The sequence below is a fragment of the Xenopus laevis genome, chromosome 4L (assembly GCF_017654675.1).
Source record: "Xenopus laevis strain J_2021 chromosome 4L, Xenopus_laevis_v10.1, whole genome shotgun sequence".
Classification (NCBI taxonomy): Eukaryota; Metazoa; Chordata; class Amphibia; order Anura; family Pipidae; genus Xenopus; species Xenopus laevis.
The window spans coordinates 95,847,848-95,992,026 of NC_054377.1; the positions used below are offsets into that span (position 1 = coordinate 95,847,848).

General features: G+C 39.3%; 4 protein-coding genes and 1 long non-coding RNA gene across 12 annotated transcripts; 4 read left to right on the forward strand and 1 right to left on the reverse strand.

The window, feature by feature from the left end:
- Nucleotides 1-4,235: 4,235 nt before the first annotated feature.
- On the reverse strand, nt 4,236-65,719 carry npl.L (N-acetylneuraminate pyruvate lyase (dihydrodipicolinate synthase) L homeolog). Of its 6 annotated transcripts, XM_041589432.1 has the most exons (13): nt 58,590-59,137; nt 54,121-54,235; nt 18,494-18,565; nt 17,793-17,866; nt 11,074-11,161; nt 10,531-10,588; nt 8,880-8,955; nt 8,068-8,160; nt 7,327-7,469; nt 6,472-6,518; nt 6,277-6,361; nt 5,476-5,515; nt 4,236-4,743 (listed from the first exon to the last, which is right to left on the reverse strand). In XM_041589432.1, the coding sequence occupies exons 3-13, from the start codon at nt 18,559-18,561 to the stop codon at nt 4,598-4,600; spliced, it is 918 nt and encodes a 305-aa protein (XP_041445366.1). In that variant the 5' UTR covers nt 18,562-18,565; nt 54,121-54,235; nt 58,590-59,137; the 3' UTR covers nt 4,236-4,597.
- LOC121403064 lies at nt 45,501-49,069 on the forward strand. Its single transcript, XR_005967020.1, has 2 exons — nt 45,501-46,351; nt 48,214-49,069. It is a non-coding gene; the product is annotated as an uncharacterized LOC121403064 (long non-coding RNA).
- On the forward strand, nt 59,018-85,242 carry rgs8.L (regulator of G-protein signaling 8 L homeolog). 2 transcript variants are annotated; one of them, XM_018257097.2, is made up of 5 exons: nt 59,018-59,307; nt 65,673-65,780; nt 81,535-81,599; nt 82,484-82,650; nt 83,526-85,242. In XM_018257097.2, the coding sequence occupies exons 1-5, from the start codon at nt 59,180-59,182 to the stop codon at nt 83,706-83,708; spliced, it is 651 nt and encodes a 216-aa protein (XP_018112586.2). In that variant the 5' UTR covers nt 59,018-59,179; the 3' UTR covers nt 83,709-85,242. The 2 variants fall into 2 exon arrangements, with proteins under 2 accessions (XP_018112586.2, XP_041446445.1); XM_041590511.1 differs by lacking the exon at nt 65,673-65,780.
- Nucleotides 85,243-94,362: 9,120 nt separating this feature from the next.
- Nucleotides 94,363-97,699, forward strand: rgs16.L (regulator of G-protein signaling 16 L homeolog). Its single transcript, XM_018258506.2, has 5 exons — nt 94,363-94,493; nt 94,596-94,697; nt 95,379-95,437; nt 95,577-95,743; nt 96,310-97,699. The coding sequence occupies exons 1-5, from the start codon at nt 94,447-94,449 to the stop codon at nt 96,505-96,507; spliced, it is 573 nt and encodes a 190-aa protein (XP_018113995.1). The 5' UTR covers nt 94,363-94,446; the 3' UTR covers nt 96,508-97,699.
- A 23,278-nt stretch (nt 97,700-120,977) lies between these two features.
- glul-like.1.L (glutamate-ammonia ligase L homeolog) lies at nt 120,978-129,751 on the forward strand. Of its 2 annotated transcripts, none has more exons than XM_018256670.2 (7): nt 120,978-121,121; nt 123,822-123,995; nt 124,581-124,742; nt 125,247-125,393; nt 126,412-126,539; nt 127,368-127,567; nt 127,774-129,751. In XM_018256670.2, the coding sequence occupies exons 2-7, from the start codon at nt 123,830-123,832 to the stop codon at nt 128,090-128,092; spliced, it is 1,122 nt and encodes a 373-aa protein (XP_018112159.1). In that variant the 5' UTR covers nt 120,978-121,121; nt 123,822-123,829; the 3' UTR covers nt 128,093-129,751.
- Nucleotides 129,752-144,179: the final 14,428 nt, after the last annotated feature.

The window sequence follows — 144,179 nt, forward strand, 5'->3', positions numbered from 1 at the left end:
AGGGTAATCAGTCATTGGAAACCAAGAGAGCTGAAAATCAGGAAGTAGTGCTCTGTTTTATTAGACATCCAGTTACTCCAGTCTTTATGCATTACATTTTTGCCTAACTAACTATATTAGAAATATTTTTTATTGTGCACACCCTATCAATTTAACCAGTTGTTATTGTTATACTGAGCAATTCATTTAAAGCTATCTAATGTATCAGCCTTTACAACTGATTCAGGAAGAGAATTCCACATCTCACAGTAAAAAACCCCTTCCGAATATTTAGGCGGAACCGGTTTTCTTCTAATCAGAATGGGTGACCTTGTCTCAGCTGGAAAGACCTACTGGTAAATAAAGCATTAGAGAGTTTATTATATGATCCCCTTGTATATTTATACATAGTTAAATCACCCCATAAGCGTCTCTTCTCCAGTGTGAACAACCCCAACTTGGCCAGTCTTTCCTCATAGCTAAAGGTGGCCATACACAGGCAGCTAAAGCTGCCGATATCAGTCGTCTAGACCAATTTGACAGCTTATCTGCCTGTGTATGGGGGCTTCCGACGGGTCTTCCCGATCGATATCTGGCCACGATATCAATCGGGAAGGTTTGATTTTAGCCTGACAGACCCGTCTGAGCCCCTTGGCGTATCATAATCCGATCGTTCAACCATACGGCCAAACATTCGGATTACCCCCTATATAGCCATGCCGTTAGTGGCATATCAGGGAAAGATCCGCTCGTTTGGCAATGTCGCCAAAGGAGTGGATCTTTGAGTCTATGGCCAGCTTAAGACTTTCCATACCTTTTACCAGCTTAGTTGCCCTTCTCTGTACCCTCTTTAATAATGTCCTGTTTAAGCAATGGAGACTTAAACTGTACTGCATATTTTAGATGGGGCCTTAACAGTGCTCTATATATATTATGACCAGTTTTAGCGGATATCATGCATATGTTAATACTCAAACGTCTTTGCTTGATTTCTTTATGTCCTTTTATTAAAGGAAATGTTACCCAAGACTGATGCTCCTCTTTTTCAAAAAACACCCCAGCCCATGGTATGGTTTGAGGATCACCAAGCCTGATTTTCCTGCTTAACTGGAGCATGCCCAGTAGAGAACTTTTGCCAATATTTCTGTACTGCGCATATGTTCTAGAAAAATTGCCAAAGAGAACTACCTGTTTATATGCACGCTTAACCCATTGCAATCCAGAGAGCTTTAATGTGTGGTCATGCAGCAGAAACAACGTTCACCACAAATTTTAAAAACGAGTGTATCACTACTTCTTAATATCTGCACTTAACCAACCCCAATCCAGAGAGATTTGACATATAGTAATCTAACAGTATAAATGTACTGTATATCACTGTATGAGCATATTTGCAGAAGTGTCTATATATATATATATATATATATATATATATATATATATATATATATATATATATATGCAATTGCTATGTGTGACAAAGAATGAACAATTGTCAAAAGCAGGAAATAACATGTATCTCTGATACTAAAGTATCACAGCATCAATAACAACTGGAAGCAGTGTATCTGGAATCATAAGAAGACACTGAAAACCATGTCCCTTGTAACCCTTGATGCACCATGAAATTGAGTAGGAAAATCCTTTTGCTTTTCTTACAAAAGGAGGGTTTTAGCAAGAATAAGGTTGTGAAGCATGGAAAAAGTGAAATCTGTTTGTCTCACACAGGTGAACTTATTTAAATGATTCCTGCTCCCACACCTACAATATTCAGGTGCAGATCTTTTTTTATTTATAAATATATGGTAATGCTCCTTCCAAGTATTCTAGTCAGGGCACCAATCAGGTAGTTGCAGTGTCCATTGCAGAAGTGGGGACTGTGGCATGAACATTATTAATGCCATTAGCATCCTATTCACTGGGCCTATACAGAAAAAATAATCTGTAAAATCTGTAAATCCATCGATAGCCACATCAGTTGCATCCTTGGATACAAGCGGCAAGTGGAGCCTGAAATTACCGCCATGTCTAGGGTGGTGGTTCGCTAGTGTTCATGTGCAGATGTTAGCCCAAATATGAATTGTTTGGTTGCCATGGAACAACATGGAACTGTATCCACAAGTGTCTAATTCTAGGGCCACATGATTTCAAGTCACTTGGATAGAATATAATCATCAAGCATTCCTCTTTCCATGTGTAGCTCAAATCATATACACTAAAAAGGTGCAAGGAGTATGTATAGGTGTCGATACATTTGCAAATGGCATCTATACATACTCCATTTTGTGTCCATTTTATCGCTGGTGCACTTAATGCACACTAATGTCTGGTTTAGTCTGTGGCTGCAATTCTGCAGGTAAATCCACTAGGAACTAGACACAAAAGCTATGATCTGATAAGAAATTACAGGTTTGTTTCTAAAAGTGCAATACTGAATGGTTGCTGGTATAAAAAAAATCGACTAAACTGTATTGAATGTTTTTTTTCTTCTTATAGTTGCTTGCACGTTCAGTTATTTGTGTGTTCCTTCAACTTAACCTATAATAAACAACACACACACACATGTTGTGAGTCTCTCTCCAAATTGAAAGCATAAGGAATTCTGAGAAGTGATTAATGCATTTTTTCCTTGTATAGATTATTGGCTATTTGTGCAAACTATGAACTCTTTATGGTAGGGAAAAATTTGGTTTGAGGAATCACACTAATAAACAATTAAAATCTCAAAGACTATAGGAAAAAAACAGAACGTTTGTGAAAAACTGATCATTCACTGCAATTTGCATGTTTATAGCACTTTATATTTATACTTGTTAGTTATAAGGTATAACTTGTAAAAATCTGTTTCTCATGCGACTTTTCACCTACACAGATACTTTCAGAGATATCACAAATGGGCAAACTAATCCTTTAGTTAAAGCACATAATCTGTGATAGTGCTGAATGATCACAGACGTCTGGTCAGTTTAATATGTATTTTTTAAAAAGTAAGGGTGAGCTTACCGATTGGTGGTCTGATTACACATATAGTCATGGCTATATTTGAATATACATGTATATAAAGGGGTTGGATCATGTTTTTCATACACAATTGATGCATAAAGGTAACACACCTGATTAAAGGGCTTTCTTCATAAAAAAAACTATTTTTTAAACAATGAAAAAATATATAATTCTAAGCAGCTTTCAAATATATGTCCAAATAATCAATTCAGACGGCACTCCGGATGGATATGAGGAGGTTTATTGCAACAAAAGGTGGCCATAGACGCAAAGATTCGCTCGTTTGGCGACATCACCAAACGAGCGGATCTTTCCCCGATATGCCATTAACGAGCATGGCTATATCGGGGGTAATATGATTGTTCGGCCGTATGTCCGAACAATCCGATTACGATGTGCAATGGATTACGGCGGGATAGGTCGGGTCAAAATCAAACCTGACCAAACGACTGATCTCCGCCGGACGAAAGCTGTCGGCACTCTCCACACACGATCCGAATATCGTACTAATCCTCGATTCGTACGATAGGATCTGTGTGTCTATGGCCAGCTTTATTAAGGTAACAGCATCGCCTTACGCGTTTTGGGAAGACATTCCCTTAATCATAGGCAACTATGGTTTTTTAGGTTTACAATTATTTGTTAATATAACTGCTATTGAAAGCACTTTTTGTTGACCTTTTTCTGTGTTCCAAACAGTGGTGTAACTAAAGAGGGGATTGTGCTTGGGCCCCCACCTAGTGAAAATCATGGGTGACCCACAGTGCAAAATGTGCATGGGAAATTACTGGTCACCTGTGGACCCCCCATGGCTGTGTAGTTTCGCCACTGTTTCGAAATGTAACAGAAGTCGGGTCTACTCTAGGTCTTTTAACAAACTGGCTTGCAACATTGTTTCAGGAGTCAGAACCAGAAGTCAGAGAATGTAAACATTTCAGATGGATATTCAATAGCAATTATGTTTTCAAATAACTGATACCACTGAAAATGTGTTATTAATGTGTATTAGGAAGTTGCTTAGAATTCACTTTTTTTTTCATTGCTCAAAACATTTTTTGTTGGAGATCCCAAATGTACTTTAACATTCTTTTTACCTACTTTTCATTACATTTTTCAATCAAGCAAGCTAGCAGAAATTGCAGACTCCTTGTTTTCATTAACTGATAAAGATCATTACAAAACATTTAAAAAAAGTAAATACAAAATGTATACTGTATGTGTAAGGGGAGCACTGTACTTGTAGACAGAATTTCTTTTGATTTGATTTTTTATTATGGTTGTGATTCCATGTAACGAAAGCTGTTCATAAAAAGTAAGGCATTCCAATTGCAATGGGAAACCTTAATCTCTAAGTTTGAGCTTTCCAAATACTGAAAATGTTCTGAATTCTATGGATTTGCAGTTTTCCATTTGTATATATTACATCTGAAACATCAAAGCTCATCTGCCACTTTTAGAGTTTGGGATTGAGCATAAATCTGAATTTGGTGCATCTCTGATTCAGATACTTAAAGCATTGTATATAAACAAAAACCTACAATAAGATCTATTTTGTTCTGTTCTGTAGACTGGATTTGTTTCTTAAGCTCTTGATACAGAAGTTCTACTTCATTTCTCAAATGAGATCCAGCTTTAACATTTTGGTCTTGATATTATCATGATGATCAAATTTCATGGAAGAATAGAGTGGAAGGCGGGAAGGTCCCAGTGGGATCCCAGATACCTGTGACATGATGTCTTTAAATTCAGCTAAGCCCCACCCTGTTGAAATGAATGAATAAGGGATGAACAAACTCAGACTGGGACATTAACATTTCATAATGACATTAACATTATAGTAAGAATACATTTATCATTTTAAAATGATAGCAACGGAGTTACACAGAAACATTGTGAAATAATGGAAGAAAAGTGTCTTTAGCAATGTGAAAAGTGGTAGATGCCAATAAAAAATATTCATCTATTGTGTCTACCAGGCACTTTCAGTTTGGCAAACATGCCTCAGTTTGTTTTACTTCCTGAACAATGAGCTTCATGTATAAAAAGCTGAAATACTGTTGACCAATAAACCATACTAAAGAGGCAATGGAAATTCAAAGTGATAAGTTGAATGTACAGTTACATTATATTGACCACAAATGCATGTATAAGCACATATCAACTAAATGTGGCTACAAGATACTTGTATAATGCCTTTTATATATTTCACAGCCCAAATATTGATTACAACTTGCAACAAATACTAGATAACTGTCCGTGCTGTGTTTCATATTTCTGACTATTGCATTGTACATTGTTTTTTAAAGCATTCAAGAATCGTTAAAAACACATCTGAAACTCATGAATAATGCTCCTAGGTGTATGAGCCCTAATAGTGGGAATCCAAGACAAAAAAAGAATATAAAAGGACCAGGGTCAGTACATTACACAAACTGAGATATAGCAATGGAGATCACAAGATTAAACAGTTGATGCAGGGTACACTATACATACCCATGTCAAACACAAAGATAAGGAATTCCTGAAGAGAGCACTAAAAAAAAAAAGAATACTGTTTATCTAATATGCAAAAGCAGTCATATGGATTGCAGCATTGTAAGATGGGTAGGGTAAAATGATTTGTTTGTGAAGGCTTCTCACAGACTGACACACTCTAAAATAGAGCAGCTGTTCTCTTCCGGGCCAGTTTCTTGAAGATTTCATTACTCTTCACCTGTAGCTGCTGACCCGCAGACTGGCTTAAAATATATGCGTGATCATGTTAGAAATATGTACAGATATAGATATATGGACACACACAGGGATGGATAAATAAGTTGCTCACCTTCTAAACACTTTTTCAGATCAGTTGTTTTCAGATAGCACACCAGAAATAAACAGCTTTCTATATTTTTACCTTTTTTTCTAAAATTGAAGTTTAGTAATCCAGGTGTAGATTCTAAACTCTTACTATTTGCTACGTTTGTTGATACAGTTCTCATCTGCGGAATATTAGCAACTATTGTATGAATTATAACAGCTGCCTTTAATGAAAAGTAGGGATTCTGCTCAGCAAGGTCAAGTTATAGATCACATTAGAAGGGTTTCTAAAGTTTATTGTGACCCGCCTCCCAGAGCTGCTTCAGGAAGACACACAAAGGTCAAAATGAAACTTTAAACTTCTATGTAAGAAAAAATCAAAAGAAAAAATAGAAAGCAACTGAAAATGCCTATATTTCTGGTTTACTATCCAAATAACAACAGAGCTGAAAAAGTTTTTGGAAAGTGAACAATCCCTTTAGAACTAAACATTACCTGAATCTTGCGTGCTTTCAGCAAATTTCCTTCCTCAAATGCTGCCATCATGTCACCATTTTTTTTGCCAAGATAATTATACGTGCTGTACAGGGAGACAGAAAGGAGACAGAAAGAGATTGCTCACAGGTTTTCATTTTATTGAATATATTATGAAAAAGTTTACTGAAGCTGCCTTGAGATCACGCCTCTCACCTGCCAACAGCACCGTGTGCACCAAAAGCCAGAGCTCCTAGTAGTTGCTAATAACAGAAAGAAACAGGGATCTTTCATGTACCATAAACACATCATAAACATAAGAGAGATCTATTTTTAGGTACTACATGATATACAATATAGTACCTATATTTTGAAGATATAGGAAGAGAATCTTTTTTTGTGTTTGGACAGGCTAATTATAATACAGCGCTAATTTCATACATCCCAGAACATATGGTGGTGTAATAATGTGTAATAACCCCACAACACATAGCAGAATAAATGCATATATATGTATATATATATATATATATATATATATATATATATATATATATATATATATATATATATATATATATATATATATATATATATATATATATATAGCTTCCCTGAGCCTTCATTAAAATCTTCCCATGTTTATACATACAGTTCAGAGTTCAGTGTTGCAGATATAGTGTGTGTTTGCTGAAGGGAGATTGTCCCAAACAATGTTCTTGCATTGGGACTCAAAACTTTTATTACAAATAGTAAGTAAGCAGCACAATAAAAATACATTGGTTCATAGATTATTACTCCAGTACTTCGATGTTTTAGTTCATTACATTTACTTAGGATTTTAGTGACATTATAGAGACTGATGGGAAAACATTAATCAAAGGCACAATTATATTAAGGTCCTGAAGCTCAAAAACAAACAAAAAGAAACAAAGTTATCCTAAGAAGTGTTTTTTCAATGCTAGAAAAACTTTAATTTGCCAACTAGATAATGTTCTACATGTAACTAGATGCATTTAGGAAAAAATCTGTTTGGGTTTTTGACAAAAAACAAAATTAAAAAGGAATTACCTCGTCCACACCATAAAGACAGTCAAATTCCTTATATTCACTGACACAGAGGCTAAAATCCATAAGGTTGACATCACTAAATTTCACTCCACGAAATGATGGGATATTTTTTTTTACCTTCCCAAGAAGTTCATATATCTGGTCTGTAAGGTACCAAAAAAATGATCATTAAAACTTCTGGCACAAACATACCGTATAGGTTAATGCAAAAAGAAATTCACCGGAGAACACAAGAAGCACTGAAAGTATCCCACTGTGTTTATTACAGAAGTTGCACTACAGATTTAGGCTGAATGAGCCTTCCTCTTCCTTAGCCTTCCTGAATTTACAGATGATAACAGCAAGCAAATATTTAAAACAATGTTACAGTAGAATGTAACCAGTAGTTGGTGTAATTTGGGAGTAAGCCACTAGATGGAAATGCTCAATATGATGCATTATTGTGCATGTACCTGGCCACACAATGGAATGATTTAAACGTTTAAAAGTGGGGTGAAGGATTTAAATGTTCACCTACTATTATCATCTGTAAATGCACCAGAGAAAGTGTAATTTAGCCAAAACTTGAAGCACAGCATCTTCTGCTATGAAATTAATTGTGATGCTGCTTTAAATTATTTCTGTGCAGTCTGGGCAAGACTGCACAAAGTTGTGTTTTTGACCTGTTAAAGACCCTATACATGCTATTATATTATGAAGGTTTTCTAATGCATAGCATAATCCTGAATGCTGGATACATACATGTTATTCCAGTTAGCCTGGGAATGTGATAGTAATAAAATGGCAGACTTGGGGCAGCAGAGGCAACTTCCTTCAGGTACAGAACTAATGCATCTATAGGAGAGAGTCAGACAGAAAGCATATATACATTTAAATCTGAAATAAATAAGTAAGTATGACAAGATCATCATGTTTCAGCTTGGAAACAAATCCAACCAAACTCCCTTCCACAAATTTATTAATCATTTTTCTCAAAAAAATAAATAAATCGTAGTTACAAAACTTTACAGCAAAATAAGAATCAATTCGTATCGTACAATTCATGCTCCGAAAACTTGATTTTATCGAGTTTGCACTGCGAAAACGGAACCTTTTCGGATTATTGGACAAAAACCCCAAATTTTTCGGATTATCCAGAGCAGAGTATGATGTCAAGAAACAACTTCAGAGGCATCTGCCATTGACTTCTTTATGACCTCGATAGGTTTGAGATGGAGTATTTTCAGATTTGGATTTTTAGCAGCTTTGGGATAAGATAAATCGCTAAAATGTCTAATTTTTTTTTCCATGAAAAATTAGAGATTTCCCGTTTAAAAACCCCAACCAGAAAAAAATCGAGGTTTAATAAATAGGCCCCTTGTTGCTGAAACAAATCATTTAAATCCAGGATCAGATAGACAATTATAAACCCACCTCAGTGAGAATCAAGTCACAACTCTACAGAGTGCAATCCCCAAAACATTTTTTGCAGATGTACATGTTTGGCTTAATACAGAGACTTATCAACCAGAATTTGAGATGTACAAGGGAACTTTAAGGTCATCATAGATTACCTAAACTGGAAGGTTTGAGAAATGAAGGGCACACAGTACTGATTGCATCAGCTCCACATGAAGCAGCATGGGCAGCCTGCACAAAAATACAAGTAGGGCACACAATCACATTCTATTAACTTGAAGGGAACATCTAGGAGTTTACTAATTAATTGATATTACTTTTCCTTTAATCAGATTGAATCCATCCATTATTCTTTATTAAATTAAAACCATTTAACGTTTCAAAGAGGTGTGGGAGTAGGGTCTAGTGGAAACACATTCACTTTAAGCACGTAAATGCATAAATACATAAAAGCCCAACCCACCAAGGTTCTGAAACTAATAGACACCAACTCTAATGGTACAGGACCATCTTTGGGATATCTGGAAAATGCAGAGTTGGTTAAGTGGAGATTGAATAACATTTAAGGAAGATGGAGATGCAGTTAGCTGTGAATGGGCTTACCCAATGGGTGGACCCTACACTAAAACAATATAGCAGAACACAGTTCTTCTCTAGGACTGTTGATGTGCTGGCTTCTGCTACATTGTTTCAGGAGTCAGAATAAGAACTGCTGAGAGTGTAAACAGCCAAGAAGATAATGCAACATTTTACAACTACTTGAAAACCACCGAAACTGTGTAATGGATATTTGTAAGTTTGCTTAGAGTTGGAGTTTCTTTCACTTTGCAAGAAACTGTTATTTCTATTAAGACAGCCTTCAATGTAATGATATAAAAATCAGGCTTGAGTAAACTATATATTTCAAATAACAATTAACATAATATGTGTGTAGGGCCCTATAGGGATACAGGCCCTATAGAGTTAATCTTTTCACCATTTCCTTGGGTTATTGGGTAGAATCCCTGTTACAGAATAACCTTTACAGTGATAGGCTGAGAGATTTGGTGACACTGCTCTGACTCACTCCTATATAGTGTGTGCAGGGAGTGGCCTCTTCCTTTTTTGCCTCTGGATGTGATTCCAGCTGGATGTGCTCAGGGGGACTGAGTGCAATAGGCCCAGAAGAAGGCATGTGTCCAAGTCGGGGACCAGGAAACCCCGTGAATGAGGAACAGATATACTAGGGCAGACTTGTCATAGTCTCTCTAGGAGAGAAAGGCAGAGAGGTGAGAGAGAAAGAGCAGCTGAGCTCCAACAAGGATTTGCAGAAAGGGAGTAGCTTCCCAGAGGCTGTGTGTGTTGCCTCCAGTCAGGGACCTCAGTGAAGAGGGACTGTAGGGTAGAAGCTGCTTGCCTGACAACTTCCAGGAGGGAAATGTTGTACTGCATTTGCCTGTGTACTCTCTGTGTGAGACTGCCTTTGATCTGTGTGAACTCTCAATATGCTGTTTTCCTCAACTCCTGCGTGAGTACTGAAACCTGTGGTCATTTGCCCTTTTTGGCATAGTTAAATAAACCGTTTTCTGTTTTACTGCAAGAACCTCCTGGCGCCCATCTTTTGTTGTATGCACAGTAGCCTGGGGGATGTAGTTGCACTACACCATAGAGGGAACACTTCCACATGGCGAAGGCCCTGACCCTGTTGTGTGAAGTCGCGTGTAACCCATGCTTCTACTGCTAGCTGGACAGTTTAACTATTTGTGTGCTATGCAGCCCAAATAGGTGTTACATGTGCTTTTATGGGATACAACGAATAACACTCACTAGATCTTTTGAATCACTCAAGCTGAGACATCCCACGTGTACAATCACATTGTTCATTCTAAGAGAGAAGAGTCATGCAATCAGTAGATTTGGTACTATCTATTTCAACATAGACACAAGCCTTAAAAAGAGCAGAATAAGAAGTCCTTCATCATTGAGATTTCACAGTATATAAAGCAATGTGACCCTTTTTAAATGGTTTTTCATACAATTAAAACTGAAACCAATGCAATGGGTTTGTCTGAGAACATTAAGTGGAGATTGGCTCTGGATTTGTAAGTGTCAGAGCTATTGGTAATTGTGTATTTTATAAATACTACATTAGGGAAAGGATCTGCAGTACACAGGAGTGATAAAGGTAGTGATGCTTAGATAGGAAACACATTAGTAAACTTTAAAAACCTACCAAGTGCTGTTTTATCCTCTTATCCTTTTATCCTAATCCTTTCACATCTCCCAGACTTTTTTCTACCTACTGGTGATGGACTTAAGTGCCTTACTTTGTCGTTACTGTTTTAAACATGATATACACTGGCTACTCACTTGCCTCTTGCTTGCTTTACCCACTCTTCAGCTAGACTCTTCCTCTCATGGACACTTAAGGACATTCCTTCTCCAGTTGTGCCATTCACTAAACAAGGTAAGAGCACATCAGATAGGTATTACATGTTATAAAAGTGCTGCCTTCTTAAGGTGGCCATACACGGATAGATCCGCTCGTTTGGCGATGTCGCCAAACGAGCGGATCTCCCTCCGATATGCCCACCTTGAGGTGGGCAATATCGGGCTGATCCGATCGTGGGCCCTAGGGCCCAACGATCGGATCCTAGCGTTCGCCAAACGGGCGGTCGGATCGCGGGACCGCATCAACGAACAGATGCGGCCGCGATCCGACGGGATTTTTAACCCCATCCGATCGAGATCTGGCCGACTTTCGGCCAGATCTCGATCGGGGAAGCCCGTCGGGGGCCCCCATACACGGGCCAATAAGCTGCCGACTTGGTCTGTCGGCAGCTTTTATTGGCCCGTGTATGGCCACCTTTAGTCACACACTTATTGGCCACCCTTTTTTATTATGAAGAGTACATGAACAAAAGTGAACGGTTGTTTATAGAATATTGGTTGAAGCTCAGCATTCTCTATTGCATTTTAGTAATAAACAACCCATCATAAAGAGCGAGATTTCCAAATGTGATGTAGTAAGTTGCTCAGGAGTTACACCATTTTCATGCAAAAGCTTAGGAGAAAATATATTAAAATTAAACATCAAGCTTTTGTTGAAGTTTGGCAATAATTACAGGAATAATTTGGGTGAAAACTGCACGTTTTTGCTGCAGCTTTCTGATACTTATCAAATCACAATGATAAAAATAACTTGCCTTTGAACTAGTTGAAATGTAATTGGAGTCAATGGTGTATTTTTTAAATTTTAAGGGGTTATTCACATTCCAAACATTTTTTTTTAGTTCAGAAAAAAAAAGATTTCTAATTCTTATTTTTGACATTTTTATCTAAAAATTTAAATGTGAACTTTATTGCTTCTTTCCTGGCCACTTCATGTCAGCAATACTATGGGTATTCGCCCCGCCCCCATATCCCAGTTAGCATTGTCCCTCCCCCAAAGAAAACGATAAAGGACCCAACCCCTCCTCACTTACTTGTCTTTTTTGCTTAGTCTTCATTCTAGTTAGCATGGGACATCTTGGCGGCAGTTTTTGATCAGATCCAACTCTTCAGAAAGGTTGGCGATTTCTGAGGGCTATTCATTCAGTGAAACTGTCGCATGAAGCCCCCTCAGCAGGAATCCAATTCCTTATTACAGGCTGCTCCAGGTTAGTGATTTGAAAAGTCGCTACTGGTGTGTGGGATACCAGGTGGTTTTTTTTACCAAACATACTTCCTAAGGTGCATGTTTTTCGAGTGCACGTTTTTTTCGCGCGCGTGCGTATTGTCGCGCGCACGCGCGTATTGTCGCGCGCACGTTTTGTCGCGCGCGCGTTTTGTCGCGCGCACGTTTTTTCTGGCGCACATTTTTCAGCTTTTTAAAAGAAGTCGCCATTTTGGTATGCTGGAAAGTGCATACATTTGGAAGTGGATACTTCAGTTTTTCTGTTCCAGTCAGGTAATTAGATGCCTGTCTTACAGAAAGGTCGGGTTTGTAAAAACTCAATTCTCATTGTTTTTTCTCCTGTATTGCTTGTAGCACACCAGGAGGGACTGAAGTGTACTGGTGATCTCACAGCCTCAGTTACAGCTGCCCTTGTTGCTTGGTATGTCCCTCTTAGTTTTCTCTTAGCAGTGTTTTTTTTTAACACTTTCATTTTCAATTGGTTTTTTTTTTTTTTTTTTGTTGTTGTTTTCTCTTCAGCTTGCCTTATGGAGTCCTTGCAGAGGAAAAGAAGGAAGCTTGGCTCTTCTTCTCAAGTTTGTGCAGGCTGCTTTGACGCTCCTTTGCCGGGGAAGAAATTTTGTAAATCATGTTTTGGCCTTCTACTACAGGATACGCCTGTTAGTGAAATCCCTTCAGGCCAAGGGGCTTCAGTGTCCAGGGAGGAGTCCGACTCCTCTGATTTCTCAGGAGAGGAAAGTCTAGAACCAATGTCGGAATTGTTTTCTGAGGAGGAAGAAGAGGAGACAGAAATATCCATTTAAAGAACAGGATACCAAGAACTGGGATACAGCCCCAGCAGTGGATTCACCTGTGATTCATTTGGCAAAGAAGACAATTTTGCCAATTGATGATTCGTCAGTACTAAGAGATCCCATGGATAAAAGAGTGGAGACGGAGCTTCGTAAGGCATATCAAGTGGCAGGAGCCTCATGTAAGCCGGCAGTAGCTCTGGTTTCAGTGGCAAAGGCAGTCTCCTTGTGGATCGACAGTTTGGATAAAGCGATTGCTGAAGGTACGGATACAGCTGACATTAGTGCTGGATTATCAGAATTAAAGATGGCAGTGGCATTTATGTCGGAAGCAGCAGTGGATTTGACGCGGTTGGCTTCCAGGTCGATGGCTGTGTCAGTGTCGGCAAGAAGAGCATTGTGGCTCAGATCTTGGGGTGCAGATGCGGCTTCTAAGCTAAGTCTCTGTAACCTACCTTATGTTGGGGAAAATCTTTTTGGTCCTAAATTACAAGAGGTCATAGAAAAAGCGACAGGTGGGAAGAGTACTTTCCTGCCGCAAGAAAGGAAAAAATTGAAGGCTCAACCCTTTAAAGGTTTTTTTTTTCGAGGCTCAGGAAGAGCTAGAGGTTATGCCAGTAACTATAGATACTTTGGCAGAGGCAGTTCAAGACAGTCGTCTTGGAGAGGGGGTCACTCCGCAGTTATCAGGGGGAACAGAATCAAACTGTCCCCAACTTCTAAAAAATCCTCCTGACGATCATGGAGTAATGGATGCTCGAGTAGGGGCAAGATTTTCAAGGTTTTACGAGGTCTGGAAGCAGTCAATTTCAGACCAGTGGGTACTGGACTTATTGAAAAGAGGTTACCGCATAGAATTTTTGTCGGTTCCAACTCTGAATTTTTTTTTGGTTTCCCCTATGCCTCGAGGTCAAGAAAAGAAAAAAGCCCTCGAAGAGTATGTCCAAATCTTGTTCGACCAGGAGGTGGTGGTGCCAGTGCCTCAGGAGGAAAGGGAAAAAGGCATTTATTCCCTACTTTTTCTAGTGAAGAAGGCTTCGGGAGGGTGGAGGCCTGTGCTGGATTTGAAGAAACTGAATTCCTTGGTGCATCTTCAAAAATTCAAAATGGAGTCGATAAACACCATTATTGCGGCAGTCCAGGCAGGAGACTGGCTCTTGTCGATCGATTTGAAAGATGCATACCTTCATCTTCCGATAGCAGATCAGCATCAGCGTTTTCTACGCTTTGCGGTTGGACACAGGCATTTTCAGTTTCGGGCCCTTCCCTTTGGTCTCTCAACATCTCCAAGAACGTTTTCCAAGGTACTCATCACCCTGGTCGCAGAGCTAAGGAAACAGGGTCTGACGGTCTGGCATTACTTGGACGATATCCTCCTATCCGCAAGGTCTCCAGAAGTCCTTTTGTTACACAGAGAGATTGCAATTTCTTTTCTTCAATCTCACGGGTGGCTAATCAACTGGGAAAAAAGTCAGTTGCAGCCATCTCAATCCCTAATTTACCTGGGGGCTCTATTCAACACAGCAGACAATGTGGTTCAATTGCCACAACAGAAGATAGAGCGCATGGTGAAAGAGATGGAAGATTTCTGTCTCCAAGGGGAGGTCTCAGCGAGACGATTTATGTCTCTCCTAGGCTTGATGGCAGCCTCCATTCCAATGACCAAATGGGCCAGATTCCATATGAGGGAGGCACAACGTTATTTCCTGACCCATTGGAATCGATGGGAAATCAATTGGAATCAGTTAATTCCTCTTTCTCCCGAACTCAAGGTCAGCCTTCAATGGTGGATGAACCCTTCAAATTTGTCCAGGGGTTTTCCCCTTGCTCCAATAAATTGGAGGATAATAACAACAGATGCCTCCTCCCAAGGTTGGGGAGCTCTCCTGGAGAGCAGTGTGGCTCAAGGAATCTGGAAGTCTCCATTGAAAGTGCACGCAAATGTGTTAGAGCTAAGAGCAGTGTTTCAAGCACTGCAGGCCTTTGCTCCAGATATAAAAGGAATGGCGGTAAAGGTCAAGGGAGACAATTCCTCAGCAGTGTCCTATATAAGGAAACAAGGAGGAACAAAAAGTTTGCTACTATGGAAAGCAGTATGTCCAATCCTGAGCTGGGCGGAGCAGAATCTGGAGAATCTGACAGCAGTTCATGCTCCAGGGATTCTCAATCAGAAAGCGGACTTTCTCAGTCGTATGACTTTGTCAAAACACGAGTGGAAGCTGCATCCAGACATTTTCCACCGGCTAGTAGAGAAGTGGGGTCTTCCGGAAGTGGACCTCATGGCCTCTCCGGACAATGCTCAACTGCCGATATTCTATGCAAGATATTTCAGCCCTCGAGCTCAGGGGACAGATGCACTCCTTCAGCCCTGGTCGTTCCGTCTAGCCTATGTGTTCCCACCAATCCCTCTCCTCCTTCAAGTCCTACTGAAGGTGATTCAGGAGGAAGCGGAGCTCATCCTCGTGGCCCCTTATTGGCCTCGTCGCCCATGGTTTCCTCTGCTCAGAAGACTGGCAGTAGCAGACCCGTGGCCGATTCCTGTGAGGGAGAATCTACTGACCCAGGGACCAGTGGCACATCCAGACCCACACTCGCTCTCATTGATGGCATGGAGATTGAGCGCAAAAGGCTTGTAGCCTTGGGGCTCTCTGAAGCAGTGGTGGCTACATTGCTTAGGGCAAGAAAAAGTAATACGTCTACCACATATTATAAGATTTGGGAAAGATTTCTCCTATGGCAATTGGAGAAGGCTAATTCCTGTTTTCCACCACCTTTACCTCAGGTTTTAGAATTCCTGCAGGAAGGATTGAGCAAAAGGTTTGCAATACAGAACTCTAAAAGTTCATGTAGCAGCACTTTCAGCTATGACTGGGATAAGATGGGCAGAAGATCCGTTAGTAAAGCGTTTCTTCTCAGCCACATTAAAGATTTGTCCTCCAAAAAGGACTTTATCTCCTGCTTGGGATCTACCAATGGTGCTAAAAGCCCTTTGTGAACATCCATTCGAGCCTTTGCAAGAGGCGTCCTTATGGTTGGTGACCCTAAAGACTTTATTCTTGGTGGCAATAGTTTCTGCAGCGAGAGTCAGTCTCCTACATGCTCTGTCTGTAGAAGAGCAAAACATTTCCTTTTGGCCGGATAAAGTAATTTTAAAGCCTCCAGACTCATTTCTACCCAAGGTGGTTTCCACATTTCACCTTGCACAGGACATAATAATCCCTATCATACCGGAGGAGCCCAACCTTTCCTCAAAGCTCCAGAAGCTAGATCCGGTGAGGATGCTGAAACATTATTTGGCTATGACTCAGTCTTTGAGAAAGTCTGGAAGTCTGTTTGTGATACCGGCAGGTCCTCGAAAAGGGGAACAACCAGCGAAGTCTACAATTGCTAGATGGATTGTGATCTTGATACAAAAATCTTACAATCTTCAAGGCAAGCAGGCACCAGCAGGGCTAAAAGCTCATTCAACTAGGGCTGTGGCTACCTCCTGGGCAGCAGAAGCGGAGGTTTCAGAATCGGCAATTTGTGAGACAGCAGTTTGGTCATCTGCTCGAACCTTCTTTAAATTCTATCGTTTGAATGTTAAGAAACCTTCTCAACATAATTTTGCTTCCGCAGTTCTGCGGTCTTTTTCTGTTAATTAAAAGCTGTTTATGCCCTCCCTCTGGTTTGGTTGTCATTGCTTGGGTATAACCCATAGTATTGCTGACATGAAGTGGCCAGGAAAAATGAAATTTCCTATCATACTTACCGTAAATTTCTTTTCCTGGCCACTTATCATGTCAGCAAACCCACCCTCTGTTGACTAAATTATGAGACAAGTAAGTGAGGAGGGGTTGGGTCCTTTATCGTTTTCTTTGGGGGAGGGACAATGCTAACTGGGATATGGGGGCGGGGCGAATACCCATAGTATTGCTGACATGATAAGTGGCCAGGAAAAGAAATTTACGGTAAGTATGATAGGAAATTTCATTTTTCTCTGGTATTTCAGTTTGGCAGATGGTAATGCACATTACTTGATACATTTCTCAGCAGCACTGAATGTAGAAATTTAGCAACTATAATATCAGCTACAATTGCATATTTTAATAAAACTCAGGGGTTATGCTCATCAGGGCCAAACATAAGAAATGTATCAACTAATATATCAAATTAGAACAGTTTTCAGTTGTGACCCTCCCCCCCCCCCCACACACATATATGCAGCCATACACAGAACCGCCCAGGGAGATGAAGCTTTAAACTTCACTATTAGAAAAATGGTTAAAAATAAGAAATTCTAAGTAAATGAAAAAGCCTATTTTTCAGTGTAATATCTGAATACAACTGAACTGAAAAAAAGTATTTTGAAGGTGAACAACCCCTTTAAGCAAGTTGTTTTCTATTCTGTGTCACAACAAAACCTAATTAATCTATTTGAGATTTTGAAAAAAATCACAAATGCTTTTATCAGAAACAATGACCAAAAAAAGCTCAGCAATTGTGAGGGGGAAAACATAATTACAATTAACCCATATTTTGTTTAATAAATATGAAAATTACTACAAATTGTGGGAAAAGTCACAACTACATTTTTTAAACAGTTTAAAAATTAAGTAACTTAGTTTATCAGTTAAACTTACCAAATATATTTCTTATATGCTGTTTCTGAACTAGATAGTCTACATACTGCTCAATAGCCGCCAGGTTGATGTCACTGAAAAGGAACAAAAAATTAAACCAATAAATTAGCTAAGAGATAAAATAACTTTAAATCATTCAATGGAAATAACAGAAATGAACTGTACGTTTTAAAAGTTTATGAAAGGGGTGGTTCACCTTTAAGGTAACTTTTATTATGTTATAGAATGGCCAATTCTAAGCAACTTTTCAATTGGTTTTAATTTTTTTTATAGTTTTATAGTTATTTGACTTTTTCTTCTGACTCTTTGCAACTTTCAAATGGGTGTCACTGACTCCCTTCTAAAAAACAAATGTTCTGTAAGGCTACAAATGTATTTTTATTGCTACTTTTTATTACTGATCCTTTTATTCAGTCCCTCTCATTCATATCAATGCATGGTTGCTAGGATAATTTGGATCATAGTTACCAGATTGCGTAAGATGCAAATTGAAGAGCTGCTGAATAAAAAGCTAAATAACTCAAAAACCACAAATAATAAAAAATCAACACAAATTGCAAATTGTCTCAGAATATCACTCTTTACATCATACTAAAAGTTGATTTAAAGGTGAACAACCCCTTTAAGAGCTTTGTTAAACCAAGTAAAGATATTTTCATTCTAGCAGAGAAATACAGTAGCATTGAATCATTATCAGTTACCTGTTTGATGTCATTGGGGTAAAAGTGGCAGCTATTAAGCCTTTCAATCTCTTCCCAGCAAATGCCATGACCCTGCAAATATAAAAAAAATTAATCTCTATGATCCTTAACAAATAGCTTCTCATTATAAAAAAGAAATCTACTTTTTACTGAACTAAAAGGAGAAAAGGTCAACAATGTACAGTAAAAATATTTCAGGTCAGTGCTTCTTAGTGCAAAAATGTAATCAATACAAATATTTGAGTTAACTGGAAACTCTTGGGGGCAAAATTCACTAAAGGGTGAAGTGACTAACGTAGCGAAAATTCTACAGCGTGACGTCATTTCGGGACTTTGCCGATTTACTAACGGGCGCAGGCATAAATTCGCTAGTGAAGGAGAAAGACTCTAGCGCTACTTCAAACTCTTACTCCAGGCGAAGTTTCGCTCTGGAAAAAGAGCATTACTTTGCAAATTCACTACGTTTTTGATTTTACTGACCGTTGCCTCTATCGCCAGACTTACCTTCGCCACCTCAGACCAGGCAAAGTGCAATAGAGTAGATAGGAGTTCCTCAAAAAGGAACGCGAAGAGTGCAAAGTTGTGCCAGAGTCTATCTTCTTGGCGAAATTATGCCAGTGACCGTTAGTAAATCGGCGAAGTGACGATTCATAGTCAGAAATAAAAGGCAAATAAATAAAATGTGTTAGTTGCGTAGTTCTATAACATACTAAATGTTAAATTAAAGGTGAACCACCCAGGTAAAACAGAGCATGCATATATACAAAGAAGACATACATTAAATATAGATTTTGGTATGTGGCTCTGTTAAAACAAGCTACAGTGAGAGATTCTCAGGACCATTATTTTAGGATATATCAGTCTCCTGTTCTCTACTGCAAATACTGTCCAAATTTGGGCAGGATGGGGACATGCTGTTACAGCAATTTTATCAGCAGTTTCTAAGTGCAGACTGAGTCAGGTCATGCTATGCAACATGAATCTAACCCCTTGGACATCATACTTCCCTGATGTCATTCGGGACAGAAGTAGGGTTGCCACCTTTTCTGGAAAAAAATACCGGCCTTCCTATATATTTATCTTTATTCCCTATTAATAACATTGGGATCAACCATGATTTTTACCAGCCAGGCTGGTAAAATACTGGCCAGCTGGCAACCCTAGACAGAAGTCAGTTAGCTATTGTCAAGGATACAATGAGCCAAGTCAGCACTTGTATGAGCTGTAACATTCTTGGAGCTCTAGAAATGCTAGATTTCCAAAACTATCTAAAACAAAAAACCATAAGACTAGAATGAACAAGAAGCAGAGGCATTCATCGTGAAGTGGTCCCTAAAGTGCAGCCAACTGGAAGTGTGCACAGAGGCTCAACCTGAACTCACCAGGTGTACTTGTCCAAATTCCCAATACATACTGACACTTTCTTTGCCCTCATTTACCTTATATAACCTTATTTACCTATTCCACTGTGATATAGTAACCCCTCAACTGTCCTGCTCCCTCTTCTCCGCTGGCACTCCCTGTACATGGGCTGTATAGTAGGTGCTTGTGAACCAATCAGAACTATCTGTCTACGGGGCATCACAGAGAAGGAGGGCTATTGTAGGGTCAGCTTGCTGTACAGAATATGAATAAGTCAGCCTTTGCAGTGATATTATTTAGTGTTATATTTAAAAAAAATTAACAAGTATAGGTGAGAAAATGGAAATAAATGATTGCAAGCATTTCATTGCATCCTTAACATAATTATCCCCATATTACTGCTTTATGCAAAGGAGCATAAAATAATGCAGCTCTAATTTTAAATCGAATTTACAGCTCCAATAGTTTGTCATCTTTGAAGCCAAGCAATGCATTACCCATTGCACAGTATAAAGCATGTGGGTTCAACATGCAGTTTATAAACTACAACTCCCACTATTGGCTCACTGGATGCTGGTAGTCACTCACTGGATGCTGGTTGTTATGCTTCAAGAATAAACTACATGGCTATAGACAGGACATAACTGATCAAAAGTCCAAGCAAATATCTATATTTCACTCACAGTGTCTGCTTGACAATGTAAGTTCCCTGTAGTTGTCTCACCGCCCCTGTACCTGCTGTTTGTGCTCCAGCTCCTGCTCCCTCCAGTCAGCTGGCAACACTTCATGAGCCAAATCACATGACTGCCTTTCTCACTGCATCCTGGGAGGGACTAAAATGAAACACGCCTATCTCACACAGCAACTGGAGCCTCGCATATCTGCTATTGCACACAGTGGGGGTTAGAATATGTACCCCGGGTTCCCAGAATGGTGTCCAAGATCTCAGCAATTACTGATTTTGCATGTCTCTCCTGGAAACATTGCAGATGTCTCTGGCAGATGCTGTAGCCTCGTACTGTTAGTTAGAGAATGGCTCTGCCTCGGTGTGGGGGAGAAGTAATTTGCGTGTTTCTCTCTATGGGGTATTTCACTCTAGCTGACTGTGGTGATCTCTAACTTCACTCTTTGATAAATATACCCCTATGTGTGAGAAAGAGACTGTGTGTGGATGTATACTGTAAATGTGTGAGAGAGAGAAACGCTGGGTATATATGTTTGTGAGAGAGACTGTGTGTAGATTTGAGAGAGGGACAGCAGGGGAGTGTGTGATAGAGAGAGACTGTGTGTGGGTGGATGTGCAGGGTCGGACTGGGGGCCCCTGGGCCCACCGGGACTGCTGTCCAGGGCCCCCCGCCACCTCCTTCCCTGCTTCCCCCCGTCGCCTCCTTACTGTGAAAGCGCGCTCGGCATGCATGCGCGAACGCTGCCCCACCACTGTGATGTGCGCTCAGCTCGGCGAGCCCACACTAACTTCACCCTGCACATGCGTAAACTGCTGTTCAGAGCACGGTGCCGAAAAAGAAACATTTTTTTTGTAGTACTTATCATCAGGAGAGGGGGTCTGGCCGGGTGGGGGCCCATGAGGGTCGGGGCCCACCTGGTTTATTCCCAGTGCCCCGCCGGGCCAGTCCAACACTGTGGATGTGTGAGTGTAGGTGTGAGAGTGACACTGGGGATATGTGTGTGAGAGAGACTGTGTGTGTATGTATGTTTGAGACAGGTTGAGGGAATGTGTGTGTGATTGAGAGAGACTGTGTGGGTGTGTATATGTGTGAGAGAGCATTTGTGTGTGCGTGTGTGAAAGACACTGTATGTTAGACATAGAATGAGTATCTGTGTGTGCATGTGCAAGAGAGACTGAGGGAATGTGTGTGCATGTGCTTGTGTGAGAGACTGGGATATGTGCATGCACCTGTGTGAGGGTGACTGTGTGTGTGTATTTACAGTGTAGGCCTGACCTGGCAATCTGTCTGCTCCGGCAAATGCCAGATAGACGGCTGTAATCTGCCATAGACTGTCACTATATATTCGGCTGGTGGGGGCTGTGTGTGTGTCCCGTTTTCATATAACCCATATAGGAATGGTATATCAGTACCAGCTGGACAGCCAAATGCCTTTTTACTTCTGGTTAAAATATATTTACAGGGGTTGTTCACCTTCCATAAGATTTTTTTTCAGTACAGCAGACATAAAGATTTTGTTCAATTGCTTTCCAAATTGTATTGTTTACTGTTTTTCTAAAATTGAAGTTTAAAGTTTAATGTTCCTGTCTCTGGGGTTTCAGTCTGGCAGCTCAGCAATCCAGATGCAGCCTCTGAACAGTTACAGTTTACTACATTAGTTGATATATTACTCAGCAGCATCTGTGGCATGTTAGCAACTATTGTATCAATTCTAACAACTGCCTTTAATGAAACTCAGATTCTGCTCAGCAGGGACAAAGATAAGAAATATATCAACTAATGTATCAAATAAGAAGAATTTACAGAATCTGTGACGCCCCCCCACAGCTGCTCCAGGGAGACAGGTGAAAAATAAAACTAATCTTCAACGTTATAAAAACAGTCAAAAGTATTAAAAAACTATAAAAATTGTATTTTCTATCTGACCAGGACTGTGGATATGTGAATATTGTATTATGCATAACGTAACATACTGTGAGCGAAGTGTGTCTTCCTAAAAAAATTCTTTAATAATTATGCTTTTTGTGAAGATGACTTCCTCTATTCACATTTCATTTCAGACTAATTTATTATTTCTTAAGTTACTGAGCAGAGAGAAACTGTATGTATGTATATTTTTATTTATATAGTGCTACTTATACGCAGCACTGTACAGTACAAAAATAAATTTATAGAACAAACAGGGGTCATTACAATAATAAATACAAAGTATAGTTGCAATAAAGATTAAGAGCTACAAGAGGAAGGAGGTCCCTGCCCCATAGAGTTTACAATCTTTACAGTTTATTTACTTGCCATGTTCTGTAATTTGAGACTTTGTTGCATTTCTTTTTCCTACTTATCTAATTGTCAGATTTTGATACTGTAATGTATATTCCCTAAAGGGCCCACAGCAAGATAATCAAACATCTTGTCACAATGTGGTTGTCGTACAAGGATTGATTTAACCACAGTGAGTCTTATATGCACAGGAGTACTCACTACGTAACCAGCACTAGAATGGTTCCCACTCTCATCGACCCAACTCGTCAAGTATAACAAGCAGACTGAAGGCCAGGTATTGTGACAAAAAGTACTGGTTCAGGGCTTAAAGGGATTCTGTCATGCAAAAGTTATTAGCACTCCTCCAACAGAATCCTGCCTTGAAATTTTTTTTTCCAAAAGATTTCTTTTATAATTAATTCTGAAATCTGACATTGGGCTAGATATGTTGTCAGTTTCCAAGGTGCTCCCAGTCATATGGCTTGTGCTCTGATAAACGTCAGCCACTTTTTACTGCTTTACTGCAAGTTGGAGTACTATCCCATTATTCCCCAGAAACCCATCAGCAGAACAATGGGCAACAGCTTGCTGGTAGACCTAATAATAGCACTAAATGGTAACAATCCCACTGCAACTCCTCCAGTTACAGCTACAGTTGGAGAAACAAAAGCCTGCCAGAAAGCAGTTCCATAGTGCAGCACTGGCTCTTTCTGAAAGCACATGACCAGGCAAAATGACCTGAGATGGCTGCCTACACACCAATATTACAAAAAATACACTTATTGGTTCAAAAATAAATGGTAGAATAAATTACATGCAATATACACCATGTAGTAATAAAAACTATACCATAAAAATCATGACAGAATCCCTTTAATGATGTAAAAAATTTTATCAATATAGTTAGTTGGTCAAAAATGTAATCTATAAAGGCTGGAGTGAACAGATAGCCAGAACCTAACTTTCTGCTTTGCAGCTCTGAAGGGTGGCCATACACGAGCAGATAAAGCTGCCGATATCGGTCGTTTGGACCGATTTGACAGCTTATCTGCCCGTGTATGGGGGCTTCCGACGGGTCTTCCCGATCGATATCTGGCCACGATATCGATCGGGAAGGTTGGATTTTTACCCGACCGACCCGTCGGAGCCGCTTGGCACATCGTAATTCGATCGTTCGGCCGTACGGCCGAACGTTCGAATTACCCCCGATATAGCCATGCAGTTTAGTGGCATATCGGGGAAAGATCCGCTCGTTTGGCAATGTCGCCAAACGAGCGGATCTTTGAGTCTATGGCTACCTTTAAGGTCCCCATACACAGGCAGATATAAGCTGCAGACAGATTAAGTAGGCAGCCCATATTCTCCTCATTGTGACCTCAAGGTGGGCATATCGGGGAGAGCTGATTTTTTGGCAGCCTCGCCAAACCAGAAGATCTCTATGTATGACCAGCTTAAAGGGAGGCATACCTGTTAAAGGGATTCTGTCATGATTTTTATGATGTAGTTATTATTTTTAAATGACACTGTTTACACTGCAAATAATTCACTCTACAATATAAAATTTCATTCCTGAACCAGCAAGTTGGTGTGTAGGCAGCCTCTCAGGTCATTTTGGCTGGTCATGTGCTTTCAGAAAGAGCCAGCACTTTAGGAGGGAACTGCTTTCTGGTAGGCTGCTGTTTCTCCTACTCAATGTAACTGAATGTGTCACAGTGGGACCTGGATTTTACTATTGATTGCTGTCCTTATATCTACCAGGTTATATCACTCCAACTTGCAGTAAAGAGTGACTGAAGTTTATCAGAGCACAAGTCACATGACTGGGGGCAACTGGGAAACTGACAATATGTCAAGCCCCATGTCAGATTTCAGAATTAAATATAAACAAATCTGTTTGCTCTTTTAAGAAACTGATATCGGTGCAGAATTCTGCTGGAGCAGCACTATTAACTGATGCATTTTGAAAAACATTTTTTTTTCCCATGACAGTATCACTTTAAGTTAGTTTGCTTCTGATCCTTAGCAAGCAGATCAGATTCAAAATCAAACTAACTGAATGCTATGTCCCACCTTGCCTCACTTCAAGTCACTGACTAAGAAAGCTGCAGAGCAGGAAGTTTGGTTCTGTTAGAAATGTTAGACAAATGTTAGACATTTGTTCATTCCAGTCCTTATAGAGTACATTTTTGGCTAACTAAATTTATTAGAAACATTTCTCTGGTTTCTTTTTTATACGGAGCAGTTCCTTTAAAGGGATTGTTCACATTTGAGTTAACTTTTAGTATAATGTATAGTGACAATCTGAGACAATTTGCAATTGGTTTTAATTTTTTTATTCGTGATTTTTGAGTTATTTAGCTTTTAATTCAGCAGCTCTCCAGTTTGCAGTTTCAGCAATCTGGTTGCTAGGCTCCAAAATAACTTAGCAACCATGCTTTGATTTGAATAAAAGACTGGGATAGGAATATTAGTGAACCTGAAGAGAAAGATGAGTAATAAAAAGTAATAAAAGTAATAAAAAGTAGCAATAACAACACACTTGTAGACTTACAGAGCATTTGCTTTTTTAGATGGGGTCAGCGCACGGTCGCACAAGCACTTTATTTTGGTTGATTAATTTTGGAATAGAAGATGGGAAATTGTGGGGTTCTTTACTTCTGATTCTTTTAGAGCCAATAGATAAAGGAGTGCAGAACACATAGTTTGAGAAGCTCAGACATATAAATAGCCAGACAGATACTGATTTCAATAGGAATCTTAATACCACTAACATTTTATATATTATTATATATATTGGCCAGTTGCATTGCATTACGTTTGTTTCATTATGCAAAGAAAACTAACAAAATAGCTTTTGGGTGGAGATCCCCTTTCATGTTAAGCATGTTTGAACACCCCTGCCAAGGTCATGCTTTTTCTGTACATTCCTAGGTTGCTCATGTGATATGCAAAGCAAATGGACTGAAAAAGCCTTGTTTTTAAGAAAGAGAAAGAAAGGAATAGCATTTAGTGCTGTGCTTGTGTTTTCTCTTTTGGAGAAGTAGAATTTGCCACATGAAAGTTCTTGCTAGTGTTTCATTGCAGAAAAACAATATCCAATTCAGGAAGTCTGTCATGGGAGAAATCAGCAAATGCTGATGTCCAGTATTTGGTTCTCCTCGTGGTCATTATGTTAGTTATCTATATTCAGTGCAGTGCAGTTTCAGATCCTTAGGAGGGTAGTGGCAAGGCTCTGAATAAAATAGTACACCAAGCTCATGCATTTTTCAGCAAAGAGGATCACTGGACTGATGTCTTAGCTTAGTAATTATATTTGCTGGATGGTAGCTAACAAATTGGCTACCCCCAGTGATTAAAGCTGCCCATAGACGCAAAGATCCGATCGTACGAATCCTCGAACGATCGGACTTCCCCATCTCCCGACCTGCCACTAACCATTCAGATCAAATAAATAAGTAAAAGAACAGATCAGCAATGTTCTGCCCCTGACAGCAATCGTACGAAAGTTATGTCTGACAAAGCTAGTGACAGTCTCCCACTGAAAATCGTATGATCGGCAATACATGCAGAGATATTATCGGCAACCGACAGAAATTTTCTAACCTGTCCGATCGACCAAACGACCGATCTCCGCCGGACGAAAAATGTTGTGACTCTCCACACACGGTCTCGAGGGAATCGAGGGATCTTTGCGTCTATGGCCAGCTTAACTCTTTCCTTGTCCTTTAATTTCATGTAATAGATAAAAGATTTTAAGGGTAGAGGATTAAAATATGATGGATTATTACACTCAACTGTAAACTATACAAATCATTTTTTCACCTTTGATACGTTGGAATTCATGCATGTAAACTGTGGTGACTGGAGATGTGATATCAATATGTGGGGTGAGTAGTACTCACCCAAAGGAGACATAAGGTGTCAAAACAAGAATGTGCCAGTTCATTATACTCTTTTATAAATAGATGGAATGTGTTTTAAAAGTAGCATTAGACAGGGATCATAGCAGATCTATAGGGAACTCCAATAAAGGGGCAGTTTTTAAAGATCATATTAAGGGGCAGATTTATCAAAGGCCGAGTTGTGTTTTCTTGAAAAAAAAAATTTCAAGCGTAGTTTTCAGTCAACTCAAATTTAGGGCTAAAACCCCCCCCCCGAATTTTTCGGGTTTTTGTTAAAAAAACCTCAACATTTTCAAGATTTATTAAACCCTGAAGCTGAAAATAGCTTGAATCCGAAAAAAATCCAGCTAAAACCTATTGAGGTCATGTAGAAATCAATGGCAGAGGTCCCTTGAACCATTTCCTTGTGAGGCAACTTCGGGCGACTTGGAAAATGAAGCATTCTGAGTGCCATCCTGCTGGCGATTTAGATTCTAGCTGGCAGGGAGGCAGTTTGGGAAGATTAGTCGCCCGAAGAAGAGGCGATTTGTCGCCGGGCGACTAAATCTCCTCAAATATTCTCGTCTGTCTCTGCCCTTAGCTTGGCATGATATGCAGGAACTGGCTCCTATGCACTTTTGTATAGGAGATGACATTTTGTTTTAGTGTGATTTTAATATGCTTATAAGGTTTTTGGTGCAGAGCAAAATGTACGTAGTGATCACACAGTAGCAGATTTCTGGGGTTAGGTAATGAAAGGTGCAAAGTTTGCTACATCTCCTGTCACTTAAAACAACCAGTCACCAACATTTTATTGGTTGCTACAGGTTACTGCACCTGTGCCTTTTATTACATTTGCGGGTTGGTGTGTATACATATTTAAGGTGGACTGTGTGTTACATTTAATTCCAATTTACCAGGTATCTGCATAGTAGTAACATTTTAGATATTGTGCTGCCATTTTTCTCTACCATATGCCAACACAATCAGCTCTTGACTTTTCTGAAAATGTACTGTCTGTCTAGTAGGAAAATGAATGCTGAAAGTACTATCAATAAATGCCAATGTATATCTCTAATGGAGAATGGCCACATATCCCTAGGCAAAGCTGATTAATCTTCATTTCAGTGAACGCTCCATTTGAGTCTTGTCCATGCCAAATGATGTCAGGCATTGAGGCCAGTAGGTGCTGTTGTCTGTCTCTATAAATTCATCTGTATTTGACTATGAGCACAGTCTACTAATAGATACAGTTGCACAGTCTTATTCTCATACAGCTCCTGCCCTTCACGTGTTCAGTCTCGTATACTAGACTTGTCAATAATCTGTGGTTATTTATTGTACCTTATCTATTTTTAACATCTTATTAACACAAATCATAACCATTATGGAGTGCTCTAAGCTTTAGGTTAATTAACGCCAACTCAATGCCACTGAATTTTATTATTAATCTTTATATAGTCCTGATAGTGCTAATTTACTGCAGTGAATCAAATCAATTTTATCAGGAGCCAATTAACATGCCTGTATGTTTTTGGAATGCAGGCAGAAGCTGATGTACCTGGAGTAAACCCATACAGATATGGGTCCCACACCCAACCCTAACCAGCCTGCTCAGAATCCAAACCCACCCCGACCAGGCAAGACCCCTCTATTTATAAAACCCTACCCAACCTCCCCTCCATCTCTGATGCAACAAAGGGGGGCATGGCATTTGTCCTATAATTTGGCATTTGGCCTATAAATAGAGGCTTCCACAGGAGGAAGCCAGCAGTGTAAGGTCATGGGTGGGAAGAGTAGAAGGAAGATCTCAACCCAACCTGCCCGCAACCCGGAAATCTTGTGGGGAAGTTGTCCCAACCTGCAGGTTTTGGGTTGCCCTGCACATAACTTAATTTTTTCAGAAACACTGTACAGTTATACCCATGAAAGCAGGCATCTTAACCCTTACATAGAATCACAGAAATCACATTACTTGGCTACAAATGAGCTGTATTTAATGAAAGAAACAACATGTGGTGTTGTTGTAAATCTCCTCCTGCTGCTCCCATTGATTTCAGTAGGAAATGCCTGATATTGCCATTACTGGTACTGAAAATGCTCTAGTGGGTGTTCCTGAAAAATACAAGTACTACTACCTTTGGATGTTTTCCAAGTCTGGAGGCAATTTTGGACACTTTACATTCTCTGAAAGAGATGGGCTGAAAAATACTCCTTGTGCACTTTATGTTAAATGATTTGCTTATGGTGCATATTATTTATGTATAATTGCTGACATTTGCTGTATTTATACAAATAAAAAGAAAAATAGAAGGTATAGCTTGGAAAACTGTAAAACTTTGATGTTCCCTAAACCAGCATTAAATTCTTGAATTTCAATTGTGTCATGCCAGCTGCACCTGATTTCCAGGGACAATCCAGGATTATGACTTTTTCTCATGGAAATGTCCCTGGTTTTTAGACTAAACAACTGAAGCAGAAATAAAATACTGGTTATCACTTGATATATTATAATTATTGAAAACAGTGTTGAGTGGCACATTATGCTCCCTTTTAGTGCACCTCTCAAATGCCTTAAAGGGGTGGTTCACCTTTAAGTCAACGTTTGGTATGTTATAGAATTGCCAATTCTAAGCAATTTTTTAACTGGTCTTCACAATTTGTTTTTTATATATTTTTTAATTATTTGCCATCCCCTTCTGCCTCTTTCCAGCTTTCATTGGACCCCATCTAAAAAACAGATGCTCTATAAGGCTCCACATTTATTGTTATTGCTACTTTTTATTACTCATCTTTCTAGTCAGACCTTCCCCTATTCATCTTCCAGTCTCTCATTCAAATCAGTGCATGGTTGCTAGGGTAATTTGGACCCTAACGACCAGATTGCTGAAATTGCCAACTGAAGAACAGCTGAATAAAAAGCTAAATAACTCAAAAAATAGAAAATGAAAACCAAATACAAATTATCTCAGAATATTACTATTTACACTATACTAAAAATGAACTCAAAGGTGAACCATCTCTTTAAAATATTCCTTGGTGCAGCATGGCGCGTCCTTACTGCTCTAAATGTAACTTTTCTGCTGGTGATAGAACTGCCTTTTAAACATTTTTAAACATTCTTAGAAACACTTGTAGAGAAAAGGATATCCAAGGGGTCTTTGTATGGACCATGAATGTATTTGAGCTAGTTTATTCTCTCTTGGGCCTCCACCATCACTTTCTGCAGCTTCCATTCACTTGAATAGGAAATTCTGGGAAGCACGGGAGTGAATGCTTTTCACCCAGTAAATTCTCTAAGGAGTTTTTATCTATCTGAAAAGCGCTGCCCAGTGTTTCTGATTAATGTGAAAGGGAACTGTGGGAGGTGATTACTGTTGGTTGGCAGGCTAAATAGTGCAGAGCGATTACCCTTCAACACTGATTCTCTGATGTAGGCAAGCATTAATAATCTGAAATGGATGGCAAAAAAACAAATAAACAGCTAAACTCTACAGTTAGGTGGAGCATGAACAATAAAGCCTTCCATAGAGCAGAGGTTTTTAGCCTTTGAGTTCACGACTTCCCTTATTTATAGTTCAAAATTGAGTCTAGGCTAACTTTAGACTAATGGAGCAGTTTGACTGACACTGTGCACAGGAGGGAAACAGAGACTCCCTCCACCTATAACAACTTCTGGCAGTAGCGTGTGATCTCTGAGCATTCATCCTCCTCTCGCTGCCACCATTTTGGGTGCTTACATCTAAAATGAGACTAATATAACAGCAAAAATGAATGCTAGTCAAAGTTTCTGGCAGTAGGGCAACAAAAGAAGTGCTGTCAGCAATAGACGTGGCAACATGGACTTGCACCAGTAAGGGTGTAACCATGTTCACTATTCATGTTGTTATTTTAAGGAAGTCTTGAGCTTGACCTGGGGGCTGGCACCATTGTGGGTATTCAACAGTCCATCCTAGGGCTACACATTTGCCTGAAATTAGTGGGTGCTGACACCTCTGTGGGTTCTCCATTGGCACCTTCTGTTAATTGAACAGTCTAAGGTTTAGGTGCAAAGTTTGCCACCACTATAGGGGTTCAATTGCCCATCTCAATTTTCAGAAAGGGTTGGCACCACTTTATATACTAATAGTGCCCCAATCAGTATCACACTGTGTGAGAACAAAGCAATGTAAGCGGGTATTAAATATACTGTTTCACTTTGGGTCACTGTGGCATCTGATCTCATTTCCTCCCATTTATTCCCTCATTACAAGATATCAGCACAGTCTGCATACGTGTGCTCCTCTTTGAGTGGACATTATATTGCATATAGTAAATAAAGTCATAAAATATTCATGCTGTATATGTCACATAAAATAAATTTATCTGGTTGAATTTTATTTTTACAAATCTGCTAGACAAGGGGGCAAATTTACTAAAGGGCAAAGTGACTAACGCTGGCGAAAATTCGCCATTGTGACGTCATTTTGGGACTTTGCCGATTTACTAACGGGCACTGGCTTTACTTCGCTAGCGAAGGAGATAGACTCAAGCGCTACTTCGCACTCTAATGCCTGGCGAATTGACGTAACTACGCAAAAGATGTGGATTTTTTTTTTGTAACTTCACTTTATTAGAGGATATCAGTGAAAAACAGAATAACACAGTACATATGTAGTAGACCTTATACACACTCTGAAAAGTAAGGTCACCATAGTAAGTAGAAACAATATTCTGTTGATCAAGGTGCAGATACACACATAAGAAGAGACCTCTATTGGCATCAACAACAAAAATAGAAAGAATAATGTAAGAGAAGAAAAAGAAAGTAGATCCAAAAAAAATGCAGTCAGATAAAAAAAGTATAAAATTATACAAATATAATTAAAGCCTAACCCAGACAGCATTCAGTCATAATGTAGCATTGACGAGTCAAGACCAAAAGTGAATATAGATATCATAATATAGTAACAATATCACAGGGTGGAAGTTTGCCCTTGCCTGTAGGATAGCCATGGTGACCAGATTTCTTCATATTTTGACATTCTGTGTTCATTACGAGCCGCCATGTGTTCCATAGCCGCTCTAACATCAACAGCAGCAATAAGTTGTTCTAATTGGATGGGGCCCCCTGGCTTCCAATATCTAGCTATTAAAGTCGTGGCAGAGTTAAATAAATGAAAGAGCAATTTCTTAGTAGGTCTGGGGATTGGATCTGGAAACAGCAGTAGGAGTGCCACCTGTGGCTCAAAAGGAATAATTATGTGGAGGTCTTTAGATATCAAACGGAATACCGACTTCCATAATTGTTGGGAGAGTGTACAGTCCCACCATAAATGTAGTAAGGTTCCAGTGTCCCCACAGTTTCTCCAACATAACTGCGAGTGTGTAGGCGAGATCTTGTGTAGTCGCGTTGGGGTCATGTGCCATCTGTACAGCAATTAAAAGATGCGCATTTTACTGAACATTACCTCTTGCGCCAGACTTGCCTTCGCCACCTCAGACCAGGCGAAGTGCAATAGTGTAGATAGGAGTTCCTCAAAAAAAATTTAAAAAATCCCAGTCCCAAAGTCCCACAAAACGCTGGCGACTTTTCATTTTTTCAGAGTGATAGGCTGCAAAAGATCGTAAATTATTTTTAGGGTACCCGGCTTCCCCCAACATTTCCTTACATATGGCACATAAATTATACACTGGGCTCATGTGTAGGGCATTATAACAACTCTATTTTCCTAGGTTCCCTGGGCTTGTGTAGTGTAATGTATTTGCTCCAACATATACGTCCATTGAAATTTAACTTCCCGCCATATGCAAATTAGCCAACGCTAGCGCAACTTTGCTTTACTTGCCGAATTTACACTAGCGAAACGTTGCCATCGTTTGGTGCCCTGGATGCAACTTCGCATTTTAGTGAATTAGCATCGTCCTGGCGAATTTTCCCCTGGCGAAGTATGGCGATGTGAATTTCCGGAGGTTAGTGAATTTTCCCCAAGAGGTTGTAATGCAGACCCAGGCTGCTTAAACATTTTCTGTAAAACATCATCTGTGAGTATTGGTTTTATTTGGTTTACAGGTCATCTTTTTAAGTTACATACTAAAAATGGCAATATCCCAGCCTCTGTGTGCCCTTTTTCTATTTCTGCCTTACTGAAGTGCCATCTTGTGGTCAGTTAACGATAAAACATGTTTATTGCGTGTTCTTTTGAAGCTTGTATTGGCAGGCTTAATTTTATTTCAATTCTGTTTTTCATTACATTTATCAAAACATGCATCTAGGTATATCAGGGGAAGCTAATCGTTTAACTTTTTTGCAATGAAAAGCTTATAACGTACGGTGGCACACATACCTCCTAGTTTTTATTAGGCTACTAATATGCTTTTTGTTTTTCAACTTACAAATCTTTTCGGAAACAGAGGCTTTTATTTTAATAAGAAACAGCTGAAGGGAAGGAAGTGTTCAGAATCAAGCATTGTCCAGTGCAGAAATGTTTAAAGTAGAAAAAATTGAAGGCACACTGCCTCGTCAAGCAAAAAACATTGTTTATTGAAACATTAAAAAACAGATGGCTGCTGTGTAATGGAAGCCTTATGCATTTTGGGAACATCCCTTAATCACAGCCTATGATTAAGGGGTGTTTACGAAAAGCGTTAGGCTTCCATTACACAGCAGCCTCCTGTTTTTTAATGTTACAATAAACAGGGGTTTTTACTTTATGAGGCCTTCAATTTTTTCTTCTTCTTGGTCTTGGATAATCACAGTCTGAGGAGCTCTACATGAGTACAGGCCCACTGAAGTCTCAGCAGTCAGTCTTTAATCCCAGTGAAGGGAGCAGGGGTGAGTATGTATTGTTTTGTTGAACTCTTACACTTACATGTTTAATGCAGCATTATGTAGATACATTTGCCTGCCTGGTAAAAAAATCACTGCTCTTTCTGGGAATTGTGTTTAGAAATTTTGCTCTTTCCCACTTTGTATAATTTTAATTTAAGTAAATAAGCCTGTGTAACTATTACTGATATTACTGAATAATGGCCCCAAACGATCTGAGAATTATTAATTACAGTGGACTATTTTTAATTTGTCTAATAATACTACTGATAGTAATATCTAGTAACAAGCAATGAAAAAACTAATAATTAAAAGGACAGTATACTGATCAGTCGTTTTGAAAGTATTGATCAGTATTTTGTAAAATAATAGCATATAATTACAAAATAGGGCAAAATGCAAAGAAAGTGTGCCATGTTCTTGAACACAGTGAACCTTTTCCAGCATGCCCTATAACTGTGCCCACTGCTGTCAGACAGAACTTTGTACCTGATTGCTCTCTATCTGTGTTTGGCACCACAGTAAACAGATGTTGGTTGGTATTCCCCTGGAATGCTCCCAAGCTTTCATGTTGCTCACCAAGCCTTTTGATGTTGCAACCAGTGGCCTCAAAGTATTTTCGGATTTCCATGACCATGTGTACTGCCAAAGAGTCCCACCTTTAGTCTGTCAGTCCACAAAGAGGCTACCAAATAATCACAGCCCTAATTGGGCACTTCCTTAGGAACTTTTTTCTTGCTTGTGTTGCTCCCCAACTTTTTTCATATTTACAGTAAATGTGGCTCACGGGTAAAATAGGTTGGGGATGGGGACCCCTGCTTTAAGACACTAAAGCTAAGGAGCACCTAGAGGTGCAAGGTGTTGTACTTTACAACTGTCTTCATCATACTACAAGTTCATTTAAAGGTATGTTAATAGCACAAACATCTGGGGCAAAATGCTCATGTCTATTGTCCCTACAATAATCACAGAGTGTTTTCTTTCAGTCTAGAATCAAATGACAAGCACTAGGACCTATGCTTTCAATCAATTCTCTTAGGGGCCAAAGCAAGGTGATTAGGCCCTGCTTGGTTTGGCTGCTAAAAAGGCTGTATGCAAAACGTCTCAAATCTGACTGTGCCATTTCCCATAATGTTAACACCAATAAATACTTGTATTGAATATCACACATGAGCTGACCATACACAAAGAGACATTTATATGGCTAGGTTACCAAAAAGTAGAAAAAGAGCCTTATTTATGACACGTGCCCCTCTATGCATGTCACTAATGTCACGGAGACACCGATTTCCAATGCCAGATACATGTATATTCAAATTGTTTTTAAATGATTTATTTTTCTCTGTGACAACAGTACCTTGTACTTGACCTCAACTAAAATATAATTAATCCTTACTGGAGGCAAAACAATCCTATTGGGTTTTAGTAATGTTTAAATGATTTTAGTAGACTAAAGGCACAGAGATCCAAAGTACAGAAAGATCCCTTATCTGGAAAGCCCCAGGTCCCAAGAATTCTGGATAACAGGTCCTTTACCTGTAGTATGTGGCATTGTATAAAGCTGGCTCGTGGGATTCACTGTGATCATACACAATCCAAGGGGAGCAAATACATACTAGGTTACATCAACCAATAAATAAACAGCTCTGTCATATACACCCACACTCCTTCCTGTTACAATTAACGTTACATTATTGGTGATCTCTGAGGTAGCACACAGACTCACACAAAATGGTGGCTCAAGGGAAAAGATATAAAATGGCAATATTTACTGTGATATAGTCATGCCTGTACATTAAGATTATTTAATAGGTCACTTATGATATAAATTATCTCTTGAAGTAATCATTCTTAGGTTATAGTGTTCCTTTAATAATGCAACACCTTAGAATATATTTACAGCAACTTACAAATATTTAATGCCTGTAATTACTGTTTATTGTGTGAAGTTCTTAAGTCCTCAGCTTTCAATACCCCTATTCAAGGATTTATGAAATATAATTTTATCCTGATAGCATATCTGCAAAGTTGTAAGAGAGTTGCTGCAAGACCGAAGCGATAACACTACAGGCCCTAAGGGTATTACTGACATTATGGTAATGTGTACATTGAGTTAAACCACACATAGAAAGATTATTAATGTTGATTAAAGCCAAGAGAGTTTTGAGTGTTCTTTTGTTTTGAATCACAATAAGCCAAACAGGGCAACAATAGCAATGAGCATAGTATGCATTACAATGGAGGGACTGAATAACTACTGTTAATGGAATTTTACAACTTCTGTAAGATACAATATCTGTCAGATTTAATTTAGTTGAGCTGAATAATCATACATTGACAGATTTGCATGTGATATAAAATGCTGCTGTGATAACTGCAACAAAGCACAGTTAAAATATGAAGTGGCAAATACAAATTATTGAGAACAATTTATAAGCAAATTAAGACTAGCTATTTGCATTAGACTTAATCTGTATGGTTTGTAGGGTGGCCACCTCTTTTTAAGTCTAATATCGGTCTGCGGGTGTGAGTTGACAGTGGTAACATCACTGTGGGTGGGGTGGTGACATCACAGAGAGGGTAAATGATCGGGTGGGGTGGAAAATGGGCAGGATAGGGGAGGATCTGTTGCAATGGCATAACTACAGAGTGCTGCCCCCCAAATTCTATAGAGGGGCCCAGTGTGAACAGCATTCCCTATCTAGACCTATGCTTCCTATCTGCCCACTCACATCCCCCCTCCTACCATCACACTCTGTAAGTAGGAGAGGCTTTGAGGAGGGGAATTTCTATACAACTATAGTGAATATAGGGTCAGTTCCCTCCACAACACACTAGGCCTGCTTCCTCTATTGTTATGCCAGTGGTCTGTTGCTGAGAGCAGGAACTGAGTGCTTGATTGGGCAGCAGAGCGGCTACTGCCAGCTGTACATGTGCAATTTAGTATGTATCTTCATAAGCCAGCCTGATTGTACAGCAAGAATATACAAAGATAAAGCTTATACCATAACTTTATATATATTCCTATACAACTTGGAAATGCTCACAGTTCTTCTGTGTGAAATTTCAGATTTATTTATGAAAACAAACAGGCTGGAATTCTGAGGGGAAATGCATTATAGCTTGACTATGTAGATTTTCATTCATCCAGGTCATGGTATATCTAGTATAGGTAAATCTAAAAACAACTGGACTTGCTGAGTAATCAATGAAGACGTTTCACTACTCATACGAGCAGCTTGTTCAGTTCAACTGCATTTCTCAGCATATAAACTCTTCCACTAATCAAATCACAAAGCACCTTCCTGTCCTGTACCCATACATCTGGGATAATGAGCAAATGCAGAAGGCGCCTCAGGGGGTGTTGATAATTGCACCGCAGCTGGAACTGGTGAGCAAAGCTTTGGGGAGCAGTGCCTGAGCCTGTACAGCAGTGAGAGAGAGATCATGGCCCCATAGGAACAATGGCACAGCAGATCCGCAGAAAGTTCATGCTGGAAGCGCTGCTGCACTACAGAAAGCACAGAATGTGGCAGCTAAAGCATCCAGCAGCACAGAGCCAGGGAGGAGAAATCAAGCGATGCTCAATGGATAGTCGCCCTTTTGCCTTTTCTGTAGAAGACAGGAAGCAGAGTTTCTGTAAATTATTTCTTAATAAAGACTGCTTTTTAAAAGTATAATTTGTGTTGGTGTTTTTTTTCATTGTGTACTAACGAACTTTTTTAAAGAAAAATTTGATTTTACTGGTCTTTTAAGTAAAGGGACTACTACTGGAGTGGATTGGTGCTTTGCCTTGCAAGGAGGTGCCAGGATTGGACTGCAGATATTCCCAGGATAATGGTCATTAATATGATGTGAATGCATACAGTATTTTACTTTGCCTTTAATATTACATATAGTTATATTTGTTATACAGCAATTTGCGTGTTTGAATGTATTCCTATTAGAGCCACCCGCAGGTGTATTCCCGGATCACATTAGGTGGAGGCACTGCCATGAGAGGTAATTCCCAGTACCCTTTCACTTAGCAAAGGGGACTCAGGACCTACATTGGTAAGAAATATGTCATGTATAACCTTTGGCACACGGGGGCGGCCAAAAAGGGGTTACAGTTAGTTATTGTCTGTATCATCATCATCATTGTCTGAATGTGCCAAGAGCAAGAGACCATGTCATTTTAATGAAACAGAATAGAAAACCCCTCCAGTTATGTATTGTTCCTGGAGTTTCAGTTCAAGGAAATCAGCTAGGTCATAAATGAATAGTACTAGAAAGAAACTGAAAGCTTTCAGAAATGCCGCATTATGTTTGTGCCACAAGAATGCGACATGGAAAAAATAGCCTTGATGTCATTCTGAAAATATTCATCAGACTATGAAATTTAGAGATGACACCATTTTCATGCAAACGCAACCCACCATGACTAAAGAACTGTGGCTTTTGTGATATGAAATCCTACATGAAATCCTTAACTTTAGACCTTCCATTCCATTCCTAAAGATAATTCCTTCCTGGGCTCCTAGCAGTCTGTGTGCAATAAACACAAACAATGAGATAAGATAAAAAATGGCACATAAGAAAGTGAAAACACATCTCTTAATACCAGTTACATTAACAGGGTTAATTTCAGTAGGAGAGATTAATCAGGTATCGAGAGGCATGTTGCAAAAACATAACTTTAGGCGTGAGGCAACTTTGGGGGACTTCGGAAAACAAAGCAATCCAAGTGCCACCCCGCAGGCGATTTTCATTCTAGTCTGAGGGAAGGCAGTTTGGGGAGATGAATTGCCCCGAGGAAGAGGAGATTTGGGATTTGCCTAGTGCAGTTCCCATTAAGTGGCGTGCATATTTTTATATCCCAGGTGCATGATTTTACATTTATCAACACTTAGGGGCCGATTCTCTAAGCTCGAGTGAAGGATTCGAATGAAAAAAATTCGAATTTCGAAGTATTTTTTGGGTACTTCGACCATCGAATTGGTTAAATTCGTTCGAATTCGAACGAAATCGAACGATTCGACCATTCGATAGTCGAAGTACTTTCCCTTTAAAAAAAACTTCGACCCCCTACTTCGGCAGCTAAAAGCTACCGAAGTCAATGTTAGCCTATGGGGAAGGTCCCCATAGGCTTGCTAACCTTTTTTTGATCGAAGGATTTTCCTTCGATCGTTGGATTAAAATCCTTCGAATCATTCGATCGAACGAAAAATCCTTCGATCGATCGAACGCAGGATTAGCGCTAAATCGTTCGACTTCGATATTCGAAGTCGAACGATTTTAGTTCCCAGTCGAATATCGAGGGTTAATTAACCCTCGATATTCGACTATTGATGAATCGGCCCCTTAATCTCATCTGCCACTTAGCCGCCCTTTGCCATTTCCTGTTTGTCAAGATCCTGTTGTTAGGATGCCACATCCTGGATGGAATTAATTGGGCTGGATAGTTTTGTGTCATCTGCAAACACTGATACATTACTTACAATACCCTCCCCAAAGTCATTAATGAACAAGTTAAATAAAAGTGGGCCCAATACAGAGCCCTGAGGGACCCCGCTAAGAACCTTACTTCAAGTAGAGAATGTACCATTAACAACCACCCTCTGTACCTGATCCTGTAGCCAGTTTCCTATCCATGTACAAACGACTTCATTAAGCCCAACAGACCTTAGTTTAGAAAGCAGTCATTTGTGCGACACTGTATCAAACACTTTGGCAAAATCCAAATAGGTCACAGCTACTGCCCCCCCCACTGTCCACCATCTTACTTACCTCATCATATAAAGCAATCAAATTCGTCTGACATGACCTATCCTTCATAAAGCCATGCTGATTGCTGCTCATAATGCCTTTCACAAGGATAGCATTTTGAATGTGGTCCCTTAAAAAGCCTTCAAATAATTTGCCCACCACTGATGTCTAACCTACTGACCTATAATTGCCAAGCTGAGATTGTAATCCCTTTTCAAATATAGGAATGACATCAGTTTTCCTTCATTCCATAGGTACCATACCAGATGAAATCGAGTCTGAGAATATTAGAAATAGGGGCCGGTCTAAAACTGAACTAAACTCTCTTAGAACCCGAGGGTGTATTCCATCTGGCCCTGGTGCTTTGTTGACATACATTTTTAGTAAAGCTTTATGAATCATATCCTAAGTCAGGCACTGACTAAATGGAGCTTCACCAACAGTGCAGCTATGAGGTGGGTCTGGGAACTCTCTATTTAAAGCACACTCTCAATCCGCATATTTTTAGTATTAATATACTTAAAAAACTTTTTGTGGTTAGTCTTCGCTTCTGCTGCAAGGCGCTCCTCATTTCCAAACTTCGCCTTTCGGATTGCTGTTTTACAACATTTAATTTATAGTGTTTATATTCATTAAATTCAGCTTCTGTCCCCACAGACTTGTAGCTTTTAAATGCCTTTCTCTTCGTTACTATTAACTTTTTTTACTTCTATATTAAGCCACATAGGGTGGTTCTTGGTGCTTCTACATTTACTTCTTAAGGGAATAATGGCATATCCGCCTACTTTTGAATTTCCATTTGCTCATTGTTATGATTTAGACACAAATATTTGACTACCTTTAATGACGCATATACAGTCTAAAGGCAACATTCAGAATCTAAGAGCATATCTTCAAATTGCACCAATTTCATACACTCCCCACTCAAAGCTAGTCCAGCAGCAACTTCAGATACTACTTTAAAATGCAGCAGGTTTCTGGGACTAGGAAGAACATTCTATTATTATCAGGGCCATGAATATTTTCACTGTCACTTGATAGCAATATGATGATGTGACACTTAGGAATTCTTACATTACTTGTCAAAATCACACCATGTACGTGTCAGGGGAAAAAAACACCTTGTGATTCAGACATTTTTCCACCCACAGATTAGAGTATATCTCTTCGAGCAAGCCACTTCCGTTATACATGCTTTCCATATGGAATCAGAATAGACAAATTTCAAGGTCAGGGTGTTATCTCACCCTCCCTCGTATATTAAATGTTTTTATTAATTAGCAATACTGTCGGAATACAGTGTGCTTACAGATGACATATTATATGATAATATTACTAATTGCACATAAATCTGTAATTGTGTTTAGACAAATAGAGTGATAAAAAAACTGTAAAGCCAATTTGCTAGACACAATGGCACCTGAGAAGACCACAGGGGTCATTTACATCAACATGTGCAGCGAATAAAGTACAATTTTGAGTGCAATCGCTATGTTTTTTTGCAATATGGGCATGTTTTTTTCTAAGAATTTGAGTGCCACTGAAGTCTCAAGGTGGCATTGGGCCTGATGCAACTACATTGTGCTTGTCACAATGTTGGCAAATGCATCAAAATGAACGCAATTGCACTCACACTTCACAGAAAATCACAAGTTTTCTAAGTCCAGTTGGCATAATTTCTGGTGTTTGGCATAAGAGTGACGTGTGCAACCAGGAAGGGAAATCTGGAGCTACTGCCTAGTCTGAAGATGTCATTAACTCAATGGGTTCTTTGCATCAAGGGTGAAGCAGCAGTTGGTTTAAAATGGATTTAAAGAGCATATTTTGACGCAAGTACCTTTAATGAATAGGGTGTGTAAATGACTGGCAAAAAGCGTAACTGGGCTTGCAGTCATAAATGACCTCTTGTGCCTTCTAGATAGTATAGATCCTAAAGATGGTGATCATGGTTGATGGACAGGATAAAGTGTGAGGAGGCTGACATGATTAAAAGAAAGCGTAGATTGGTGGGTTCTGGCTAATGCCAGAGGGGCTGCTGTAAGATGCCATAGACAGTCAATATTTATTGGGCTGGTGGAGGGCTGTTTGGGCCTCTGTGTACTTGAAATGTCAGGGCCTATTTTAAATCCCAGTCCAGACGTGCATACACTAATGAATAACATGACATATTTTCACCAGCAATATTTTGGCACATTACACTCAAAATGGCACAATTATGATATTCTGTAAATACAAGTGGCTATGAAAATACAGTACACCTGCAATATTAATGTAACATTTAGCGATGATAGGCAAGATGGACACATCTTGAATATGTCCCATCTTTAATATGCCATCTGCTTCCCTTATAGACTGTAAGCTCTTTTCAGCAGGGCCCTCCCCCTACTGTGTTTAATACCTTGCAAAATATAATGTGTATCTGCTTCAGTAAGATCTAATTTTATCTGTAAACTGTTATGTATTGTGTTTGCCTCCCCTTACACTGTAAAGCACTGCATGAACCAATAGCACTATAGAAATGATGATAATAATAGATATTATATAATCGTTTATTAATAGAGGGCCAGGCAATTGTCATGGAATCTGTAGTTGATTATTGTAATATACTCTGGCAGAGCTGTCACTGCTAATAACTGAGTAATCTTTATATCAAAGAAAAGGTGTTTGGAGCAAGTTTAAAGAGTTATAACAAAGAGCTGACTCTGCTATATCGTGTTTTCCAGTGCTAATTCCCATAGGCACCATATTATCATAGATTCAGCCCTCAGCAGAATATAAATGCTGGTAAATTGATTTACTTTTGTAAAATGGGTACACAATGAGCTTTAGTTCAGCAACAGCTGCAGGGTGTTTCACAGTCTTACTTACTATACAGCATGCTTTATCATTCAGTATTATACATTTAACTTCAAACCCCCCTGGGAATCAACATTTAAATCACACAAGGTCTTAAAAAATAACATGGTACAAGACACATCACACAAGGTATTCTTAACCTTGAGGTTCCGTCCATCCTCTTAATCCCTACAATAGAAAATAAAATAAAGGGCATAATTAGTTCTAAACCAATTCTGGGGTTAGAAAGTTCACCCCCAGGCTAAGTCCCCAGAGATAAAGGTTACAATAACCTGATTTAGTGGTGAATAGGCTTTTCAGTCTCTTACTAGCAGCAAGCATCAAGATGCCATAAATTCAAAATGTTGACAATTACATATGCTATAACTATATGGTGAAAATTGATTAAAAATCCATCGCATCAAAAGGAAGAAGCATACAATATGGTCAAACTATGGACTGAAATTTCCCATAAAGCACTTGAGTATTAGGTATAAAATTCCATTCCCCAAAGTAATTCATGTAAGCAACACCGGTTGACTTGTGAAGAGCTGGATTAAACGTGGTGCAAAGTGATTGCTTCATTTGCATAAAATAGGTGACATAGTAATTAAAGAACTGATCAAAAACATGACAAGATGTTTGGCATATTGACTTTGCACCATAACTAGTGCATTTCCACTACACTGAACCGCATATCAGAGTTTCTTAAAACTGTTCAAAAAACTATAGCCACAGAAAAACTGAAGTAATGAAATCATTATCCCTAAAAAAAATGCACTCCAGTAAGTAAAATTGGAAGTTAGACTGTACAGGTTCTTACACACAAACAATTTGCCTTGTGTCTTCCTGCATTTCACAGCACATTCTTCCAGAACAGATTTTATTTATTTAGGCACAACATGCCTGAACGACCAACCGCAGGGGAACATGTGGAGCCCTAAAAGCTAAACTTTGTACTGTGCAAGGAGGCAAGATAATGGTATTTGTATTTCTCAGCTAAGGGGAGAGCCAGCTCTGGGTCTGAGGTTAGTGCATATAATCAATGGGGGTTCCTAACAAATTGACTCCCCACAGTGATGTAACCTTCCCTTGTCCTTGTCCTGCTTGTTGTGACTTTTAAATAAATATTTTGAAACGCTAGGAAATCATTCAAGTGGAACATTGTTAAAGCATCTGGTAAACAGCTTGATGGGAATTTGCATGCAAATGTTTTTTGTTTTTTTTTAGAGAATATTTTTAGAATTTGTTAAAAATGCTCACAGTGACAATTTAAAACAGAAGGTTTCACAAAGGTCAGACTTCAAATAATATGTAACTTTAAGGTTAGAGTTGTAAGGTATTTGACTTTTAACAACGAAAACATGTGATTTACTTCGGGCAGGTTAGAAACTCCTGCAATCGGACCTCCCGTTTGGCCTCTGTTCTTATCTGATCGTTGGGCCCTAGGGCCCACGATTGGATCAGCCCGATATCGGCCACTTCATTGTGGGCATATCGGGGAGAGATTGGCTCGTTTGGCGACATCGCCAAACGAGCGGATCTCTACGTCTGTGGCCACCTTTATTTGTATTTTGGTTTGTTTCTTTATTGCAATGGTTATCAGTGGACAAAGATCATTTTCGTTTAAATGTTGGATTGTGGATTAAGCACAAAGGGAATAAATAGTATTTGATTAACTTAGCACAGGGGAAAATACAAGTGATGCAAACTAGATTTAAATAGACTAGAAAGACCCCCATACACCAGTCACGTTAAATGACCCTGAAGAACAATTAAGTATATTAAGATGATGAATTCCCTGCAGTTATAAAGCATGTGCATAGAATGAAAAGCAGTTTTACGAGGTTTATGTAACCAGATATTATTCTGCTTCAGCAACCACACAGTGACCCATTCCGTTTTCCATAACCGGCAAATGCTAAGAAGAAAAGAAGTCCTTGGGGATTCAGAATCGCATGAATAGCTTCATGCTTTAGATACTAATATACAGTATCTCTTTATTATGATGATTCCTTTATGCTACACCTAACCAAAATGTCTGTGTGAATCATATTTTGATTCATGTGAGTGACCATTTCAAGTTAAACAGCTCTTAATCATTGTAGCAAGGAAAATATGTGAAGTTTCCCTGAATAAGGATTTTGTTAGATTGTTTGGGGGGGGGGGTGTTGCTCCTTTTTTAACGTGTGATCTATATTTTTGGCAATTTTTGAATGGGCTTTGATGGACTTTTTATTCTAGGGTATCTCACTAATATTCCACGTTTTAATGTGTTTTTTTCAAAAAATAAAATTAAGCAAATAAGATGCAGGCTTTTTATCAACACTGAGCAAATTTACACCTAGGCAGTAACTCATGGCAACCAATAGTTACCCTTTCTTTTAAAGGGGTAGTTCACCTTTTAACAAATGTAGGGGATCAGACAAATCCTTCCCCTGTTTTTCTGTCTGTGACATCATCCAGCCAAGTTACAGGCTGGGGAGCCATCTGATTGGCTGGGCGCCCCAATGCATCCTTGGGAGAGAGGGAGTGCCTGACTTTGAAGCCAAATGTACAGGATTTCCCACAGAGCTTAGAAAAGAAAATCCCTGCTGTAGCAGCTACAGAGATGCAGATCTGTGGACAGTGACACAGCTCCTTAAAGAGATATGGACACCAGAAATTAAACTTGTTTACATCTATCATAATATTGCCTTTGAAAGCCACTTATAACTTTGCCATTCAGTACTTGCACAATGCTTTTACATCTGATGCCCCATGTATGAGGGGGCTGCCATATTGGTGCAGCAGGAGTCTGTTACCATTAGAAATTTTAACTGACAGGCTGAGACAGTCAGGTTGGCATAACAGTCAGGTTTAGAAACTTCAGCTAACAATTGCTTACAAAAACAAACCTCTCAGCAAAAAACAATCAACATGACCTATTGGTAACTTTTAATGTACATTCATATTTTAAAAAGTAGTTTTTTTGTGTCAATATCACTTTAAAGGAGTTCCAGGACAAGGAGAAGGAAAGGCTGTGTTTTGCTCTGCTGGAGAAAGTATTTGAGCATTAAGCTGGCCATAGACGCAAAGATCCTCGATTGGTACGATTTTCGGAATGTGTGTGGAGAGTCACGACTTTTTTCTTCCGGCAGAGATCAGTCGTTTGGTCGATCGGACAGGTTAGAAAATTTCTGTCGGTTGCGGGTAATATCTCTGTGTGTATTGCCGATCAAACGATTTTCAGTGGGAGACTGTCACTAGCTTTGTCTGTCATACGATTGCTGTCAGGGGCAGAACATCGGCTGATCTGTTCTTTAACGACCTTATTTGATCTGAATGGTAAAACTTTGATCGGAATGGTTAGTGGCAGGTCGGGAGATGGGAAAGTCCGATTGTACGTTGATTCGTACATTCGGATCTTTGCGTCTATGGCCAGCTTTAGGGAAAGGCAGTTTAAATCTCCTGCCTGTGGATACTTTGGCTACTGTGTGTTTCCCCAGGGTCAGGTCAGAGAACAGGTCTTGCTCATGTACCTGCCATGTGGGATCGGCTACTACGTTCAAAGGGAAAGGTACCTTGGGGCAGGTAGCACTACCTGGGGACACAAGGGGAAGGGACATTGAACTGACCGGATTTATTCTACATGTATCCACCCAGTGTGGGACTGTGGCATTGAGAGACTGTGCCAGGGGTTGAGAGTCCACAAAGGTAATAAAAGCTATATTATGTGATTTGCATTTACAGTTACTAAATACAGTTTACATAAAGTTTATATTTGTTTTATTGCAAACTGTATGGTTTTTTTCCTAGTGGAAATCCTATGATGTTTTCTCCTTCCTCAGTGTTCTCTAGGTGGAGGCTCTGCACTGTAAATCCCAGTTCCCAGTGCTTTTCATACGCAAATGGGACTCAGGGCCCTGGAATGCCAAGGGTTGATTGCTATTTACAGAGACACTAACCAAATTAGGGTTATACAAACTTTTAACACTGAAAGAGAACTCAACCCCCAAAAGCCCCAGTCTACTAACCTAGGTAGTTCCCTCCTCCCTGCTTCCCCCCCCGCATACTTCAGTAGCCCTAAAATATTTCTCCCCTATCAGTGCAAAGTAAGCAGAGCGGAGTTCATGGGCACCATCTTCCGGATCTTCGGATTTCTTTGGGTCCTCTTCGGCAATTTCCAGCGATTTTGGTGCATTCACAGTCAGTATGGCCCGGAAGACTGCTCCAACTGCTTATGCGCCAATACGGTGCTCTATTAAAGATGAAGACTGGTGATCTGGAAGATGAAGTAAGCGGGGGAGGGGAAGCATGGAGGGGGGACTATCTAAGTTAGTAGGTAGGGGCTTTTCTTAATTGGGGGGTTGAGTTCTCCTTTAAGTAGACATTGGTATCCTGAGGCGATGTGCAATTGTTCCTCTTTTTTCATTTATTTAGCTTTTTTTTTTTCATTTACTTTTTTCTCTTTAATGCTCAGTCTACATGATGGTAGATGGTACATTGTGCAGGTAGTTAGTACAACCCATTAGAGAGGGGAGAGTTGAACAAACTATTGCTACAATGTGAGAGCAAGTGGATTAAAAGGTTGGATATCTGTGTATTCAAAAGGCTTAAACGAATACTTTACATTTAGAAGTGCTGTAACAATGGGGATATTTGCATGTTATGTCATGTATACGATATATATTTTAAGTATGAACTATACCAGCTTGATATAATGGCAGCCACCAAATAATTCATTTACAACTAAGGATATTGTTTATTATAAGTATGGTTGGATGGAGATGTTTAGGGGCAGATTTATCAAGGGTCGAATTTCGAAGTAAAAAATACTTGAAATTCGACCATCGAATTAAAATACTTCCACTTCGATATTCGAAGTCAAAGGATTTTTCACCGAATTTGGCCATAGAACGATCGAAGTAAAATCAAATGATTAAATCCTTCAAATCGAACGATTAGAACGATTTTACCGTACGAACGAGCGATTTTTACATCGACTTTTAAAAACTTAGAAAAATGCAGTAGAAGGTCCCCATAGGCTAAAATAGCACTTTGGCAGGTTTAATTTGGCGAAGTATTGAAGTCAAAGTTTTTTTTAAAGAGACAGTACTTTATCGAATATTCGAATATTCAAACTATTTTACTTGGAATCGAATTCGAAGTAAATTCGAAGTCGTAGTATCCTATTCGATTGTCGAAGTCTCCAAAAAATTACTTTGAATTTCAAATTTTTTTACTTCGAAAATTCCCTCAAACCCTTGATAAATCTGCCCCTTAGTGTATGTATTTACCAATTTGGTGGAAGGCACCTAAGGTACAATTTTCAAAATACCAATATATCTGTCCTTGTTAGAGGTGGGGCATGTGGTGCCCTGAATGGACATTGGGCATCAATGGACATCAATGTTAAAAAGGGAAAGTAAGGATGGTTGGTCATCCTTTTACTAGAATAAGTTTTGAATAGTAGTTATGATAATGAGGATTGTTTGTGTACCCCACCTGCTGCTGTAATGTACCCTTGACTGCAAATAAAGGTGGCTCATGGAATTAAGATTGATGTGTACTTGAAATGTGCACCTCAAATATCTCTCTGACCCATGTGCAATGAATATGCTCCCCTTATAAATAGAGCATGAAAGAGAATTAAACTCTTCAACATTCATTTACTTGTACAGGTATGGGGGTTATCCAGAATGCTCGGGGCCTGGGGTTTTCTGAAAAACAGATCTTTCTGTAATTTTGATCATACTAAACAAATAATTTGAACATTAAATAAACTCAGTAGGCTTGCTTTGCTTCCAGCGAGGATTAATTATACAAAGTACTGTTTTATTATTACAGAAAAAAAGGAAATCATTTTTAAAAATTTGGATTATTTGGAAAAAAATCTAGTCTATGGGAAATGGCCTTTACATAATTCAGAACTAACAGGTTTCTGGATAAAATATCCCATACTTGTTTAATTTATGCATAATATTTTCTTTTTTTTTTCATTATTATTTTTAAAAGCTTTCACTGGGTTTTCCCCCCGAGTGATACAGAGTTTCGAGCTCCACAGCTCCTTCTATGTAGGCAAACAATGCAATGCTTGAAATATGTCACAAGCAAGTCTTTCTACCCTTTAATTAAGATGCTCTTGTGTTGTTGCAGAAAGACAGCAGTGGCTTTGTACAGCACTTCTATCAACAGCTGCCAGGCTCCTACTCTTCTCTAGGACCCGTGTTCCAAACAGCAGCACACAATGACATCCTTATAGTAATGATGAAACCAACTGTTGTTAACCCATTTTTACACAATGTGCAGAACTACCACAACCAGTTACTTTCCGAGACTTGTGTTTAAAACAATGGTGGCATCATATTTAGACAGATGGTGGTGTTTTGTATATACACACTCAGAGGCAGAACCAGGGGCAGGGGGTGTTGGGCCTTCAACCCCTCGGGGCCCGTCGAAGCAAATATGTGAAGAAGATTTTTGCACGTCCTGCATGCCCCACCAGTGCTGGTTATGTTACTGTATACACTGTTATATTGGAAGGCATAGTCACACCCTGCACATTTATTTCTTAAGGCTAAAAGGAGATGACGCAGGAGCTCAATGGTTTCATATTGTCTACAAAGACAAATCAAAATTAAGAACAGTTTGCTTGTAATATTCCAATTATATGTGTTCTGGATTTACAGGCAGGTGCCAGTGCCTTCCGTTTGCTACAGTGATTTCTCTACTGGAATGAAATGATCAGTATACCGAAACCTGGTCAGGGTGTTCTTATTTTGAATGTAGAGTTAAGGTGGTGGGTCTGTGCCCAAGGTCTTTGTTGAGTCTAGAATATCACTCGGAGAAGCATTTAAAATCATCATTTCGCAGATCCCCTTTAAAGCATATGGTTATGAAGTTTTTTTTAACTAAGCTGCTTGACAATATTAATCATATAACCACTGTTATGTAAGACTACTGATCCTCTGTAATGACAAGTTAAAAAAATAAAAATATTAATGTTTTGGAACAGGCAGCAGCCCCAGTGCTATATTCATGTGTTTATTTCACTTGCACTTGGACAGGGTTGAGACTAAAGAGGAAAGGCAATTGTGCTTTGTGCACTAATAGAGACCAACTTCTGGAAGACGGAATGTTTTGTCTTTCACCGTTAATCTCCTCCAGCATGGGCAACAACATGTTTAACGTTACATTTCTTCCGGGGTTAATGTATATTGTTGTTGGTAAAACATATGCAGGGCAAGTGTGCCTATACCTCACATCAAGATGGATACCATTAAAACAACTAATCAGCTTTCTATTTAGATATAATCAGATTCTAAGGGGCTGATTTATGAAAACCCGAGAAGTGTTCTAGTTTTTTCTGATTCAGTTTTTCTTGTGAGAAGCAGTTTTTTATGGTAGTTTAACTGGCAATATTTTTTTTTGATGAAAATTATTTTCATCTATCAGATTTTATCATAGACAAGTTGATTTTCTTTTGCATTTTTTTCACCTGCCTCCAGGTTTCATTTATACCCATAGGTTAAAATAATTTTCTGCCTGCACCTTAGATCTGACAAAAATGTTGGTAAAACTATGTTGTTAATGAATAAATACTTAATTAAAAGGGGGAAGGGGGGAATGGTCACTGATGGTAAAAAAAAACAAAAAAGGGAAGGGGGGAATCACCACTGATGGTAAAAAAACAAAAATAATGATAGTCTAAATGCCGACCTATGGTGAAAAACGTTTGTGCCCAAAATGAAGTAAGGGATGAAATCTTGACTTTTAATACATCTGCAGCTAGGTTTTCCGGAATATCTTAAGTTAATGACAGAATATGGACTTTATCATTGATACAGACTGCTACTGCCCCGTGAGTTAGAGTCCTGAAGTGGGTCTTGTGCCTGTGGGGACCAGCGGAATACCCGTAAAATTATTGCGTTCTAGACAGAAAGTACAGATTCTATGATCAGGCGGTATACCACGGGTGACCCGTATGGTGCGGGTCAGGTTGTAGGTCAGTGTGTCTGAGGTGAGCAAGAGTCTGTCTGACTGGACCCATGCAGGACTCCACCATGTGTAGTAACTGACATCCACCTGTCACTGATGGGTGGATTTTGGCCAACAAATGCATACTTGAAGGTTTCTGGCAGAAATCCAGCCTGTGTGGGGGTGGTGACAATTACTTTTCATGGTCCTAACAGCACATATGGGACAGTGTGTCTCTATGTTTTTCCACCTACAGAGAAAATACCACACAACATTGCTTTTAGCCCTAAATATTTTAAACCTGCAGTTTTAGGGCAATGTCAGATGGTGTGTTTGTCATCACTGAAATAAGTCTGTGCTGCTTGGAAATCAAATTGCTACATGCAAACCACTTCAGGGTAAGGCCACACGAGGAGATTCGGGGAGATTTTGTCGCCTGGCGACCAACGGCGACTATCACCGCGTGTGCATTAACGCAGGCGACTTTGCATTGTAACCTATGGGGAAAAACACAGAGGCAGTTTGGGGAGATAGTCGATTAAAAGACGAGGCGATTAGTCACCAGGCAAAATTTCCCTGAATCTCCTTGTGTGGACTAGCCCTCAAATGTGTAATCATGCAAAAAGGCTTCCGACCTTGAGGCAATTCAGATTCTCAGTAATACAAAGATATTACAGCTTCAGCAAACAGGCAGCATTATAGACCAAGTGGCAGATCATTTCACTAATGTGCCCAAATATTACTGCTACGGTACGCGATTCCTTGTTTAAATGAGGTGCGGAGCATACGTCCAAACAGACTCCACTTCCTAAACACTGTGTACTTGTCCATCTCCGGGAGTGAATGATCCTGGAATGATCCTGATCGCAAGCTAGCTACCTTGGAAGGGATAGCGGTGTCAGGCTGACACACATTTTCACCTCACCTGGGGGCAAATTCACTAACTGGCAAAAATTTGCCAGGCGAAACTTCTCTCAGGCAATGCTAATTCACTACTGCAAACAGTTGCGAAGTTGCGCTAGCCTTAATTCGGCAAGCATAGCGAACGGGAAGTTAAATTTCAATGGACGTAAAATACATTACACTACACAAGCCCAGGGAACCTTAATAAAAGAAAATAAAGTTGTTATATTGCCCTACACATGTGCCCACTATATAGTTTATGTGCCATATGTTAGGAAATGTAGGGGTAAGCCAGGTACCCCCCAAAAAAATTACGATCTTTTGCAGTCCTGTAAAAGTAAAAGACGCCAGCGTTTTTTTTTGGGAATTTTCAATAAAATTTTAAGTAAGTCCTATCTACTCCATTGCACTTCACCTGGTCTGAGGTGGCGAAGGCAAGTGTGGCGATAAAGGTAACGGTCAGTTAAATCAAAAACTTAGTGAATTTGCGTAGTAACACTCTTTCGCCAGAGCGAAAATTCGCCTGGCGTTAGAGTGCGAAATTGCGCCAGAGTCTATCTCCTTTGCTAGCGAAATTACGCCAGTGACCGTTAGTAAATCGGTGTCGAAATGACGTTACGCTGACGAATTTTCGCCTGCGTTAGCCACTTCGCCCTTTAGTAAATTTCCCCCCAAATCTGGCCCTCGTAGCAAAAAATTTGGACACCCCTGCTCTACTATCATCCTGACTGACCGGTATCATACTGACCGGATGTTTTCAGTAGGTCATCAAGTGGATTATGGCAAAACAAGAGACAATGGCTGGGAACAAGCACTTCTTTCTCTTAAGTTAGAGAATTTTGTGAATTTATTTGCCGGCGGCGAAATGTGGAAATTTGCAGCAAATTTGTGCCTGGCGAATTTATTCGCCCATCACTACTTATATTAGATAATCTCATAGGGGATTATTTACTAATCTCCAAATGCAAAAATCACAAAAAAATGTATTTAACCCTGAGAATGGAAACGTCCGAATCTGAAAATCCGGCATCTCAGACCGGTCAAGGTTGCATATAAGTCAATGGGAGAAGTCCCAATGATTTTTTGATGTGCTCTGGGTTTTTGTGTGAAAATTCCCAAAAAAATCTTGAAAATCGGATGAAAAAATCCAAAAAAAATCGCAAAAAAGCTAATTTTCATGACAATTTTATAAATAAGTGTAAAAAACAGAAAAATATATGCAGCAGAAAATATTGAGATAAATTAGCACTTGATAAATAACCCCCTAAGGGGAAAAAAAAGAAAGGCTTAATGTACCTGAGGACGTGAGAAAGAATAAAATTCTGTGTATGCAGATTTCCTCAGGAGCCCCCCTGACTTGGATGGATCCTGTTCTCAAGCTAGTCTTGGTTATTAGTACCTTGGCCTTGAGGCAGAACCACCTAATTTGTTTTAAGAGCAGTTCTTTTTTTTCTGTGCTGTGGAATGATATCTCTATGATAGTCAGTTCTTATGCCATAAGTTCCCAAGTCGATAAAAACTCTGATTCCTTTGCTTGGGGTTCTGACTCTTGGTGAGTGCAGAATCCACGGAGCTCATATCAAATAAACTTTATCTTTTTTTACCTCAAGTGGTCTCCGGTAAGTGAATTTCCATGACACCTGCATGGAACTAAATGTCTGCATCCTATAGGGATGAGTTAATTGAAAAATTAATCCAATTAATGAATTCACTCCAGGATTTATGTGACAGGAGATCTATGTTTGAGTGTTCCTAATGCTTTTGGTATTTAAATGCAACATCCATTTAAAATAAACACTGCTGCCAGTCTATTTCCAGTTCATCCTTGAGATATACACATATAATAGAACATAAAGGTAGTATAGCCCTGTGGGTCTATTTACTTATTCATGCAGTATATAATACATTGTCAGATGCTGTCAGATGCCCAGCATCAGCATATAAATAATTTGACTCACATCATTCATTCCCCAGTTGGCCTTGGCTTTGGCTGAGGAAATTCACTGGCATTCCTTGAATTTAGCTGCCACTGGGAAATGCTACATTTTCCCATCAGATTACATAAAGATAGCAGCACGGAGACTGCGCTGAATTGTGTGCCATGGCCTGAGGGAAGTAAGGGGGGGGGAGAGGAAACGGACAGATAGAGCAAATTTAATGATCTTGAATAATAAAAGCATTGGCAAAATAGTATTCAACATATCTCAGAGGTATATAAACCAAAGAAGGTTTGAAGTATAAATACAGAATAACTGCATTTCAAACTAAAGCAGAAGGAACTGTAAAATTACAGGTGGGGTCGATCCGCACCTGCCCGCTACCTACCCTGACTAAAACCTATCTGGCACCCTCATGAATAGACCCGCGCCCAACCTTCCCATCTCTGACATCAGGAAAAGAGGCGAGGTGGGTGTCCTCCTACAAATTGAGTCTGTTGGCGCTTACAGTTGGCATTACGTGGAGTGGAAGAAGAGCTCAACCCGAACCCGGCCACAACTTGCACAATGTGTGCGGAAGTTGCCAAAAAACCTGCGCGACCCACGGGTCCTGAGGGTATCGGGTCAGCCCGCACACCATTACTACAGAGCTATGGGCCCTGGGACTACTGCACGTGCAGAAGCAATACCTCAACAACAATGCAATGCACACAATCCATTTTACTTTAACCATATACTTCATCCCATCTATCTATGTTGCGTTGCATAGACAGCCATTAGCTCTCATGTTACATTGCATAGTATTTTCTCTTACACCCACCATTTTTTCCATATTATATCCGGCTGATTCTCTAACTTCTTGGCCAATTCCTTTGCACAGACTAGTCCCTTTGACCCATGATATATTTCAGAGAAACAACATACCCTCTACTGCCCATTATATTGCGTAGGGCCCAGACTGTCATCATTAATTAAGGGGCCACATGCTACTATATTAGCAGGGCCCTCCCATGTGGGGCCCCAAATATTGCCTCACTGGTCACCTCGGTCCCCAGGGTGATGGGCCCTGCCAACAAGTACAACCTTTTTCAGTGTTTGTAAATCACAGAGAAGGCACAAAGAGCCGTTACTTTTTGACACAAGGAAGAAACAGGCAATATAAAAACTAATATTTCAAATAAATCCCCTTTTCCTGCATTTTACAGTGAGCATTGCTGATTTGCCTGTCCCCTTGAGCAGTGCTTACGTTGGCTGCTGGTGTTTGTCTATTGTTGTCCAGTGACGCAGGAGCAGCAGTTTAATGTTTGCAGCAGAAACAGGAAGGATGGCTGGTAGGAGACGGAGAGCAGAGCGAGGAACTGCTGCCAGAAAAGGAGAGCAAAAAGCAAATTAATAGAGACAAAGAATGCCATTGAATTTGCTTGAAGGTTATTCAATCCTGCCAGAGACATTTTAGCTTGGTTAGCTGGAATTAAGTAAGGACAACTTCCATGGCTATTTATAAAACAAACAACAAATTGGACGCAAATCCCAAAATAATGAAAAAAGATCTTATTGTGAACATGAAGTCACACTGGCAGGTACATTTCACATTTAGCATAAAGCTGATCTTTGTGCTACTGCCTTACTAATGGGCACTGTGTTTATATACTATGCTGCTGCACTTTGTTGTAACACTAGTCTGATAGCACTGTATTGACATACTAGTATAAGGGTCAGCACTGTTTTTATTAGAGTACACCTTACCACCATCATACCCATCCTTCTTCCTACCTACATCTGGTGGTCTGTGAGGCATGGGCATTCATACCTATTTTGACTCCCTAAGACAACACTGTATGCACCAGTATGCGATTAGGTCAGTAAGGGAAGTCTGGGTAAGGTTTAAAAGGGAAGTTCACCTTTAAGTTTATTTTTAGTATGTTATAGAACATCCTATTCTTAGCAAGTTTGTAATTGTTCTTCATTTTTTATTTCTTACATAGTTAAATCGGGATTGAAAAAAGACAAAGTCCATCAAGTTCAACCCCTCCAAATGAAACCCAGCATCCATACATTCCACAACCTCACTGTCCTCACTGTGAAGAACCACCTACGTTGCTTTAAATGAAAGTTCTTTTCCTCTAGTCTGAAGGGGTGACCTCTGGTGTGGTGATCATCTTTATGGGTAAAAAGGTCCCCTGCTATTTGTCTATAATGTCCTCTAATGTACTTGTAAAGTGTAATCATGTCCCTCGAAAGTGCCTTTTTTCCAGAGAAAACAACCCTAACCTCGACAGTCTACCCTCATAATTTAAGTCTTTCATGATCCCTCTAACCAGTTTAGTTGCACTTAGTCCCTGCACTCTCTCCAGCTCATTTATATCCCTCTTAAGGACTGGAGCCCAAAACTGCACTGCATACTCCAAGTGAAGCCTTACTAGGGACCTATAAAGAGGCAAAATTATGTTTTCATCCCATGAGTTTATGCCCTTTTTTCGTGCAAGACAGAACTTTATTTGCTTTAGTAGTCACAGAATGACACTGCCCGGAATTAGACAACTTGTTATCTGCAAAAACCCCTAGATCCTTCTCAGTTAAGGAAACTCCCATTCTATTACTAGAATTGGGACTATTATGAATGAAACCTTCATGAACTGGTTTCTCATTTGTGTAGACAGATGAAAAATAGTTCAGAATCTCAGCTTTTTTTCTGTTCTCATCAACCAACCTCATCAACCCCCCTCTAATATTAAGGGTCCCACCTCTTCCTGCTTAATTATTTTACTATTTACATATTGAAAAAATTATTTTGGATTCTTTTTGATTTATTGGCCTACTTGTACCTTATAAAACTTTTGGCTGTCAGCTAACTTGAAAGCCTTAAAGCACGTCTTTTCTTACCCACCTCAACACCAACACTTCTATTGAATCAAAAATGTTTTGCTTTGCAAAGACATTCCTTGCTTACAAGGGGAATATACCGACATGTATATTTTTTAAGCAGCATTTTAAAGACCCATTTTTTGTTCCATTTTAAACTCTGTGAATAGCATTTCTAAAATATTGTGTTGTAGTTACTCCTTTATAGAGTTTCTGCAACAGAATCTCAAAGTAGACCATGTTATGATCACTATGATGCTAGAGATCAGTTCAGTATTATTACTTTTAGTATTATTAGCATTATTACAGTATTATTATTATTACCAGATCAAAAAGAGAATTATTCGTAGTAGGTTCTTGAACGAGCTGAAATAAAGTTGTCATTAGCATATTTAAAACATAGTAACATAGTAAGTTAGGTGGAAAAAAGACACATGTTCATCAAGTTAACTTTTTTAACCTGCCTAACTGCTAATTGAAACCTACTAGCTTTTTCTGTCTTGGCAATCCCATTACCCCAGTCAGTGTCTGGATAATTGAAGTCATCCATAGTAATAACTTGACTTAGTTGTGAAGCCGCTTCTATTTGTAAAAGTAGCTAGGCTTCATTCTCGTCACTTGTACCCCAACAAAAAAATTGCTCTATAAGACAATGTTATTGTTATTGTTAATTTTTTTATCATTTATCTTCCTATCCAGGCTTTCTCCTGTTTAACTTTCAGTGTCTCATTTACACCACTACCTGGTTGCTAGGGTAAATTAGACCTTAGCAACCAGAAATTTCTAATTTGAGAGCTGCTACACAAAAATCTAAATAATTTAAAAACTTTAAAAAAAAAAAATAAGACCAGTTGCAAATTATCTCAGAATACCACTGTCTACATCATACTAAACGTTAATTTGAAGTTAAACTACCCTTTTAAGCATGTATATCCTATAAGTATGCTATGTTTTATTTTGGATGCTGGTAGCAATTTAGCCTTCCTTTACACTCTGATTTTCCACCATTTTTCACCAGTGACTAGAGGGTCAAATATTACATGCAGAATAGGGTGCAAAGTGCAAAAAATCACAATCAAAAAGTCGCAATCGCCCATGTTTTTTTGTACTTTGCGGCCTGCACATGCTAAAACATGAATGCAGTAATGCATGTGTTTAGCTTTTCTCTGTAAATTACCCCTACTGTATAATTACTTGGTTACACATTTCTGTATTTTTCCTTCAATCCACTGCTTTAGTATAGGCTTTAAAACCAGACACATTATCTAATTTGCTTGCGAAGTGACCTGCTGATAGGGGTTTCAAAACTGTGTCATGAGGAACCTGCAGTTGAAGTAGTTGGCAGACAATTCTTCCTAAGCCAGACATATCCGAAAATATTGTTCTGCCTATGCTCATCTTAAGGTTTATACACAAAATGTTGCATATATTGCAATTATCAGCACTTACCCAGAATTATAGAGGTACATAAAGCAATGAAATTTGGGTCATAAAGGAAAGACATGGAAGTTCCTAGCCAAGCTAATATTGGTAATGTATATAAAGTTCAAATACACTCACGATACTTTGAGTAACTTGTAAATTAAAGCCTCAGCGTGTCTCCCAGTCACGTGACTCAGCGTGATATCCAAAACTGTACAAAAGACGATGAAGACGCAATGCCAATTCAATTGGTGTACTTAAAGTACCTCCAAATCTTTTAATGTGCGGAAATGAAGCCAAACGTTTCAGGAGCCTCACGCTCCTTTCCTCAGTGGATAAGTGCACTAAGCTGGTTCAAACCCAGGCACTGTCCCCCTGTGTTTAAGTGGGGTTCCTCCAGGTACTCTGGTTTCTTCCTACACTCTAAACATATACAGGATGTATAACTGTCTACTAGTGAAGTTGGCTCTAGTTTGTACAAAATAGTTCAGTCATTATTGCAAATTTCATGAAGGCAGAGACTAATATCAACGATGAACAAAGTGATGCATAATAAATAATAGCACAGGAAGTCTTTATAGCTGAAGACTATACATGAACTGTCATTTAGGATAATAGGCACCCAGTGATTCAGTTAACCTAGTTTTGCATTTCCAAATGAGGAAAGAAGAAGTGGACAGATGTTTGAGATGTATAAGAAGAACAAAATGGCAGTTCTTGCTCTTGTTTGGATTCTTTTAAATACAAAAACCGTAGTTAGACAAATAATTGGCCAAGGAAGCAATCTATGGTGTCAGCAACTGTAAGAGCTCTGCAGTTAAATGCATGAAGAAATTCCTTAACTGTAAAAGCATAGTCAAAAGTCAAATGCTGAGAGGCCTGCAAAGTGAAACATTCAGTGGCCCAGATGTGCCAAAAGTAATCATGAGATTGAAGTGACTGTTAGATGGGAATACTGCCCTCCAAGCAACAAAGCTGACTATCTGAACCAATTAGCTCTATCATCCATATACTATACATTGCAAACCTTGGATAGAGATGCACGTTTTAAACAAACTTATAAAACAAATGTTTGGAAATACAAGTACAATCAGCAATTTATTCAAAAAGACACTATGCAAATGCACCAAATGCAATCCTGTCCCATCGGCCAGTGAATGTTTATATGCAAATAATGCCATGGCATCTAAAAGTTAAGGTCGCCCAGTGCTGACAGCTGAATGGCCAAACTATTTGAGGCTTGGGAGTGGCATCCCCAAAACATAGGGGTGAACTCCACATTGCAGAAACAGGTCTCTAGGTGCTAAATAGGAAATTAAAAATGCTAAAAATGATTACTAATTATCTATATTTTGATTAAAACAAATAATAAGATGATTATCCTGTAAAATAACAAAGCTGCAAAGGTAACAGATGTGACACAATACAAACCAATGCCACTGGAGATCTGTCATTGCTGTGTTTGTTCTGCTTCAGAGCCTATGCTCGTATCACTTTAATGTCTATGCCTTATGAACTGATTCCTTCTGACTGCTATTCCCAGAGCTCTCCCCTTTTCTCTCTTCTCTCTCTGCATATTCCTCATTCTCCAGGGTTTCTCCGTGTAGAAAAGCTGCAGATTTTTCTCTCTGTTACACTGCTATCTCTTGATGCCAGAACAGCAATGGATAATATCTGATCTTTAATCCTAATCTTAAACCTGTAGTCCATCACTCACTGCAGAGGCTCCTGAATGCCTCTATAAATAGGTACAAGAGGCGGAGAGGTTATGATGCCTGAAACAGACATCATGTGACAATGAGTGTTTTGGTACCCATGCAGCAAGGATAGTTCTAAGCATCAGACAATTGCAAGGGATGTCAGGGTTTATAATAGTAAATCCAAATAGCATTTCACACATCACTTATATGGACTGAAGGTCTGTCTGGGGGGATTAACTGGGCTGAGAGTGAGCTGTCACACAAACCAGGGCAGAAGGCTCGGGGGGATTAATTGTAGGGGGTCTAGCCTTTCAGAACAATATGCATCAAAGCACCAAACTCCGCTCTCTCAGCCTCAGCTGTCCAACACGTTCAGCCAGCGAAATGGATGCAGCACTGGGGGGTCACGGAACAGGAAAACCAGCAAGACCATGTGGGTCTAATCTGGGGTAAGGACACCAACCATCATATCACCCCTTGAATTCCTTTGTTCTCCTTCTTAAAACCTAAAAACCCTCACTGTGTTGTAGCTAGTCTATTACATCTGCATATACCCCCTGTAGATTCTATTCAGACATTCCTGTGTTGTAGTCAGTCTAAAATCATTCCATCCTTGGAAGATTATACGCCTAATATCAATGCAAATTATAGTGTATGCAGCTAACATTAATCACCCATCAGCTCCAGTTAATCACATGTTGTGTGTCTTGATGATGATAATAATGGTTTCTGTACTATTGCCATTTTCATTCACCGTCGTGAAAAATTATTTCCATCAGGATATTTTAATTCACTATTGCATTCTGCTCACATTTGAGGTGGAACAACGATTCCTTCACCTGAGCGATGACATCAGGGCATTCTGCTCTACACCTACATCTTCAGTTTATAAAATGCATGCAAGTTCCGTTAATTAAATTAAATCTAAAACGTAAAAAAAATTACATTGGTTATGGGGCAGATAAATGCATAGGGAGATGAATTTTGGGCCGTTGTCATTTGTTCTGATTAATGTAATGCATATGATTTCTTTATATAGCAGTAATATGAAACATAAGATGGCAAAGGTGAACTGCTGAGATTTTCAGAGCTGCAGACTCTGCTTAAATGATAAAAAAAAAATCAATATTCAGTTGTTCGGAGTTAAAGATATATAACTGGAAAATCTGATTATTGGAGGAATGCAGTTCTGTCTTATTGTGTAGTATGCTAGGTTTGCATACACATATATTCATTCAATGCCGATAGCTGTGAATATTGCTCTTTTCCAAACAATATCTTGATATAGAATTCATAGCTAATTTGTGCAGAAAATATATTGTTAATGTAGTAATAGAGCCAGTTGAGAATCTAATACAGTAAGACTTAGTGGTTTTCTGCATGGAATCAGAAGTGACCGAGGTTGTCATTTACAACTTCCCTGCTGGACTGGGTGTCTCAGAATATAATTTTGAATTGGGATGAAAATATAAAATGTACTCTATTGTGTTTTGTCACATAATTCTTTAAGACCTTGCTTTACACTGCCGACACATAAAACTGTTTTATTCATTGTGGTTGTTTTTTTTTTTGCTGCCCTAAAGGTTTAGTTACAGCTCAAGGATAGGAATATGCCTATATGAATACTAAATTGCAGATTATACTTGATTTTTAAGACTCCTAAAATATATTGCATTGTTAATCTGCTGCCATAGGAGCACCCACAGTCTTTAGTTATCTTCAAATAGTCATTATGGGAGCAGACCAAACTGACCCAAAGTCAAGCCAAGGCCTTATGCAGTATTTGGCATACCACCAATCCTGCATCAGTGGGAACAGACCACACATGTAACAGGAGCCTCACCTATCTCTCCATTACTTTTACAGTACATAAATAAAAGCAGGGTATACCTGTTGTACCCAGAATGGTTTTTTTTCATGTGGGTATATGGTTTGAGAAATGTTAAAGTGAGAAGATACATATAGGTTGGCTACAGTATTATACTAGAATACTATTTAGTTATTATTTGTGTTTATTGTTTATTTATGTGTTTGCAGACGCTTTAGCTTTGTATAATTTGCTGAGACTGTATATTTTATTTGTAGGGTATATAAATCATTGCAATGGCTGCCTGTACACAGTAGTACTCTTAATAACTTCTAGTTAACTATAATAACTTCTAATTATAGAAGACCCCCCTTTCTTTTACAGCATAACAATTCCTGCATAGCTCATATTTACATCATATTCATATATAACTCAATTACTCATAGCTAAGGTCTTGTCAACTGGGCTTAACCCTATCAGAGTGGTATGTCATCAGAATGAAGTCATTAGGTATCATTATCTGAATCTAGTACACTCAGCAGTCACCTCACAAAGGCAAATGCCATAGCTCAGATACAGTACATGCCAGTATATGACTAACTACTAACACTGACATTCTGATTTTGTCAAAACCCTGAGACTGTCTCAGAAAGTTCCCAGGTATAATGGAATGATTTCTAACAATCTATAATAACGGGGAACATTGGCCAATCCATAATCAAGTGCCAATTGGCTATTAAGCCCAAAACAAGTTATGTTGATATATTAAAGCAAATACAGCAAACAGCATTAGGCTCTGCTCCCCACTTTTTCAGATGCTGAAATGAGCTGCATCTGCTTTTACTGGCACCTGTGAGGATGCCTTGGAAATAAACTCGACAATTTGCCAACAAAGTAAGGGTTAATGGCAAGAGATTATTAGATTTGAAGAGCTAGCTGTGAAATCACAAATCGCCTTCTGGCACCTAGACCCTGGTCTGTGGCCATCTGTGCTGAGAGCAAGCAAGGATAGCAACAGAGTTCAGCTGAGTTATTTAGCAGGATGAAAACCCGCTGTATAATATCTGCTTACATCATATTTGAAATTCACTGCTATATAAAGGGTTCGCATCAATCCTTTCTGATGTTTTTTTTAAAACCACAAACAGCTTAAAATAGATAATCCAGCTAAAAAATGATTTTCTATTAATGCTTTCAAGCAAAATCTCCCTTGCTGGGAATATGAGCTTTGAGTAGCAAATTCAGTTAAAGCAATACGATCATTTGTGGCCAGTCAGCAGGTCACATTTATACTGTTAAATATGTGCAAGTGTGCCTACAGCATGTTTACGTTATATACCCTAATTAAGGAAATTACATTTAATAACACATAGACAAAAGACATTTGTTAATTAAGGAAATTAGGATGCACATATGCCATTGCAAGAATAACAGAAAAGCTGGTCATACACAGATTGTTTGATATTTGAACTGACATCATTGTTAAGCCCCCCAGGCCACCAACTGGATTAAACAGTGGCCTATGTAGACCAGTTTGCCCTTATCAGATATCATTTAGGGAAACCATAATTTAGTTCCCATGCATGAGCCATTGATTAATCTGCTGTTGACTTTCAATATATAACACAGCACTGCTACATGAGTATTTTTAAATAAAAAGCCTTTATTGCAACATTTGGCTTCTGATCCGGTACACGCAACGTTTCTGGCCTAATCTCGGCCCTTTTTTTAATCTGCTGTTGATACCACTTTTTTCCTCTAAACAAAGATGTCTGCTTCTCATCCATCCAAGTACTTCTGCACCAAAGCAACTTCATCCAAGGATCCTTAGGATTAAAAAAAACACATACAAAGGAATGTCTTGTATCAATATATAAAATCAGGGTTCCTTTTTTATAAAGTAAAAAAAAAAGTGCATATTTATGACATTTAATTCCCCCCAAAATTAGCCATATTTAAATCCATTATTTGAACAAGAAAAAAATGCAAAAACAGTACAAATGACCTGTTCCAAATAAGACAGAAATTATTTGTGAGAACCAGTTATATACAGTTGAACTGAAACCCATGTTTACCAGCAGGCCAACATAATATTGCCAACAGCTCATGGACAAAACCTAGAAAGGCAGGGGTGGGGTTTTAAACCCTTCTAAAGCTAGAGGTTGGGTTAGTCCTTGTTGAAGGGTTGTGTTGGTGGTGAGTACAGGTCATGAAATTCACTCATGAACTGCACACAGCTAAGAGCAAAGCTACTATACCATATTTTTCTTTCTTTTTTTTGTAATTGAAATATTTATAGGTTAATGGTCAATAGTGACTGTCCTGAATGACTTTGCTAGCTTCTAAACACCTTTAAGATAGGCAGCTATGTCAGATGTTCCCCCATACTTGTTTTTAAATTACAGGATGGGACAGATACCTACAATACAGGCATGGGATTCATTATCTGGAGACCTGTTATCCAGAAAGTTTTGAATTATGTGAAGGTGAAGGCCATCTCTCATAGACTTAGGGGCCAATTCATTAAGTTCGAGTGAAGGAATAGAAAAAAAAAACATTTCGAAGTGTTTTTTGGCTACTTCGACCATCGAATGGGCTACTTCGACCATCGAATGGGCTACTTTGACCTTCGACTATGACTTAGACTCGAATGATCCGAACTAAAAATCGTTCGACTATTCAATAGTCAAAGTACTGTCAAGTACCTACAAGCTACCGAGCTCAATGTTAGCCTATGGGGAAGGTCCCCATAGGCTTGCCTAACTTTTTTTTGGTCGAAGGATAATCCTTCGATCGTTGGATTAAAATCCTTCGAATCGATATTCGAATTCGAAGGATTTTCATTCCCCAGTCGAATATCGAGGGTTAATTAACCCTCGATATTCGACCCTTGATGAATTCGCCCCTAAATCTTAATCAAATAATTAAATTTTTTAAAAACAATGTCCTTTTTTTCCCTGTGATATGAAAACAATACCTTTTAGTGGATACTAACAAATATATAATTAATCCTTATAGGAGGCAAGACAGTTCTATTGGGTTGTGTTATGGTTTAAATTATTTTTTAATAGACTTAAGGTATGGAGATCCAGTTTATGGAAAGATGCCTTATACCAGGTCCCAAGCAGTCTGAATAACAGGTTCCATACCTGTATCACATTACTGGGTAAAGCTGAGCACACATGAAAAGCTGTAATGCTATGTTGGAGGCCTGGTATGCTTCAAAGCAGGTGAATTTGTGACTTGAAGAGAACCTTTGGAGGCATAAAGACACAAGCATACTGGCAAACTGAGCCTTCTGCAAGCAGGCAGTCTACATGGGGCTATCAAATGGGGCTATCAAATAGCCAATGAAAACACTTATTTAGCAACCACTAGATTTTTTTCTGCATGTGTAGCTCCCCATTTGAAAGTGGCAGAGCAAGAAAAAGTTGGAGGTTTCTGGCTTATACAGTATGATCTTGTTGTGATTTTTCTGTCATTCCTTTATCTCAGTGTGTATACAGTGTGTGACAGAGCTCAAAATAAATAAATAATAATTTGCTTTACCATATACAATTTTATTCCTGAACCAGGTGTTTTGTTTATAGCTGTTATATTGGTGGGCAGGCAGCCATCTCAGGTAATTTTGACTGCTCGTGTGCTTTCAAAAAGAGCCAGCACTTCATGATAGAACTGCTTTCAGTTAAGCTATGGTTTCTCCTACACAATATAACTGAAGGAGTCGCAGTGGGACTTGGATTTGTACTATTGAGTGCTATTTATCTAGGGCTGTTATCTTGTGTCAGGGAGCTGTTATCTGGTTACCTTCCCATTGTTCTATTGACAGGCTGCTGGGGGGGGAGAAGGGAGGGTGATATCACTCCAACTTTCAGTGCAGCAGTAAGAGTGACTGAAGTTTATCAAAGCAAAAGTCACATGACTGGCGGCACCTGGGAAACTGACAATATGTCATGGCAGAACCCCATTAATGTATATTTCTTTATTTCACCTTTATTTCACTTTTTTTATCCTACTTTAATTTTATAGAGAAATATGTTATATTGCAAATTTGGTTGTATTTCTATGCAACACCTATAAAACAATAAAAATCTAATTACAAAAAACAGCTTGCCAAAACATTTTATTGATAGCTACTATTACTCATCTCAAATATTAAGTGAAAAATCTCAAGTCCTGATGAAGATGTTGTTACACACATCAAAACATTCCTTTGAAATTTATTTCAAATTCATTCTGCCTGGGACTTTACACTTAATGGGAAAATGGTACATATTATAAGCAGAAACTCCTAACCTGATGGCATTATATTTCAGAAAAGCGCAGCAGGGTTTCGTCTTGGCAGCGTTCATGTGATTAGATCCCTTTTTCCTAAAGGAATGGTTTACCTTGAATTTAACTTTTAGTATGCTAAGTGACCAATTCTAAGCAACTTTTCTATTGGTCTTCATGATTTTTTTTTTATAGTTTTTGAACTATGTATGTGCCTTCTCTTTCCAACATTCAGATGGCCCCAGCAGCCAAAGAACTATTGCTTTGTGAGGCTACAATATTATTGTTTATTTTTTCTATTCAGTCTCTCTCTTAAATATATCATTCTCTCATTCAAACCACTCCTTGGTTGCTAAGGTAATTTGAACCCTAGCAACCACATAACGGCTGAAAATCCAAACCGGAGAGTTGCTGAATAAAAAGTGAATTAATTACAAAAACACAAAGAATAAAAGTGAAAAACAAATGCAAATTGTCTCAGAATATACATATCATAAAAGTGAACACCCCCTTTATTTTAGTCCTATAATATTTTGAACCCAAGGTTAAGAAAACCGTGGGCTAAGAAACATAAAGACATTTTTTGGAATTTATTTTTAAATATCTAAAAACTTTTAGTATAATAAGAAGTATTTTATTCTATTTACATAGAGGTGGATTAATGCAATTGGTAATCAATATGTCTGCACATTTTTGTTCACATTTTCAGTACCTCTTTTCTTTGTAAATTCTCAGAAGGAGCAGAGGAATCCGGACTCACCTGAGCTGCCTCTCACAGAAGTCTGACTCTTTCAGTGACTTCTCGTCTTTACAATATGACAGTAAACACAGCCAGGCACTGAAGTGAGTAGTATTTGGTGTCTCATGGCTATAAAATGTCTCTGTGTCCTACCTAGATTAAAAACAAACAACAAAAAAACGCATCTCTCATTTAAGTGCTTGGGAAGTGCACTTGACATGCCTCAGATATCTGCTGTAACTGTGTCAGTGAAGTTATAAATAATGCAACTGATAAGGCAAGCTTTAATTGTGCATTATGGCTCATCACAGTGCAGCATGTTGCATGATAAAAACGATATACCACAACATAAGGATGATGGCACACAATCGCTATGATTCAGAATCCCTTGTTAAATGTAGGTCAGCTATTCCAATGGCACAAACATTTCAACCCCTTATATTTTCTCAGGGAAACCGTAGCAATTGAAATGTCATGAACGACTGGAGTACTTTCATATCATTTTGTATACGAACCACCCTGCCCATGGCACCCTAATCAATAATAAAATTACAAAAAGTTTTGGATTTCCACTTTCTCAGCTGATGCCTGTTCCCATGTGCCAATGGCAGGGTGCTTTCAATATACAATAGGAAGTGGTTCAGAGATGTTTCAGGCATTCCAGATTGTGGCTTAATATTCTGTCATGTCGTAACAATGGGTTTGATTCTATTAGATCTGATAACGTATTCTCTATTTCTAACTTGTGTTCTTTCATGCATATGTCTTATGATTCCTTAAGCGTTGTATTACGTGTTTCCACATAATGAGGCTGTTAGGCTTTATCTTTAAAGGAGTGATTCAACTTAAATTTTTTTAAAATTATTGTCTTCTTCTCCTGACACTTTCCAGCTTTCAAACAGGGGTCACTGACCACATCTAAACAAATACTCTGTTAGACTACAAACTACAGCTAAAACTGCTGACCGGAGAGCTGCTGAATAAAAAGCTAAATAATGTAAAAAACTCAAATCTAAACCAATTAAAAAAAATCTAAACCAATTGTAAATTGTCTCAGAATATCACTCTCTATATCATACTAAGGGGCACATTTACTAAGGGTCGAATTTTGAAGTGCAAAAAACTTCGAAATTTGACTATCGAATAGGCTAGTCCGACATTCGAAGGATTTTTAAGATCGTGTGATCGTACTACCTACCGTGCTAACATAGCAATTCGGCAGGTTTAAGGTGGCGAACTGTCGAAGTTTTTTAAAGAGACAGTACTTTGATTATTGAATGGTCGAATAGTCGAAGCATTTTCACTTTGAGTCGAAGTCGAATTTGGTCTATTCGATGGTTGAAGTACCCAAAAATTACTTTGAAATTCGAAGTTTTTGAATTCGAATATTCACTTCTAATTCAGAGGGTTCAGTAAAAGATTCAGTGGTAGACAGGTTAGATGAGATAGTGGGCAAAGAAAGGGAAAATGGGGGAGGAGATTTGGCTAGGGATACTGTTAAGGATAGGGAGGACCACATGTCATATGTTCAATATGGTGCCAGTATTAAATGTATGTTTACAAATGCAAGAAGTCTGACTGGTAAAATGGGAGAGCTGGAGCTGCTGGTGATGGAAGGAAAATATGATGTGATTGGTGTGGCCGAAACATGGCTGAATGAGTCGCATGACTGGGCAGTAAATATCAGTGGCTATACTTTGTTTCGGAGGGACAGAGGCAATAGAAAAGGAGGAGGGGTATGTCTGTATGTTAGGCAGGATTTAAAAGCTCATATAAAGGAGGAGGTTATGTTAGAAAATGAGGGGCCAGAAGTCGTATGGGTGGAGTTCTTCACCAATTGTAAAGAATCCAGCAAATTAATTGTAGGAGTATGCTATAGACCCCCTAATGTAAGTGAGGAGGAAGAGACAAAGCTCCTAATGCAAATAGAAAAGGCTGCTAGTTTAGGTAAAGTAATGATAATGGGGGATTTTAATTACCCAGATATTGACTGGAGCAACGGTACTGCTAGATCAGTTAATGGGAACAAGTTTATAAACTTATTGCACGACAATTTTTTAGCACAGGTTGTTGAGGAGCCAACCAGAAAAAATGCTATTCTTGATTTAGTGATCTCAAATGACCCAGAACTTATAGCAAATGTGCAAGTCATTGAACCCCTGGGTAATAGTGACCATAATGTTATATCTTTTAATGTCTGGTGCAAAAAACAAAAATATACTGGGGCAACAAAAACCATGAATTTTGCCAAAGCTAATTTTAGTGCCTTGAGGGCTGCCCTACAGAGCATTGATTGGGGCATTAGGTTTTCAGCTAAAAACACAGAACAGAAATGGTTGTCCTTTAAAATGATATTAAATCATTACTGTTCTCAATTTATTCCCTTAAGGACTAAACGTAGAAGCTCTAAGAATCATCCTGTGTGGCTTAATACAGAGGTAAAGATGTTAATGGGAAAGAAGAGAAAGGCATTTAAAAACTACAAATCTGTAGGGACAGAAGCTGCATTTAATGAATATAAACACTGTAATAAATGTTGTAAATCAGCAATCCGGAAGGCTAAGAAAAGAAATGAAGAGTTAATTGCGGTGGAGGTGAAAACTAACCCTAAAAAGTTTTTTAAATATATTAATAGTAAAAAGATGCAGGTTGAGAGTGTTGCTCCATTAAATAATGGTACCAGTATGGTTGTAACAGATACAGATAAGGCAAATGTGTTAAATCAGTTCTTTTCTTCAGTGTATACAATAGAGGAGTCTGGGTTCACAGGCTCGCTTAATAACTGCACGAATGGTTCAGCTAAATCTAGTCAGTGGCTGACTCAGGATATGATTCAAAAAGCTTTAATACAAATTAATGTAAACAAGGCTCCAGGGCCTGATGGCATACACCCCCGGGTTCTAAGAGAGCTTAGTTCAGTTTTAGACCAGCCCTTATTTCTGATTTTCTCAGATTCACTGTCATCTGGTATGGTGCCTATGGATTGGAGAAAAGCTGATGTTATTCCAATATTTAAAAAGGGATTACGATCTCAGCCTGGCAATTATAGGCCAGTAAGCTTGACATCTGTGGTGGGCAAATTATTTGAAGGCTTGTTAAGGGATCTCATTCAAAATTTTGTCCTAATGAATGGCATTATGAGCAACAATCAGCATGGCTTTATGAAGGATAGGTCATGTCAGACGAATTTGATTGCATTTTATGATGTGGTAACTAAGATTCTGGATAGTGGGGGGGCAGTAGATGTGATCTATTTGGATTTTGCCAAAGCGTTTGATACTGTGCCCCACAAACGACTGCTTTCTAAACTAAGGTCTGTTGGGCTTAATGAAGTCGTTTGCACATGGATAGGAAACTGGCTACAGGATCGGGTACAGAGGGTGGTTGTTAATGGGACATTCTCTACTTGGAGTAAGGTTCTTAGTGGGGTCCCCCAGGGCTCAGTATTGGGTCCACTTTTATTTAACTTGTTCATTAATGACTTAGGGGAGGGTGTTGTAAGTAATGTATCAGTGTTTGCAGATGACACAAAATTATCCAGCCCAATTAATTCCATCCAGGATGTGGCATCCTTGCAACAGGATCTTGACAAACTGGCAATCTGGGCAGCTAAGTGGCAAATGAGATTCAATGTTGATAAATGTAAAGTCCTGCACCTGGGATGTAAAAATATCCAAGCCACTTATACCCTTAATGGGACTGCACTAGGCAAATCCATTATGGAAAAGGACCTTGGAGTCCTTGTAGATGATAAACTTGGCTGTAGCAAGCAATGCCAGTCAGCAGCATCAAGGGCAAATAAGGTCTTGAGCTGTATTAAAAGGGGCATAGAGTCACGGGAGGAGGGGGTCATTCTTCCACTGTATAGAGCACTTGTAAGGCCCCATCTAGAATATGCCGTACAGTTTTGGTCTCCAGCACTCAAACAGGACATTATTGTATTAGAGAGGGTACAGAGAAGGGCAACTAAGCTGGTAAAAGGTATTGAAAATCTTAGCTATGAGGAAAGACTGGCCAAATTGGGGATGTTCACGCTGGAGAAGAGGCGCTTAAGGGGTGATATGATGACTATGTATAAATATATAAGGGGATCACATAACAATCTCTCTAATGCTTTATTTACCAGTAGGTCTTTCCAGCTGACACGAGGTCACCCATTCCGATTAGAAGAAAAGAGGTTCCGCCTAAATATTCGGAAGGGGTTTTTTACAGTGAGAGCTGTGAAGATGTGGAATTCTCTCCCTGAATCAGTTGTACAGGCTGATACATTAGATAGCTTTAAGAAGGGGTTGGATGGCTTTTTAGCAAGTGAGGGAATACAGGGTTATGGGAAATAGCTCATAGTCCAAGTTGATCCAGGGACTAGTCCGATTGCCATTTTGGAGTCAGGAAGGAATTTTTCCCCCTCTAAGGCAAATTGGAGAGGCTTCAGATGGGTTTTTTGCCTTCCTCTGGATCAACTGGCAGATAGGTAGTTAATAAACAAAAAAACAAAAAAAAAGGTTGGGCTCGATGGACGTGTGTCTTTTTTCAACCTTGCTTACTATGTTACTATGTTACTATGTTACTTTGACCCTTAGTAAATGTGCCCCTAAATGTTAACTCAAATGCAAAGGCCTTATACGCCTACAACATTTTTTTGTTCTTGGCAGATCCCGGCCTGTCTCTCCAGACGGAGTTGAGTGTTATACGGGATTTTGGCAAATATTCAAGTCTGAAGATTAACTGGGATAAATCCCTTATAATGCCAATTGATTATATCCCCCAACAACTACGTCCAACCAATATTACACTTCAATGGGCATCCCGGGTAAAATATCTGGGGATCACCGTAGTCCCCAATGCACTCGAATCCCTGAACCTTAATCTAACTCCCTGTTGACAAAATGTACCTCTGTTGTTACCTCCCTGCAAAAGATGCACATACTATGTGGGGGAAAATTAATCTTTTTAAAATGATTTATTTGTCCAAGTTCCTTTACCTTTTTAGAAATTCCCCAGCCACAATACCAAGAGTTTACTGTTATCTTTTAAATGGTCTGGAAAGCAACCCAGGCTCTCATGGAAATCTCTAACAGCTCCAATACAAAATGAAGGCCTTGGCCTCCCCAATCTGTGGATCTATTATCTAGCAGCACAGCTATCGGATATACACGCCTGGTTCAATCCTAATCCAGAAGATCCCAACATGCTTCTACACACATTGCTCCTGAGATCGATAGAGTCACTTTTTCATTGTTCTCTCCAACCCATTACAACCTGTGCTGAAGGCACTCTATTTAGCCTGGCAAGATGCTCTGCACATATAAAAATGACCCCTTACTTGATATCTCTGCACTCTCCACTATGGGGAAATTCACACCTCCCTCATCTTAGATACCTCCTAGACTTTATCTACTGGCCCAGTATCCAGATAAAGAAATTAGGTGATCTGTTGGAACAAGGTGCTTTTCCGACCCTTCCTCAACTCCAACAGAAATCTCCAGACTTTTCAATTGACCCTTTCAGATACATGCAATTGAAACATGCATTTAAAGGCCAATTTAATACATACAATCTTAAATACCTACAAATTTGAAATAAGCAACATACTCTTTTATTAGAATCTCGGAAACTGGTTTCCGTCCCATATAAAGCATTACTGGATGCAATGCCCTTACCTTTTCAGCTATCTGCAAATGAATAACTATTCTGCCCTCAATTACAGAGGATATGTGGGAAAAGGCCACTGATAGAGCCTATTATTATCATCTCATCTCAACACATTACTCATCAGTTTAAAAATGTTACTTCTCGACTATTACTCCCCTAATAGATTACATTGGGTCTTTCCAAAGAAATCAGCTATATGCCCCTGATGTCAACCCCCTACTGCAGATTTTCTCCATGTTATTTGGACATGTCTAAAGATTCAAAAATTTTGGGGGAAGGTGGTTCAATGCCTCAGTGACTTACCTCAAGTGATTTCTCCCAAAGCTCTTGGAGTACTAGACCACCTAGTTCTGCAAAATTATACCAGAATACTTTACAGGACATTATTGTTCTATGCAAGGAAACCAGGAAAAGTTGTGTATTCTCGCTCACCCTACTTGTAAGCTGATGAAGATGGGCCTGGTGCACACAGGTGGAGGCTCGGCCACCTCCCAATTCAAGTCCTCAAGAAATATTGTTTATTTAAAGCGGAGTGCAGTGCAACGTTTCTGGGTGAACCCCTTTGTCAAGCATCACTTGACAAAGAGGTTCACCTCGAAACGTTGCACTGCACTCCGCTTTAAATAAAAACTAGAAGTGTTCATGCAGACCGGTGCGCCATTGGGTTTTTCTATGCAAGGAAAGCCATTGTTTAACATTGGCTACAATCCAAGCTCCCTTTGTACAATTACTGGTCAAATTTTGTAAACTTTATGCTTCCACTGATTAAAATAACATATGAGGCATGTGGTTCGTCTGACAAATTTGGTAAAATATGGAAAAACTGGCTTGATGTTTACCCTTTACAACAGGAAATGTAACTATTCAATAATAACCCTTTGAATGTGTGAAATATGCCTTGCACATTTGACATGTTAATGCAATGATATATGTCTTTTCAATGTGTATTTTGGTTATATGCAACTTAGAGTCCTGCGCGGAACCAATTTGTTAGACCCGAACCCGACCCGGGACAAGCAAATTACTGTATTGTCAACTACGCAATAAAAACTTTAAAAAAAGTTAACTCAAGGGTGAATTCAAAGGTGAACAACCCCTTAAAAAAAGCAATAGCAAAAACATATCAAATATACCTTACAAACAAGACACTACATAGGATTGTACGTGTCACAACATTAACTGTTTTAACTTTGTTTTAAAGGGATCCTGTTACTTTGCCCACTGCCATGAACTGCTGTGCTCTCATTTATTCATTTCACACTCTGTCTGTCATCAGAAGGTATTTATATAAATCCCCCACCCCAAGTTAAACAGCCTTTAGAATATAGATGCAATACATTTTAATTTCATTGCTTTGAGGATTAGATTAGCAACATTAGCTGCTTTTGCCTGTACTCCAAATGTCCTAAACAGAAGGATGCTTAGAATTTCAAGTGCAGGGTCAGAATCCAATCAAAGTGGATAAACAAAAGCTACAGTGACAGTAATATACAGCAACGTACAGTAACACAAAAGGTTCTTCCGAACAAAATGTATTCTGGTGTTCATTCCGTTCATTCAGAATATGATATGTGTAGGGTTGAACCTGATGCACAAATTACAAATGTCATCTAAGATAATAATAAAATAGAAGGAATACACTGTTATTGAAATAATAGAATCAAGCCCAACGGTGAGTAGTGTTTTTATGCAGTTCATGGAACATCAGTAGGGATGTAGCGAACGGCGGAAAAAATTTTCGCGAACATATTCGCGAACTTGCGTCCAAAAATGCGAACGTCGCGAACCCCATAGACTTCAATGGGAAGGCGAATTTTAAAAGCTAGAAAAGACATTTCTGGCCAGAAAAATGATTTTAAAGTTGTTTAAAGGGTGCAACGACCTGGACAGTGGCATGTGGCCAGAGGGGGATCAAGGGCAAAAATGTATCTGAAAAATACATTGTTGACACAGCGCTGCGTTTTGTGCTGTAAAGGGCAGAAATCACACTACGTCACTCAGGTGATGTTTCTGGACACGGAATGTGAAAAAGCTCACACAGCTAGGTGGCACTTGGTTAAAGACTGGGCAAACAATGCCTGCAAGGGCAACGTATACAGTAGTGGATACGGAATATATTATTGCTGCTGTAAAAACATCACTCAGGTGATGTTTACGGACACGGAATTATTATTGTTATTTAGACAGAATGTGAAAAAGCTCACACAGCTAGGTGGCACTTGCATAACTCCCAACTGTCCCTCTTTTGACCACTCAACCCCCTGTCCCTCTTTTGTACTGGAAAGTCCCTCTTTTCTCTGCACTGAACAGCCAGAAAAAAACCAGTTTCTAACTTAATTGGCTTTTGGCAGAGAGCTCAGAACAGCTAACAGGTGCAAATAAGATACTTTGTAACAATTTTGACTCTGGTTGGTGCTGGTAGTGGTGAACTACTAGGAGTAGCAGCACACCAGTCCCTCTTTTCTCTGAACTGAACAGCCAGAAAAAAAACAGTTTCTAACTTAATTAGCTTTTGGCAGAGAGCTCAGAACAGCTAACAGGTGCAAATAAGATACTTTGTAACAATTTTGACTCTGGTTGGTGCTGGTGGTGGTGAACTACTAGGAGGAGCAGCACACCAGTCCCTCTTTTCTCTGCACTGAACAGCCAGAAAAAAACCAGTTTCTAACTTAATTAGCTTTTGGCAGAGAGCTCAGAACAGCTAACAGGTGCAAATAAGATACTTTGTAACAATTTTGACTCTGGTTTATGCTGGTAGTGGTGAACTACTAGGAGGAGCAGCACACCAGTCCCACTCCCCAACACAGCTAGACTAATAACACTGGGCTCTTACAGTAGCAAAGTAAAAAAAAAAAAAAAGAAAATAAAAGCAGTCCTTACAAGGACTATTGGGTTACAGGCAGCAGTCAGCAGATGAGAGATCAGCAGCAGGACAGCTGCCCACAGCAGCTACATACAGAGCACTGCAGTAGAAGGTAGATTACTAGCCAGCAAAGCTACCTAACCTAAAATGTCCATCAAATCCTTGCAGAGTTCTGTAAAGGGCAGAAATCACACTACATTTCTAAACTTGTGTAATAAACTGCTTTAAAACGTCCGGCGTCTACATGCCAATCAAGTCGTGTAAAGGTTACAGCCTGTTCACACGCAAAGACAAAACGCGGCGCTTACTGCAACGCAAAAAGCTTTAATGAATGATACCGTCAAGTGAGCAAATAATAGTTTTTAATTACTAGTTGCTTGTCACCTCCAGGATGTTTGTCCTGTTGGTGGCAATATTTCTGTAGTGGTGTGTTTAGCAGTCACCGTGCTTGTGCGCACGTGCACGGTCAGGCAGAGGTAATTCAATGTACAGTGAAGTGAACCAAAAAACACTGATTCTGCAGTGTGGGCCCAGTTTTGGTCTACTTTATTGATCACCTGCGGTGACCATAAAAGATGCGATTTTGCCACTGTTGCAGAACCCTGAAAAATTAGGCATGTGTACTTTCCTGAAAAATTATGTTTTTTTTGTCGCAGCCACTGAAGCACAGAGGCCAGAAAAAATATGCCATATAAATGCTGAAAATATTAATTTTTTTTTGTCGCAGCCACTGAAGCACAGAGGCCAGAAAAAATATGCCATATAAATGCTAAAAATATAAAAAAATTTTGTCGCAGCCACTGAAGCACAGAGGCCAGAAAAAATATGCCATATAAATGCTGAAAATATATATTTTTTTGGTTGCAGCCACTGAAGCACAGAGGCCAGAAAAAATATGCCATATAAATGCTGAAAATATAAAAAAAATTTTGTCGCAGCCACTGAAGCACAGAGGCCAGAAAAAATATGCCATATAAATGCTAAAAATATAATTTTTTTTTGTCGCAGCCACTGAAGCACAGAGGCCAGAAAAAATATGCCATATAAATGCTAAAAATATAAAAAAATTTTGTCGCAGCCACTGAAGCACAGAGGCCAGAAAAAATATGCCATATAAATGCTGAAAATATAAAAAAAATTTTGTCGCAGCCACTGAAGCACAGAGGCCAGAAAAAATATGCCATATAAATGCTAAAAATATTAAAAAAAATTTGTCGCAGCCACTGAAGCACAGAGGCCAGAAAAAATATGCCATATAAATGCTGAAAATATATATTTTTTTGGTTGCAGCCACTGAAGCACAGAGGCCAGAAAAACTCAGGATTTACCTGTCCAAAAAGTTTTGCTTAAAATGAAACCAGTAGGGTTTGCACCCTAGTTTGTAACGGTGGCGGAGGGAGGAGGACGCTAAAGGACAGCTGTCTATGGAGTCATGCGGCGTGCAGAGAAGGACAGCTGCATGGGGAGTCAGAACAAGTCTTCCGGCGTGCAGTAACCCTCCGAGATCCATGCCTCATTCATTTTAATAAAGGTCAGGTAATCCACACTTTTGTGACCTAGGCGAGTTCTCTTCTCAGTTACAATCCCTCCTGCTGCACTGAAGGTCCTTTCTGAGAGGACACTTGAGGTGGGGCAAGACAAGAGGTTCATGGCAAATTGTGACAGCTCTGGCCACAGATCAAGCCTGCGCACCCAGTAGTCCAGGGGTTCATCGCTCCTCAGAGTGTCGATATCTGCAGTTAATGCCAGGTAGTCCGCTACCTGCCGGTCGAGGCGTTCTCTGAGGGTGGATCCAGAAGGGTTCTGGCGCTGCCTTGGACTGAAAAACCTTTGCATGTCTGACGTTACAGAGTGGCCAAAGTGCATTGTCCTTGCAGGTGCGCTCGTGGCAGGATTACTGGCACCTCTGCCCCTGGAATGTTGATGAGTTCCTGAAGTGACATCACCCTTAAAAGCATTGTACAACATGTTTTGCAGGCTGGTTTGTAAATGCAGCATCCTTTCGGACTTGTGGTACGTTGGTAACATTTCTGCCACTTTATGCTTGTACCGAGGGTCTAGTAGCATTGCGACCCAGTACAGGTCCTTCTCCTTAAGCCTCTTGATACGGGGGTCCTTCAACAGGCATGACAGCATGAAAGACCCCATTCTCACAAGGTTGGATGCAGAGGTATCCATCTCCGCTTCCTCGTTATCAAGGACTACATCATCCACGGTCTCCTCCCCCCAGCCACGTACAAGACCAGGGGTCCCCAAAAGGTCACCACAAGCCCCCTGGGAAGCCTGCTCCTGTTGGTCCTCCTCCGCCACAAAGCCACCTTCCTCCTCTGACTCCACTTCTGACACCTCTCCCTGCGTTGCAGCAGGTGCCTGGGCTCGTTCTGGTGATTCCGACCAGAAATCGTGCGCTTCCTGCTCCTCGTCACGCTGGTCTACAGCCTCATCTGTCACTCGTCGCACGGCACGCTCCAGGAAGAAAGCAAAGGGTATTAGGTCGCTGATGGTGCCTTCGGTGCGACTGACCATGTTTGTAACCTCTTCAAAAGGGCGCATGAGCCTGCAGGCATCGCGCATAAGCACCCAGTAACGGGGGAAAAAAATCCCCAGCTCTGCAGATCCAGTCCTACCACCCAGTTCAAACAGGTATTCATTGACGGCTCTTTGTTGTTGCAGCAGACGTTCAAACATGAGGAGCGTTGAATTCCAGCGAGTCTGGCTGTCGCAAATTAAACGCCTGACTGGCATGTTGTACCGCTGCTGAATGTCAGCAAGGCGTGCCATGGCTGTGTAGGAACGTCTGAAATGGGCCGACACCTTCCTGGACTGCCTGAGAATGTCCTGGAATCCTGGGTACTTCGAGACAAAACGTTGGACTATTAAATTCAGAACATGTGCCATGCAGGGCACATGTGTTAAATTGCCCAGTCTCAGTGCTGCCAACAGATTGCTTCCGTTGTCACACACCACTTTTCCGATCTTCAGTTGGTGTGGGGTCAGCCACCGATCGGCCTGTGACTGCAGAGATGACAGGAGTACAGATCCGGTATGGTTTCTGCTTTCCAGGCACGTCATCCCCAAGACAGCATGACAACGGCGTACCTGGCACGTCGAATAGCCTAGGGGGAGCTGGGGGTGCACAGGTGTGGAGGAGGAGGACCCAGCAGCAGAGGAGGAGGAAGCAGAGGAAGAAGACGAGGTAGAGAGCGAAGGAGGAGTAGAGGTGGTGGCAGAACCGCGTGCAATCCGTGGCGGTGACACCAACTCCACTGTTGTTGTTGAGCCACGCATTCCCTGCTTCCCAGCCATAACCAAGTTCACCCAGTGGGCAGTGTAGGTGACATACCTGCCCTGACCATGCTTGGAGGACCATGCGTCAGTAGTCATATGGACCTTTGCCCCAACACTAAGTGACAGAGATGCGGTGACTTGGCTCTGCACATGGTGGTACAGGTGTGGTATTCCCTTCTTGGAAAAAAAATTGCGGCTGGGTACCTTCCACTGCGGTGTCCCAATTGCTACAAATTTGCGGAAGGCCTCAAAGTCCACCAGCTGGTATGGTAAAAGCTGGCGGGCTAAGAGTGCAGACAAGCCAGCTGTCAGATGCCGGGCAAGGGGTGACTCGCAGACATTAGCTTCTTACGCTCAAACATGGCCCTCACAGAAACTTGGCTGGGGGCAGATGACTGGGAACTGGTGGTCAAGGTGGAAGGCGGAGTGGAGGGTGGTTCAGACGGGTCAAGGACAGCAGAGGTAGAGCAGTAAGATGCTGGACCAGAAGGAGGGTGGCTTTTAGTTTGTCTGCTGCCTTTGAGGTGTTGCTCCCATAGTGCTTTGTGCTTGCCGTTCATGTGCCTTCGCATAGAAGTTGTACCTATGTGGGTGTTGGGCTTCCCAAGACTCAGTTTCTGACTGCACTCCTTGCAAATTACAACGCTTTTGTCAGAGGCACACACATTAAAAAAATCCCACACTGCTGACCTTTTTGAAGCTGGCAATCTGGCGGTAACAGTAGAAGTTGGCGGCAATGGCGGGTGCGTTGGCCGACTGACCACAGGTGCCGATACATGTTGTTGCCCTACTGTTCCCTGCGAGCTGTCCTCCCTGCTTCTTCTAAGTCTTATTCTCCTCCTGCCTCTCTGACTCTCCGTTTCTCCATCTGAACTATCCTCCTCTTGCTCTCTTCTACTGGGCACCCACAAAACATCAATCTCCTCATCATCATTCTCCTCAGATGCATCAATTTCTTCTAACAGCTCACAGAAGGAAGCAGCAGCGGGGACCTCCTCATCACTCATTATGTCCATCTCTGTTGTGTTGTCTGCCAGAATTATATCTGGTGTAACGTCCTCATCTCCTTCATCTTCTTCTGCCAATAATGGTTGCGCATCACTCAGTTCAAGAAACTCATGTGTAAATAACTCCTCTGACTCCAGTGAAGAAGGGGCGCCGGTGGTGGAGGAAGTGTTACGTGGGGTGCCCATAGCAGAGGAGGATGAGGATGTTGTGGCAAAGTTAGAAACGGTAGAGGATGGGGTGTGCTGTGTAAGCCAGTCAACTACCTCTTCAGCATTTTGGGAGTTCAGGGTAATTGCCTTTGTAAAACTGGGCAATTTCCTAGGGCCACAGGATAGCATAGCAGCACGGCCCCTAGTGCCTCTGCGTGGTGGCCTGCCTTTGCCTGGCATTTTTTTTAAAACAACAACTCAGGTGATGTTTCTGGAGACGGTATTATTATTGATATTTAGACAGAATTTGAAAAAGCTCACACAGCTAGGTGGCAGTTGTTTGAAGAACACACTGGGCAAACAATGCCTGCAAGGTCAACGTATACACTACAGCAGTGGATACGGAATATATTATTGCTGCTTGGAAAACGTCACTCAGGTGGTGTTTCTGGAGACGGTATTATTATTGATATTTAGACAGAATGTGAAAAAGCTCACACAGCTAGGTGCCAGTTGTTTGAAGAACACACTGGGCAAACAATGCCTGCAAGGTCAATGTATACACTACAGCAGTGGATACGGAATATATTATTGCTGCTTGAAAACGTCACTCAGGTGGTGTTTCTGGAGACGGTATTATTATTGATATTTAGACAGAATGTGAAAAAAGCTCACACAGCTAGGTGGCAGTTGTTTGAAGAACACACTGGGCAAACAATGCCTGCAAGTGCACTACTATTGGTGCACTACTATGAAGAACAGCAAAAAGCACTGGACACGTTAAAGAACAGTAAGATAAGTAAAATAAAAAAATATATATATATATTAAAAAAAAAAATTACTCTGGTTGGTGCTGAACTACTAGGAGCAGCACACCAGTCCCACTCCCCAACACAGCTAGACTAATAGCACTGGGCTCTTATAGTAGCAAAGTAAAAAAACAAAAAAGAAAATAAAAGCAGTCCTTACAAGGACTATTGGGTTATTACAGCAGTCAGCAGATGAGATCAGAAGCAGTGCCCACAGCAGCTACATACAGAGCACTGCAGTAGAAGGTAGATTACTAGTCAGCAAAGCTAACTAACCTAAACTCACTTTCCCTCAAATCCCTGCAGAGTTCTGTCCCTACAATACAGAGCAGTATCAAGTAGATTACTAGCCAGCAAAGTTACTATCAACTGTCCCTCAAATCACTAAACAGCTCTCTCCCTACACTAGCTCTTCCAAGCACACACAGGCAGAATGAAAAAACGCTGCAGGGCTTCAGTTTATATATGGAAGGGGAGTGGTCCAGGGGGTGTGGGGGTGGTCCAGGAGGGAGAGCTTCCTGATTGGCTGCCATGTATCTGCTGGTCTGGGGTGAGAGGTCAAAAATAAGCGCCAGCTAAGGCGAACCCAAATTGGCGAACGTCGCGCGACGTTCGCGAACATTCGGCGGACGCGAACAGCCGATGTTCGCGCGAATTAGTTCGCGGGCGAACAGTCCGCGACATCCCTAAACATCAGCCATCATTCCAACTAGGATTATTCTGTGCAGATACAAGCATCCAATTTGATATATTCATCATTTTACATTTATACATGTTTTATATTTTTGCTAATGTATGTACGTTAAAAATAGGGATGCACCGAATCCAGGATTCGGTTCGGGATTCGGCCAGGATTCGGCCTTTTTCAGCAGGATTCGGATTCGGCCGAATCCTTCTGCCTGGCCGAACCGAATCCGAATATGCAAATTAGGGGCGGGAGGGAAATTGCGTGACTTTTTGTCAGAAAACAAGGAAGTAAAAAATGTTTTCCCCTTCCCACCCCTAATTTGCATATGCAAATTAGGGTTCGGATTCGGTTCGGTATTCGGCCGAATCTTTCGTGAAGGATTCGGGGGTTCGGCCGAATCCAAAAAAGTGGATTCGGTGCATCCCTAGATAAAAATGTAAACTCATTTTTTAAAGGAATATTATAACAAATATGACTGGATTTGTCTTATTTGCTATTTATATGCATGATAAAATGATATAAGTTTCAAAAAGAGAGAAACATACATTTGTCATAGATGTAGACAGAGCAGACCTTACTGATGCACCTGCAATACAATACGTCATTTATTTAAATTGGGAAAAGTATGTTGCCATGTAAATTGATGTGTCAGTATACTTCCTCTCTATTATGTATTTCAGTTGAAGGATATTAATCAAGGGCAAGCTATCTTTATATAACCCCTGTTATCTTACATCGGAAATCACTCAGTGTGGCCATAAATAAATCAATGGATCACTTAGGCTTTGGGGTTTCTTAGTCTAATTTAAAAATACATTTGCATGCTGTTAAACTGTCAAAATGAATTCAGCTCTGTGCAAGTTTTTCACATTCTAAATGCCTTTAATAAATCTTGAACTTTGTAAAGTCACCAGGGCCTGGACTCACCAATACTCAAATCAATAAACATTTTCCCAGTGGTCTATATATTCCAATTGTTGGGTAGAAAATCAGCTGGGCCTTTTTAAAGTAATTGAATACAAAAAAAATGATTGTCTTTTACCATTTATGTTGAAGTAAATAAACCTAATCCAAAGAGATTTGTAAAGCAAAGCAATCACTCATAATAAGCAAAACATACAAACATAAATACCATAAATATACATAAATATAACATAAATACCACTAAGGTCCCTTTTCTCTGCAACATAGCTAAAGATGATTTTACATGATGTTCCCATTAAATATAAACTAGATGAATAAACAACATCAGATAAAAGAGCAGTTAGCTGGTCAGTTGATTAGTAACATTATTAGTGTTCCAATGCACAGCTTCAAAATATTTTAAGAATTCCCTTAATGTGGATTTGCCTTACTCTTGTTGTCCAATAGTCAGTACTGATATGAAGACTTATTTTACAGACGATTAAATCCAGATGAAGCAAGAAGATGGGCACGTTCTTTTGACCTTCTTCTGTCTCATAAATGTAAGTGCGTGAAGATTTTAGAACTGCTTTGCTTGTGGAATTCATTATAAAATACAAAACATTAAAAGGGGAACTGAAGTATATGTTTTTTGCTGTATTGCATTTTACACAGGGGAAGGCATATGCAAAACTGTGGGGCACATTGTAGTTATGGTAAAAAAATTAGCAGAATCATGACTAAACTCCACTGAAACTCTCAATTAAAAAGCTTTACTCACAGTCGAGTAAAGTCGCAGAAAATGATCCGGGTAATTCTCTTAAATCTCTGTTTCTCATTTATTTTCAAGCCACTTGTGGAATGTGATATTTTTTTTTTTTATTGATTTATCCACATACCGAAATTCAGAAGATTCACTTCCTATTGACATGTATGGCATCTAAATAGATCTCAGCTAGCGGATTAAAGATTTATTTTTTTCCATAGTTTTTTTATGAATTGCTAAAAAACAACTGATTAATAATAGTCATGTATGTTTTTTTAAATAAAATATAGGCACAGTCATTTTGCATTTACCTAAAAAAATGAAGACCATTCTGCTGAGGGCTCTGATGCAGAGGGGTCGCTGACTTTCTTTTCCAGTCCTTACCTTTCTACTGAGCGTATCATGTGTTGGTAGAACAATCCCAGCTTTGAGCACTAATGCGCATGTACTGTTAGCTGTAGGTGCCAATTGGTATAATGAATTTATAGGGCATTTAAAGGGGTTTTTCGCAATCACCATCACCAACTCTGCAAACTGTTATAAATTGATACATTAGTTGATATATTTCCTATCATTGGCCTTGCTGAGCAGCAATTCTAATGCATTAAGAAGTTCATGTTGATGTTTCTTTGGGTCTGGCTTTTCAACCTTTCAATGTTGAACTGCAATTTTCCTCTACAGGTGGCTGCACAGTGTTTCGTGCCTTCCTCCAGTCAGAATTTAGTGAGGAGAACCTTGAATTTTGGATGGCTTGTGAAGAGTACAGAAAAACCCGTTCACTCAATAAGCTTCCAGCAAAAGCTCATCACATATTCCAGGAATTTATTGATGTACAGGCTCCAAGAGAAGTAAGAATGAGATAGGGGCATGGAAATGAATCTACTGGCTGCAGTGAACACGTCACTTGTTTTCTGTTGTTTGCGTCAGTGGGCCTTAGTTAGAGAGCAGCAGGTTACACTTTTCATTGGCCAGCACATAACACAAAATATGGAGGTGTCGTTTCACTGTACTACTGTATTTTTATTACTTCAATGAGAAAAAGCTGCACCATATTCCGATAGTTTTAGTGGTTTTATACTTATAGCAATTATATCATACTTACAGTGCATTTTAAAATGTGTTATAATTCCCAAATAACATTTATTTGAAAATGTGTGTGTGATTTTTTATGCTGGCTTAATTAAGGCTGGGCATGTAATAGTAATAAATATATATTGAGTTTTCATGATATTACAAACTTTACACAGTGTTTTTGGTTGCTAATCCAAATGGTATCTTTTGATGATAATTTACCAAAAGTGAATGAAGAGCGCGGTCATCATTAGAAACACCTCTGAAGGTGGCACAGTGGTGAAACGGATGCCAAGTATGTTATTTCACAGCATGTAACCTTAAGATTACCAACAATTCAGCTTGTTAGTGTCAGCTATGCTTAAGGTGTGGATGAGTGGCCGTTCTTGTCTTTTGACCTTCAATCTGTTCCAAACATATTGTCTAAGTAAGCTGCCCCTTGCTGAATGGACTTGTTACAGGACTACAGCCACAACAGTATATAGAATCACATGCACTCTGTTTCTACAGAAGTCTTAGTGGTGCTGTTTTCTGGATGTCTCACTTTGTAGCATTATCTTGATCTGTTTAACCCACATTAATGAGCTATAGACTGGCGTGTGCTGAAGTTCAGTGATTTCCTTTTTAAAACTTGGTGGTGTTTCTTTCATAGGTGAACCTTGATTACCCTACTCGTGAACTGACAAAGGGCAACTTGCTGCACCCTACTTTGTCCTGTTTTGACCTTGCACAGCTGAGAATACACAGCCTAATGGAAAGAGATTCTTACCCAAGGTTTCTTCGTTCAAAAATGTACAATGACCTTCTCAGCCACACTCAGAAGAGCCCATGCTAATGCTAAGCTACAAAGAAGAGTGAAGAAGTGGCTACAGGGACATTGTGACCTGCTGCCTTTCCCAAAAATAACTGACTTGCACTTTAAAGAGTGGACAAAGACTGACTAAATATCACTGTCTATGTGTTAAACCCATTCTCTGTCTTATGCTCGTTTACCTATACCTTGTCAAGACCTGCTATAAAAAAAATAACTGGAAGCAAAGAAAAGTATCTGATCAATGCCAATGGGTCAAGACTGTTAGGGTGTCTTAATATCTTCCTATGCATTTTCCCCCAACTATCTGCATATATGTCACTAAGAAACCTTAGACCATGAGAATTCAAAAGGAGGAGTTCATCTATGCTTATACAACAATGGGTTGTGTCAAGTGCATTATTATGATATGGACTTTATAACCCCCTAACCAGTGTCACTAACGGTGGGCAGCTTTGATTCCATTGTTGGTATTTAACTGTGATGCTACTGCTGGGACAAGGTACACGAGTGAATGAAGTAATGTTGTTTGTCACTGGGAAGCTGAATCACTGTCTATTTTAGCTCCTCACTGGTGCTTCATGCGTAGGCATACAGCTGCATCCTGTTGCTAAACTAACTCCTTGTATCCTGCAAATACTACCTTTGGTTGCTGGGAATTAAATTGCAATACCTGCTGGATGACAGTGTTATGTATATCTAAAAGGGTAGTTCACTTTTAAATTAACTTTTAGCATGATGCACACAATATTTTAGCCAGTGTTTTTTTTGTGGTGCTTTAATAATTTAGCTTATTGTTAAGCAGATCTAGAATTGGGAATTTAAGCAGCTATCTGTTTGCTAGGGTTCAGTTTATCCTAGCAACCAGGCAGTTGTTTAAATGACCAACTAGAAAATGAATAGAAGAGGCCCTGAACAGACATCTAAGTAATATAAAAAGTAGTAATAACTATAAAACTGTCGCGTAATAGGTCAGTGACCCCCGACAACTAGATATAATTTTAAATTGCAAGTTGGAAAGAAGCAGAAGAGGAATGCAAGTAACTAAAAAATGGACAAAACAAAGACCTATTAAAATGTTGATAAGACTAGTACATACTATAACATACTGAACGTTAATTTAAAATTGAACTACTCCCAGTACAGCTGTATCTACATGAAACGCATACCCCCATATGCAATAACAAGAACTAAGTTTGTCCAAAAGCAGTAACAAATGTCAACCAATCAGATGTTTGCTTTGAACAGGAGACCTATAATACTACCTGCTGATTGATTGGTTGCTATGGGTATCTGACCTGGGTAAACTTAGATGCATAGGTGCATTGCATTTAACTGAGCTGGGATGGTATTAACATTTAGATCAATAGCACAAATAGCAGTGATTAAAAGGCTGAGTGCGCTATGGTTCTTAGGCTTTTTGCATATGGGACAGATCCCGGTGGTTTGCCAGGGAGCAGCACTAATGCTCCCCATAGACCTGACGATTCTTCTTGTCGAACGACCGATTTTAGGGAAGTCAGACCAATCCTTCGAAATTATCGTGCGGTTAGTGGGATTCGAACGATCGTACATCTTACGATTTTTTGGCCGACATCTGTCAGGAAATTGATCGGCCAGGTCAAAAAATCTTTGTCGGTCCCAGTGCAATCTTTCTATGTTTGCAGGGCCAAGCAGGCAGCTCCCCTTTGTTTTCCTGGCAAATTGGTCTTTTTTTGTACGATCGTACGATCGTTCCGAGAAGATCGTGGTCTCACGATCAGGATCTGATCTTTTAAAAATCTCAACATCTATGGCCAGCTTAAGATAAATCACCTGGAATGGGCTCAGAGAAAAATTATCACATTCAGGCAATTATTGTCTCAAAGCACAAATGTCATTATTTTGCGGCAATAATCACCTGCATGGGCATTTGATCTGTGAGTTTTTCCCCTGGCAGGTGTCCCTGGCACGTGCCTTTAACCTTAATCTTATATTCATTAAATGCACACAAACCAGTTCTGCATTATGTGTTCCCCATGTAGATATTTAAGACATTGTAGGCTGTATGTAGAACTGTGTAACCTAGCTTCACTGTAACTCATGGTCAGACAGAACCAAGGTTCCACACTGGTAAAAGGGAACAAAGCCAAGGATACATTTATGGTAATATACTGTAATATAAAAAAATGCACTGCCCCTGAAATCTTGTTCCTTGATGAAATAATACTTGGCAGCATAATATAAATGGGATTGGAAAGACTGTTGGCAATTTGAAAATGAATAAAGTCAGAGACAGCACCCCATTATTAAGATCAGAAAAAGCACACAGAAGAACAGCAATCCAAAGAAGAATGAGACCTGCCTCTGTCCAGACCAAATGTGAGCAGTGTGACAGCACATGCAGTAGTGCGGCGGAGAATGGATGCACAGTAGTTATACTTAGCATCCTATAAGTACGGATGTTTCTTGAAAACAATCATACTTTAAATTATAAAAAAGCAGAACTCTTGGGAACACAGCTGAAATTTTAAATTGCTACTTAACCATGAAGATCCAGGACCAGGGGAAACAGGTGTATTTTAAATAGGCAATGGTAGGCCTTAAGCGTTTAGGACAATCACGGTGATTCATGGTTACTTTAACTTCAACTATCTGACAATCCTTATAGCCAACTATAATTATCAGTTACATCTAACATAACTATTGTTACGTGAAACTGTATTGCCTCACTCTGTTACACAAGGCCCTCATCTCAATATAACAATTCTATGCCCTGCACAGAGACTAGATGTGAGATTAGTACAACTCCTTGTCCTAAAGTGTCTATGCAGTTAAGAAACATATTTATTATACACTTTGAATTTGTTCATATTGAGTTCAAATTTTAACAAAATCCAGTTGCGTGCACTAACTTTCTACAGGCTTACCTGATGCAACTGTATATATACTGCATATGAAGACTGGAGCATGGTTGTGCCATATGTAATCAAATAAATAATTATTACTATCGTTAACTAATATCTGCAAGGGAACAACTGCAAGACACTTGTAGGGTAATACAAACTAATACAAAAGTTACTTCAGTGCTCAGAACCCTAGTTTCTCTGGTTTATTAAATACTTATGAGACATTCAATACAAATAGCTCAGAGCAGATTTACTATGTGACTGCTACTCCTCTTTGTAATTTAGCTTGAAAACTGAAACACACCCAGCATTTAGGTTACAATCCAAGTCTTCCAACACTGGTACACAATGGTGGATCTATGGATAGAGAAGGTTGTGTTGTTTATTATACATATTTATTTTCTAAATATTTATTATGCTGACTGATTAATACTGAGTAGTCATATCTAGTGGTTTGAAGACAAACTGTAAATCTAAAAGTAGAAAAGGATTTATTCTTGCTCGTGGAACTAAAAACAAATTTGGCCATGCTGAAAATTGCCTGCTTGAAGCTCTTTCCTTGTGCAAGTTGCATGTGTATTAACATGTCTAATATATGAATAGTTTAGCTTTATACTGTTTTAACCATTTTAAAAGCACAACAAGGTGTAAAATGTTTCCAAATCTTTTTAGATTCCTCTGTGCTATTAATCAGTATTAGTAGAAACTACCATTCACTGTAATTGCTTTCAGTGATCTTTATTTTTTGTCCCCTGCTACAAAATGTGATATCTGCTTGTTATTCATCTGTCCAGTGTGTCCAATTGAATTGCCATGTGGTTTTTCACTTTGATAAAGAATATGCTTAATATCCATAATATATCCCTAATAATGCTCTCATTTGGTCAACTGTGGCCATATAAATGTAAAATCAGTCTACAAATGTTTACAGGCTCTTGTTGTGAATACCAATTCACTAAGAAAAATGACATGGCTGCTGCTGGCAACATGAGCAGCGAGACTGTGCTTTTGTGTAAAGTGTGCCAGTGGGCAGCTGGTAGTTATAAAATGTCTAGTGGTACCAATTGAATCATACATCTGGCAGCAGGGGCCAGTAGGTAGTTCTAGGGAGAAAATTGTAGTTACCTTATTAAAAGTTACAGAGACTTTGGAAGATTCATTTATTACAAATCCACTAAAAAAAGGTGGATAAATACAGGTATGGGACCTGTTAATGAGAATGCTTGGGACCTGGGATCTTCTGGATAATGGAGCTTTCTGTAATTTGGATCTCTGTACCTTAAATCTACTAATAAAACCCAATAGGTTTGTTCTCCCTCCAACAGGGATTAGTTATACCTTAACTTGGATCAAGTACAAGGTACTGTCTCATTATTACAGAGAAAAAGGAAATCATTCTTAAAATTTGAATTCTTTGCTTAAAATGGATCTTTGTGTAATTCAGAGCTTTTTTGAAAAGGGTTTACATACCTGTACCAATATTTTATACCTTACACGTGCACTGATTGTTTCACTTTAAGGAACATTCACCTTGCATTTAATAATATTGTATGTAGACAACGACTGTGTAAGTATTGGATGTTTATTACTTTTTTGTAAAGCAATTATTTTTAGATTTTTACTGTTATGTGTTGTTTTATTTCTCAACTGACCTTATAAACTAGGCATTCATTTCAATTACGGAATGAAATATAGTTGCCCCTTGTCCCATTTAAAACCAGACAGATATAATAATAATAGATATAATTGAAATCTTACGTGGCTAATTAGTATGGGTCTGCGCATCTTTTGCACTATGCATCTAGGTTAAATAGCACTTCAAGTTGGTAAATGAAAAGGCCCTAAATGGAAAGTATAGCAATAAAAATATTTATAATATTTTACATATTTTAAAAATGCAATCTTGCAAAAAAGGATAATTAATAAATTAAAATTGATATATATATATATATATATATATATATTATACAGTACAGGGATCCGTTATCCAGAAACACATTATCCTGAAAGCCATGAATTAAGGAAAGGACATCTCCCATAGACTCCATTACAATTAAATAATCCAAATTTTTAAAAGTTTTTTTAGTAGACTTAAGGTATAAAGATCCAAATTATGGAAAGATCCCTTATCTGAAAAAACCCAGGTCCTGAGCATTCTGGATAACAGGTCCTATACCTGTATACATATATTTACTGCTCAGCCTGCTCACATCGTGTGTAATTCAGGGCTAATTGAAAGAGAATTGCATATAATCATTAAGTAGATGTGAAGGAACTCAATCAAAAATGATAATCAGGGTAAATTGATGAAATACAGTAGTGGCTAAATAGACATACATGAGCACTATTGTTGATTGCAGTAGTATTTGAAGTGATGTCAGTGTATTGAAGCCCATTGAAGCTTTTTCTTCCCTGTAATTCTACCAATGTTCTGAAACAATATGTCCGAAAATGTCACTGCTTGCATTGTTCTACACAACTCTATTCATTATTTTGAAACAGAATTGGGCTTTTGTAAAACCATCTGATGCTCTTTAGTGAATCAAATATTACATGTTAATACTGTTACGATCTTACAGTGTGAAGCGCTGATTGTTTTAACATTTTCTTATTGTCGATGCCATTATTTATATGCCGCACTTTCAAGGACAGTATACAGGTATGGGATCCGTTATCCGGAAACCCATTATCCAGAAAGCTCCGAATTATGGAAAGGCTGTCTCTCATAGACTCCATTACAATCCTATTATCCAAATTTCTAAAAATGATTTCCTTTTTCTCTTTAATAATAAAACAGTACCTTGTACTTAATCCAAACTAATATATAATTAATCCTTATTGGAAGCAGAATCAGCCTATTGGTTTATGTAACGTTTACATGATTTTCTAGTCGACTTAAGGTGCGGAGATCCAAATTATGGAAAGATCAGTTATCCAGAAAACCCCAGGTCCCTAGCATTCTGGATAACAGGTCCCGTACCTGTACTCCCATATTCAACACAAATTCAATGAATGCGACTTGTGCTGAACAGAATTTTTGCCTATTGCTTTAATTAACAGCTCTGGTTTTGTGATTTTTTGCACTATACAGTACACAATCTGAAATTGAGTGTGCTTTAATTTTGTAACTCACTAGTTCTTCAGTGCAATTGTGGGAAGAGAAGGAGGAGGTACTCAGGCCGCTTAAACTCACTGTATAGTGAATTTTTCAATTGTAAAACTGAGACACAGACTGAAACTCTGGGTGAGTTTGGTATTGGTGTATACAGAGCTTATCATAATTATTTTTTAAAAAAACATCCTGATTGCTTAAGAGTAGTATGGGTAAAAACAGAACAACAATCCATTGTTTTATATTAGTAACCTTTTTGATTAAAAGAATATGCAGAATACATTTGCCCCATAAGTGCTATTTGTTTCATGTTGAATGCAGGTGTATATATAGGTGTATACTGCACTCTTAAGCATGCAATGTGTTTTTTCCTTACATTGTAATGAAGCTCTTTGGAACCAAGGCTTATTCACATATTCCTGATTTTTATACTTGATGCAACCAATCCTTTGCATTTTGCCCCACTTGTTATCTGTACAATGTACATGGATAGCACTTAAGAAATATATAAAATGTCCTAGCACTTCACTAGTCTGAATATGTGTATTGTTTTTTTTTATATGATCAACCTTGATGATATGTCACAATTTATGCCATGTGTATTTTCATATATGTCTTAGCACTTATTAGGACTTATAACATGAAGGAGGAAGGCTTTAACCCTGCAGAACAATTTTATAGTGAAAAAAAGCATGAACTATACAAGGACTCTGACTATGCCACGCTCTGCTTTAAAGGAGAAGGAAAGGCTAAAATTAAGTAAGCTTTATCAGAAAGGTCTATATAAATACACCAGTAAACCCTCAAAGTAATGCTGCTCAGAGTCCTCTCTCAAAATAAACACCACATTTCTTTCCTTCTTTCCTTCTATTGTGTACACATGGGCTTCTGTTTTCAGCTGAAACCTCCAGGGCAGGGCTTGAGCATGCTCAGTTTACTCCTCACCCCCTCCCTCCTCCCATCCCTGCTGTAATCTGAGCTCAGAGCTGTAAGTGAGCAGGGAGAGACTCAGGCAGGAAGTGATGTCACACCAAGGTTATATGGCAGCTTCTATCCTAAATAAACAGAGACAGTGTCTAGAGCTGTTTACTCAGGTATGGTAAAGCATTCTGCAGAATAAATATAGTGTTATAGCTTGCACTAGTGTGGCTAATATGTTGGCAATAAACTGTCTTGGAGCTTTCCTTCTCCTTTAATGTCACACGGTATTTAGCTTGGCACTACATTTGCAGTGCTGACTGGTGGCACAACCAAATGCTATATGTCACAGTAGGGTCTTCTTGGGCATCTGTCACACTTCAGGGCTCATAGGACTGGGTTGTATTCCCCCAACCAATGAAATGAGTAGAGTGGTTGCTCATGCACACATCATTCATTATACACAATATAATATGCAAGAGCCACCCTGAATATAAGGTAAAATATTTCCTTATAAATGGTGCTTAATGATGGCATTTGTGTCACATGATGCACTAAAACTTACAGTATATATGTGTAATATGTGTATTTAACACTTGTAATATAAAAGGTTATAAACACCTCTGAGTTCCATGACCTGTACATGTCCATGGAAATCATTGATAACTTCTCATATCCTTCTATTTTAAAATAATAAATACATTATTCCCTGCTGTACCCATATATGCCCAGATTTGGCTGACGATTTGGACAATTTTAACAGTACTGGCCAGCAGTGTGGGCATGTATGGCAGTTCAGAGGGTTGGAAACAACACTGTAATTAGATTACACTGTTCCTTAAAAATGTATCTGACAATTCCCCTTCTCATAGTGCAGATGGGCCCACGGGTCTTCCTCACTTAAGCTGCCCGTGCTCAAGAAGATTTAAAGAGATACTGACACCATAAATCGAACCTTCTTTTAACATCTGTCATAAGATTGTCTTTGTATGCTATTTATAATTTGGTATAAAGGTATTTGCCTGATGCTTCCACACTACCTATCTGATCCCCTATGTTCCTCTATGAGTGGACTGCCATATTTGTGCAGCAGTAGACCGTTGGCATTAGCAGCTGTAACTGATGGGTTGAGAAGGGACAGTCAGGTTGGCAAAATAGTCAGGTTTAGAAACTTCAAGTACAATAACGGAACTAAGGAGGGACGGGCCCGTGTGCAGGCCGTGCAGCTAGGCCCCTCCCACCCCCACAGTTTTCTGAGCACCTCCAGCGTCCAGAGGGCCCCTGCACCCCCGGTAGTTACACCCCTGTTGAAGTAACAATTACTCACTAAAGCAGACTTATCAGTGAAAAATGATCAGCATAACCTTTATGTAACTTTTAGGGGCAGATTTATCAAGGGTCGAAGTGAAAACTCGAATTTGAAATTTAAAAATTCGAATTTTCAAGTTGATTTTAGTGTCGACTAGGGAATAGTTAAAATGTAGATTAGTTTATGGGAGTTTTTACTTGATAAATCTGCCCCTTAATATTTTGCAGAGCAGTTTTATAGTGTCAGTATCACTTTAAGCTGCAGATTCATCATCTTCAGATTCAGAATCTTATCTGCCCATGTATGGAGCCCACCAAAGGGCCTGCCTGACCAATATCTATCTAAAAATTGGTCAGATATCAATCAGGCAGAGTTGAAATTACCATGGAACGAGTGCATAGCATGATTTGATTACTGGTTCATTGAGGACATTATAGACAAATAGTATTTTTCACATAGAAAAGACCAATGAGTCAGTGGTGTAACTACAGAGTAAGCCTGTGGGTGACCCGCACATGAAATTTCGCCTGGGGGGTGGGGGTCTGGGGTTCCCCCGTAAACTTTTTTCCCTGGACCTCATCCCCAAACAAAATTTCACATTGTTTATTTGAACAGATACAAACTTTAAATGTATGTACTAAAATGACCTGGAAAACAAAGGTGGTTCTTTATTGGTAGGCAGAAAAGAGCAGTTTCATGTGATAAAGGTGTGCAGACCCAATTTAAGGGCAACTAGACTGCTTCCACATGCTAAATATAGATGTACAAGAGCAAAAGGAATAATCTTTACTCCATTCCACGAAATCATTTCCAAACAATTGGTTTGCACATTCAGTGACCCTTAAACAAAGAAAATGTCTCAAAATATAAGGCTGCTACAGGCGTGAGAAATACTTACAGTATGCATTCAACTATCATAAGGATATTCCATCCTACAGCAAATATGATCTGTAAATACACACATGCAGCCTGCAGCGTTGTGCCTTTATGTGGTCATGGAACTCCAAAGAGAGTTTTAATATCGTTATATATTTACTAGATGGGAGCTTTATTCTCTGTAAATGTCAGTGATGTAGCAGCCCAGAAGGAGACAGCTCAGCCTTACGTCATTAAGTAAGAGAATCAATGGATGCAATTACCAAAAATGCTCCAAGCTATAAATAACGCATCAATATATCACGCTATGGCATTCAGGGAAAAGAATGCTACACACATCACTCAGATTATATTATGCAGTAAAAAAAATCACTGTTATTCCCATGAATGCTGCAATGATCAACACTTATAACCAGCAGAGGGCACTGTTTCATTAGGGCCACAGACCTTGGCAAATAAATCCTGAGTTTACATTTTTATTGTTATTAACTTTCTGTTCAAACTCCTTTTCCATCTTACAGTGTGCCATTCAAACCAATCAGGACCAAGGAAAATGCATCCCTGGTAACCCCCAATTCCCCACTTGTAAACTACAAAATTAAATGATAAATAATTCCACAAACTATAAGCATTGCCTTAGAATATCACAGTATGCAATGCCCTAACGTTATGACTAACTGCCCCAATAATACAGAATAGAAAAAGTAGAGGGGCTTTTTAGAGAATTTCTATTATAAAAAGTGCCTATTTACATATGCCTGCCCTAGCAAAGCTGGGGAGTCTATAACGGTTTCTCTCTGTTTTAGCAATTACATCAGGGTGAAAACACTTACTGTATCTAAATAAACTTAAATTACCTTAGACTGTAAGCTTCACTGGGCAGGGACTTGATGTGAATAATGTATAATCCCTGTAAAGTGCTGTAGAAAATGTTGGCACTATAAAAACAATAATAAATAATGGCTGTGTGAGGATCAGTTTAGTAAAGATCAGTTCAGTACCTGATATGAGCCGTAGTATCCCTACTTCTTTATATTATTTTAGCAGGAAGGATATTGTAGCTCATGGGCTATGTGACATGGAACTCTATATCTCTGGAAGTTTATACATGCCGCATTTTAAAATCTGGAATATCTTTAATTATTAAATGGAAAGCGAGAATTCTATAACATGAGGGATTCAGAGATGGGGCAATTCAAGATATTCTGTTTTTCATAGACATTGGGGTTCTAATGCAAAACAGTTAAAACCCCAAAATTGGTCCTCGAAATTTTCCAAGGGCATAACTTGTTCTAAGACATTTTCTGGATGATTCCCTATATTACATTGTAGTTTGGGTCCCTTACAAATAAGATTAAGAAAAACTAATTCACATCGGTGATTTATACATCAATAGTGCAGCTAAGTGAATTACAGATCAATACCAACGGAAGTAGCTTTCCTTATAAGAGAAGCAGTAGGGTTCCTCCTTGTACCACATCACACATCACACACCTCACAGTGCCTCCTGCCCTTTCGCAGCCGGTGTGGGAGGGGGTCTGTGCTTGTAGTCACTTTCTTGCTTTTCATGTTGCATTCAGATCCTCCTACTAAGTAGGCTGTGCACTGTGCAGGCATAATATAAAGACAGCATCCACTAATCTGACATTCAGAGCTGGAATGATGTGCACAGAACTAACAGAGAAGCAGCGCCTCTACAGTAAATGGTAAGGCATTGACAATGTGCCCAAAGGAGAAACGTCCTTATTTCTGGGAATAGCTTTACTTGCCTTCAGGGATTTAACTTGGATGCCTTTCTTGTGCAACAGGGTAAAGGAGCTGCGTTCATCCATGGCTACCCTACTACACAAGGTAGAGCTGGAATACCATCTTGTGACTTCTGGTTGGTACATGAAGAATACTAAAGCCAGGTCAGTAAATAGAAAAACGTTCTCCTTCTCTGGTTATTTCCATTGGTCACATATATCATTAAATTATTTGCTTCCTGTTTGTTCGGTTGCTATGCATTGTTCTCAGTTTTTCCTGTATCCCGTGGTATTTGATGTCAGCTCGATTCCTTGAATTTATGAACAGCATAATTAGTAATAGTATACAGGATATGAAGTGTGACAAGCATAATGTTTTCTGCATCCTAGAACCATTTATGGGAAGACCGTCTCCCATAGACTCCATTTTAATCAAATAACATTTTTAAAAATGATTTCCTTTTTTCTCTGAAGTCATAAAGCAGTATCTTGTATTAGATTCCTACTAAGATATATTTGATTCTTATTTGGATTATTTAATGTTTAAATGATTTCTTAGTAGACTTAAGGTATGGAGATCCAAATTGTGAAAAGATCCCTTATCCAGAAAATCCCAGGTCCGAAGCATTCTAGATAACAGGTCCCATACCTGTATATGGTGCAACTTGCCCTTGTACAGTAACACAGGGCAACAACCAACAGTTACCTTCAGAGCCTAAGCCTGATTGGTTCCTCTGGGTTACTGCATTGAAGCAATTTTTGAAGAATTTTTGGAGAAGTAATGAGTTTTACTTTGCTATTTGCAGCAGGCAGGCATCTTATATTCAGTTTTCTTTTCTGTTACAGTTCTTTGAATGATGTTTTGAGATGGAAGGAATCATTCAGCCATCTTCTCAGAAGCAAAGGTAAAAATCTATCATTCATCATATCTGCTGTATCGAATATGAAATAATTACTGTTGTGGTGGGTGAATAGTCTGAAAAATTTCAGTATGTGGAGCATTATTGCTACTGCAGAATATTCAACCTTGCTTTTTATTTACAGAGGGACGCTCCGCTTTCCATACCTTCTTGCAGACAGAATTTAGTGAGGAAAACCTGGAGTTCTGGGAGGCCTGTGAAGACTACAAGAAGACTCGTTGGGTTAAAAAACTCCCTAGCAAAGCTCAAGACATTTTCCAGGAATTCTTACAGTTCAGCAGTCCCAGAGAGGTAAGGCTTGGGAATTATTCCACTGGGGGGGGGGCTGAGAGATTGTAATTCTAAGCAACTTTTTATTCATTAAACATTTCAGATGGGCTTCAAGCTACTTGTAATTGCAGATGACTTCTGCTGCATTTTAAAATGTCAGAACCACCAGGGCTCAGAATAACAAAGGGCAGGCAAATACTGCTTTTAAAAGCAATTGCAATTAAAAATAACATTAGAACAACTAAAAAGATGTAATTAAGATATAAGTTGCTTAAAATTTAATTTTCTATCATTGGGTGAGATTTTATTTTTTATATTTACATCCTCCTTTAAGCAATTACATGGCTATTACCAGGAATGTTGATACAGAACAGGAAGATTTGTCAAACACACTGTTACATTGTTACAAATAAATGATTTCATTGAATATAGCACTCCATCAATCTGCACGTCTATTGACATCATATTCAGGGTGCTGTAAAAAAACATGGGTTCAATTATCTAGTGACAGAGCCTGGTGTACTGGTACATGTAAATCAAAGGAAATATCAATATTTCTAATAAGTTTCTTTTAAATATTTTTACAGGTCAATATTGACCATCGGACCAGAGAACTTATTCACAAGAAAATGGCTGTTCCCTGTAGAAACTGCTTTGACGCAGCACAAGAGCAGATACGTATATTAATGGAGAAAGACTCCTACCCGCGCTTCCTTAAATCACCAATCTACAATAAGCTGCTGCAACAGTCCCCTCCAAGAACAGTTACAGTGTCCTTCACGTGAGGAGAAACTTTATCATAGGAGAAAGTGATAACGCATAGGCCCAGAGCTGAATGAATAAATGAGGGTCAGGAGAATAAATCAACTGGTACTGAGAGTTACAGTCTGATACCTGACTAAGGAAACAGAAAATCCTTGTAACGGGACTGCTTACCAATATGCAGTGTATACTGAACAAAAATGGACAACAAGTATGACTGTATTGTAGATCAACGGGGTGTCAGCAGCGAAACCCTTTTGCTCTTACTGGTTAAAATTTTTTATTACAAAAGCCATGTACTGTTGAGGCAGCCAAGGACACATATTTACAATGGGGGAATATTGTTATGTAGAGCAGTGGTGCGATGGACTGCTAAGATATGTATTATGCTTTATTGGTTGTATTCTGAATGCCAGATTCGATTGACTTCTTCCCATATAATGTTGGTGGGTGGGGTTTGGTCAGATTTTGGCATAATGGGTCATGATCAGGTACTGTAAGGGGATGGATCATAAATGCATGGGAGCATTTTTTTCCCTGTCCTGTTGGCAGGGCTCATTGCCTATGGTGCTTGTGGGCCACAAATTGGGGCCTTATGGGTAGGATGGCCCTGCTAACTTAGTATGGGGCCACATAATAACTGATGGCGGCCCTGCATTTTATTATTGGCATGTTCTGAGCTATAGGAATGTCAGAGTTGTTCATGCTGGGTTGTATGGAGCCAGTCATAAAATTACCCAATAATGAAAATAGTCGCTGTATGCAATGTTTTACTGGCAAATTTCCTAAAGGCTTCACCTTTTCCAAGCCATCCACCCAAACATTCACATATTGCAGGACCCACCAACACACATTCTTTAGTCCTTTAAATAGTGTAATTGTACTTCAGTGTGTGTGCTCCTTGTGGTTATAGCTTTATATGAAACTTTGCACAAAGGGAAGAATTTAGCAACAGAAGCAGAACTGAGCCTTAATGTAACTCAGGCCTTGAACAGATAAAAAGCAAATACATATGATTTTAGGACTGTTGCAGACTGTGCCCTTTCATATTATGTGGCAATAGGTAAAAATATTTTTTGCATGTAAAATGTGATATTTTCCATCCTTAAAGCAACTGCCCACAGCCTGATGCTACTTCCTGTGTGTGAGATGGACATGTGATCTGATAGTATCCCCAAAATATAAAATTAAAAGGTTATTTTGTTTTTAGCATTATTCCAACAAATCTATGTATCTTTCTACAAATTGTCTTTAGTCTTCTCAATTAGATGCCAATGGCACTTTGCATGGAAAAGTGATTGGACTGTATTCCCGGTGCAGGTTTGTATGCTGTTTTCCTTGCCAGTGACAGGTAGCACAGAATTATGCAGAACACTACTGGCCCATATGATAGAAATGAAAATTAACAGATAAAATATACAGGTATGGATCCACTATCCAGAACCCCCAGAACCAGAAAGCACTGAATTACAGATTTCATTTTCTCCAAATAATCCAAATTGTATTATATATATATATACACTGTATATACACACACACACACACACACACACATATATATATATATATATATATATATAATTTTCATTCATTAACAATGAAACAGTACTTTATACTTGATCCCAACTAAGATATAATAAATTCTTATTGTAAGCAAAACCAACTTATTGGGTTTATTTAATGCATACATGATTTTCTACAAGACTTAAAGGTACAGTATGAAGATTCATTATCCAAACTTTTATGTGGGGGGCCACACAAAGGGGGGGAGGGTTGTGGGATGCCAGTTAGACAGCACTGATGTTGGTAATAGCACATACAGTATAATTCAGTAAATTCATTGGTGGTTAGTGAATTTTGCGCTAAATCCAACAGTCCCAGTCACACTTCTTTGCCTTGTCATTGCTTGCTACATAGATTACATACAATTTCACAAGATTAGTAAACTAATGTGGGGTTTCCTTAAAGATTGTTTGTGCTGAAAGGTATAGGTCCAGATTTGTAGGAATGCCACAAAGGCCAGGGCCTACAGAGGCAGGATTTTAGGGGTGTCGCATTGGTTCCAAAGTACTAAGGACATGCAGAAGATTCGATAGTTTCGAAAATTTCCTGAGCACCAATCCCCAATCTTCCGAAACTGACAAAGGCAATTGGGGCATAAAAATGCAGGAAAGTATGGGGGAAAACAAGTGGCAGCGGGCCTAGGAGTCCCCACTTTATAAATCGGGCCCTGCCTACAGCATCAACTGTCAGATGTAAAATGCCAGGGTATTTGGGGAAATGTAGTTCCACGGTTGGAGGACAAATTGGAAAATGCAGCAAGAAGGACAGCCCTAAAAGCCAGTTGCAATAAATCAGTATGCATGTGTCCTGATTGGGCTTCACCTTGAGCTTCTCCCATGCTAATGATGTGTGCAGCCTTAAAGGAGAACTAAAGCTTAACTAAAGAAATAGTTATAAATGTTGTACATTATGTCTTGTGCTTCTGTACCAGCCCAAGGCAACCATAGCAGTAACGATCTATCTCCAAAGATGCCCCAGTAGCTCCCCATCTTATTTTCTGCTGATTCACTGCACATGCTCTGTGCTGCTGTCACTTACTGAGCTTAGGGACCCACTGACAATATAAAGTACACATAGAATATAAATGTCACAATACAAGGCTGATTAGTAATTAATACAGAATTAAATGGCAACACAGAAACCAGTGCAATTAGCATCAGAATTTAATAATCAGCCCTGTAGCATCATCTTATATTACAGACAAACCTCATTTTCTGCTGGATAATTAGTGACAACCCCTAAGCTTATCTTCTCAACAGCTGCTCAGAGCCCACTGAGCATGTGAGACACTTTCCAAGATGGTGACCCCCTGTGACAAGTTTGAAGTCCTGGATCAATGCTGCTATTGACAAGCTGTCATTTTAGGCCGGTGCAATAAATTCTACATGTAAAATATGGCATTTTTAGACGTATTAATTTTTAGCATTTAGTTCTCCTTTCATTAGCTGATCTAACCACATTCCTCATGCACAATCCACGTGCTGTTTGATTTTGGCTGCATGGAGTGCTCATACTAATCAGAGGTCTACTTTTAGTGATGTTGTCCGATCATGATCTACATCCATAAAAGCATTGTTAGAGAATTTATATTGCTATATTTAGCAATCCTATATTTCTTATGTAACCTTAAAATAAATATCTGAATGAAAAGCATGAAATAGGAGGGTGATTTAGTCAAAAAATCGGTCTAAGATCATACTCTTTATTTAATCCTGATAGGGTTAATTTTTCAGCTTTCCAAACCAGAAGGCTTCCCTATACAACAGATCTTTAAGCCAATTTCCTCCTGTTTGTTTGGGTTCCACATGGCTACATATAAAAAAAAAAATAGATATAAGGCTGCATTATACATTTATTAATGTTTTAAAAAGACATAAGAACAAATTGAGAAGAAATAACATACATGGTGTATAAAGCAAGATAGAACTCCAAGCCTATTATAAAGGCCTTTGACCTTAAATGCCTGTTTTTTGAGGGTAAGCCAAAAGGTTATAAACCCTCAGCTACATTGCAGCCCCAGAAGGTAACTGAGATTTTTGGCATTGAAGGACAGATATTAGCAGGGGAACTGCCTTAAAGAGACCTGTCAATGATTTTTTGAATTACTAAATTGTGCCTGTGTTTACATGGTGGTATTGCTGTCATTAATATTGAGAATAAAAACAGGAAAATGAAATAGAGAATGAAAAAGGGTAATGGGAAAGGGAAGGAGTCAGAAGAAAAGAGGAATGAAAGATGAATTGAAAGAATAACATGAAGATGTGGGGGAAGAGATATATTCAAGGACAAAGAAATGAGAAAAGGTGGAAGCAGAGCATACAATGATCTAAATCATAATTAAAAGTTGAGAAAGGAACATCAAAATTGGACAGAGTTAAAAATACCCCCAACAACACTACATGAAAAAATTCTATGAGGGAAATGGAAAAGAAAAACAAAAGTGATTGATAATATTGGAAGAGGTAAATAGCAGAAAGGGTATTTAGATCATGAAAAGTATAAGAAGAAAAGATGATAAGGTGACAGAATAAGAGGGAATAACAACTCAGCGGCATATCTAGACTGCACTGCCCCCCCCCCGCAAAACAAATCTTCAGAGGGGCCCAGCGCAACTTAAAACAGCGACCTGCCTGTGCGCCCTCTAGAGGAGATTTTTTAAAGCTGCAGGGAAAGTAGTCCCCTCTTCCCCAGGTCACCCTACTACTGAGTGGTCTGCTTCCTCTATGGCTACACTACTGATTTTGAGTAAAATACAGGAAATAATAAAAGGAATACAAGGAAAGCCAGAGCAGAGTTTAGAAACAGAGAGCAGTAGAAAATGAAACTGGGGAGAAAATGCAAAGTGAAAGAGAGAATGAAAGAAATTAAAGTGGTGGGAGGAAAGAGAAAATGGAATAGAAAGCATAAAAGGAAGTAAAGGGGTGAGAAGTATCGAAAGGGAATGACACAACAAAAAGAACAGAAGAGAAACAAAGAGTAATGAAAAACAAGAGGGCATAATAGGAAATAGAGTGAAAAAAGAACAAATTGGAAAGGGAGGGGACAACAGAGAGAACGACAAGGAAACAACAAAGGTAGAAGAAGAAGATGGAATAGAAAAGAAATATAAAAAGTGGGCATGTAAGCATCATTCATGCTATGTGTAGGCATGTGAGTCCCAGGTCTTTATGGTATTTAGCAATTCCCTGGTGTAAGAAGAATAGAATAATACATAAGAGGATGAGTATAGAGTTTGTCAGATTAGTGGTGCTAAAAGGTGAAAGATATAAAGAATGCTGCATAGAAAAGAAAAATGACAAATGTGCAAGAAAGGGGAAGGAAAAGATGGTTAATTAAAAAAAGAAAACAGGAAAGTAAGCAACTGGAAAGCAAATGAGAAAATTAAATACATACAGTAATTAAAGGGTGAGTGAAGTAAAAATTGAAGATGTGGTATGAAATGTGTGGAATAAAGCCGGATAGGCAGGCTGAAATATATAAGATCTTAATAAATGTAGTTAAAAAAAGAGATTCAAAAAGGTTAATAGGTATAAACAAATATATAGTAGGGTTGGTGGGGGGGGGACAATTTATATACAGTATGTGACAGGGTGACTGATACACTCCTATATATGTTCCTATATATCTTTAACCTTGTTATGATTCTGCAGGGCCAATGTTTATTTGCTACTTGGGTGCCCCTGGAACAATAAGTAAAACAGACCACAATGAATGTTCCTATAGATCTAACACTTTAAGGGGGGCAGAGCCTGAAGGCCAGTTACAGTAAAATATGGGGTGAGTACTCATTTGTTGTTCTTCCCCTGGAACTAAAACATAGGAACATTTTAACCGTGCTGTCGTTATAAGACGATATGCAACTTGTGTTATGATTTTTGGGAGCCCTGATGATGAATTTATACAGGGCCCTAATAATTCTGACAACAGCCCAGGTCTGGTGCTTAATTATAAATATCTCCTCCTATATTTGTTTTCGATTTTGCTTTCTTAGGGCGCATAGTCATTTCTATGCGCCCTTTCTCATTTCCTTGCTATGTGTCCCTATGGTTACTAGATGGCAGTGTTGTATAGGATTTCTGCTATGTACCTACACAGCTGATTTCATAAAAGAAACTGACAACCAATATTCTGACATTATTACGCAATACCATCCTTTAAAATAATTAAGATGAAGGAGACTGGGACAAGATGTCCTTCTGTGTGGGATACTGGTATAACTATAGTGTAATACATTTACTTAGCTTGCCATTTTTATAATATGCAACTAAATTTACTAAGTAAGTAAAGGAAATATGAATAAATATAATAATTTAAGCAAACAAATTAATTAGTCTGCTCATCATCACAGAAATGTCACAATAAAAATAAATAAATATGTACAGTACTTCACTTATACTTATGGCCCTTCCATACTATAACCAAAGCACTCACATGGAACTGACGTTTGTGTATTCAAGTTTTTTCATAAAATAATGATACTGACAAAAAGCATCTTGCAAAAGTATTCAGGGCCTTTTCATTTAACTGAATAAAAACCCTATATTGACATTTTATTCTTTACTTTGTCATTTTTTAATAAACACTCTTTGATATCAAAGCAATATGTTGGGTGACAGTCTAAAACTGCCCATAGATCAAAAACACCTTATAGTATCTGAAAGTGTGCTAGCAACCTGTCACATTTTTGGCCCTTGGCACAAGTGTACTGTTATATTGGTATAAATAAGTATACTGCTGGCACAGTAAATAGGCTTGCTTAGTGCATGATAACATGAACTATTTCCCTGTCTGGTAGAGGCATGTAATTTTAATCATATCCCACATACATTTGTAATGTGTTTAATAAACCCAATGCTTAAAGTGCATTGAGCAGCCAAAAATGTGAAGTCTCTTGAGCTTTCAGACTCTCACAAGTATGAATCCAAAGTGTCTTTCTTCGCAAAATCTCTGCTGCAAGTAAGGTAAATCTCTGATTATCAGCAGACTTAAATCAATTCTTACCTAAGTCATGTGTGTGTCTCTGAAGAGGAACACAGCTCAGCACTCTCATTTGTGGAGCACCCCAGGGTTCAATACATGTCAACTCTGTTCTACCAGTTGTCTGCATATTACGGGTGTCTTAAATATAATCCATAAATGTTTCCTCTTAACCTCAAACTTTTCAGTTTATTTGTCACAAGTCTTCTAGATCCTCCAAGGATCCTCTGAGATTTCCCCTAAATCAGCCCGCTTATCATAAAAGCACCTAAGCTCTAGATTTCCTGTCTGTCAATTAATGCACAGTGTTACTTGTCACCCATAAAATGCCAAAAAAATGCCTTTGTATGCATTTTTGAGCAATTACTCGATTTGAGCGTTTTAGCAGAGACAGTTATAAGTATTGTCTATGTCAGGATATTTTGTAAGACGTTCTAGCCACAACAAATTGTGCTCAACAAGTAGCAACATATGTCACTGGTAGTTTGCTGTTTACGAATGTGATCCATTCCTGCTTCATGGGAGGGGCAGGGCTCATTCACTTAATTGCTATTAACTTTTTCCCATAGAAGAGTAGGTTACGCAGGAGCGTCCTGGTTTTAATGTGAGGGGCTAAGTCATCTACCAGACCCAACAGAAAACATTCTGGAGTTAGGACCCCAGTGCAACATATGTCATTGTCCTAAAGCAGAACACAGAGCAGGTGGTGGATGGTATTTGCTGAAATAGCTTTGGAGATAGGTGGTAGTAGTGGTACCTCTAACCTAGACTATAAAGTTATTTAAAGGTTTTTATTTTAACATTTTCAAAACACAAAAGACAAAAAAATAAAATAATAGCATTATAGCGCCATATCAAGTTACATATCAGTGCTAAAGGTACAGAGGTATACAAAACCTATCATTAGCAGTAGCATTTGCATAACATTTATTTATTGCACATATTAATAAAGGTATTTTAGTACATTACCGGACTCTTAAAGTATTCAAGATTACATTCATGTTTCATACACTGGGGTCAGCCTCTGGGTTGATTTCCAGCCATGGGCCCCATACTATTTCAAACTTTTGAGCACATTGTCTAGCCATGTATGTCAGTTTAATCACTGGTAGTTTGCTGTTTACGAATGTGATCCATTCCTGCTTCATGGGAGGGGCAGGGCTCATTCACTTAATTGCTATTAACTTTTTCCCATAGAAGAGTAGGTTACGCAGGAGCGTCCTGGTTTTAATGTGAGGGGCTAAGTCATCTACCAGACCCAACAGAAAACATTCTGGAGTTAGGACCCCAGTGAGTAAGATTTGGGTGGTTATATATGTAGTAATTTGAGACCTGTAGTTATAAATTACAGGGCATGCCCATAGCATGTGAAAGAGATTTGTGTCTGGAGCCCGACGTTTTGGGCAGTTTGCTGTGGGGATTCTTCCCATGGCTTTGAGCCGCATCGGGGTGATATATGTTCTATGAATAATCCGGAATTGCACCATTTTGTCTCTGGTGGAGACTAATGAGCTATATAGACTTGCCGTGGCCTCCTCCCATGAGCTGTCCTCCAGCGAGGTAATGTCTACTAACCATTTCACTTTAGCTTTTTTAAGGGGACTACCCAGCGTGGTTACCAAACACTTATATTCGTCAGATACAAGTTTCTTTGGGTTTGGGTTTGGGTCCCAGAGCCTCGTCTCATAGGGCAATAGTGTAGTCTGGATCATTCCAGACCCAAATTGGGCTGTGAAGGCATGGCGAAGCTGGAAGTAGCGGAACATCTCAATATTGCCCTGGTGTAGGCTATCTTTGAGTTGGGCCAACATGGGGAAGGCTTCCTCAACCAGCAAGTTCGACAAGTGTCTGGCCCCTAATTTCGGCCAATAATGAAAGTCTGGTAATGAACGCAAGGGGGGTAGTTAGAGTTCCTCCACAAGGGAGAGTACGGTGATGGGTGTGTTATTTTTGTGGCAGCTGCCCATATCTTTTGTGGAATGGCAAGTACAGGTGGAAGTACAGGGGTATCTCTGGCCTTCCTATACGGGATATTACATAGGGCATCTAAAGAACCAGCCAGTACAGCCTGGATATTTGTCAGGGAGTTATTAGAATCCAGGTGAAGCCAGTTGTGAGCAAAGGCTAGTTGAGAGGCATAGTAATATAGCCGGAGGTGTGGGAGAGCCAAACCGCCCAGATCTTGTGGGGCCATTAGAGTTAGTCTACGCACCCTGGGAGTCCCGTTGGCCCAGATATAGGGGAAGAGAGCTGAATCGATGTTTTCAAAGAGTTGTGGGGATATCCACACTGGGGCCTGCTGCAACAAATAAAGGAACTTAGGGAGGTAAACCATCTTGAACAGATTGACCCTTCTCCACACTGTTAGAGGAAGGTGTATCCATTGATTTGCCTTCTCTTTGAAATTTTGTAATATGGGCTCAATATTGTCTGGTACGTAGCTACTTCGATTATTAGATATGTGTATGCCCAAGTACTTAAATTTGGTTCCCTATTTAAGACCCTGGGTGCTTCCTTCTGTACTGGGGGCCTCCATGGAAAAAAGAGTAGATTTTTGTTGTTGATTGTGAGACTACTAAATGTGCCAAATTTATCTGCTAGTTTCAGTGCCTGATGTAGGGAATCATTTGGGTTTTCTAAGAACAATAGTACATCGTCAGCATAGAGCACAAGTTTTTCTTCTAACCTACCATATTTGAGGCCAGCTATTCTAGGGGAATGGCGGATCATAATGCGAATAGAAGGGGCAGCCCTGCCTGGTGCCACGAGATAGAGGGAAGGACCTAGATAGAACATTATTGACTCGAATATGTGCATTTGGAGCTTGATAAAGGAGTTTGACCCAATTGATGAATTATGGACCTATTCCAAAGTTTTCCAAAAACTTTCCACAGATAACGCCATTCAACTGAGTCAAACACCTTGGTGGCACCTAAAGCTGCCAGAGTTCTGGATCCAGAGTTAGAATGGGAGATTTGCAGGTGAGAGAAAAGGTGCCTAAGATTTATGGCTGTACTTTTGTTGGGCATGAACCCTGTCTGATCATAGTGGACAATGGAGGATATCACCTTGTTTAGGCGAAGGGAAAGTAGTTTTGCTAGAATTTTAGCGTCCAAGTTTATGAGATATGAGTCACAGAACTCTGGGGTTTTACCCTCTTTGTGTATTAAAACAATAGTCGCAGAGTAAAAAGACTTGGGGAGGTATCCGGATTTACTGGCTGCTATAAAGGTCTCATGCAATCTTGGAGTAAGGTCCTCACTGAGCATATGGTACCATGCTGCTGAAAGCCCATCTGGCCTGGGGCCAGACTTCATATTGCCTCTGCCACCTCACCCACCGTTATTGGACTATCAAGGTCTGTATATGTGGCCTTTGAGGAGTACAGCTCAGTATAGAAATTTGCAAATTCCTGGGCAATTTCTTCTGGTTCTGATACATAAATACCTGGGGCTGTTTGTACGCGTGAGATAGTCGTGGGTTGACTTCGCTAAATATGCTATAGAATTTTGCCATTTTTGTCCCCCTGTTCAAATGATCTTTGACTGGCATACAATAACTATATCTGGGTTGAAGTAGCCTGAGCAAGTTTCAGGTTTCTCTGAGCCACTTCCAGGGCCTGGGGATTGCTTATACTATTCGTTATTCCTATTGCCTGCTCAGCATCTTGCAGTTTCCCTTCCGCCAGATCTATGGACTGCCTAGCGCTTTTCCGGGGTTTAGCTATTGCCGCAATAAGTGAACCTCGGGCTACCACCTTTAATGCCTCCCATGTCATGTCTGGTGTGGTAGTCTGTGCATTGATCTCCCAGTATGCCTTGTAATCTGCTGTGTGAGCCTCTACAATCTCAGGGTGACTAAGCCAAATAGGGGAGAGTTTCCACATGTGATGTTGTGGTTTAGTGCAGAGGGAAAGGTGTAGTGGTGCGTGGTCTGACAGAGCCCTCGGAAGGAACTTTACCCTTTGGAGCCACTGAATAAACTCAATGGAGCCTAGTGCCATGTCAATGCGAGATAAGGAGTTCTTTCCCGCTGAGTGGCAAGAGAATTGTCTCTCAGTGGGGTACTTGTGTCTCCAGATGTCACATAAACCCATCGCAGATGACCATTTTAATAATTGGGGAGAGTGACGGGCAGTAATATTGAGCCTATCCAGTAATGGGTCCAACACTGTATTGAAATCCCCTAGAAGGCATAGGGGGGAGGGTAAGTATCCGGAAATTTTAGTAGCAATAAGGTCTAGTACCTCTTTATTAAAGGGGGAGGGTATATACAGGTTTACTAGTATCATAGATTGGTTATTGATTTTACAGTGAAGCACTATATACCTGCCGTATCTGTCCATATTTAAGATTAAAAGCGTATGAGAATTGATACCCCCCTCGAGTGAGTGGAATATGGGGCATGGTAGGTATGGCTTACCCAGTGCTTCTTGAGGGCTAATAGCTTTTGGCCGGTTAAGTAGGTCTCCTGCAAAAAAAAGGAGATCTGGTTTGTATATGTAGTCAAACACTAGGGACCTTTTAAACTTTGAATTGAGCCCTCTAACATTCCACAAAATCAGCTTAATATCACCCATTGTGATACCCAGAGTCTGGACTGTTGTGGTCTGTATTATCAAAAAGGAACGATTTGATATAGCGCCATGTAACAGTTAAATACTTGAGGAAACTTACAATATAAGTTATAATATCCCACCCTGCTTATCTACCTAAACTAGACAGCCTTTACCCCCAACCACATATACTTAACAGAGGTAGCCAAATGTTTGTAACGTATGAAAACTTGTGATTATTTTGGCCTACATGGCCTTGCCAATCATTGCAGGCTAATATGGCTAGAATTTTAAAACACGTTTCAAAGCATTGTGAATACAAGGAAAAGAAAGATGTGAGTATCATATGTAAAAAAAAACACAAACTTAGAATACTTTAGAGTTCTTCAGTCTCTCAGTGAGAAAGGCACTTCTATTTGGGCCTACGTGGATCTCCGCGACTATAGTAGAGTCATAGTGCAGAAACCTCTGTGGTGAAGCCGGGTAGTGTCCACAGTTGGAGATGCAGCAGAATGTACATGAACAGAGGATAAAGCTGGCCATAGATGCAAAGATCCGATCGTACGAATCATCGTACGATCGGACTTTCCCATCTCCCGACCCGCCACTAACCATTCAGATCAAAGTCTTACCAGTCAGATTAGTTAAAGAAGAGATCAGCAATGTTCTGCCCCTGACAGCAATCGTACGATATCTATGTCCAACCAAAGCTAGTGACAGTCTCCCACTGAAAATCGTACGATCGGCAATACACGCAGAGATATTATCGGCAGCCGACAGAAAATTTCTAACCTGTCCGATCGACCAAACGACCGATCTCCGCCGGACGAAAAATGTCGGGACTCTCCACACACGTTCCGAAAATCGTACGAATCCTCGATTCGTACGATCAGATCTTTGCGTCTATGGCCAGCTTAAGGCCAATTGGCGGTAGTGTTTCCGTATAAGGGGGCTGCCCTGCCCTTAAACCATGAGATAAAAAGGACTTGTGTGAGGTGCAAACCCAGCCCCAGTAGTGGTGGTTATCTTGTGTCTGCCACTGAATACAGTGCCCCCATATATTCTGCTAGGAACCAAAGGTGGCATCTCACTCTACTGTTGTTGCATATGGGACATGGGTACTGGGTCATCTCAGAGGGAAAAGGAGATTAAGCAAAATGATAAGCGCCCAATGTCTAAGTAAAGAATTTCAGCATATTGTATTGTCCAGCTACGTCACTTATTGAGGGCTGCCAGCATACAGTGGATCATGTTAGTACTCCCCTCTTGTGTACAGTCATCTGTGGCCTATCCGGTCTATATCATGAGAGTCATTATGCACCATACTCACTGATAGTGGTGAAGGGATATTTACCGCCTATCCGGGCTGCCTCTTGGTGGGACATTTCTGCCCTGAGTGTCCAGCCAGCTGTCCGCTTCTCCCGGTATTTGAAAAAAATGCGCGGAGCCGTTGTCCACGATGCGCAGCTTTGCAGGGTAAGACATAGAGTAGAGGACTCCAGCCTCCCAGAGTCTCTTTTTAATGCCCTGAAAGGAGGCCCTCTGTTTCTGTACCGCCGGAGAGTAGTATAATGAGATTCGGTTGCCGTTCCAAGTGAGGGGCCCCTTGATGTGCACCATGCTCAAAGCTGCGTTACGGTAATTCAAGAACCTCATGATGAAGGGTCTTGGGTTGGCCCCAGGTGGTAGTGGCCGGGTCGGAATGCGGTGCACCCGCTCGATGATGAGGAACGTAGAAAAAGCTTCCGCACCCAGGTTTTCTTGCAGTCATTGCTCTGCGAAGGTCTCGGAGGAATTTCCCTCTGCTTTCTCTGGAAGACCTATCATCCGGATGTTATTTTGACTGTGGCGATTTTCAAGGTCTTCCATTCTGTTACTGAGGGGCTGCATTTGCTGCCGCAGTAAGGAAACTTGCTCCGGTAAGGGGCGCAGCGTGTCCTCCTGCGCTCTGCTTCGACAGTGCGCTCCCGCACATTTTGCAGATCCTGTCTAAGCAGCGATAAGTCTACTTTAATGGTGTCCATCTGTGCTGTCATAGAAGCGTGGGTTTCTTTAATCGCTGCTAGTAGTTCGGAATTGGAGGGTTCTCCCTTCGAGTGCCCAGCTGCTTCAGGAGCGGGAGATGCGGGATCTGCGTCTGCGTCTGCGGCCTGGTCTGAGCCCTGTGAAGCTTGGAGGTATCGGTCGAGGCAGTTATCCAGTTTTGTTTTACCAGTTTTCCCCATTGTGTGCTCTGAACCGTGTATTATATATCTCACGTTGCACTATGTATTTGATCAGGATAACTTATAGAGGCACGGAAATGTAGGCTCAGGTCGCCATCTTGGCCACTCCCCTCGACTTTAAAGTTATAATGCACTGTGATGACACTGCTTGTTTTGCCTTTTTTAACAGAACTTTCTTAAACTTTAAAGTAAAATCATATAACAGAAAAACAATGCAACCCTCCATTGACTTCTAAAGGATACATTTTTAACTTTTATTTTTAACTTTTTATTACTATCTTAGTAAGCATGACAGCAAAACTCTGTTCTTCAATACATATGTTCCTTTAGTATGCAGTTCTCCTCAGATCATGTTCTCTACTAAACCTCTGCGCCATTAGCGCTGACATTCTAAATGCAAATGATCTAGTCTCTTTTACCAGGCTTTACAGAACAGCAATAAAAGGGTATTGAGTAATATGTAACTCATGCCATGACAGTGAAGGGCTAGATCAAGGGATATGGGCGTTAAAGACATGCAACCCTGACAGACCACACCTATAACACGTTATAATAACATGTTTGCACTGCTCCATGGCAAGTTTCCATGGACATGCATCTGCAATGTTAATGGGAAGGCTAATCCTTGACATAAAACGTTGTTGCCAACTGTGCCAAGCTATGTTTTCTATGGAAATTACCAACTCTTTATTTTTTTCTCATGAGCCAATCGTTCTCTTTTTCTAATGAAAGGGGAACCACTATATCTTATATTTGAATTTTAAAAATATTAGGGGAATATATTAATTTTTCCCAGGTCATTTGAAGTGGGTGTGGTTTAAAAATAGGGAGTGCTCAACACTTTGCTTCCATTATCGGCCTCTTCACCACATAGGCAAGAAAAATTCCGACCCTCGGTACCACAGAAGTTGGACAGCACTGGCCTACTTTATTAAGGCTTAGGCCATGGATATTTTACAACCAGTCTGTACTACTGTGTGGTCACTAACTTTGCTTTTTGTGCAGTATATCCAGGATTTATATTTATAACAAAGAAAAAAGATGGGGCTGTTGCTTTTGCAGCACCTGCAACTGATGCATGAACACACTCAACTATGACCATCCCACACAATGCAACATACTTTTAAATGTTACTTTACATAATTCCACCCTGTAGCTACATACATATAGTTTATCAAAAGCAGAAGTATCATTAACTGAAGCAGAAATTACAACTAAGCCTTAAAGTGGACCTGTCACCCAGACATAAAAATCTGTATAATAAAAGTTATTTTTGAATTAAACATGAAATCCAAATGATTTTTTTATTAAAGTATTTCTGGCTGCTGTAAACTCATTTAAAAATCTGAGCTGTGAATCAAATAATGCCTGCCTATCCTCTATACATAGAGGCGGGACAAGCAATTACTTTCACTTTCCATTCAGCACTTCCTAGATGTCACTGCTCTCCCCACATTTTCCCCTTGTCTTAACCATTTAATTGTGTAGCCAGTGCATGGGGATGGACATCGGGTCCCCCATTCTGGTGACTATGATTTGACCCTATACAATGCTATTGTGTTGATTGTATAAAACATTTGGCAACTAGTTTTATATTTTAAAAGCTATAATTGGATGTTTTCTGTTAGTGAATGTCTGATATGACTAAGCATGAGTAGTTCACAGAGCTTCAGCTCAGAGAGATAATTCATGGGATGGCGAGGTGCAAATCAGTATTCCCACAGCTTTATGTGCCACTGTTGTGGGCGAGTCCATAAAATCTAAAAAGCTAACCCTTGTGAATAAATCATAACTATATATATATATATATATATATATATATATATATATATATATATATATATATATATAGTATCGAAATGTGCCCCAGCACTCTCAGTAGTGTAGTCAGCGTTGACCTCGGTGCACGCTCCTGTGGGGGACCCCGTCACGTCCCCACTAGAAATATTCAGATAGAAGAATGAAGCAGCACACGATTCTTTGCAAAAGTGTATATTACAGATATAGCATCAATACAGCGACGTTTCGGGCAAGCTATATGCCCTTTATCAAGCCATAATAAAATGAGCATTATACAAGTGATTTTTAAAAGCAACACACAGGAAATGACTTCATAATTTGCATAATGGTTAGTCCACATCCATCACCATTTCATTTTAACCCTATACGCGTTTTCAGTGGATTTAAAGGAATAGAAATAGATCATAGTCCCTATTGAGACCTGAGGGATATAGAGATCCAAGTTTTTTAATCCACCACACCTCTCTCTGTTTTAATTTTAATTCTCTATCACCCCCTCTTTTCAGAGGCGGTATTGTTTCCAACACCATAAATTTCAATTGGTCTGCAGTGTGTCCTTTTTCTAGGAAATGTTTGGATACAGGTAAGGACATATTACCTAGATTGATGCTGGAACGATGCTGGGAGATACGTGATTTGACCATCTGTGTGGTCTCACCTATATAGATGAGACCACACGGACATATCAGCACATATATCGCAAATTTAGAAATGCAGGTAAAATAGCCTCGTAATTGTACTGTGTAACCAGTCTGGGGGTGTATAAACTCCTTGTTTTTCAAAACGAAAGGGCATTGTGCGCATCCTAAACAGGGAAACATCCCCTTGGATCTGCCTCCCAAGAATGTTCTGTCAATTGTTTTAATTTTAGTTTTCATCTGGGTTGAAGTAACCTGTGCTCCTATAGTTTTTCCTTTGCGATAGGATATAAGTGGCATCATCTTAAATTCTTGTATCATAGGGTATGCATTTTGTAGTAAATACCAATGTTTGCGTAATACTTTGCCTATTGTTTCACTATCCGTATGGAATTGGGTGACAAACGGTATCCTGTTTGACTGTTTTTTCTTAGTTTGAGGGTATTCTACCCTATGCTGGGCCTGTTGTATCGTTTTTTCTGGATAACCTCTATCCCTAAATTTTTGGCACATGGTTTGTCTCTGAACACCTCTTTCTTTGGAGTCACTGACTAATCTTTGTACCCTAGATAACTGGCTGATAGGGATCGATTTTTTTATATGTGGTGGATGGTAGCTCGTGTAGTGTAAAATTTGATTCCTGTCTGTAGGTTTGGAAAATAACGAAGTATGTAGGAGGCCACACTGGTCCCTATATATCAGAACATCAAGGAAATTAATTTTGTGAAGATCAAATATTAGTGAGAACGAAATAGAGGGATGTACCCCATTAATCCTGTCGTGGAATCGCCGAAGGGAGCCAACGTCACCCCGCCAAACCACAAAGACATCATCGATATATCTCCACCAGGCCAAACAGTGCCTGGTAAAGTCTACATCTAGATATATATGTAGTTCCTCAAGCTTAGCCATGAAGGCATTGGCATAGGCCGGGGCGACATTGGATCCCATCGCCGTCCCACGCAACTGGAGATAGAAGTCATCCCTGAAGGTGAAATAGTTGCAATACAGTATGATCTCCAATAATTGTAGAAAAAATTCAATTTGCTGTTCAGAATAGTGGGCCCTTTCTCTAAGTATCCACTCACATGCTAACAATCCATCTCGGTGTGGGATAGATGTATATAAACTGGCCACATCAAGCGTGGCCAGTATTATATTTTCATCCCCCATTTCACCCAATGTGTTTAGCTTTTGTAGAAAGTGACCTGTATCCCTGATATATGAGGGTACCAATTGTATCAATGGGCTCAGTATTTTGTCCAGCATAACTGCTAATGGGCAAAAGACTGAGCCGATCCCTGCTACTATCGGTCGGCCCGGAGGACTGACCGGGTTTTTGTGTATTTTCGGCAAACAATATAGTGTCGGTGTCACAGGATTTTTTACAGTCAGAAATTGTCTCAATTTTTCTGAAATTACCCCTTCCTTGACCAAGTCATCTAACACAATTTTGATCTTACGTATAATGCTCAAAAGTGGGTCATGTGATAAAGGTTTATACACCTCCTGATCAGCAAGTTGACTCTCTATCTCTGAGATGTAATAAGGAGTATCCATGATAACTATTGCACCCCCCTTATCAGAGGGCTTTATAGTAATATCGGTTCTTAACGATAGTGCTTTCAGAGCATCTTTTTGTAGTTTAGTTAAGTTATGTGTCACATTTGAGGAATTAACCCCCACCTGACACATATCTTTAATGTCTGATGTAATGTTACTTATATATGTTTCCACAGCAGCGTATGTAGTAGGAGGAACATACACACTTTTGCTGTGTAAACCAAAAGTAGAAATGTCCAAACAGTTAGTGTCATCCCCAACATGCAAAGGTTCTTGTGGTTTTAAATTAAAGTGTACTTTAAGTCGCAAAGTTCGAAAAAATCTATATAGATCTATATCCAATTGGAGTGGATCAACTGATTGATCCGGACAGAAATTCAAACCCAATCTCAACACAGATTCCTCTGTGGATGACAGACTTTTAGAGGAAATGTTGTAAATTATTTGCTTATTGTCCTCTTGTTGCAGACTCGTTGTGGCCGTCTGTGTATGTCTCCTGTGCCTGACGCCTCCCCTTCTCCAGGGTCTCCTTGTCCTTTCTTTGGGGATTTCTCTAAAAAATCAGCTCCCTGATTTTTATCTTGTATGGTGTTAGATCTTGTTTCCCCTCTTGGTGCGGATATGTGCCTTTTATTATCAAAGTGAAAATGAGACGTCTTCTCTCTCCCAGTGCCCATCCAAGCGTATACATGACCCTTCTGGTAATCAGAACAATCTCTATCGAATTTGGAGCGCTTCTGTCGCTCACCCTCCTTACGATACTGTTCTAATTTGGCATCTAATTGGTCATGCACCTGTGTCAGTTCCTCTATAGAACTACACTGTTGTAGTTCAGCATCAATTTTGGTAATATCTTGTTGTACTTGGTCCAGTTCCTTATTGATAAAATCTAGTGTAAGGAGCATGATGTCTTTGGAACACGTGTCAATAATCTGCTTAAACTGGGTGCAGAAATCAGTGTTGGATGCAAATAATGTAGGACGCAAACTTACTCTGAGTCCGCGTGGTATCCAGGCCCTCTTATGGTACTCCGCAAGCGTCAGTCCATGTAATTCTAGATCCACTGCTCTTTTGCGTAGAGTCTCCAACTGGCGCCGGGTGTTTGCCACGGTCGGGATCTGTAGAAACTCAACGGGTCCGGTGAAGTGTGACAGGATGCGCGTCACTTCCGCTTCCGTATAAGCTGAAGCTCCTTGATGCGTTCCAGCGTGGTTCTCCATTATCGGTAATGTAAGTAAGTTTGCCAATATGCCTCAATGAGGCTGTATATGAGGTGCACGTAAGCCACGGCTTATCAATATATAGTATCGAAATGTGCCCCAGCACTCTCAGTAGTGTAGTCAGCGTTGACCTCGGTGCACGCTCCTGTGGGGGACCCCGTCACGTCCCCACTAGAAATATTCAGATAGAAGAATGAAGCAGCACACGATTCTTTGCAAAAGTGTATATTACAGATATAGCATCAATACAGCGACGTTTCGGGCAAGCTATATGCCCTTTATCAAGCCATAATAAAATGAGCATTATACAAGTGATTTTTAAAAGCAACACACAGGAAATGACTTCATAATTTGCATAATGGTTAGTCCACATCCATCACCATTTCATTTTAACCCTATACGCGTTTTCAGTGGATTTAAAGGAATAGAAATAGATCATAGAACCGATATTACTATAAAGCCCTCTGATAAGGGGGGTGCAATAGTTATCATGGATACTCCTTATTACATCTCAGAGATAGAGAGTCAACTTGCTGATCAGGAGGTGTATAAACCTTTATCACATGACCCACTTTTGAGCATTATACGTAAGATCAAAATTGTGTTAGATGACTTGGTCAAGGAAGGGGTAATTTCAGAAAAATTGAGACAATTTCTGACTGTAAAAAATCCTGTGACACCGACACTATATTGTTTGCCGAAAATACACAAAAACCCGGTCAGTCCTCCGGGCCGACCGATAGTAGCAGGGATCGGCTCAGTCTTTTGCCCATTAGCAGTTATGCTGGACAAAATACTGAGCCCATTGATACAATTGGTACCCTCATATATCAGGGATACAGGTCACTTTCTACAAAAGCTAAACACATTGGGTGAAATGGGGGATGAAAATATAATACTGGCCACGCTTGATGTGGCCAGTTTATATACATCTATCCCACACCGAGATGGATTGTTAGCATGTGAGTGGATACTTAGAGAAAGGGCCCACTATTCTGAACAGCAAATTGAATTTTTTCTACAATTATTGGAGATCATACTGTATTGCAACTATTTCACCTTCAGGGATGACTTCTATCTCCAGTTGCGTGGGACGGCGATGGGATCCAATGTCGCCCCGGCCTATGCCAATGCCTTCATGGCTAAGCTTGAGGAACTACATATATATCTAGATGTAGACTTTACCAGGCACTGTTTGGCCTGGTGGAGATATATCGATGATGTCTTTGTGGTTTGGCGGGGTGACGTTGGCTCCCTTCGGCGATTCCACGACAGGATTAATGGGGTACATCCCTCTATTTCGTTCTCACTAATATTTGATCTTCACAAAATTAATTTCCTTGATGTTCTGATATATAGGGACCAGTGTGGCCTCCTACATACTTCGTTATTTTCCAAACCTACAGACAGGAATCAAATTTTACACTACACGAGCTACCATCCACCACATATAAAAAAATCGATCCCTATCAGCCAGTTATCTAGGGTACAAAGATTAGTCAGTGACTCCAAAGAAAGAGGTGTTCAGAGACAAACCATGTGCCAAAAATTTAGGGATAGAGGTTATCCAGAAAAAACGATACAACAGGCCCAGCATAGGGTAGAATACCCTCAAACTAAGAAAAAACAGTCAAACAGGATACCGTTTGTCACCCAATTCCATACGGATAGTGAAACAATAGGCAAAGTATTACGCAAACATTGGTATTTACTACAAAATGCATACCCTATGATACAAGAATTTAAGATGATGCCACTTATATCCTATCGCAAAGGAAAAACTATAGGAGCACAGGTTACTTCAACCCAGATGAAAACTAAAATTAAAACAATTGACAGAACATTCTTGGGAGGCAGATCCAAGGGGATGTTTCCCTGTTTAGGATGCGCACAATGCCCTTTCGTTTTGAAAAACAAGGAGTTTATACACCCCCAGACTGGTTACACAGTACAATTACGAGGCTATTTTACCTGCATTTCTAAATTTGCGATATATGTGCTGATATGTCCGTGTGGTCTCATCTATATAGGTGAGACCACACAGATGGTCAAATCACGTATCTCCCAGCATCGTTCCAGCATCAATCTAGGTAATATGTCCTTACCTGTATCCAAACATTTCCTAGAAAAAGGACACACTGCAGACCAATTGAAATTTATGGTGTTGGAAACAATACCGCCTCTGAAAAGAGGGGGTGATAGAGAATTAAAATTAAAACAGAGAGAGGTGTGGTGGATTAAAAAACTTGGATCTCTATATCCCTCAGGTCTCAATAGGGACTATGATCTATTTCTATTCCTTTAAATCCACTGAAAACGCGTATAGGGTTAAAATGAAATGGTGATGGATGTGGACTAACCATTATGCAAATTATGAAGTCATTTCCTGTGTGTTGCTTTTAAAAATCACTTGTATAATGCTCATTTTATTATGGCTTGATAAAGGGCATATAGCTTGCCCGAAACGTCGCTGTATTGATGCTATATCTGTAATATACACTTTTGCAAAGAATCGTGTGCTGCTTCATTCTTCTATCTGAATATATATATATATATATATACTGCATACCTCCCAACTGTCCCTTTTTCGGAGGGACAGTCCCTCTTTTGACAGGTCAACCTGCAGTCCCTCATTTGTACTGGAAAGTCCCTCTTTTCTCTGCACTGAACAGCCAAAAAAAGAAACAAAGTTTCTCACTTAATTGGCTTTTAGCAGAGAGCCCAGAACAGCTAACAGGTGCAAATAAGATACTTTGTAACAATTTTCAGACACAAAAACACAGTTTAGATAAGGAGAAATATTTTCAAACTTTCATAACCTGCCAAATTTTGTAGAAAGAACATGGTAATTAGGGGGTGTGGCCACAGAAAGGGGTGTGGTCAAAAAATTGCTGCACTATGTGCGGAAAAAAATTTTTTGTCCCTCTTTTTACTTCCAAATTGTTGGGAGGTATGATACTGTATATATATGAATTACAGGCCTCACTAGGGGCCCCAAGGTTCTGAAAACCTCTGACCAACAGGAATGTAACATACATGCATGTTGGGAGTTACTCTGTAGAGCCTTTCTTAGCAGGGAAACCAAACCAGCACTCTTGCACTTAATAACAGACATGAATTAACTAATATTTTTTCAGCTTGAAAACCCTTTCTGCTGTTTTGAGTTCCATGCTGATGTTATGTGTACTTATAACATAATCCCTGAACTATCTGTTATTATACGCAGATAAATATGACCGAGCAGTGCCTGTTTACCAGCAACAGGGTATATAAACAGTACAAGACATTCCCACACAAGGAACTTAGTACTGCTCACAAACAAGCTGCAGTTTGAAATCTGGTCTCCAGATGGCCCCTCATCTTCTTCTGCAATTGAATTTCCTTGGAATCCTTGTATTTTATACACTCCGCCTGTAAACATGACCCTATTATATCTGATTCAATTCTTTGTAGTGAAAGGGAGAGACAGGACATTGTGTTCTGGGTGCTATGCCAGCCTTCATTATGTAAGCTCACATGGCACAATCCACTGACCAGATCTCACCTGCAATATTTCACCTGCCCTAAAAGGAATACAGATATGGGCTCTGTTATCTTGAAACCCATTATCCGGAAAGCTCTGAATTTCATAAGGGCCATCTCCCATAGACCCCATTTTATCCAAATAATTCACATTCCAGATAACAGGTCCTATACCTGTATAGGATTACACCTAACCGTTATTTAAAATAAGAATGTATATTAACAAAATCTATGACATCTATTGCAGGGCACTTTCACACAATGATATCTAAGTGCTTTGAAGAAAGAATTTCTAGAGATTAAGGGCCAGATTTATGAATCACGTTTATTGTTTACCAAATGCTAGTATGGTTCCTGCTTGCTTAAATTTAATAAAAATGAATCTGATTTTTGGTTTCATGATAGCTCCCATTTAAATACTTTCCAGGCTGTCAGCAAAATTTTCTTGACAGACTTTCAGGAAAGGACTTAAAGGGGAAATATCAATGTTTTTAGCAACTGTGATTACATTTACACGATTTATGTGTCCTAATTTGTTTCCCTCCAAAACCAGACCATGAAGGTGGAAGTAAACTGCCATAAACAAAATGTGTTGTTTGTGCACAGATTTTCTATACCATGTCCCATGTACCTCTATCTCACTCCAGAAATGCAGTATATGCTCCCAGTAACATTGTGCAAGTGCCAGTCTGGACATTTATGTGGCATCACTGGGAAAGTGGAGAAACCAGCCCTGCTTATTAAAACTTATAGTTGGAGATGTGAGCTGGTTCTGTATAGTTTTATTTTCAACCCCATGAAATAAGGACTCAATCACGCCTGGTCCACCCATACAGTGTTTTATGTGTGAATTTTCTGGTCCTAAGAATGCATAAACTATTCTTGGCCTACAGCTACTGTGTTCTGAAGGTGAAAAAAGATGCCTATATAAGGGCTGACTATCAGCTGCGGATTCATCCCTACAGACCTTATTGGCCTTTTTTTTTGCCAAAAAGTCAGAATACAAATATGGTTTGAGCTAGTACCGTATTGCTTCATCTTCTGGTGGGCCCATATGCCTCTATTATGATCCAGTTGCTGGCTATGCAGTTGGTGGGCCCTGGGTAGATGCAAGTAAACTGCGCAGTCACCATAGTACTTTAGGGTGGCGGCACATGTGCAGATTCAGGGGAGATCTCCTCTTCTTCGGGCGACTAATCTCCCTGAAATGCCGTCCCGCCAACAAGAATGTGAATCACTGGTGCAATGGCATATGGATCACTTCGGTTTTCCGAAGTTGCCCGAAGTTTCCTCATGAGGCAAATTTGTGCGACTTTGAAAAACGAAGGGATCCAAATGCCATTGACTGCATGTCAATAACGCTAAGGGCAGAGACACATGCTCAGATTTGATGGGTTTTATTCACTTGGCGACAAATCTCCTCTTCTTCGGGGAGACTAATTTCCACGAACTGCCAATCGCCGGCTAGAATGTAAATCACCAGAGGGATGGCACTCGGAGTACTTCGTTTTCTGAAGTCGCCCAAAGTCACCGATTGCGATTCACATGCCGGCGGGAGGCATTTCGGGGAGATAAGTTGCCCCAAAGAAGAGATCTGGGCGACTAAGAAGAGATTTGTCGCTGGGCGGCTAATCTCCCCGAATCTGAGCGTGTGTCTCTGCCCTTAAATGTCAACTATTTGTAAGGAAATTAAATCCATTATGACTGACTGAAATTAATGTAACACTGAGAAATCAGGATGAGGTACATACACATTATTTATAACATTTAAATGAAGCACGGGGTTTGCTGCTCCCTTCTCCCGTGCCCAAGGCCCCCTCTATCTCTTCACTCTCACACAGGCTTTTACAGAAAACTATGGCAGTAAAGAAACTCAGGCGCCCCCTAATGCCTCCACGCTTGGTTGCTTCCAACTACAGAAGAGGGGGAGGCCGTACTAAACAATGGGACATTACAAGAATCTGACACGAGGGAAGCAGATTTTTTTAGCGACTGGGCTGATGCAGCAGCAGAGTGAGCAGAGTGCTCGCTCACTGTCCAGCAGACATTACAGAAGGTGTAAAGCCTGTAGTCTAAAAGCAGCTCCCCCCACCTCTATATTGTTGCATCGCCCCCTCTCTGTTTTCCCATTCTGACATATTTGTTCTTCTTAATTTCCTTCTGTACATTTCTTTGCCATTATCTCAGTGGGACTGATGGATTCCTAGTATTTTCTTGCCTATTATCTGTTTTCTTTCTCTTTTATCGCCGTCTCCCCCCCACCCCAAGACTTGTTTTTGTCAGTGCCGGGGGAGCGCAGTCGGGGTACACTGTCTCTCTATGGCGCAGCCCCTCTAGCCGCATATCCAATGGCTGCCTGGCATGAGGGCGTCCCTAGGATGGCATGTACCGATCACGTTTGTGCGGAGCCAATGGCTGCCTTGTGGGCCGGCACCTCGCTGCTCCATATATACATGAAGAGCAGAAGCTTGGGCAAAGGCGAGAATGGGAGAACCTGAGTCATAGTATTGATTCGTGCAAGACAACAGCCCTCTGCATTAGCAGCATCCTCATCTCCATCTTCCTGTTATCCAGGTACCTGCTGCCCCAGTCTGTGTCCCCTCCTGCTTTGTCAGCCCTGTCTACTCCCTCTAACTGTCAGTTACTTTCCCTCTGCCTATTGTTGCTGCTTTTCCCTTTGTGCCTTCCCTTGTCATAGCACAGTCATTCTAAACCTCTGGATCAGGACCAGAAAATGGGCCCCTATGATGTTGAGAGTGAGTCTTCATCATCCCCTGTAATTATGGGACACTTCTGTCTATCATAGAAAATAGCAATTAAAATGAGCTGCAGAACTCTTTCTAAACCAGTGTATGAGTACCAAATATAGCCTGTATTTCCCGGTTGGTTATAGTATAGTAGTAGCATTTTGCCAATATTTTCAAAATAATTATTTTTGAGTGGTGTATAGTGCAGTGATTGGCTTTGCTTTTTCACTTACCCTTTTCATTGTATAGGCTTAATTGCCTGTATGCTTATAGTATAATAGCTCCCCCTACATTCCTACCTACCCTTCCCTTCCCATCCCATAGCTTGTCTTGCCTGCTTGTTTACTGTACAGTATATACCTTTATTATCAAACCATCCATTTCCATCCCGTAGCTTGTATTGTCTACTTGTTTACTGTATACTAAATGCCTTTATTATCAAACAAGCCTTTCCCATCCCATAGCTAACTAGCTTACAGTACAGTGGCTACCTTTCCTTTTCCCAAGCTGATACATCATGTAGAGGGGTTTGTCCACATTCATTGTGTGTATTTACTGTTGCAATCAATAACATAAAAGCGTAGACCTTTGCCAGAAGCATTAAAGTCATTCAAATTGTGATGTACAGAAGTAGATGTAGTATAGTATTTAGAATAACATTTATTTGTATTTTACTTTGCTGGTAATATTTAACATTTCCCAGCTAAACCAATATTTATGTACATATCTGCACTCAGTAACATGTGTTGGACCTTGGTACTGCCTCCTCTGATTAGACCCTTAGTGAAATGAGACCTTTTGGGTCAAATAGTCCTGTAATGAAAGAGTACAGGCATACTAATGTTGGTGTACTAGGTGATGTTTGTTAAATTAAGGCGATCTCAAGTTTGAATTTAGTATAATTACTGCACAAAAGCATTTTGCTACAGATCTGTGTGTATGTTGGATATATACAGGAGTGTTTAGCTTTGCTACATGTTTCAGTCTGATTTATATGTAGTCTGTGGCTGTCATCGAAACTTTTGTGATATCTGTTGCCAATGTTATTCTACATAAAGCTTTCCATCCTACTGATTGTGGCAAGAACACACAAAAAATATGCTCTCTGGTTGTTTTTGAACAACATTTGCAATGGTCCATGGGAAGGGTAGTTCAACAACAGTGGGAGGGCTTTATGCTGGAGGTTTGAGATGCTTGTTTGCTATGCAAGCCTTGTCCTTTCAGTTTCTACCTGTTTGTGTAGCATTTGCAGCATTGTTGGATGTGTACTGTGTATACTGTAGCATAGTAACAGATATCAAAATATATGCCTCAGTTAAAATCAATTTGTTATGTGCACCTGTTTTTATTTTCTGCCTATCGATTTCCTCTAGGTGTTTCTCTGTCCATCCTTCCGTTGTGTGCATATTCCTTTCTGCTCAGTACATTTTCCTATCTTTCAATTGTGCTGGAGGTGCAACTGAAAATCTCTTATGCTTGCTTCGCTCTAGGTTGCAAGGGGTCACATTTAGTTTTGCAATGCAAAAAACAATTCTTTGGCAAGTCATGATTTTAACACATGATTTTAAAATATATAGTAATTTACATTTATAAAGCTGTTTTCAATTTTTTTTTCTAAAACAAAAAGGGGTAGGAAATAACATATTTATTGTGGTCATTATGATTGAAATAAAACTATGCATTCTAATGCCATAAATCATCTATTACAAGACCCTATTTATGGCATTTATAAAGATGTGTGTTTTCTTTAAAACCCAACTAATACCCACTGTTTCGGGCTAGGCATATCCTATTGAAGCCCATGGGACAAGTTAGACAGGAGAAAATCTTTCAGGCATGCAAAGTAGTTTTAAAATTGGTGGCACTCACCACTGAATTTTATGGGACTTTTTTCAAGATAACACTATTTTTGAATGCTTAAAGGTGCACTCCACTACACATATGCTTCAATTTATTTACAAAGCTTTGTAACTGGTCATGGCTTTAAAGAACACCTATATCGAAAAAACATGTAGTGGCACATGTCATCCCAAAAAGTGCCACGTGAGTCGTCAGACTAAAATGGCTGCATGGTGTGTTTCAGTGCCATTTTTACACACCTTTCAAAGAAAACTGATCCTGTGGTAATGGACTTTATAGTGAATCATCTTCTGTTTCATTTATTTGTTTTTACTGTACTCTCCATTATTGTCTTTAAGATTACCAGTTTATACTAATTGTCCTTTAAACTGGTTGTCATGAACATTATTAAGGAATAGAAAGCTGTTTTTAAAAGCAAAGCTGAGACAGAACAGTATCACTGCAATCAGTGCAGCTTAATTAATTCATACAAAAATATTGACGTAATCACATCCAAGTGGAATAACCTGCATAACACTAGAACACAGGGTTACATTTCATCAAATACTGCCTATGCAAATCAGCCTAGGCTGGTTACTGTGCATTTCAGTAGAACACACTGTCAGAATACTAATACTCAATAAATGTAATCCCTTTCTTGTTGTTTGCTTTAATTTCCTTCCAGCAGCTCCAGTCATGGCAACCTCCGACAGTGCTCAGTTGAGTAAGGCCATTAAGCAGATGTATCTGGAACTGCCGCAGGGAGATAAGGTGCAGGCGATGTACATCTGGATTGATGGGACCGGGGAGGGTCTTCGCTGCAAGACTCGCACTCTGGACAGTGAACCCAAGACCATAGAAGGTGGGACTTTCCCCTTCTACAGCCAAGAAATCAAGTCTTGTTTCTCTCTCTTTCCTTCCTAGAAACACAATACAATCTACTTCCTAATAAATATATTTTTCACTCATATAAAATAGTCTAGTTACACCTCTGGGATTCGGTCTGTTTTAAAGACAAGAATTGAATAGTGACTAATTACTTACAGTTATATGGGCCGAGGCCCTAAGGACCTTTGGGAACCTTGGTGTTCTCCTTTATACTTTTATACACTTTTACTTATGTTGCTGCATGTAGGACTACAAATCCAATGCACCCCAAAAGCAAGGAAAATATATGAACTTAATTTTGTACTGAGGTGTGTTTAACACTATATCCTCAGTAACAGCCAATTCTCTGCCAACATTAGATGTTTTTACACCACTCAAACACACTGAAGCATGATACAAACTCTTACCAAATCAACCTGGATATGTAATCAATTAGTTGTATGTCTATCATATTTTACATCTCTTGAAAGAGAGAACTGCAAATTCAGTAGGTTATTTACCTGCAATAAAAGAGGTCAAGGTTTTGCCTTCCCTACAATATGGCTCTAACCTTGTACAGATCTGCCCGAATGGAACTTCGATGGATCTAGCACACACCAATCTGAGGGATCCAACAGTGACATGTACCTGATTCCAGTCGCAATGTTTAGAGACCCTTTTCGAAGGGATCCCAACAAGCTGGTACTTTGCGAGGTGCTAAAATACAACCGAAAAACTGCAGGTAAGATTATCTTTTACTTTTCCAGTGTATATTGTCACTTGCCAAAACTGATAATGCCACACCTTATCATTGCCCTTCATTACTTACTAATCATATTTCTGCAGATACTATACCTTATATATAGATGAACTTAATGAGCACATACATATTCAAGCACTCATAGGTCAGAGTCTAGGGAATAACCTTGAGACACCTATTCTGCCATTTTTTCTTATGTTCTTTGTGAAATGTTATTGATACTAGCATTTTCTTGTTTTTGCAGTTTCATTATAATTTAAAGGCAATTATTTGCTTCCTTTATTGCATTTCTGTATGCAAGAAATTAATATAATAAACACATGTGCAGCAATATCAATATGATTTACCAACCTCTGCTGTATATCAAAAGTGATTATGAGTTCAGACTGCCTATTCTTGCCTACACCCACTAAGGCACTGGTGAACTTTCATACCTCAAGGGTTTTATTAAAGCCATTTTTATATTAAAGCTGTTTATTTTTATAGAAACAAACCTACGTCATACATGTAATCAGATAATGGACATGATGGGAAATGAGCATCCATGGTTTGGAATGGAACAGGAATATACATTGTTGGGTATGGATGGACATCCTTTTGGCTGGCCTTCAAATGGCTTCCCAGGACCACAAGGTATGGTTAGATTCAACAAGGATTGGAAAAAAAAGTTCTTGCTAGTCACATGCTTAAATATTTTCTGATTCTTTTTGCTTTTCTGATTTTTCTGTTTAGTTATGTCACAACTCAGTAGCCACAGTTCTGGTCAAACAGGAATAGTGTGCAAGATATAGTGAATAAAGTACCCCCTCTTGTAAAATATAAGGATATTATAAGTTACCGAGGAGTTTCATGACCATATAAAAACACGAGGCCGAAGGCCGAGTGTTTTTATACAGGTCATGGAACTCCGAGGTTACTTTTAATATCCTCATATTTTACAACTGGGGGTACTTTATTTATTATAATACACAAGTTTCAGTAAGTCATGTGACTGAAATTACATCAGAACTCACCGTTTATAACTGATGACATCAGAACTCACCGTTTATAAGGATATAATTTACAGGATATTCATGGCTTTTGTGTATTATAAGAAAATAAACAGTAATTCCAGTTTACCCCATCTTATCCTATCAGGCTTTCAATCAGCAATTAGCCATTTAGACACTGCTGGATAACTAAAGCAGACAAAATGACAGCGCTATAAATACATGTTAATAATACATGTTAATAATAAAATTAAATATATTTCCTTATGTGTGTAAAAAATATGGCTGTAGCATTTAAGTATTATAAAAATCTAATATAATTAAGTAACTAGGTTTTTTTCAGGGTTATTTAAAAACAATTATTAAGGAGCATTATATTGACCCATTAAACACATTCATAAATAATGCAGATTATTGAAAACTGTATGATTTTTTTGTTGGAAATGAGAATCCTGTGCACTTGTAACTTAAGGAACTTTCATATTACTGTCCAAATATGTTTTAAAATAAAAGGCCAGGGTTAGTTTTTTCTCCAGAAACAATGCTGTTGTATAATTGTGTAACTGTGTAAACACATTGTAAATGTGTAAGCAGCGTAGGACTGTAATGAAATATTTTTTATGGAATATTTTTATGTTCTAAAGTATTCTATTTCATTCTAGGCCCCTATTACTGTGGAGTAGGTGCAAATAAGGCATATGGTCGGGATATTGTGGAGGCTCATTATCGGGCTTGTCTTTATGCTGGTGTGAAAATTGCAGGAACTAATGCAGAAGTTATGCCAGCACAGGTAAGTTCTAGCGGTGCCAGGAAAAGTTCTATTTTGGTTTCTATGATTTTCCTGCCTACCCAAAAACTGTTCATTGTGTTGTAGGTTTAGCATATTTATACCCTTAAAATCTTAGGGTAAGGTCACACTGTGAGATTTGGAGAGATTTAGTCGCCCGGCGACTAATCTCCCTGAACTGCTTCCCCGTGTCTTCCGCCAGCTATGAATATATGCCTGCGGCATGGCACTCGTGGTGCTTCATTTTCCATAGTCGTCCAAAGTTGCCTCACGAGGAAACAGTTTGAGGGGAGATTAGACAGAGGGAAGCATTTTGGGGAGGTTAGTCGCCCCAAAGAAGAGGTAGACTAAATCTCCCTGAATTGTACGAAACAAATTCTCATACGATATTCGGTGCGTGTATGGTGGGAGTCAAGCCAACCGATATCGGCAGAAGACTTGGAAATCGGTTGGCTCCTTTATCGGCACAGGTGGGAAATTTTTAATCGGCTCCTTTGAAGGCACCTGAACATCATTCACTGTTAGTGCTGAATTGTAAGATACAGGTAGAATTCTATTGTTTCTACCTGTATATCTGACGATTCAGCTCTACACGTGTGTATTGAAACCAACAATCTTTCCGGGAAAGATCTTTTCCAAAAAAGATCGTAATTGTTACTTACGTCTATGGCCACCTTTATGAACAAATGGACAAATTCACTGTATATGTGTGAGGTTTAAAGGATGGGGCCCCTAAAAATTTCTTTCAGGGCCTCAGGTATGCTACTGGCCACGCTAAAGACCTGTGTTGTGGGGAAAAACTTAAATAGTTGTGTTCATTTTTCTCAATAGTGGGAATTCCAAATTGGACCATGTGAAGGAATAGATATGGGAGATCACCTTTGGATTGCTCGATTTATACTGCATAGAGTATGTGAGGATTTTGGGATCATTGTGTCATTTGACCCAAAACCCATTACTGGAAACTGGAATGGAGCTGGATGTCACACCAATTTCAGCACAAAGTCAATGCGTGAAGAAGAAGGCCTTAAGTAAGTAAAATAGAAATCATATTGCATATAGTCCAATTTAAGATTGTAGAGTTCTGTTAATCTGCTACTTTAATCTGGAATTTGCTAGTATGGATCATATCTTTTTTATGATCTCTGAAATATTAAAGTGTACATTTATGGTCAGAAATTATAGATAATGATCAGAGTTAGTATACAAGTGATCTCGTAACATTGTTTATTTTCAGGCACATAGAAGAATCCATTGAACGTCTAAGCAAACGTCATGAGTATCACATTAGAATGTATGATCCAAGGGGAGGTAAAGACAATGCCCGTCGTCTCACAGGTTTCCATGAGACATCCAGTATCCATGAGTTCTCAGCAGGAGTTGCAAACCGTGGTGCAAGTATCCGCATTCCCCGCCTTGTAGGTCAGGAGAAGAAAGGCTATTTTGAAGATCGTCGTCCATCGGCCAACTGTGACCCCTATGCTGTGACCGAGGCTATCATCAGGACCTGCCTGCTGAATGAAACTGGAGACGAACCTCTTGAATACAAGAACTAATCCTGAACAAAATAAAAGTCCATACTTTTCTCTTGCCACATGCAAAGAATTTTTAGCCAGTTCTGTTTCTATTTCCATATAAATGTCTGTGTCAGTTATCGTGTTTTGGCAAGAAAATTCTGTTTTTGGGTAGTCCCTTATTAGCTGGATTTAAATTTTTTTCTGTTCATGCATTTGCCTTCTGATTTTCATAACAAAGTAATAAGGGAGAACTGCCAGGGATTTGTTTGCGAAAATCACATAATAAGACAGGCAGTGGTAAATGAGGGTTGTCTTCAACAAGGCAAAAAGTAGACTAAACTCATTAAAAATAAAAACTCCAAAGAGATAGAAACAGGACTGGCCCCAGCCCTTCCTTTTCAAAAAGGCCAGTAATTCTGCTACAAGGTACATATCTTAAAATCTCTGTTTTTCTACTGGGCCCTAGAATAGGCACCTATGGCAGAAAAGGGTATGAGGTGTTTACAGTTAACACAATAAATAATGTTTTAACGGGGCTGTGCCCCAAGTTAAGTCCACTTACAGCATCTCTAACAAAGCCCTGATTCTACAACAATTAATTCTAAAGATCAGGGTAGCATATAAGAAAATCTAAAATGGTGTAAGCTTGGGGCATATGTTATGCTTTGTGTAACCCCAAGTATGGGCATTTTAAAATGGGTAGAAAATGAAAGAATTTGGGGGCAAAATCTTATTGGCCATTTTAATTCTGATAACCACTAAGAAACACAGTGCTCTACCCATTTAATCCTAGCTTTTGCCAGGTACTTCTAGTCAATTAATAAACTATAGGTCAGTGCTGCTTATCTGTCATTACTGATAGAAATGCAGGGTACGATTTTTGCTGCCAAGGAAATCAGGGGTTATTTAGTGTGAATTTTATGCATTATTACATGTGCATTCATGGTCCTTACAATGTTGTAATTTGGGTCCATCTGTTTAGTATTTTTATATTTCACTGTAAATTTAGATTCAAGAAAAGTTGAAAAATGATTATATATATATTAAAAACTTGTATTGATAAAAATAAAATCGCAATTACAGTTTTTGTTGGTGCTAAAAGTAAGTGGAGGGTTTGCAGTTTATGCTGGGGACAGTACAAAGGCATAAGCCAAGCAATCTTAAAGCAACAGGGTCAACACAATAAAGACAGGAGACACAGCAGTTATAGGGATCCTGGTGTGAGAAAGATCCAAGGGAGATTCTAACTGATGTATAGCTTCATTTTATGCATGCAACACAGATATAGGGGCTAGTAAATTATGGTTTTGGCACTGTGAAGCAGTGAAAAAATGATTATTAGCCTTTTGTAGACTGGATGAGGGAAGTTTTAGAGATAAAGGAAGCTTTCATCATGCTATTCCATTTTCCATTTAGTTAAAAATGCAAATGTTTTAGCAAGGCTAGATGCTAACAGTTGCGGCTACTGTTCCACTACTAAAATATCTGGTGCTTAAGAGTTACAGATTTTGCATAAAAATTGACTGGTTTCCTTGTTTTCCTCAGAATTTAAACTGCCAATTCTTCTTTTATGAGCAGTTCTTGGGTCTAAGAAGCTAGGGTCGACTGCTTTTAACTTGCATCTCAATTTTTCAATAGTTTGGTTTTTAAATTAGATTTTTTTCCATTTTATAATAAAAAAAATAACACTTAATGAAACATTTTTGTATTGTTTTTTGTCAATAACTTTTCCCAAACAGCAGGGCTCTTCCCTATAGGGGATAAAAGCAAGAAAATGGAGGGTTTCTTGAAGACATTGGAGTGAAAGTCCTAGTGAATCGAATGAATTTTTTTTTTTTATCCCTGCTGCCTTTTTATAAGCTAAAGAGGCCCTTACAAAATGTTGGACTGCAAAAGGGCTAAATCCAAAAAGTCTTTTGTTTTGGGGTATTGCGTATTTGCTGATACAGCAAGTTAAAAAGAGGTTCTAGAGTAGGCCAGTAACCTGAAGAAAAATACTCCTTTTCAGGGGAGTATAACAATGGGTCAATTGCCTGGGACAAGGTGAAGAGATAAATTAGCTGCTGAGAAGTTTGTCATTCATGACTAGGTTTTCAAGATTGAAGCAATTAAATGAAGCATATAAGGGTGTATATTCGCATTTTGTATAAGACATAAGTGTTAATGAGCCTAGTGAGTGTAGGGTTGAATTTTTTTATTGATCCAGCCAGACAATGGGCCGGATTCAATTTAGTGAAAAAAGGGTTTATCTCATGAATTTAAGATGCAATTCAATTCAGAAAAACTTATTTTACAGTTTATCATGTGAAAACTCTTTTGAAGTCTGAATTTGGAGAAAAGTTTTTTTCTCCTTGAATTGAATCTCCTTCATGATTTTTCACGTGATAAACCATGAGATAACTTTTTCTCACTGAATTGAATCTGGCCCTATATCTGTTATTCTTTGGCATCAAGAAGAATTATTTTTGTGCCTAGTAAAGTAAGTTACCAGCTAGATGGCAAACATTTTGAGGGGAGATACCAATAAGATGTGACGTCTGTTGGAGATATATCAATACAATACATTTCAAAAGCCATTAGTCTTAGGCTGCGTTCTGGCATACAGGTCTACCACCAGAAACACTCTAGTAAATCAACCCAGTTTTGCTCATATACATTATTATTTTAGTGAACTGTCATTTAAAAAAAGGTGCAAGTTATATGCCTTGTAACATAGCATGTTTGTAAAATCAAAGATCCCTGCTCTCTCCCCTTTGGATGGGGTCTCTGACCTCATCGGCAGACGGCAGTGAGCGGCCAGTTACATGGGGCGGCAAAAAGCCGCTTCCTGTAACTTTAAGTCATCTTGCTACTAAACATAGTAGAAGAGTAAAACAAAACTTCCAACATCCAAAAAGGCAGCAGAGAAAGTGAATTTTTCAAATGCAAAAAACTTTGAATTTCGAAGTAATTTTTGGGTACTTCGACCATCGAATAGGCCAAAATTCGATTCGAATTGAAAATACTTTACAAATTCGACCATTCGAAAATCAAAGTACTGCCTCCTTAAAAAAACTTCCTGCCGAATTTCTGTTTAGCCTATGGGGGACCTCCTATAAACGTTCTGAGTGTTTGGCTAAGTTTTGAGTAGTCAAAGTATTTTTTTGTAAAATCGCTCGATTACAACGATTTAGTCGATCGAACGATTTTTACTTCGATCGAAAATGCCCGTTTTCGATCAAAAAAATACTTTGACTATCAAATTCAGTGGTCGAATTTCGAAGTTCTTTAACTTCAAAATTCGATCCTTAATAAATGTGCCCCAAAATGTATGGAGTTTCTGTAGTAACTGGAAATGTACAGTAAATGGTCACAGATAGGATAAGTTAATGCATGATGCTAGAAATCTATGGATCAGTATTAAGCTAAATTACTGTGTTCCAATTACTGGGAAAATCTCCTAAGCAGGCACTTTTGCTGAGTCATTCAGCTACAGAAAAAGCAGCAATAAAAGAACTTTTTTTTCCATTATGCAGAGATAGTGTGTAGTGGTGTTTGCAAAATTCTCTTAAATTCCCGCTTAGAGGCACTGAATTTAAAGAGCCCAGCTAAACAGAAACATCACTGGAAAGGCGCAAGGAGTGTTACACAACTACACTGATGGGAAATGCTAAGTGACATAATATCTCTCTGAGTTTGAATTTAAAATTTACTCCAGATTCATGAAAGAGCTGAGACTGTTTTAAAGGGGCTGTTGACCTTATTATGCAGGGAGTGATATTCTGCGACAATTTGCATTCATTGTTGTGTTTTTTTAGTTATTTAGCTTTTTATTCAGCAGCTCTCCAGTTTGCAGTTTCAGCAATCTGGTTGCAAGGTCCAATGAAAAGTTGCTTAGAATTTCCCTTACTATAACATACTAAAAGTTAACTTAAAGGTGAACCACCCCTTTAATGTTTTAACTGTCAAATTAAAGGGTGCAATGTTCTTCTATATCTAGTATAATACCAGATGTTAATATCTCTCTCCAAGGCCTAAGCCTTCCAAAACGTATTGGAATTCATATACTGCATATGTCATTATGTTCAGGGTTATTCCAAATATTATAGGGGTGATTTATCAATGCCGCGTTTTGCCGCTTTTCAAGTTTTTTGAGCTAAAACTCACAAATTCGAAGTTGAATTTGAAAAATGTGAATTTTTGTGATGTATTAAGCACACAAAAAAACTCTGAAAAAATCAGTTGGGAGTTGTCTTAGGTCAAACTTAAGGTGTTTTTACATTTCACTTCTTTTAAAAAGTGTTTTGAGCTTGTAATCGCACAAATTTGAGATTTTTACCATGATTTTTTTCAATCAAGTTTTTAACATTCAGATTTTTTTAATAAATAAGTAAACATTCATGTTTTTTTTAAATGTGAGTAGCAGAAACAAACCTCAAAAATTACACAAATTGGAATTTTGAAAAATAGGCCTCTATGTTGTCTAAAGGCATTTTATTTCTTTGCTCTGGAAAGAAGATGGGTGTCAGGCTACTTCAGATCTGTAAAGACTGTTGTAACCCCAAACTATTGTTATGCTAGCCATCATCATCAGCTGGAAGTTCTGTCAGTAGTGAGGAAGCTAGCCAGTTATTGGGTCAATCCTCCCTTCACAAGTAAGTATTTCAAATGCCACATGTGTATGCAGGATGCTGCCACTTTGCAGAGTAATTTGACTAAGTTGGAAAACTGGGCAACAAACTGGAAAATGAAGTTCAATGTTGATAAATGCAAAAATAATATAAATGCAAGTTAGACACTAAATGGCAGCGTGTTGGGATTTTCCTTAAATTAGAAGGATCTAGGGGTTTTTGTAGATAACAAGTTGTCTAATTCTGGGCAGTGTCAGTCTGTGGCTACTAAAGCATATAAAGTTCTGTCTTGCATAAAAAAGGGCATTAATTCAAGGGATGAAAACATAATTATGCCTCTTTATAGGTCCCTGGTAAGGCCTCATCTGGAGTATGCAGTGCAGTTTTGGACTCCCATCCTTAAGAGGGATATAAATGAGCTGGAGAGAGTGCAGAGACTAAGTGCAACTAAACTAGCAGGGGACTGTTTTACCCATAAAGAGATCACCGTACCAGAGGCCACCCCTTCAGACTAGAAGAAAAGAACTTTCATTTGAAGCAACGTAGGGGGTTCTTCACAGTGAGGACAGTGAGGTTGTGGAATACACTGCCGGGTGATGTTGTGATGGCTGATTCAGTTAATGCCTTTAAGAATGGCTTGGATGATTCCTTGGATAGACATAATATCAAAGGCTATTGTGATACTAAGCTCTATAGTTAGTATAGGTATGGGTATATAGAATTTATGTAAAAGTAGGGAGGGGTGTGTGTATGGATGCTGGGTTTTCATTTGGAGGGGTTGAACTTGGTGGACTTTCTTTTTTCAACCCGATTTAATGTAACTATGTAACTATGTATGGCTGCGCCAATAGGGTCCCTGTGGTTAATTTTCCCAGCAATTCTTCATTTTTTTGTTTTTAAAGAAAAATATTGGGAATACAGAAAAGTAAAAGGGGGATGGGCGCTATATTATTATGTTTTTCAGTTGCTATTAGAATGATTCAAGGAAAGACAACCTTTTATAATAAAAGGAAACAAGTATTTTGCCATTTGTTCTACCTATAATTTAATTTATTAAAGTATTATGCAGTTGATTAATCAAATTGGCTTGCATCTCATTGCAGCTAGGTGCTGCTAACCCTGTATTAAAGTACTATTGTATTTGCTGAAGCCAGTTATTTAGCCCTACATTGGAATCTGTTCTTTATCCCAAGACCTTACAAATTCACTGACTCGTGGAAATTAAAATATTTGAATTTGATATGTGGAACAAAAATACCTTTGCAACTGCAAGTCTTCTCATGAAGCTAAATGATCTGCTATCTTTCTGCTTTATGAACAAACACAGAATGGCTAAGTGCCCATTGCCAGCCCTGACACACAAAATGCCCTAGAGTAGCAACTGCACAATTAACTGCTTCCTTCAATGTCAAAGTCTTTTTCACCCAAGTTCATTTATACCTCAGTTTTATGTTATTTGTATATTGGATTAATTACAAAAAAAATAGAATCACATATCTGATTTGGTTTTTTTAACTGATTTTAATAAAGTTTGATTGATGCCTTTCTGTCAAATAAAAACACTTAGGGGCCGATTCATGAAGCTCGAGTGAAGGATTCGAAGTAAAAAAACTTCGAATTTCGAAGTGTTTTTTGGGCTACTTCGACCATCGAATGGGCTACTTCGACCTTCGACTACGAATACGAATCGAACGATTCGAACTAAAAATCGTTCGACTATTCGACCATTCGATAGTCGAAGTACTGCCTCTTTAAAAAAAACTTCGACCCCCTACTTCGGCAGCTAAAAGCTACTGAAGTCAATGTTAGCCTATGGGGAAGGTCCCCATAGGCTTGCCTAAGTTTTTTTGATCGAAGGATATTCCTTCGATCGTTGTATTAAAATCCTTCGAATCGTTTGATTCGAAGGATTTAATCGTTCGATCGAAGGAATAATCCTTCGATCGTTCAATCGCAGCATTTGCGCTAAATCCTTCGACTTCGATATTCGAAGTCGAAGGATTTTAGTTCCTAGTCGAATATCGATATTCGACCCTTAATACATCTGCCCCTTATTGTTCAAGTATATGTGAAATTATAGTATTGATGGAGATAAATATTACTTGGCAAAAAATTATACTTTTACTACATTAGATCAATATTTTGTGCATGAAGTTGAAACTCTGTAAATCAAAGACAGGAAGGGATCTTTGTTCTAAGTTAACCTTACTAAGGGTTAAAAGCGTGTAAACAATCTGTACCAGAAACTGGTTATATTCCATTGCTTTCCAGTTAAAGGGATTAGAAAACCCTCATGGCAATGTTAGTTACACATGCCAGCACCAAGTCCTATTGAAGATACCATCTTTTCCCATTGGCTGTCTTCAGCACTTGGCAAGTTGTTTTAATTTAGATGGGATTAGCTCTTCTAGGCTACTGTACTGTATTTACATACAGTGCCACACCAACACAATAACTTATAATTTCTTCGTGGTATGAATCGTTTTTCCATAGTGCATAGATTAATAAATGGGCTATTAAAGATTCTGTTACAGGATTTTTTTACAAAACACACCAGTTAGTAGTGTTCCTCCAGCATTTAAATTTGTTTTTCTTTTATATTTAATTTTGAAATTTGACATGGTCCCAGGTGCCCCCATCTTGAATAATAGGATATGAATCACACCATCCTCAGGCTTTGCCTTTAAAACATTTTATTTCAGCGGAATTCACACACAAGCTTTCGGGGAAAACCCCTTCCTCAGGTGCATTACACACACAGTGAACCTCATGCTTTAAATGCCCCTTACATCATGTGACCATTCACCAATTTCATTAACCCCTTAACATCTTGATACAAAAAAGCCTTATTCCATAGCCATACAGTCTCAATTTATTTTAGGTGCATAATTCAATACCTGTAATACATAAATAATTTATCTTAGTTAAAACCAGTTAATACAATTAATACATCATACAAATTGATCCAATATCAGAAACTTTTTAAAAATATTATTCAGTTATAAAAAGCATTGCAAACTAAAATTTAATCCCATCGGCATAAGAGAATCTAATCGTTTTATCCACACTGCCTCTTTTCTTAATAAATGTTTCTGTATGTTACCTCCTCTGATGGAGGAGTGGCCCAGCCATATGACTTGTGCTCTGATAAATTTCCTTCCTTTTCCCCCCAGCAGCCTAACAACAGAACAATTGGAATGTAGCAAGATAACAGCACATCTATATTGCTAATGCTCCTACTGGTAGTTATAAGAATAGCACTCAATAGTAAAAATCCAAGTCTCATTGTGACACTTCCAGTTACATTGGGTAGGAGAAACAATAGTTTATCTGAAAGCAGTTCCATTGTGAAGTACTGGCTTCATTAAGAAGTAATTTTATTAAGGTGATGCATTCAGCCTTTATTTTTGCAATTGTTTTCCTTTTTATTTTGTATATTAACACGTTATTTAACATGCTGCCTAAAAGGGTAAAGTACAAAAAATGGGCCCAATAAGTCATATTTCATCTGTTTTCATGAGCTGTGGGTGGCAAAGCATGTAAGCATTGAGATACACAAGATCGAGAGTGCCACCGGGCATAGGCTGCAGTGTAAGTCTGTACTTACCAGGAGTCATTTATTAATTGCAGGGCAGAGTGCAAAGTCCAAATAATGGGCACTATCCACAATGTTTTCTGCACTTTGTGCCCTTTCCTGCACCTTGACAAATGCTACAGGTCTCTATGATTAAAAATGAAGTACAGAAACCTGCGTGCCCCCATGAATACAGCACTGCCTCATTTCAGCAGTGCTGTATTAATGAGGGAAGGATGAAGGAAAGCATGTAGACTTCTCCTTTCCTACCCCCTCCAGTCTCGTAACTTGGACATTAGTGATGTGCGGGCCTGCCTGAGACCCGCGGGACCCTCGGGTTGGGCAGGTTCGCGCAGACTCCTGCACCAAATCTTCGGGTTGTGGTCGGGTTCGGGTCGTGCTGTTCTCCTGCTCTCCCCACCCACGATGTAGCACTTCCGGCGCCTAAATTTATCGAGGCCGGCCGCCCCTTTTGTGACGTCACTGTGGGGTGGGTCGTGTACAGGTCTATAAATACGGGGGGCAATAGCGGGCCGGGTCGGCTGCGGATTGGGAGGAGGCAGGTTAGGGTCAGGTGTGGGTCGAAATAGTGCACATCACTATTGTACATCATTCATATAGTATATGCAAGGTAGGGAGTTTCAGCAGGTGCAGGTCTGGAATGTGTCTAGATTTAGTCTTGCTTGGCAGCTTCTTGTTGTTTATAGATTTGCTTTAATATTTTGATGGCTCCAGTTTAGACAAAGGTAAATCTGTCGATTTAAAAAACATTTTCTTCTCTTCATTCAGGTATACTTATAAAATATATAATCAGTTGCTGATAAATTCTTGTGCATGTTACCTATATTTCTATAATTAAACATGTCCTTGGGACATGCCCTTGTTTGAAAAATCTTGCTTAGTATCATTATATTTCTTCAAAAACATTTTGTGTACCTTGAGGCTGTGTGATGAGGACTTGAAACCCTTTATGAAATTATTTGTCTTTCTACTGACAATAGTATCTTAATAGAAGAACTGATTACCGCTGTAATCAGTGGTAGGCAGGTAAAGGTGTTCAGATGTTTACCTTTTTATGGATGCTCTTGGAACTACAGAAGGGGGACTGTTAAAACAATGTTTTTATCTTTAACCTTGTTTTGGTCTAAGGGGACACTAGACAAAGGCTGGACTGTTATCTGAAAACTGTTGCTATGAACTGCATAAAAAAAGAAAAGAAACCAACAGCCCTCATGAAGATCAAATTGAAGAGCTGAAAAGTAAGACAACTGTCCATCAAGTTGAAAGCACTTTGTCTGACCTACATAAAGGTGACCAGTTTCTGACTTGGCTGGTCACCTTCTGACTTGGCTTTCTGTTAAATAACACGTATCATATAAAGTGCTAAGCTTATCTTGTTAACCTTTGGGGCACTTTAAAGTAATGCAGCTCATTTATCGAATGCCATTCTTGAAAATTCCTTGCTCGCCTATAGTTTTGGACGAATTGCTCTTCTTATCTCTATTTATTTTATCTGCCTGCTTACCAGACATTTACCAAGCAAGCATAACATTCTCATATACAAAAGGTATTTATATTATATATCTATCTCTCTCTCTATATAATATATATATATATATATATATATATATATATAAATATATATATATATATATCAATCATACAAAGCAGCAGTTGTTTTAGATACTAATGACCTCAGCTCATCAAAACAATTTATTGTTAATTATTGTTGATACTAATAATCTTCAGTACAGATTGTATATGGCTTTACGATGGTTTTGTGATTCATTTCTATTACATACAAAGCATGAACACCAGACTGAAGGATTCATACTGAAATTGCATAAGTGGCAAAGTGCTTGGTCACCATGGTTACATTTCCTTGGGAAAATGGGGCCGACCCCCTTCTCATGCAGTTATAAAAGGAGGGTTTGTACAGAGGTAGTGCAGAGTGATCAAGAAGCATGCAAATGTAATGCACTTAATCAGACGCAAAGCTATTAAAGGAGAACTAAAGCTTAATTAAATAAGTAGGCTAGAAATGTTGTACATTATGTCCTGGGTTTCTGTATAAGCCAAAGGCAACCACAAACCTTTAGTAGTAAATATCTGTGTCTCCAAAGACACAGTAGTCCCCAGTAGCTCCCCATCTTCTTTTCTGCTGATTCACTGCACATGCTCTGTGCTGCTGTCACTGAGCTTAGGGACCCACTCACAATATACAGTACACATAGAATAGAAATGTCACAATATGAGGCTGATTAGTAATTAATACATATAATTACTACATGGCAGCACAGAAACAAGTGCAACCAGCATGAGAATTTAATAATCAGCCTTATATTACAGACAGACCTCGTTTTCTGCTGGATGATTTGTGACGACCCCTTAGCTTAACTTCTCAACAGCTGCTCAGAGCCTACTGAGCATGTGAGCGTCTTAGAGCTTCTACATTTACTCCTTAAAGGAATAAATTGAGAACAGTAATGATTTAATATTATTTTAAATTACAACCATTTCTGTTCTGTGTTTTTTTAGCTGACAACATAATGCCACAGTCAATGCTCTGAATGGTAGCCCTCTAGGCACTAAAATTAGCTTTTCTGAAATTCATGGTTTTTGTTGCCCCAGTGTGTATTTGTTTTTTGCACCAGACATTAAATGATATAACATTATGGTCACTATTACCCAGTGGTTCAATGACTTGCACACAAGTGCTGTGTCATTTGAGATCACTAGATCCAGAATAGCATTTTTTCTGGTTTGCTCCTCAACAACCTGTGCCATAAAATTGTCATGCAACAAGTTTATAAACTTGTTCCCATTACTTTTAAACATTTAATAAACCCAATAGGATTAATAAGGATCATCATGCTGTATATAATGGGATCGAGTACAATGTAATCAGCCTTGTAGCATCATTTTACGGTATATTACAGGCCAACCTCATTTTCTGCTTGATAATTTGTGACAATCACTAATCTTAGCTTCTCAACAGCTGCTCAGAGCCCACTGAGCAAGATGGTGACCCTCTGTGACATTTTGAAGTCCTGGATCATTGTTGCTATTGAGATGCTAAAACTTTATGCTGGTGCAATAAATTAATCTCAATTTGAAGTTTCCATGGTCTGCGCTGGATTTAGCCTGATAATCCGACTTTTTCGAGGTTTCGGGTAAAAACTCAAAAAATCTAGCAATTTGTCAAAAAAGCATGAAAAATTTAAGTAATTCGGGGAAAAAGCAAGAAAAAATCTGCTCGATTTTACCTAGTTTTTCTGCAATACGATTAAATCAAGTTTTTTTTGGGATAAATATGCTAAAATCTGGCATGGGAGATTAATTGTGTTTTTTTTTTAAATTAAAATATGAGATCAATTTGGATTTTAGTAAATAACCCCCACAGTGTTAGAACAAGTTAATTATAAAATTGGATCTCGTATCTTAAAAACACATAATCCAGAAAGCTATGTATTAAAGGAAGACCTTCTCCCATAGAGTCCAGTTTAAGCAAATAATTCAAATTTGGCTAAATGATTTCCTTTTCATCCATAATAATAAAACAGTAGCATTTACTTGATCCTAACTGCTGCTCCACACACTGATCACTGGATCAAACATACAGAATGTGAGGGAAATGACCCCTTTAGAGTATAATAATGCCCATGCTTACAAGCTGCAAGGTAATGCACAGTATGCTACAACATACTGTATACTTGATGCCTTTTTTTGAACTTATAGGTCTACTTATCTGAGATGCAAATAACAGGGCTGGTGATGCTCAGCAAGAACTCCACCCCAAGTTGTTGTTTTTAAGTTAGTCTTCCCCTCTTTCAACATCAAAACATCCCTGGACTGCCTATAATATAATTATACTTGCTATTTAGCACGGCATGTGTTTCTCTGTAGGCCGAGATCCATATGGTGTGGCTAGTGATGGTTGATCCCAATGTTATTAATAGAGAAAAAGGATAAATATATAGGAAGGCCAGTATTTTTTTCCAGAAAAGTTGGCAACCCTAGGTGTGGCCCTAACCTTAACCACCTTATTTCCTATATTTTGTTCCGTGAAGGAACATCACTTTGTGTTTGGATGAACGTCCGTTTGAATTCAGTAAGGACTTGAGAGGTTTGAGGCTGAGGGCCCGCATGCTAATTGAGTAATTTGATGTAATAGTTTAGCAGTAAATTTAGCAGCGAAAATTTAATTTATGTATTTTAGGCATTTCTGGTGGAAATTTTAAATGACACACCACATCACTCTGGAGAGGCAGCAACACATGGAGGACCATATGTAGATCTCTCCTGGTATAGGTCTTGTAGCCAGCTAAAAGTAACTTGTACCAGAGTAGGAATATGTATTTTTCCCTGCAAGTCCACCAGTAGAGTTATCATAGCATCCAATCACATATCTATTTTTATTATTAAGCACACCCACAGCAATGACTCAGTATTCACAGGACTTGCTTAAAAAACTTTAAAAATCAGTTTTATTGTGCAAGATGAATGTTTCGTCACAACGTTTTGGAAGAGTGGTGACTTGATGCTGATGTAATTTACACTGGGTATTTAGATGGTTGTTTGTATACCATGAGGCATCTTGATAAAGGTCTGAATGTGTGACCAAAACGTTGATTTTGCACAATAAAAATGATTTTTTAATTTTTAAGCAAGTCCTGTAATTGCTTTGGATGTGCTTGGTGAACTACCACGTGGCACCCAGGCATTTGTTGAATTTTTTTTGCGTGTGCCCTCCATTACTATGGTGTTTTTATTATTAAATATGCGCCAAGGCCATTACCTGATAGGATGTTTTGGGCCACTGCTCCAGAGCAAATTCTAGGTTAAATGTTAATAAACCTTTGCAGCAGCCTCTCTGCAGTTAAGCTGCTGCATGCTACAGAGTAGCCAGTATGTAGGTGTAGGTGTACACCAAATTCTGTGGTGTTGGTACTACTATGATGCTACTATGAAGAACTTTCTGTAAGAGACCCAACACGTGAATCCAAAAGCAGCTAGGAATGGTAGAAGGGTACAGTTACTGTACATACATAAGTCTTGTGTATTTGCTGCTGACACTTAGAAGTGTACATAATCTGCTGTGTGTTCTGCCTTGTTATCCTAAAGGGCAATTGTTCATTCCTTTCAATAGCTTTATGACCAAAGACATGCGGCACCATACCTTCTGTTGGAGTTATAGCAGGAGATGTCAGGAAAAGCTTTATTGAAAACTACACCACAATGCTGTGAAAAAGGTGGGTAGAAAAAAAGCTCAATGGTACTGAAGACATGTCCAGCACAGAGAGTTCTTGCACTGAACAATAAACATTTTTATCCCCCCTGGAATTTGTTCTAATGCCTGGCTTTCTTTGTGCTCTTCCCTTTAAATCCATGGTCAGGGACAAGGAGATCTTGTTTCTCAGAGCCCAGCTGCTCCCCCCTCAGCACCGCCCTCTCTTGTGTGATAAGCTCTGCTGTATGATGGTACCACTTGCCTTTGCAGTTAGAGCCCTAAAACAACATGGGTCTTAGAAGAATTTCCAGCTGAGACACCACCAAATTACGATTTTTTAAAATAAATAAATATAACCTTGTTTCCTGCCTGCTTTTTTGCTAACCTGCTGGATATTATATTCTGGCTACCAGCAGAGCTTTGCAGTTATCCACTATACTGATGTAAGCACAAAGCTTTAGGGTAAGGACAGTCTATGTCTGACTAACAGAAAATCAACATGTACGGCACAAAATATATGAGTCTTGTACTTGCTACTACAGAGTGCTGTATATGCTTAACTGCCTATCACTAAGGGCAGCTGATAAATAGAGGCAACATACCCATGGGCCAAAGGCAAATGATCTCATTGGTGGCCCGCTCTGGTCCAAGAATCTTGTTAAAGAGGTATGCTCAAGCAATTGATCTTCAATATAATAAGACCGGCAATGATCTGTGCTTATTGATTCCTAGGTGTGGCATCCTGGGCCAAGAGCCATGAGAGTTGAAAACCTCTACTCACAGAAAGGTTTCCACTAAATGTAGTAGTTTTTTATAAGAAAGATCCCTTACAAACATATGTTGCAATAGAAAATGAAATAAAAAGTTTAGTCACTTAACCATAAAGACATTGTTATGTTAACCTAGGGGAAATTGTAAGAAGAGTGAAAAAACTTCTTTATTGGAATTTTGTGATTGTTGGTTCAGCCATTAGTTGGCGTTATAGGAAAGGGGAATGCCCTAGGAAGAGCTATGTAAGGGGGAATATAGTCAGCCATTTCCTCTTTGGCCAAGGAAAAAAGGCATAGCACATGACACTGGGAAGCCTGTGGTAGGCCACCTCAGAGGAGAATGGATAAGAGGTGAGAAAGTGGTAGGAAAAGAATTGCTGGAGCTCAATGCAGTCGGTAAGGGTTGACAGGGTAGAGAGACAAGCAGCCGAGGCTCCAACGAGGAGGAAGTGAAGGACCAGTATCCTGGAGGTACTCATCCTGTTAGGGATCCAGAGGTATAGGAACTATGGTAAGTAGGGTCTAGTGTACCTGAACGTAGGCTGACCACTCTGATGAAAGTCTGTGGCAACGAGCAGCGTCTGTGTTGTGGACCCCCAGTTTATTTGTTACTATAGTGTGGTACAGATTTCCCAAGAAAAGGGACCATTACTTTACTACTCTCCCAAGGGAGCATGGGACATAACATCCTGTCCTGTGGGTCCTGGGCAAATGCAGCTTTTGGCCATTTATTAAAATGAATGATGGTCAGTTGTGAGGAAACTTAAGAAAACGAAGTACTGTGTATGTTTTCCAACACTTCGCCAAGCATAAATTTGCCTGGAGAACGCTAATTCACGAAGATCCGAAGTTGCGCACAGGGTACCGAACGCTGGCAAAATTACGCCAACGAAATTACGCTCAGCAGTTCGAAGTTACGCTAGAGTTGGCTAATTAGCATACGGCGTGCAGTTAAAGTACAATGGCCGTATATACTGCAGCAAATACATTACACTACACAAGGCCAGGCAACTTTAACAAAATTATATAAAGTTGTTATAATACCCTACACATGTGCCCACAGTATAGTTTAGGTGCCATATGTTAGCAAATGTAGGGGGAAAGGAGGGTACCCCCCAACAAAAATTTACGATCTTTTTCAGTCTATTTTGGGACTTAGAAAAATTTTCAACTTTTGTTTGAGGAACTCCTGTCTACTCTATTGCACTTCTAAGGTGGGAAATGCAAGTCTGGCGATAGAGGTAACAGTCAGTAAAATCAAAAACTTAGTGAATTTGCATAGTAACGCTCTTTCGCCAAACCGAAAATTCACCTGGCGTTACAGTGCGAAATTGCGCCAGAGTCTATCTCCTTGGCGAAATTACTCCAGCGAATTTATGCCAGTTACCATTAGTAAATCGGCGAAGTGCCGAAATGACGTCACGCTGGTGAATTTTCGCCAGCGTTAGCCACTTCGCCCTTTAGTAAATTTCCCCCTTAGTATGTTGCAGAATGGCCAGTTCTAAGCAACTTTTCAATTGGTCTTCATTATTTATTTATTTTGAATTATTTGCTTTCTTTCTGACTCTTTCTAGCTGACCCCATCTAAAAAACAAATGCTCTATAAGGCTATAAATGTATTGTTATTGCTACTTTTTATTGCTCATCTTTCTATTCAGGCCCTCTCCTATTCATATTCCAGTCATATTTAAATCAATGCATTGTTGCTAGGGTAAGTAACACCCTTGCAACCAGGTTGCTGAAATAACAATCTGAAGAGCTGCTGAATAAAAAGCTAAATAACTCAAAAACAACTAATAATAAAAAATGAAAACCAATTGCAGTATCAGAATATCACTCTCTACATCATAGCTCAAAGGTCAACAACAACTTTAAAGTTACCAGGAGCAGCATTTTGCTGCCATCTGAGGCTCATTGGCGCAGACCCCCTGAAGGTTTAACC

Excerpts from the sequence above, each read along its gene's own strand:
- npl.L (XM_041589434.1), bottom strand. The coding sequence starts at position 18,561 with ATGGCATTTGCTGGGAAGAGATTGAAAGGCTTAATAGCTGCCACTTTT. Across the intron at positions 8,161-8,879 it reads TCTCAAACCTTCCAGTTTAG|ATGCATTAGTTCTGTACCTG; the intron begins GTAATCTATGAT and ends TCTCTCCTATAG. Across the intron at positions 5,516-6,276 it reads TGAAAGCACGCAAGATTCAG|TGCTCTCTTCAGGAATTCCT; the intron begins GTAATGTTTAGT and ends TTTTTTTTTTAG.
- glul-like.1.L (XM_018256670.2), top strand. The coding sequence starts at position 123,830 with ATGGCAACCTCCGACAGTGCTCAGTTGAGTAAGGCCATTAAGCAGATG. Across the intron at positions 124,743-125,246 it reads ATACAACCGAAAAACTGCAG|AAACAAACCTACGTCATACA; the intron begins GTAAGATTATCT and ends TTATTTTTATAG. Across the intron at positions 125,394-126,411 it reads TGGCTTCCCAGGACCACAAG|GCCCCTATTACTGTGGAGTA; the intron begins GTATGGTTAGAT and ends ATTTCATTCTAG.
- rgs16.L (XM_018258506.2), top strand. The coding sequence starts at position 94,447 with ATGATGTGCACAGAACTAACAGAGAAGCAGCGCCTCTACAGTAAATG. Across the intron at positions 94,494-94,595 it reads CAGCGCCTCTACAGTAAATG|GGTAAAGGAGCTGCGTTCAT; the intron begins GTAAGGCATTGA and ends CTTGTGCAACAG. Across the intron at positions 95,744-96,309 it reads AGTTCAGCAGTCCCAGAGAG|GTCAATATTGACCATCGGAC; the intron begins GTAAGGCTTGGG and ends ATATTTTTACAG.
- rgs8.L (XM_018257097.2), top strand. The coding sequence starts at position 59,180 with ATGCATCAAAGCACCAAACTCCGCTCTCTCAGCCTCAGCTGTCCAACA. Across the intron at positions 59,308-65,672 it reads CCATGTGGGTCTAATCTGGG|AAGGAGCAGAGGAATCCGGA; the intron begins GTAAGGACACCA and ends GTAAATTCTCAG. Across the intron at positions 81,600-82,483 it reads CCTTCTTCTGTCTCATAAAT|GTGGCTGCACAGTGTTTCGT; the intron begins GTAAGTGCGTGA and ends TTTCCTCTACAG.